General features: G+C 38.6%; 1 protein-coding gene across 2 annotated transcripts; it reads left to right on the plus strand.

The window, feature by feature from the left end:
* Positions 1 to 29055: 29055 nt before the first annotated feature.
* On the plus strand, positions 29056 to 88040 carry LOC146004013 (brain-specific serine protease 4). Of its 2 annotated transcripts, XM_083142569.1 has the most exons (9): positions 29056 to 29537; positions 40551 to 40730; positions 55266 to 55709; positions 58690 to 58766; positions 64371 to 64471; positions 68606 to 68705; positions 73693 to 73861; positions 80169 to 80326; positions 86767 to 88040. In XM_083142569.1, the coding sequence occupies exons 1-9, from the start codon at positions 29171 to 29173 to the stop codon at positions 86920 to 86922; spliced, it is 1752 nt and encodes a 583-aa protein (XP_082998695.1). In that variant the 5' UTR covers positions 29056 to 29170; the 3' UTR covers positions 86923 to 88040. The 2 variants fall into 2 exon arrangements, with proteins under 2 accessions (XP_082998695.1, XP_082998696.1); XM_083142570.1 differs by lacking the exon at positions 55266 to 55709.
* Positions 88041 to 107537: the final 19497 nt, after the last annotated feature.

Raw genomic sequence — 107537 nt, forward strand, 5'->3', positions numbered from 1 at the left:
GATAGCACTTGAATAGTAGAAATAGTAATAATAACAACAACGATAATAATTAGGGCGTCTGACTGTAACGCGGGAGACCCGGGGTGGTCGGAATTTTCCAGAGCGGCTCTGGGGCAGTGTTGCTATATGAAGGGAAATTTCCAGACCGAATTTTTAGCCAAAAGGGAATTTCAATTAAAAATACCACGATTTTAGGGAAATTATAAGACATCTGACTCTACATTGTTACAATTTATGTTAAGTTTCAGTTTCATATTCACACCTTTTTTTCTATTTATTTTCTGTTCCCTCTTACTTCTGGTCCTTTGAATACAAACCTGTATCTATTTATAATTCTGTTAGGTTTATTGTACGGCGCTTTTCTGTACCTTCGAATAATAAAGATGATGATTAACGACTAAATGAATTCCTAACCAGGATTCAAACCTGGGACATCTGGCCAGGAACCGATGAAGCCGATATGTATGTGAAAAATACGTTTAACATTTTGTATTCATACGAACATGGACCAAACGGAAATACTCTGCTACTATTACCACTGCTACCACCAGCACCACCAATAATAGTAATAATAACAAAACTATTATTATTATTATTGTTGTTGTTGTCTTAGGATTTGTTTAGGTGAAGGGAAAAAATTTTTCCAAAAGGGAAATTTTGTCCCTGGGAAAGGGAAATTGTGTCATATTGTGGCAACACTGCTCTGGGGTCAACCCAACCTCAAATCAATGGGTATCTGGTAACCCTGGGAGGGGGGATTTAAGGCGGCCGGAGCGTGGTGCTGATTACATCACCTCCAAGCCTTTTTAAACATCGAGAATGTGTGGAGCCCTACCCCCACATCCCCTAAATGTGCTTTCATGGCACGGTGCTATACAGGGTGTCTCAAAAGTAATAGCGCAAATTGACACTGTTGAAAGTTTGATTACAACGCCACCTCTCAGAAATGTTCTGTTTTGTGAAGAAAGAGCAACCTTGGACCGCGCAAGGAGTAAGCACTCGGTGTTATACAATATATATGCAATCAATGACTGCTTGTAACCACACATTCGCACACATTATTAGCATTTTACCAACTAGGACGTTTACTAACAATGAAGTCAGTGGCGGCTTGTAATCACACATTCGCGATTATCCCGAAAACGGCTCGTTTGCAGACCCATGTTTACTGAGACTTTTTTGCTTCTATTGTCGTGTACTTTCAACTGTCAGCTTGCGCCATTACTTATGAGACACCCTGTATGTACTGGGAACTTTAGCTTTATAATGATAATAATAATAGTTATGACTTATTAGACAATCGTAACTATTATAAACTAATAGGAATATATTTATTTTTGGGTGTAGGTGTAACCTTTTAAGAAGGCTGATATCAACCTCACTTCCACGTAGCACACCTCTGTAAGTACAGTCTTACATGCCAACGAGGCTCTGCCGTCTGGATCCATGGCTAGTATCTGTATAATCCTCTGTAGGAATGTGTGTGTGTTGTGCTGTGTTTCATGGTCGTATTCAGAGGTTTTTTTTATGGTTCAAACCCCCCCCCCCCCGAAACTTCTGGCATGTTGGATTAATGTAAGTTCAGAAACCAAAAGTTGTAACACATTTCCAAAAATTGATTCGCAGTTTCACAAAAATACAAGAGGGAGGCAATGCTGAAATGATAGAGCTAGAATTTTGAAACATTTTCAATTCTGAAATTTGAGCGAAAAGTGGTTAATTCTAGCAGCTCAACTGCGAGCCCTTCATTTTCACTTCGCCAATCCTATTTCCAGTGATGTTACTGGATCAGACTGAAAATTCCCTTGTGATTGTCCAAAATTCCCATTCTAACTTTTAAATTCCCTGTTCGATAAGGGTTTAAATCGCCCTTTATAGGAGTTCAAACCTAGGATATCCAGTTTCATAGCGCGTTACATTCACTATCCTTCACCCAGCGGTCGATATAGTAATACATTTAACCTATATGTGCTCCCAAAAAACACCTACTTGTGTAGTTGATAGTGGTTGTATATAATGCTGTTTGGTAAGCATAGGAACAATATGAGCGTCGGAAAGTGGGATCTAACTGGTCCATAGAAGCCGCCCCCCCGCTCCCCCCGAATTGACATCGTTTATTGCAAGTTACAAAATAGCAGAAAGTTTGTTAGTTTTATTGTTAATAACGGAAATAAAGTCCAGTTAGTTAGTATTTGAACAGAATAACCAAAGGAAACGGTGTTAGATCGAAAAATTGAGGCTACATTACAGGTACGTACCAGGTTATGTTTCACCATTTAATCCAAAAAGTAACTGGTTCCACAGTTTTCAAAATTCCAAAAATTGTTTTATGTGATTGGTCAAAGAACATAAACATTAAACTGAAATTTCTCCCTTACTTTTAAAGCTTTCTCTTGAAGGTATCTAAAATTTATTAACAAAATATAATAACTGTACATTTCAGTACACACTGCATGAAACGTAAAAATTATAATAATAAAAACATTTGTCCTGCATATTCACACTTCTGATGGATAGAGTAGAAAAGTCTCCTCAAGGATATAAGGACAGCAATAATAATAATAATAATAATACGTTTGGAATAAATTATTTAATTATGACATTTTAATTATTATTGTTATTATTTCTATTATTCAAATTTCTTGCGACGCCCACGGGAACAATTATGAGTAAACGCCCCCCGAAATGTTTCTGCCTACGCCCATGCTGTTTCATATAACTAGAATTCAGCAATTATTTTATCTATATATATTTATATTTCAGATCATATTGTTGATACACAACAAATAGCTTATTACTAATCAATATCTTACATTGCAATATCAAATAGAATAAATATACTATACTTCGTGTTAGGAATAATAGTTCAATTGTGAATAATCCATTAATATTTCATTTTTAGTTCATTATCCAGATATTCAGATCAGTCCAATAATATTTTTACATATTATTTTATCTTACAATATCGTTTCAATCATCATGATTGGTTACAATAAGGGGCTGGGGCCTGTATAATGTGACAGGTGCAGGTGTTTCAATCAATCAAAGCACCAAGTGAGTGATCATGTAAAACAACTGGTTTTTTTATATATTTTTTACAGTTTATACAGATGGTGTACTGACGTGTCTAGTTATGTTTTGTTACTAACTTTTAAACAGAAAAATTATGGGGGAATTTAGTAATAAAATTTATGTTCTGCGACTTCTCACATAAAACTCTAATTTTTTGAATTCTGAAAACTGTCGAAACCTTTAATCTTTGACTTAGATGGTAGAATATGATAACGTAATATGGTTCCTGGATTTTATACTAAATGTTTCGATCTAACTGAGCTTTTTTTGTTGCCGTATATGATTTATACGTCAGTGCCATCTATGATTCAGCCTCCTCTCTCTTGTTTAGTAGGTGGACCTGAATTGTATTTCTTCAGTGTGCATGTTAAACGAAAGCGAGAGAAATAGATAAATAGCAAGACAGAGGGGCGTGGACTGAACGAGAGAGGCTGAGACAAAAAAGAGGAGAGAGAACAAAAGAGAATGGTACAGACAAATAGAAAGAAATAGGAATTAAAAGAAATAGCCTGAGACAAAGATAGTGGTATAGACATAGAGACAGAAAAACAGAATAAAGAAGAGGAAAAAATATAGATATGAGAGGAATACAGAAATGGGAAGACTAAGAGAAAATGCGAAATATATGTAGACTAAGAGAAAGACAAAACAGAATGAGAAAATATGAGAGAGAATGAGAGATAGAAATTTAAAAAAGGACGAAGAAAGTAATGTAGTAAGAGAGACAGAAAAACAGACAGAAAAGATATGAGAGAGAGATAGGGGTGACAGAAAAACAGACAGAGAAGATATGAGAGAGAGATAGGGGTGACAGAAAAACAGACAGAAAATATATGAGAGAGAGATAGGGGTGACAGAAAAACAGACAGAAAAGATATGAGAGAGAGAGGGGGACAGAAAAACAGACAGAAAAGATATGAGAGAGAGAGAGGGACAGAAAAACAGACAGAAAAGATATGAGAGAGAGAGAGGGACAGAAAAACAGACAGAAAAGATATGAGAGAGAGAGAAGGACAGAAAAAAAGAGAAAAGATATAAGAGAGAGAGAGAGGCAGAAAAACAGACAGAAAAGATATGAGAGAGAGAGAGGGAGGGACAGAAAAACAGACAGAAAAGATATGAGAGAGAGAGAGAGAGGGCTAAAGACAGAAAGGACAAATGCAACTACGTAATATCTTCTCGCTCTAGAAATACTATCTGTAAATTATCCCATTCTACTTAGACATTGAATACCATTCTCTATTTCAAATACAGTAAAACATCGTTACTCCGGACCCCAATAAGCCGGACTTCGCTTAATCCGGACAGACTAAAGAAAAAAAAGAGCAGAATGCAAGGTTTTAAATGTGGCTAGAAGTTAACAATCGCATTCGGGCACATCATCATAATATGGATATGGCGTATGTACGTACTGCATTGTATGTACAGTATTGCTTTACATTTTACTGAGTGTATTTAGGCCTATGCCCTTTAAATACACACTAATAAACGTGTTTTGTTGCTATAAACGGAGTTTTAATTCACTTTCAACTGTTCTTTTAGGTTATTTCAGTTAATCCGGACTTTCGTTAAACCGGTCAACTTACCCCCCCCCATTAGTCCGGATTAACGAGGTTTTACTGTAAATAACCTTATGTTACTGTTTTCTTTATTTTTATTACTGCTTGCATATTATGTTACGGCCCTATAAAATTACTTGGCTTTCTACTTACAACGTTTGGGAGATGATACCATATCTTTCTAGCTGTCCAACTTTTACACACACACACACACACACACACACACACACACACACACATATATATATATATATATATACACTGGCTGACAAAAAAAGTGAAGCACCCAGAAGGAATGGTTGAAGATTACCCCATTTCGGTATACATGCATACCATTGATGTGTGAGTAAATGATTAGATGTACAAGGATCTGTAATGTGTAGAACGCCCACCAGAGGGCATTTGTGACGTCACCTCTTGTTGCTGATAAGGTGGGACCAGTCACCTGCTGTGAGTCAGACAGTGCAGCACGAAGTTCAGAGAGGAAAACGAAGCACCGGCGATGCCTCGCAGACACGTTACACAGCCGATCCAGCAATTGACAGAGGCCGCATTGTGGGACTGCATGAGGCGCGTTGGTCGTATCGGGCAATTGCCAGGAATGTGGGCCATTCAGATGTCACAGTTGCCCTATGTTGGAATCAATGGGTACATTAGGGCACCCATGCACGTCGTGCAGGTTCAGGTCGACCAAGAAACACCATCCCGAGGGAGGACCGTCGTATGGAGCTCCAAGCAGTGCGGGATCCCACAACTTCGGCACCCGTCATCCGAGAACATGTACTGGACACTCTACAACATCCTGTGAGTTCCCGCACAGTGTCTTGTCGACTAGCATCCGCCGGATTCAGGTCCTACCGCCCCATGCGCCGGTTGCCGTTGACACCACAACACCGACGCCTGCAGTTTTTTTGGTGCCGTGCTCGGGAGGCATGGACAGAGGACGAATGGCGTCGCATCATGTTCAGTGTTGAGTCCCGCTTCTCCATGACCTCCGATGACCATCGTGTGCGGGTGTGGCGGCATCGAGGGCAGAGGGCACATCCTGCCTACATTGTGGAGAGACACACAGGTGTGACCCCTGGCATCATGGTGTGCAGAGCCATTGCATATGCGTTCAGGTTACCTCTAATAGTGCTTCGGCAGACTTTGACGGCACAGCGATACGTCACAGACATTCTGCGTCAACACGTCCTACCCTTTATGTCACAGCACCCTGGGTCAGTGTTCCAACAAGATAATGCAGTCCCACACACAGCCCATGTGTCTATGGACTGCCTAGAGAATGTTGAGGTCCTCCCATGGCCAGCATGATCCCCGGACCTCTCCATCATTAAACATGTGTGGGATGACATTGGACGGGGACTCCGTCCTAGTGCCAACCTGCGGGATCTGGAGGGACAGCTGCAACACCTGTGGACGAACGTGCTTCAGGAGAGGATCCAAAGGCTGTTTGACACTATTCCGAACCGCATAATGGCATGCATTGCGGCCAGAGGGGGTGCGACACCCTACTGACCTGGCGCCACCATTCCACCTGTAACTGCCAACGGCCTTGACTCTTGCATCCTATATTGTAATCAGTTCAATAAAGGTACATGGACTTTCAGCATATGTAGTTTCATTCACGTCCAAAAACTCCTTCTGGGTGCTTAACTTTTTTTGTCAGCCAGTGTATATATATATATATATATATATATATATATATAAAATAATACGAAATATAAGAAACTGCAGCAACAGGACGCAACCTCCGTCTGTTACTGAAAACAAATGTCATAACCCAGCTAACATTATTGTTATTCATTATAAATTTCGGGGGGGGGATTTTCTCGATCTTATTTGCATTCGTATTTTTGAAAAAAGTACAAAGATGAACGCATACCGATAGTCAGACCAGCGTATTGATAGAATATAATTAAATTGCATGTAGGCCATACATTATCTGAATAATAAATTGTTATAATTTTAACAGTTTAATTCAGTTAATTTCCTACGCGTGCGTTAACTTTGTCAAATTCTTCTTGAAAAGCACAATAGAATTTTTATTTTGTACAAATTTGTGAGGAGCTCCTATCCACGTCACACTAAAATTCAGAGCAAGTGGCCGACGGGCCCACCTCTATCTAATCAACCTTATAGATATATGTTGTATGTGAATTTGGTGATGCAATATTGTCCCTTTATTTGCAGAGTATCACGATGAAACAATGGCTTCCAAAGACACTTCAGGCTGTGGCTCTTTGCTTTCCTCTCTTGCTGGCCATTGTTGGAACTAAAGTGCAGGACAGGACGAACTCCATCGAACTGGAGGATGTTGCCAGAGCTGTTCTTGGTGAGTATTCCAATTCTTGGCGTCAGAAACGGGGGGACCTAGGGGACACGTTCCGTCCAATCATACAGAATCATATACTAATGTATGTTATTGACGGATTATTAACAATATCCTCCTCGTATTGTTTCATTTTCTTGTTGATTGCATCCATCTCAAAAGGAAACAACTTTTCTGTCAAGTGGCCCAGTGGCGACACCTAAGGAGGGGGAAGGTGCGGTCCCCAGCAAACAAGGAAAATATATTTTAACATAATGATAATTATGGTTTTATTATATGTGAAATATTAGAGGAAATATTCTCACCTCTTCCTTCCCCTTTCATTGTTCTATCTGGTCCCGTTAATTGGAGGAACATCGGGTTCGTAGAGTAATTATAATCGTTTGAAATATCAGAAAGGGAAGATACTTTGAGTACTTACTCGCTCAAATATACTCACAATTCCATTCGATTTTATATTTCTGTACAAGTAGCACTTTTAGAAAATAATTCTGGATGCATGGACGTCAGGAAGGGGGGAGAGGGGGGAACACGCCCCCCCTGGAAAATGGATGTCCACTTAAAAATTATTATTTCACACATAATTTCATTTGTCACAGTAATTTATGTTAATTAGTATACGTGTGTTGAAGGAACATGATAATTTCAGACTGAAGCAGTGTTTTTTTGAAGGGACATCGATATTGTGTGGGGAAGATATACCTCCTTTACCCCACTCCTGGAAAAAAAAATACCTTACGCGCACCTCCCTGGAAAAAATCCTGTTGACGTCCATGACTATGTATCCTTATTTGCTATTACTTAAAAAGCTATCATAGCATTGCGACAGGGGGGTCGAGGGGGGAGAAGGGGAACAATTTCTCCCCCCACTTCTCACCACTTTTGCCGCGCACTATGCTAAATCTTATGTACAAAGGGAAATGTACTGTCTTTGCCCCCTCAGTTTTGGCACCTTGCCCCCCCCCCCCCCCCGGGGTTTCGGGATCCAATCGCCGCCACCGCCCACAGCAGTTTTTGAGCGTCTAAAATTTGGCAATAAAACTTTTTATAGTTTGGTTTTTGGGGTGGGGGAAGTTAGCAATGGTATCCAGACTTTAATGTTGTGATCAGTGGCGGATTAACGTTCTCTCCTTAGGAGCCTAATGGCCTTTCATTAACTGTTGCTCACTAGATTAATTCTCTGGGTATTTTTAGACCTCTAAAAGGGATTACCAATTATGACGCTTTATTATTAGTTTTAGATGTGTTACTGGAGGGCGCTCCATTCCCCCTTAATCTTGTGGCTCGTTTTGTGGCTAAAAGGCGCTACTCGGTGAAAGAATTTTTAAGACCCAAGGCGGGTGCATAAAGGTGGGTCAATCAATTGGTCGATGTAATGACCTAACTTTGGAGGTACGTGATAAATATGCAACAAACAGAAACAGATTTATTCACTAAACTGAGTACTCGTAGCGTAAGCGAAATATTTCTGATGGAAATTAGTAGTAGTTGGTATACACATTCAGAAGTCCCCGTGCGAAAACAATCTAGATAAAATGTAGGACACTGTCGTATAATGTTTAAAGTAATTTGAGACATAGGCGTAACTTGGCGGGGGCAAGGGTGTCACTTGCCCCCTCTAAATTTTCAGGTTTGTTTACTAAAATTTACAAGTTAGAGGACTTAAGATTTCGCAAACGTCACTGTTATTTAGCAAATAATCCTGAATGCTGTTTTTATTGGTTGGAAATCTTTTCGAGTCTCTTCCCACAAACTTAAGCTCTAGGTTTGATTTGACCCCCTCAAAATTAGGCCGCTTGATTCTGCACCGTCAAAATTAGGCCCAGTTTGATTCTGCTCCATCAAAATTAGGCCCAGTTTGATTCTGATCCATCAAAATTAGGCCCAGTTTGATTTGCTCCATCAAAATTAGGCCCAGTTTGATTCTGCTCCATCAAAATTAGGCCCAGTTTGATTCTGCTCTATCAAAATTAGGCCCAGTTTGATTCTGCTCTATCAAAATTAGGCCCAGTTTGATTCTGCTCCATCAAAATTAGGCCCAGTTTGATTCTGCTCCATCAAAATTAGGCCCAGTTTGATTCTGCTCTATCAAAATTAGGCCCAGTTTGATTCTGCTCCATCAAAATTAGGCCCAGTTTGATTCTGCTCCATCAAATTTAGGCCCAGTTTGATTCTGCTCCATCAAAATTAGGCCCAGTTTGATTCTGCTCCATCAAAATTAGGCCCAGTTTGATTCTGCTCCATCAAAATTAGGCCCAGTTTGATTCTGATCCATCAAAATTAGGCCCAGTTTGATTCTGCTGAGGTTTATATATTAAGGCTATTGACTACGGATGAAGTAAACTTATAGGTGGACAGGGGGTGTATAAATATATAAGGAGTGGTTCTTTAAGAAATCCGATTGCTATTATTACATAAATTTATCAAAATTAGGCCCAGTTTGATTCTGCTCTATCAAAATTAGGTCCAAAGTTACGCCCATGATTTGAAACATACATAACTTCTGTAGTTCCAGACTATCCAGAATTTGACAATGATTCATTCGAATGAAAATAGGCAGGACATTGTTGCACAAACAACAATAGAGGAGTGTTCCGCAAATTTTCCATTGACTCATTATTGACGCATGGAAGGAATGTACATTCAGGCAGCGGTCACTGAACGAACCAGGAAACGTTGCATCTTGTGCCCCGTTAAATTACAACCTGTGCGATTTGACTTTGAACCCACGGGCAGTGGCCCCCGTTAGAAAACTAGAGACCCCTGAACGAAATATACCCGCAAAGGCTTTTTATAGTGTTATATTTTGGAAAGTGAAAGTAAAAACAAACTCCTGATTTCAGATAAGATTTCACTGTAAAACCACCAACATTGGTAGCCACTATTTATCGTAACGGTTGCGAACCGGCAGTTAGTGTTTGATACTTACAGTACTTTCTTGATGACCTCCGTGGCAGAGTTTTTAGCACAGCGCGCTACGCACCAAGGGGTTCCGTGGTTCGAATCACGACCTTGGCATGGGTGATATTTATGAGTGTCCCTTCATCAACTTCATCATATCCTCATAAATGACGTATATATGTATGTGTGTGTGCGTGTCTTGCATTTGAAAAGTTTCGCAAAAAACCAAAATGATTTTATTATGGAGTGTTAACTGCAGAGCATTCCTTGACATTCGCTTCGAGACTCGGCGGCAAGCGGCCCGGCATCAGCGCTTGTCTTTCCCGGTGAACGGGGTCCGCGACAGTCGCTAGAGTCGGCTATTAAAATTACAGTTTTCATATTGTGTACTAACCTTGACTACAGAAGGTGTTGAAAAATGATGTTCCTCTGCTGCAACACATTCCTGGCATCTCCGAAGGAAATTGGCATTTTCACGTGCAAGTTCGTCTACTGTAATTCTCCCGATTTTTCGTACAAAACTCTCTTTTAACTCACGGATGGTGTGCGGATTCTCTTTGTATACTTTATTTTTTAGATTTCCACATTTTTCTTTCCACTTTTATTCAGAACTGACCCTGTTACTCTAAACCTTTTTACGAGGTTTAATATAGTGGTCCTATGTGGAACGGGAACAACAGGAAATTTCGTTGCAAAACGTCGTCGTACTTCTCCACAATTCATCTTTCCGAAGTAACACTCGACAAGATAAATCCTTTGTTGTAATGTAAATTTTTGTGGTGCCATATTAAGCCACAATAAGGGGGGAACCCCCGAATACAACCAAACCTCCACCCGTATGCATTCGAGGGCATACGCTTGTCCCAGTGCCTCTGCAATAAACTGGGACGTCTTTTGCTCGAATTACGGTTCCCCCGTTATCGTTGTGCACTACTATTTTATTGATAATTTATTATATAATATATAATATATAATAATAATTAATATAATATATTAAGCCACAATCTTCAACACACGGACACGACAGAACTTCCGAGGGAGGATTATACTGGCGTCAGTCTGCAACGTCAACAGAAAGGGAAAGAGAGCGAAAAAAAGAGACTGTAGCGTGCGACTGTCGCGGACCCGTTCACCGGGAAAGACAAGCGCTGATGTCGGACCGCTTGCCGTCGAGTCTCGTAGCGAATGTCAGGAAATGCTCTGTATTTATTTACAAATAAGTCGTATATATTTAAATCGTAATTGCAAAATTATCACACATACATCCAGGGCACAATGTGTTTTGTTTCACAACTCGCCATTCATTCTCATTGTTGTAATTAATCTCGAGAAACTACATGCAATCTAAACATACAAAATGTTATCAAAATTACGGATGGGGGTTGTAGCCACATCAGCTCCTCCCCTCCCCCACCCCACCTGCGTATGTCATTGGTGCTAGGGTATTTACGATGGATTTTAAGGGGAGAGAATATAGAATGAGGAAGATTATGAATTAAGGTTGAATTAATACAAAAATGATGTCATTTTGGTTCCCTCATACCAGTAGAGTGAAGAGAGAGATTACAGGTGAATCTGTAGAAAGAAATACAGTTGGATGGAAAATAGATACAAAAATCTTAAATATACCCAAAAAACAATAATAAATATCTTGAGAGCAACATATAAGGACAGATTATCACGTACATAAATTGAAAATAGTAAAATTGCATGTGTTTTTGCAGAGCACATCAAGCAGATACCGATCATATTTTTTCTTATGACTTAAATATGAAAATGTAAGCCCAACATTCCTAAATACATTAATCAAATTAAAGTTCCCACTTTCTTGCTACACAATGATCCAAATTATTGCTGTGTTGCCAGCCACGGTAATATAATAACTTATACGGGTTCGATTTAATATAAAATAACAATTTAATCCATAACTCAAAATATGGCTACATAACAAACTCCATGCTCGACAACGAATCAACAAGACAAGTGAATATCTACATACAAAGATATTATAATATCGTAGATGTTATACATTCTTGCAATTATATTCATAATAAACTCATCCCTAAGGTATCGAAATTGGATAATAAAAGTCATTTTAAAATAAAATTTAAATTATAAGTGTCTTATGAATAGACCTTGGATTTTTAGGTTCTAAAAAGTGTGTTTTACGTTCCTAAAATAGGCTCTAAAATCTAAAAAAAGGTTAAAGAAACCCTAAAATAGGTTCTAAAAATCCTAGAAATCTTAAATTAGTTCAAAATTCCTGAAAAATGCTGATTAGGTATAGTCACCGGCAATGAAAATGGGACACCTATATCCTGAAGTACGCACTATCTTGCATAACGTTATGTGTGTTGCCTAACCCTACGGCGATGGCAGAACTTACCATTGGGAATTTGCTATTAAAATCCACTCTTCGCTTAGGCAACAGTGTTTTTTCATGTTATCTACAGTCAAACTCCGCAGTTTTGTCTGTGAGGATCATCTTATATGCTTAAAAAAATCTTTCAACAAAAACATAGTCAGTGGTGCAAACTTCAATGCTGAAATGTTAGTTTGCAAGGCGTGAATTCCACAAAGCACCGAAGTGACGCGAAAGTGAGCAAGACCACACAGATCAGACCAGTTTGGATTGTGCAGGTAACAGTGGCACCAGACATTTTGCTTTGTTTAGAACTTTGTAAAATCACCATGGACTTGGAGGAAGTGAAATCGACAGAGAGTACGTTCGTCATTGAATTTTTTCGTGACCGAACAAAGCAAATGCCTCTGTGTGATATAAAAATCCTGTTAAACCTTTTAAAATATATAAAAACCTAAGAAAAAGGTTTGATTTAGGCGCATAAACCTAAAATAGGTTCTAAGAAGCAAAATAGTGTTTTTTAGACACTATAAAACTTCATCAGTTGTGTTTATAACGAAACGCTGACGTAATTTATTATTTCTTACATACCATACCTGTAAAGGAAAAAGATTTATTGTTGTGGAAAAGGATCTACCGCATATTGTGAAAGGAGATACTTAGTGCAAGAATTTCATATTGTAGAGATAAATATAGTGCAATGGAAAAACAGAAATATTATGATTTAAAATCTGAAAGCTTCAATTTGTTTTATCAAGAAGCAGACAAAAGAAGAAATTCCCATGACTTGAGCGACATCTGTTGTTAATATTTTCACATGGTTATATCAGCAGCGTCGTGCTTAGATTCAAGAACGTTTCAAATGTTAGTGTGCATGGTGGATTAAAATCGAAGTGGGCCTACCAATTGAATTGACTTCGTTGCTGAAATGGTGGTGGTTGGGGGGGAGGGGCAGCATTAGATACAGTTATCCTGGCTGCATAGCTAAATATAGCAGGCAGAAGTAACGCCGCAGAAAGAAAGAGTGGTTGAGTGAACCGAGGCTGACCTCCAATTCACGGTGGCTTGCTATCATAAAGATCTCTTGGAAAGCGAATCTGTAACGGTGCAGTCTCCATTTTGTTTTCTCCTTTCTCCTGAGTCGTCCGCTTGCAGCTTATTTGTGTCCTCCACTGCCCTTGCACATTTCGACATCCGCGTGATATCTGATAGAAGAAGCCGTTACATATTTGATTTCGCTCTCGGTTTCTGGATGTTCCTGTAAGCATTGCAAGGTTCTCTTCAGTTTTCGTAACGGTCGAAATGTCCCTTCTGTACCTAAAGTGTCTACGGTGGCCGATGGCGTTTAAAGTAAAGCTGAACTCAACAACGATGGTCCCAAGTTCGAATCCTGCCGTACGCATGGATATTCCTTCGCAGCTTCATCCTTTTCATCCATTCATCACTCATCCTCGTTGTCGCGAGTAGCTCAAACAGCAAGAAAAGTGAATTTCCTTCCTTTATATTTCAATCGCTTTGAGTTGTTTTTGTACACACTGAAAATGTAAACACATCAGTTGAAACAAAAAATGCATAAAGTCTGCAACTAAGATTAAACTTTTAAGTGCAACATCGAGAATGATGCAGGAAGGTACATCAAAAAATGCATCCACACGTACCTTTTCAAAAATGCACCTAACTCTAAACCTGATTCTCGTTACGACGCCAGTGCACCCGGGTTCGAATCCTGGTCTGAGCATTCTTTGTGAGTGTCCCTTAATCAATTTCATCATATCATCACTAATCCTAGCCTTCTCGATTAGCCAGAGTGGCAGAAAAAAGACGCTAAATAACAAAAATCAAATCAAATCTTACAACTCCTATTTCCAAATCTTAAAGCCTAAATTTTAAATTAATACACAATTGAAGGGAAAGGATTTAACAAAACAGTGGCAGTGTATCAGTAGCGGCGCTAAAGGCGGGCCTGAGTGGGCTATGCTCCTCCTTATCAAAATGTAATAATAAGCAATTTTCGTGATAAAACTAAGACGAACGTTTATATGGATAACATAATAATTTGAATATGAAAATACATTTTTCTTCGTAGATGTGCCCCACCCCAATTTTTGGCAGTGCTGTAGTGGCCCATACATTTCAAAAGGTCTGGTACGCCACTGGGATGTATGGAACGATTGCCGACACTGTCATTTCATCACTGTGTAAGGACAAGAACGAAGGTGAAAACAATTAACCTAACCATCAAAAGAGAAAACTTTGGAAACGAATATCCGGATATTAATGCAATAACGTCTTTCCCAAAAGCGCCAAAATATGGTAAAGCCACATTTTAAGATGTCATCTTTCTTTAAAGAGCTTCGAGATACGATCACAGATGTCACTACTTCCGCCAATTAACCTTGTTGCAAACCGCTTTCACTGGGATCTGCAATGCCTCCATGTTTTGCAATGTTAAAATGGGAAGTTTATCGCGGAGGTGATGGTGTCATGCTTTCCGTGTATAACCCATTCCACAATTTCCGCGCCTGCTTAGCACTTAAACGCTCTTTATGAAATATACCGTCATAATTACAACTTTCATAATTGCGCAGGGCACACTGAATGCAAAATGTCGTTAGTCACAGCACACGGTGGGTATAGCTCATCTTCTGAGCCGTTTCATACGAGTAATTAAGAAAATTATGTTGTTATTGCTTCCCCCGTTTTCGGACAAAGCAATAACATATAGACAGCCGTTTTTAGGCACATAAACTTCACACACTGTAAAGAAAATTGATGTTAGAGCTATCAGACAGTGGTACCAGCAGATCCGCACCGTATTATGGTCCACCAAGATAAATGGTTTTAGTCCACACCAATAACATTAAACAGACTGTGGTGTGGACCTCGTGTGACAGCTGTGTTATTTTAACACCAGCGTCGTTTTTAGTGCACAGGCAGGCAAAAAGACACGAAAATATACACGGAAAATAAGAATGTACATAACACGTGATAACTTGTAATCTTGTGAATACTGACAAGCCTAGAAATTAAAACTTTCGTCCAGAATTTAATGTGTCCATAACATTATCAACTGTAAATTCCTCATACAGTCAGACGAGTCCATCCTATCTTGACTTTCCGACAACTTCACCGAAGTTCCCGCGCATAGGTGTTCTTTCCAAAAGCCATTTCATAAATTTCAGCTAATCATCACTCATTATTAGGGATAGGATTTTCATGACTTAGTATATTTTCTTTGATAAGGGTGATGTGTCCTCTAAATATATAGAAATTCATATTATGTGAATTAAAAATTGTACGTATGTGAAAATATCTCAGCACTTAGATATTGATGTTTCAAACAGTCGAGTTATAAGGACATATTTTTCAAATTATAGTGCATATTTTGTAAAATTTTAGGTCATAGAGCATATTTTATTTTGCATATTTTGGTGAGTTTTGGGCCATAAAATTCCTAGCGCTACATGGAAGCAAAGCAATGGTAAATAACAAACAAATAAATAAATAAGAGAAGCATTCACACAAACGTCACTGGCGGTGTGAGGGTTGACCGTTTCTAGAAACACACAAATGTCAACCTCTCTTCCACTTGATACATCCTGAACTGCATTTGACAGGCTAACGAGGCTTTAGAGTCTGTGGGGCTCGTGTTACGTGCTGTCCTTGTGTGTCTGACCTACCATCTATTTCATCATCATTCATTCCCATCATCGCAATTAGCCAATGGTGTCAGAAACGCTAAGGAAAATAATTCAAAACATTAATACATTCAGAAACATTACTTGTTGGTTTTCAAAACATACAGGGTGTCTCAAAAGTAATAGCGCAAACTGACACAGGTGAAAGTACGCGATAATAGAAGCAAATAAGTCTCAGTAAACATGGGTCTGCAAACGAGCCGTTTTCGAGATAATCGCGAATGTTCGATTACAAGCCGTCACTGACTTCATTGTTTGTAAACGTCGTCCTAGTTGGTAAAATGCTAATAATGTGTGCGAATGTGTGGGTACAAGCCCTACCACCTCTGGGAAATGTTCTGTTTGATTGCAACGCCACCTCTCGGAAATCTTCTGTTTTGTAAACAGAGCAAACCTTGGACCGCGCAAGGAGTAAAGCACTCTGTGTTTACAAAATGCAATCAATGACTGCTTGTAACCACACATTCGCACACATTATTATCATTTTACCAACTAGGACGACGTTTACAAACAATGAAGTCAGTGGCAGCTTGTAATCACACATTCGCGATTATCTCGAAAACGGCTCGTTTGCAGATCCATGTTTACCGAGACTTTTTTGCTTCTATTATCGTGTACTTTCACCTGTGTCAGTTTGCGCTATTACTTATGAGACACCGTGTAGAAATAAAAATAATAAAACTTAAATTCTATGTTCCCGTAAGAAATAGGATGGTACCCAAACACTATTAATCTCTTTTTAATCAATATGAAGCACTGAAAATCAAAATAGGCACTAATTGTCGAAATATTAATATTTTTATGTTCAGAAACTTAGGCTTCTTGTCTGCCATCACTTACTGCTGTCTTGAAATAATGTCCTCTGAAAATGCACCATTTAAAAGACTCTCATTAATCTATAGGGTAAAGTAAGGCAACTTGGTGGCGTGGGATATCACGAGGCCCTGGCGAGATTACAATGCGAGGCCGCCATTTGTTCTTTAAATTTGAAATCTCGATGTGAATCGATACATAATATTCAGGCATACGTTAGCAATAGTATCGTCAAATTCAAGTAATAATAGTAAAAATTACTGATTAAAATTATACTTAATAACTTAATACTTTCACTCACACTAAAAATGTCTTTCTATGCTTTTCCTGGAGCTGACTTGACTCACGATGTCGTTCTCTATGGATAATAGAGGATCTGGCAACCTTGACTCTTGGTAAATGGATATCTGATATAGCTTTACTGTGCTCCGTAATTGTGTGTAATTTGTAGAGTTTTTAGTGAGTTATGGCGACTATTCTAACGCACGGAGAACCAGGGTGCGAAATCACTGCAGATTGGTGAGGGGAAGGAGCAGACAGAGACAGACAGACAGACACACACAAACACACACACACACACAAACACACACACACACACACACACACACACACACACACACACACACACACACACACACACACATATATATATATATAATGTCATTAAATAGGTCTCAATTAATAAATAATCAAATTATATTATAAAATATACAATATATTATACCGACTGTCTTTGATTCAAAATGTAATTGCAATTTGAAGATTTTGATGTACTACTTAATGCTTAAGAGACATTAAGAACATAATAGTTTCCTGTATAAAATTCACATATAAGTGCTATTACGTGTTTTACTAATATATTTATATACATCGTGGTTGCTAACGGAAGGCGATGAGGAATGGAGAAGAAATAAGTCGGTCTAATTTCTGTGTTTTGGGGATTGCTGGATTCGGTGTCCTAAGAGATGAGGCTCTTTGTTGTCCCTCCCCGCCGGAAGACTTTGGTGGAGGACAAGATCGTTGGTGGGGAGGAATTCCCCCCGTCCTCCCCCCGGGATTTCTTACCCTGCATTACTGTAAGTACTATAGTACTATGTAGAATAAGAGTTACTCTCCAAAATGCAGCATTGATACAGGAATTCAATCAATTTAGCTCGTTCCAGTGGTCAACGCCGAAGTTAAACAAACAGTATTGCCAGTCACTACAAGGTGTTATTTGGAGCAAGTTGCTACGTTCGATATATCGCAATGAGCTCCTGCGTGGAATATGTTAAAGCCGTATTAAGGCAGGAAATGAAAGTGCAGTGTTTTCAGTGTAATAACTTATGCAATTTAAAATGTGCACAGTTAAAGGAAACATGTAGAATATATGAAATCCACAGTTCAAACATGGAGTTGTAGAACTTGTTCGAAAACCAGACAGTCAGCTACTAGAATCCGCCATGCCAGCAGAGTTGCCAACTCTTGTTGAGCTTTATAAAATAATCCAGGATTTATAAGAAGTTATGAAGTTAAAGTAAGTAAATATTGAAACTGAACGTGAACTGTTAAATCTCTGATCTAAGGTAATATGACTTTTTTTTAATATAGCCATTTTGACTCATTAATTGTATCAGTTCATTTTGAATTTCAGAACTTGGATAATAATTGTAGATCTCATTTTGTTATATACTGAAATATTCTTGTAGTACTTGGCCATATTTCGAAAGCAATTTCACCAAATATATGAAATTTTCTGAATTTTCTGTTGTTTTCCTGTAGATAATATTTCTCTATGTCCTCGAACCACCAGAGTTATGGGAAAATTGTTTTACACTTATCAACCTTTCTACGAGATGGCGCCAGTGCTTTTTTTAGCTTCCATCCTAAAATCAGACGGTTTCGTCTGGTTTATTTAAGATACTAAATATTGAATGTGTTGACTCAAATTGTAACGTTTAACTAGAACTTTAAGTTGGACAAAAAATATTATTTAGTTTTGTTACTCACAAAAAAATAGCTATTTCTTCCAACTGTTTTTCTCACTATGTAAAATGAAACAAATCAATCAATCAATTCTGCCACTGGCTAATCAGGACGAGAAAATTGGTTGTTTTGAATCGTCCTTATATGCCTTTTCAGATGAAATTTACTATTTCAGAAAACGTTTTATTTTGGTTACACGTTTATAAATTGAAAGACCGCGGGTATTATTGAAGTGTAATCAGTTTTTTTACCTTTAAGTGCAATTTTAACACACACATTTATCAACGAACAAGTTCACACATTAGCCATATAAATATAATAATTAAATGTTTCAATCTAGTAGATTTCCTTCTACACACAATATGTTCGTACGGGAAACAGAAAGACATAGGTATGTCTTTGGTCCACAAACCAGTTCGTTGCTTAACATTTTAAAACTGACCACAGACTGATTAGTGTACATGATCGAAACAATGGAAGACAAGTAGCGAATACGATATTCTTTCCAGAAAAGCTTACTGCGCATGCGTAGAAGGAGCTATTTTGAACTGCGCACGCTCTTAACTTCTGACCGTGCTCTTAAAATTTATGCGCTACATTCTGTAACGTCTTGTATATAATGTGGATTACCCAGGTTGATTAAACTAAATCTTGTATTTTCTATCCGCAGCGGAAGACTCGAAACTCGGGGCGGAACTGCTACAGACATACGAGAAGCTAGCAGCAAGTCGCAACAGGACCCTCTACAGCATGAGCCTCGCAGAGCTCGAAATGGCTGCCAAGGACCAAACGAGGAATGCAGATAGCCTGCTGGTTATTCGGAACATCACCAAGAACTCCACCAAAACACGTTTCTTTGAAGAACTCTGTAAGTAAATGCATGTTTTTTTGTTAATTATTTCCATGGTTTGAACAGTGACACGAGTGCGGATACCTTACCGCCCCTCCACTATACAAAGAAAATCAGCAGTGACGGCGATTAGGGTGCCGTGGGGACACTTCCCCCTTTTTTTTGCCACTTTTGCCCCTGCACTATGCTAAACCTTATCTATTTAAAGATGTTATTTGGACACTAAGCCATAATAGAATTTTTTTTAAATACGCTCAACTTTCTAAAATCAGAAATGCAAACTACGAATTTTTAGTAAAACCTCGTTGATCCGAACCCCGATAAGCCGGACTTCACTTAATCCGGACAGGCAAAAGGCAAGAAAAAAGGCAGAATGCAAGGTTTTAAATGTGGCTAGAAGTCAACAAGAGAACTTCTCAAAGAAAGGGCAGTCAACCATTGATGAAATTCTATTTCCCGCAGACTTTGTACTATACTGTATAGTGTATTTAGGCCTATGCCCATTAAATACACCATAATAAACGTGTTTTGTTGCTATAAGCGGAGTTTCAATGCACGTTCTACTGCTCTCTTAGGTTATTTCAGTTAATCCGGACTTTTGTTAAACCGGTCAACTTATATATTAGTCCGGATTATCAAGGTTTTACTGTATAACCTATATTATTTTCAATACGTTTTTCTTTGTTTCCTCATTTCAAAAATTTGTAGGATGTAAATATCACAAGCCATGGCAGAAGAAAATATCAGTAAATATGCTTTCTTTTTCTTGGTATAGGACGGGTGGGGGGTGGGGGGGGGCACAAAACCGCAATCCTGCCTTGGGCGCCAAAATATCTAGCTACGGTGTTGTCTTCTTATGAATTTAATTTTTTTATTAACACTATTTTACACAACAATTAGCTTATGTTAGGAATTTAATTATCACAGAATAATACTACTTCATTTGAAATTTGTATAATTTTTTACACTGTACCGCTATTTATTTTTTACAACCTGGAAAACTCAATTCTGATTTGTAACATAACTGGAGACGAAATTTGACCCAAAATAGTGCACATTAGAATCCAGTAAACAGTGGTGGCGATTAGCGGGAGCGAGGGGGGCAGTTGCCTCCCCACGTTTGCCCCCGCATGAATCTAAACCTTATTTATCTAAAAAGGGAAATAAACTGTCTTTGCCCCCACAGTTTTGGCACCATGCCCCCACCTGTCTTGGAACCCAATCTCCGCCACTGCCAGTAAATACGATGAACCAGTCTCACATGCCGCCTTCCATAATTACGAAGGTCCCGGAAACGAATGTATGGGAATTGATTGCATAAAACTGTTAATATCATAATAATTTACTCTTCAGAAATCAATATAGCCTTCTCGTGATGACGTCATCTAATCACGTTCGTTGAAGGGATCCACCTGTAGGAATTGCACCTTCCTCTCGCCTCGAAATCAGGATTGTAATACCGAGGAGCTATTTGTTGGTGCGGTGGAAAGCCGAAGGTATCTGGAACGAGCTACGGTACCCAACTGCGAACGGGCGGAATAGAAATTGGCTTTTGTTATAAATAAATACGTGCGGCCTCGTTGCAAAAAGGGCGGCCGGAAGCTACGGGCGGAGAAACGCCCGCAAATACTTTCCACGTAAGCGATATGCTGCTTTCTATATTTGCTGTTCTTTTTTAACTCATGACTTCATGGTTATTTGATCGATCAATCTGTGTTGGTATCATATGCAGAGGAGTCTCCTGAACGCATGCGGTGCATGCTGCGCATGCGTCAAATGTGGGGAAAAAGGACAGCTTGCTCTGCGACGAAATTAATGAGCATTTCTACATTCTAATTTCTTCATATAGGAGAAGTATTTATTTTACACGAGAGCACTCAACTAAGCTTATATTACATTTCTTGGATCTGAAGTGAAAGAAAGTAATAATTATTTTCCCACAATTGACGCATGCGTCACTTCAGATCCAAGAAATGTAATATAATCTTAGTTGAGTGCTCTCGTGTAAAATCAATACTTCTCCTATATGAAGACATTAGAATGTAGAAATGCTCATTAATGTCGTCGCAGAGCAAGCTGTCCTTTTTCCCCACAATTGACACATGCGCAGCATGCACCGTATCTTTCTCTCTCACTATGCTTAATTGTATTCCCTCTCTTTATTTTTCTTTGCCCACATCTTTGTCCCTCTATCTGCCTCACTTGCTTTCTCTATTCTTCTCTGTATATCTTTCTTACAATTTCTTTGCTTCCCTCTTTATTTATTTTCTCTCAATTCCTTAGTCTGTTCCTCACTCTCTCTCATTTCTTTGTTTCTTTCCAGTTCTTTATCTTCTTTCCTCTGTTTGCTTTATCCTTTATCATTCTTTCTCTTCTTTCTTCTTTACTCCTTTCTTTTTTAATCTTTCTTCCTTACCTGTTCCTTTCTTCCCCGTCTTTTCTCTTTCTCTCTCTGCCGGCCCCCGTGGCTGAGTGGTCCCGGGTTCGAATCCTGGCCGGGGAAAGAATGTTTGTGAGTGTCCATTCATCAATTCCATCACACACCTCCATCTTCGCAAATTAGCCAAAAGTGGCACAAAAGCGAAATAAAATAAAGAAATCAATCTCTCTCTCTCTCTCTCTCTCTCCCTCCCTCCCTCCCTCCCGCCTTCTTTCTTCCTTAGTATCTCTATCTTTCTCCCAGATGGAGTAGCGGTAACCTTATCGCCTTTTATTCAAAGGGTTCCTGGTTCTATACCCCGTGGAGGTACATAGTGGTTCGAATACTACTTTGAACTGCAGGTCCAGGCCCGATTAGCCACTCTGTGCATAAAGTTGACGTAAAACAAAACGCAAACTTTCTACAGAGCATTCCCTGACATTCGCTATGAGACTCGGCGGCAAGCGGCCCGGCGTCAACGATTGTCTTTCCTGGTGAACGGGGTCCCGGTGAACAATGAACAGTCGCACGCTACAGTCTGTTTTTTTCGCTCTCCCTGCCTTCGCTCTCTTTCCCTTTCTGTTGACGTTGCAGACTGACGCCAGTATAATCCTCCCTCGGAAGCAGTGTTGCCACAATATGAGGGCCCAATTTCCCTTTCCAAGGGACAAAATTTCCCTTTTTGGACCAATTTTTCCCTTCACCTAAGCAAATTATATAATAATATTAATAATTAGCAGTGGTAGTAGCAGCATTATTAGTGGTGGTGGTGGAAGCTGTAGTAGTACGTAGTTAAGTATTCCGTTGAATTCGTTATTCCTTTGAATTAAAAATATTTTTTTAAAAAAATCACCTTTCGGTTTCCTCACTTCCTGACCAGATGTCTCAGGTTTCAATCCTGGTCAGGAATCCATTTAATCGTTAATCCTCATCGTTACTATTTATCCAAAGATGCATAAAAGCAAAGTACAATAAACTTAAAAGAGCAGAAACAAGTAGTAATAATGTAGTAAGATGACCTTAAAATCTCCCTGCAATTGTGGTATTTTTCATTTAAATTCACTTTTCCCTTTTGGCTAAAATTTCGGTCCGAATTACCCTGCATAAGGGAAATTTCCCTTAATGTGGCAAAACTGCTCGGAAGTTGTGTCGTGTCCGTGTGTTGAAGATTGTGACTTAATATGGCACCACAAAAGTTTTCATTACAACAAAGGATTTAGCTTGTCAAGTGTTACTTTGGAAAGAGGAATTGTGGAGAAATGCGACGACGTTTTGGAACAAAATTTCCTGGTGTTCCCGTTCCACATAGGACCAATAGATTAAACGTCGTAAAAAAAGTTTAGAGTAACAGGGTCAGTGGTGAATAAAATTGGAAAGAAAAACCCACGTGTACTTACTGAGAAAAAACTCGATGAGATAGGACAAAGGTTAGAACAGTCTCCTCGGAAATCTATCCGCCGCCTCTCACATTTAAAGCCGCTAAAATTCTTAAATTTAAGCCCTACAGAGTGACAATAGTTCATGAATTACAGCCTAGAGATAATGCGAGTCGTGTGAATTTTTGTAACTGGGTTTTACAAAGTGTTGCCGATGGCGTTGTGGATCCGAAATTTATTATTTTTACAGATGAAGCATGATTTTACTTACAAGGCCATGTTATAACGCAAAACAATAAATACTGATGTACAGAAAATCCTCATCTCATCTTATTTATGGGGAAATCTAAAAAATAAAGTATACAAAGACAATCTGCACACCATCCATGAGTTAAAAGAGAGTATTGTTCGAGAAATCGAGTGAATTACAGTAGACGAACTTGCTCGTGTAAATGCCAATTTCCTTCGGAGATGCCAGGAATGTGTTGCAGCAGAGGGACATCATTTTCAACACCTTCTGTTGTCAAGGTTAGTACACAATATGAAAACTATAATTTTAATAGCCGACTGTAGCGAATGTCGCGGATCCCGTTCACCGGGAAAGACAAGATCTGATGCCGGGCCGCTTGCCGCCGAGTCTCGTAGCGAATGTCAGGGAATGCTCTGTATTTTCCTTCCTCTGTCTCTGTAGCTCTTTCTATCACTTTCTACCTATTTCTGTCTTCCGATATCTTCCTCTGTACACACCTTCCTCTCTCTCTCTTGTGACATCAACTATTAATGACCGTTTGAAAGCAATTAAAAAAAGAACTGAATGTATCTCGAACATGTTTGTACTGTGAAAAGTGTAATACAAAAGGGTGACAAGAAAGAAAGTTGACTTTTGTTTGCTTCCCCCCCTCTCGTACCCATGAAACTCACACCCTGCTGCGAATTCGTAAACGTGCTTCTGTTTGTCAAACACCAATACACCTATTGTCTTAAAGAAGCGTTTCACTGCAGCGATTAATAATCGCTAAACGAAAGAAGTAGTGTTTTGTTTTGGTCGTTCGCTAGCTCGTCTTCCTTACGAACGGCTGTTTCACGGCATGTAAGTAATTACACGACACGAAGCCGTAGTGAAAGCGAGGTAGACTGATCTTATCGAAACTTACGTTAGCATAGCAGTAAAACGGGCGTGTAATGAAAACAAATCTCATTTTATAATTAAAGCATTCGTGGGTTTGTTGTAGTTACGACGCAATGATGGTATCAGCAGTATTCACTCGTCAAACAGTGTAGCAAAGTCATTATGTAATTGGAATTTTTATTATTCCACTGTTGCTTTCGTTTGCAGTGAAATGATTTTCTGGTGAGTAGTTTGCTTAATGCACTGTTTCGGACATAGTGCCAGGCGGTATAGATGGCGCCATCATCATGCTTTCTGGTTCTGTGTGGAGCACTGGATGGCTCTCAAAATTCTGTGCCAAACTCGGCGTTATTAATTAGTACTAATGATAAACCTTCGATATTTAAATCTAACCTGATGGTTCAAATGCTTTAAGAGCCGTAGTTTACGTAAATGATGAACATGGAGGTCCGGAAATATCTTACATTTTGCTTAATTTAGATGGTTAATACAATTTAGATTTTAAAAATATATATATAATTAGCAGGGTATTTTAGATTTTTTAACAGAAGATGACTCTAATGCATATAGATTATGATAGATTATTTTGTTTTATCGATATAAACCTCATAAACATAAATAATAAAATTTACAGTCAAAATATATTTTTAATATAACAAAAATAAATCAACTTTATAGATTATGATAGATTATTTTGTTTTTTGAATGTTTTTTAAAATGATTTGAACAAAGGAATAAAAAATCTTTAATTACTTCTCTCAATGATCTGGGTGGGCTATAACGTTTTGATATTCACCCAAACAATAATTCAACATTTAAATATTGGAGTAACATAAATTGCACAATTGTCAAATTTTAGGATCATAACTCCGTGATCCAGAGGTTAGTACGGAGATCCTGGGCTCGAATCTTCCAAGGTTTGTCTTCATATTCATAAAGTACTTGTACATGCTTACATTTTATTTTTATTAAGAAATATTCCTACTGCATTTTGACAGTGTGGCACAGCGGGTGAGTCACCTGATATTGGGTGGGCCATGGTCCATCAGGCCACATTAGGCCCACAAAATTAATTATGCTCCTTTCAGAACTCTTCTTCACTTTTTCATACAGAAATGGTTGGAAGTTTCAGACGCCAGAGCCTCGCCAGTCTGCAAAATAGTCCAGGGTGTGCTATGTGGAAGGGAGGTTGACAGGTCTTCGGAAAAGGTCACCCCGTACACCTCAGATTCCACTTTAAACTGTAAGCCCAGTCCCGAGCAGCCTATGCATAAAATGGTCTCAAAACAAGTTTGAGAAAGAGTATTCACCGATCTAAATAGATCGTAAACTCGTATGTCTTGGCAAAAGCCGCCTTAAACTACGCACTATTAAGACAACCAAGATTTATTTATTTATTTACCAAAAGATCCTTAACAGAACCAACAGTTCCAATTACAAAGGATCATATTTAAAACATTTATAATAAAGATTAAATATACATTTTAAAAATTACAAAATACAAAATTACAAAACTACAGAATTACAATATTACAAAATACAAAGCAAAAGATAAAAAAAGATAAATATGGCAGTAGGTATGTTACACAAAGTAACAGAACAAAATACAAACACAATATAGTACAATCACAACAGAGTACTGCTAAATACTTTCAGATACAAACATATTATACATCGCACAATAGTCGATGAACACTAAGATTAATTACACAATTTGTACAAATATCAAATCCATATGAGAGTAAATAAGGCATGACTTTAAATACGTAGTATCGATAAAAATAATATAATACAAACATAGCTTCAATCAAATTTACTGACAATATATGTCTTTTTATTATTGAGCTATATGTTATAAAAGGAAGCGCAAAGTCTACTTTAATTTCTTTTTGAACAAGGTTGTTATAATTTGTGCATAGTCTGATAACAACTGAAGATTTATGTATATTATGTATATTGATGGTGGTAATGCTTGAATTTTTGTCTCAAATAATCCCCTGCTTGAAGCAACGGGATGCATATTTTTGGGAGGAAATTTAAGAGTGGAAAATTGTCGTCCTGGGCATCTGGTTATGGATCCAGCATCATCTGACAATTACAGTGCACGTTCTCACTTTGTTGTTCGGGCTATGAACCGGCTTCATCTACAATGATCACATAGCTTGTTACTTTTCCCTTCAAGAGCTCTACTAGGTAAGAGTGGAAAAATCGTGCCTCGTTTGTTACTTTCTTGTTATGATCATTGGTGACCACGGGCAGACAAAGAACATTCTGCAAGGCTGCTTTCACTCGCATCGCTAGAACCAATTTTACATTAAGAAAAACGACGCACAGCATTCGCCAAAGCTCTGCCTTTTCGCTTTCTTTACGGCGGTGGAGTCCAATTATGGAATTTCGTCTTTGGAGCAAAAATATTTCAATGAAGAGAGTGGAATTATCTTGTAACTTTCATTGGCTGGAAAGACCAACAGTTTGCCATGTGGCTACCGTACCATTTCTATATCGAGACCGAAATCTATAGTTAACGTCAGTTTTCAGCAAGAACCGCAAAGTGTGTCTTACTTGGATACACTCCACCCTGATCCGAATACTTTTGAAATTCGTTCGGTATTTGAACGCTGCATAGATTAACACACACAGACACACACACATGTATACATGGGCCTATATATAGTTCACGAAGGGGAGGTTGGTTAAACTTTTGGTATGATTAGGGTTGCTTTATTTGATAAGTGAAAATACAGGATACTGCTAACCCGGAAGATTTTTTGGGAACGGGGGGAGTCACGAAGTCACTTTTCTGTTCATCTTGTGTCAAACTACTTGAGAATGTTACGATGTTTAGCTGGTTTTCTTGCATTGCGTTTCTAAAAACCAAATTTCTTTAAGAAGACTCGAGGAGAAAAAATATAACTAATTTGACAGTCCCAATGTAGTTTCTTATCTTAGAAATTCGGAAACTATCAGGAAATTACAGACATTTGGTCTGTACTCCCATCTAGTGTGTGAAATTTCGTAATGTCCTTCCCATCCATATCCCGTCCTATACGTCTCGAATTTAGGAGAATAAAATAAGTCCGCAGATTTTTTTATAAATAAGCTGATAGAACAGGTAACCAAAGGGGGGGGGGGGCGTTTGGACTCGTTGACCTTGCTAGAAGGTTGAAACGTAACGTTTAGTTCATGTGTTAAAATAAAATAAATTCTGTCTTAGTCAGCATATTGACTTTTGATATTTTGCATGTATTAAAGTATTCATAAGAAACTTATAGTTAGGCAAGATGGACGTTAAATTTGAACTTGACGATAGAAATTTGGTCCAGCTTTCGGTTTTACTAGTTCGGCCTCTATTTTCGTGTATGAGTTTGAATTTTCTTAGAATATAAATACACAGTGTTTTTACGCGTAATTCTCTTGTAAATGTTATCATAATATTTAATTTAATGACATACAGTTCGGCTGCCTTAGCTGCAACCATGCATAGAAGTGCGCATGCGCCAACTGAACTTGTTCAGTGTCAAAATAGGAGTGACGGTAGAAATCACATATCTCTAATTACAGCCTGAAAACGATGAGCTTTTGTTTAAAGCCGTGCATGGTCCTGGAGCTAGAAAAATGGCGGAGATGCACATTATTTTTATGAAGATATTATTTGTACTCACTTGTGGAGTGAGTACTATGCAGAGTTATATACTTCTTAGTAAACTTAAAAATTGCAATATTGTGTGGTGCAATGACTCATAATCTTCAAAATGGTTGTTACAAGCAGAAATATGAAAGTGTGCTCGCCGCCATGATAGTATCACCCTCTCTACGAAATTTTTGGCTTATAGTTGACCCATATAAAAAGGCTCACGTTTCCGGTCTGGTACCTGGAGGTCTGTGGCAGCAATGGCATTTTGGGAAGATAAGGGTTCCGTGAAAATAGTTTGCTGTGGAAACATCAATGAAGTAAGTAGAGATATGTTTCAAATTATGGAAGGGTTCAGAATGAAAATAAAGGCAAGTAAATCTGTATAAACGAAATATCACAGTGTAGTTTGGCTGCTGTTTCTACCTGCTTCCCCTCTCGCGTTTGGAATAGATTTTTCCAGTTAGTTTTGTCTCCCCTGGCTGGACTGTAGGTTAGAATCAATACTCTAAGGTCCTTAGAACTGCAAGGCAATAGTTTACATTCTGACTGGTCACATACACAAATTTGCATACAAAAACAACCTACCCCCGTCGAAAAGCAATCAGAAATACCCCACAGGGTGGGCATCCCCCCAAAAAGCAAAAAGCTTTATTCGCATGGTGGTTACGTGGTATGCAAGTATAAGGGGGTAGAGGAGGGAGTCTTCACCCAACCCTACAAATGCCACCCTTCTGATAAGGATGTAATCCGAAACCGACTTTACAAGGACAGTGCAGAAGTGCTTTGAGGCTGGAGTCCTCAATACACAGACCACAACGGGAAAAGAGGAGGAGAGATTCTAATTGTGTACAACTTTCACCGACGTCGTGAGGTGAGACGAATGTTCCTCCGAGTGTAACGGACGAACACCGGAGCGCTGGAAGGAGCCAGCAGTTGTCGATTCGTCCTCGGCAGGGGAAGACATGTCATCAAGGTGCGCTCACGTTCCATCAAGCAGTTGAAGTCATGGTGCAGATGGTTCGCTTGGCGGTGGTACAACAGTGCTAGTGTTGTCGCCACGATGAGTACGTTTACGGTGTCTTTCCTTCGAACCTTGACGGTCCTCCTGTGCTACATCGGCTGCTGGACGGCCGGTGTCAGGTTCCCGAACGATCGCCCGTTTCAGGTGACCAACTCGAGGTCTTACGAGGTTGGTCGCCTCAACAGCTTGATGGACGACTCCAGGGTCGAGAGTGGTGAGTTCGGTTCGTTTGATCGCTCGAGTGAAGTGAGTTCCCGTGACCCCAAGAGGTTTGTTTCCAATGTGCCTGCGTTGTCGCCTCAGGACCAGAAACTACTTCTTCATCTTCTCAAGAGGAACATGAGCAGCGCCCCCTATGAGGACCCCAGAGGCTTTCAATCGGGCCTTACTTCGATGCTGGGCGAGAGTAAGTAATTCATACATAGACCATGTCACGCATATGATTTGTACATTTCTTGGTGATCAAGTTCACTTAACTGTTAGTTACAAGGTAAATTGCAAGCATAGGCGTAAATTGGCGGGGGCAGGGGGCCGCCACCCCCAAATTTTCAGGTTACTAAATTTAAAAAATATGGATACTTTTGTTAACCTCCTGGTATCCTAGGAGCAAAGTATTGTAGAGTATTTTTTCATGATTGCGCAAATGTAAGTTATTTAGCAAATTAGTTCTGGACTCTTCATGAAATGGAAAACTTGTCGATCCTGCCTCCCTAAGTCCTAAGTTTGATTCTGTCTCCTAAATTTTAGTCCTAAGTTTGATTCTGTCCCCTAAATTTTAGCCCTAAGTTTGATCCTGTCTCCTAAATTTTAGTCCTAAGTTTGATTCTGTCCCCTAAATTTTAGTCCTAAGTTTGATCCTGTCTTCTAAATTTTAGTCCTAAGTTTGATTCTGTCCCCTAAATTTTAGCCCTTAATTTGATCCTGTCTCCTAAATTTTAGTCCTAAGTTTGATTCTGTCCCCTAAATTCATTTCTTGGTGATCAAGTTCACTTAACTGTTAGTTACAAGGTAAATTGCAAGCATAGGCGTAAATTGGCGGGGGCAGGGGGCCGCTACCCCCAAATTTTCAGGTTACTAAATTTAAAAAAATATGGATACTTTTGTTAACCTCCTGGTATCCTAGGAGCAAAGTATTGTAGAGTATTTTTTCATGATTGCGCAAATGTAAGTTATTTAGCAAATTAGTTCTGGACTCTTCATGAAATGGAAAACTTGTCGATCCTGCCTCCCTAAGTCCTAAGTTTGATTCTGTCTCCTAAATTTTAGTCCTAAGTTTGATTCTGTCCCCTAAATTTTAGCCCTAAGTTTGATCCTGTCTCCTAAATTTTAGTCCTAAGTTTGATTCTGTCCCCTAAATTTTAGTCCTAAGTTTGATCCTGTCTTCTAAATTTTAGTCCTAAGTTTGATTCTGTCCCCTAAATTTTAGCCCTTAATTTGATCCTGTCTCCTAAATTTTAGTCCTAAGTTTGATTCTGTCCCCTAAATTCATTTCTTGGTGATCAAGTTCACTTAACTGTTAGTTACAAGGTAAATTGCAAGCATAGGCGTAAATTGGCGGGGGCAGGGGGCCGCCACCCCCAAATTTTCAGGTTACTAAATTTAAAAAATATGGATACTTTTGTTAACCTCCTGGTATCCTAGGAGCAAAGTATTGTAGAGTATTTTTTCATGATTGCGCAAATGTAAGTTATTTAGCAAATTAGTTCTGGACTCTTCATCAAATGGAAAACTTGTCGATCCTGCCTCCCTAAGTCCTAAGTTTGATTCTGTCTCCTAAATTTTAGTCCTAAGTTTGATTCTGTCCCCTAAATTTTAGCCCTTAATTTGATCCTGTCTTCTAAATTTTAGTCCTAAGTTTGATTCTGTTCCCTAAATTCATTTCTTGGTGATCAAGTTCACTTAACTGTTAGTTACAAGGTAAATTGCAAGCATAGGCGTAAATTGGCGGGGGCAGGGGGCCGCCACCCCCAAATTTTCAGGTTACTAAATTTAAAAAATATGGATACTTTTGTTAACCTCCTGGTATCCTAGGAGCAAAGTATTGTAGAGTATTTTTTCATGATTGCGCAAATGTAAGTTATTTAGCAAATTAGTTCTGGACTCTTCATGAAATGGAAAACTTGTCGATCCTGCCTCCCTAAGTCCTAAGTTTGATTCTGTCTCCTAAATTTTAGTCCTAAGTTTGATTCTGTCCCCTAAATTTTAGCCCTAAGTTTGATCCTGTCCCCTAAATTTTGGTCCTAAGTTTGATTCTGCCCTACTAAATTAAATCCAAATTTTGGCTCTGCCCCTCCCCCAAGTTAAGTTCCTTCCAAGTTTGATTCTGCCCCTCCACCAAGTTAAGTACCAAGTTTGATTCTGCACCCTCCAAGTTTTGCTCCAAGTTACGCCCATGAGCCTAGGCGTCCGTAAATGGACCGGTCCGTCGCCACCCCTCTTCCACCAGAAATCAGCCTCGTTAATTTTAATTTATAAAGACGCAGAAAGTTCGTTATTTTTTATTGTTAATAACAGAAATAAAGTATTTGAACAGAGTAACCAAAGTAAAAACTGCGCAAGATCGAAAAAATTTAATGTATAATGCAGGAACCAGCTTATGTTTTCATAATCCACCGTAATAAATGGTTTCACAGTTTTCAAAATTCCAAAATTAGTGTTTTATGTTAAAGGCCACATAACATGAACTTTTTAGTGTAAAAGTTAGTAAGAATAACTATGCATTTCAGTACACTAACTTACTAAATGTTAATGAAAGACAGAGAGAGAGAGTTAGTGAGTGAGTGCGTGTGTCTAGGACAAAAAAAAGGTCCGTTTCATCTAGATGAACGATAACTGACCGTGCCAATTTCTGTATTAATGCAGGAGTATTACTTGGAGTTTTCATTTTATTTGATAACGACTGTCGTAAGTATGATTGATGAACTGATGAAATACATGATGCGACAAACACAATTACACATACGTGCCTTAACCAGGATTTGAATCTGGAGCCTCCGGCTTCGTAGCCCGTTACGCACGAACGAAGCCTGTAAAATTTTGGCTAGGTTTTGCAATGGTCAGTGTTCAAGAAAAAGCTCTTAAACTAAGTGGAAAATTTTAGTCATAGGATTAATGTTGTGTCACTTCTCACATAAAATTCTAATTTTTTTAATTTCAAAAACAGTGAAACCATTAATTCTTTGGTGTAAATGGTAGAATATGAAAATATAAACTGGTTTCCGTATTTTACACTCATTCTTTTTCGATGTATATGTATATGTCTGTATGTTTGTTCCGGCATAACTCTCGAACGCCTGGAGCAATTTGAACCAAACTTGCTGCACGTATCACTTCCAACCTGGAAAGAAATACTGTAGGGGTAAGACACCCCTGACACTCCTAGAGGTGGGGTAGGAAGGGGTGACATGTAAAAATAATCGAGAACCACCGATATTAGGTAAATTCCGCACAAACAGACACCCGTGACTATGCAATCCGCACAACGATAGTGTTTCTCGGGTTGTCTAAACATTCAGGTTGTGTTGCGAATGGAATACATGGTTTTCGTGACAATCCCAATGCGGTTCAACACCTATCGGCATGGGGGTGAGAGGGGGTGAAAAATAAAATGCCACAAATGACCTAGATTAGTGTCGAATCCGTTTTCGGAGTCGCTAAGCTAATTGGTGAAATTCACGATCACATTTAAAATTAGTTACATTTTACACTATAATTAGAATTCATTATTTTCCTGTCTAATTGAAGATTTGGATAAATAAATACCCTAACAACGCCGGGTAATCAGCTAATTAACAATAATGATAAGAGGGTAAAGTTTCCTGTGCGTGTAGCACCGACCCGTGTCTACTATTTAGATAGAAACTGGAATCACCTTGCTTCCTTTCAAGAAACCTCTATCACTTTGTTGATGAACAGTCTTTTTCTTTCTGTACTTTTTCACAATGCACAAATATCAATCGGTCAAAGAGACCACTTAATCTACTGTCCTTCGTGGTACCTCTGATTCATGTTTTTACTTGCCGAAGGGCACTGTAATATGTAATCAGTGATGTGCCGTAGACTATAAGTTTACGTCTACATGCGTTGTCTACACGTAATCTACGCGTAGATTACATTGGGTTGTAGTTTACATAGACTACGTAGACAATCTAAAGTGCATTAAAATTAATTTTCAAGGCTTTCATGTCAGGAAAGTTACATTTTCAACTATATTGGTTCCTAACGAAATGAAAAGAACCCTATTTACAACAAATTGCTCTTCTCTTCTATTTTCAATTATGGAAGAAGATAAATAGTATGCAGAAAACAACAACAGATGGCAGTCGTGAGTCAAGAGTGGTCTTTTCCCCATAAAGCACTAGAATATTTCCTATATTAGGTTTCTTCCTAGGTGAGAAATTGTTCGAATTTGGAAGAAAGAGTATCAAAAGTTCTTCTCACACATTAGCAACTGATACCCAGTATAATTTTATTTTAATTCCATGGCGCCCTTTCCTAAGTTATCACCTTTCGCCATGTTGTTTACATAGATTACGTCATCTACGTGTATAAAATAGTCTACGTGTAGAATGTAGACTATCGTTGTTTACGCGTAGACGCACATCACTGTATGTAATACTCGTAGAATATGCATCGGTATGTATGCTGCTGCCTTTGGACAAAAAACATGAGGGAAATAGAGATGATACAGTCCAAATTCTTGAGGTACATAAAGTACAAAGAAGACAAAGTGCACCCTAAATTTATTCCGTACGTTGACCTTGTATCGCAGTTTAACATCGAAAAAATTGAAGAAAGGTTTAATTGATGAGCACGTTATATAAAATTGCAAATAACAAAATAGACTCTGTGGGGTTAGTATCTGCATTACAATATCGTGTACCTCAAATGAGAACCAGACCGAAATCCTGGTTTTTTTCGTGTACCAAAATCTAGAAGAAATTTTGTAAAGATATCTCCGATGTGGAAAATGTGTAAACATTATAATGAAGTGGTAGCAAATGATCCGAGCGTTGATATAAACAGTTTGTCGCTTCAATCATTCAAAAGAGCCTTACTAGGCCAGTGGAGAAAGAAGTGAGGGGTTCGTCTGTATAGAAATTAGTGAAGCAATGCACAAATATATGTAATGCACAAAATGTATATAAGCCTCAATGCAACAATGTTCTGTGGCATCATTTGTTTAATCTATAGCTATATATAAAAATGAATGCACGAGTATGTATGTGTGTATGTGTGTTTGTTCCAGCATAACTCTCGAACGCCTGGAGCGATTTCAACCAAATTTGGTACCCGTATCATTTGCAATCTCCAAAGAAATACTGTGAGGGTAAGACACCCCTGGCCCCCTAGGGTTGGGGGTGGGAAGGGGGTGACATGTAAAAATAATCGAAAACGACCGATATTAGTGTGGAATCCATAGTTGTCGGGGTCGCTAAGATGAATAATGACACTCCCAATGCCGTTCAACTCCAAGACACCCCTGGCACCCCTAGGGTTGGGTGTGGGAAGGGGGTGACATGTAAAAATAATCGAAAACGACGTATATTAGTGTGGAATCCATAGTTGTCGTGGTCGCTAAGATGAATAGTGACACTCCCAGTGCAGTTCAACTCCAAGACACCCCTGGCACCCCTAGGGGTGAGTGTGGGAAGGGTGTGACATGTAAAAATAATCGAAAACGACCGATATTAGTGTGGAATCCATAGTTGTTGGGGCCGCTGAGATGAATAGTGACACTCCCAATGCCGTTCAACTACAAGTTCATTTTACACTATAGTTACAATTCATTATATTCCTGTCTAATATAAGATTGGGATAAATAAATACCCGGGCAACGCCGGACAATCAGCTAGTAAATAAATAAATAAAATACATTCGAATTAAATTAAATCTTTCCAAGAATCTCAGGGGGGAGGGGACTTTGTTATCTTTCCCGAAACGGGCTTGAAAACAAGGAACAACACATCCCGAGGAACAGCAAAACGTGCAAACGCCAATTGGGAACGTCTGTTTCCGCCGATCGGAGCATGCGTCACCCTGCGGGGAACATGTGACTGCAACGCACGAACGAGCAAGTGGCTTCTACGTAATAATATAAAGTTGTATAGGTTTTTTCTTCTTCGGAATTATCTGGAACGCGATGATTGTTTCTGTGTTGTCTTTTTTTTCGGGCGAGTAAAAAAATATCTGGTTCAATACAAGCCAGCTTCTAGCACTCTTCTTCTTCTTCTACGGAATGTGTTCCCCTAGAAATATGGCTTCGATGTGTATCGCCGGTCCAGCGATTTCCAGGAACTCTGTATTTGTAGATCAGTTTGGGACTTGTGACAAGCTCCGTCGATTTATCACACATCGGCTGATGTCTCTCTGTCCTCGTTATTTGGACAAATGAGGTTACACCAAGAACGTATTTAACCGGCCGTCCCGAAAACCCTATCAGTAGGACCAGGAATTTTATGGATTTACATGTTTTTCCCTTTTTATGTAGCCAAGGAAATATTTAAAATGTCAGCGAATGTTACGAACTACATACGTGAATTTCAAGTTACATATGCTGTATTTTGGTCCATATTGAAGGTTTCCCATCGAGTAAGGAGCTATGATTGTGAGACAAAAATCCAAACTTTCATTTATCCAAAAAAGGAAAAAAAAAATCTCTCAATGTATTTGAGTGGTTCACTGTGCATCACATTAACTGAAACAAAAGCACTTTTTATTTATTTAAGTAATAATGCATTGTTGCATTAAATGTGCATTTTATTTTTAGCCTGATACAACATTCTGTTCATTCAATGAGAATATTCTTTATCGTAGAAATTTGAATGCCTCTCTCGGGGTGAAAAATATCTGGCAACACTGTACACAAAACTGTTTTCATTCACATTATTAGTTTATAGAATTACAAATCTTTTCAATGCAATTCAGCACATTCAATTTTATTATGTCAACGAAACTTCTTACAATATAATAATATTGAGAAGTTAATATAGTAGCACCACGCCATGAAGGCGTATAGGGGGTAACGACCCACACTTTCTTGATCCGGTCATGAGTGGGGGTGATGTGATCAGCATCACGCCCCTGACCGCCTTTACCCCCCAGGTACCCATGTCATTCGACGCTGGGTGGCCGCCGGGGCTGCTTCAACGTTAGAAAAGTTCCCGAATTTGAACCGGCCGGGGATCGAACCCGGGACCTTGAACATGGTAGTCAGACGCGTTACCGACTGAGCCACCGCGGCCACTAGTTAATATAGTATAATTATATTTTTACTTTAAACAGCACAGAAATATGAAGGAATATGCATATTGGATATTATAAAATAGTTACATATTTTTACATATTTCAGTACATTTACATACTTTTTCATATTTCAGCTTTTTTCCCCCAGGTATTTATGCACACATTTTGCATCTTCTTTGCATAAAAATCCTTCTGAACAGAATTTATTTAACCTTGTGGTCAGTGGCGGCGATTGGGTTCCAAAACTGGGGGGTGGGGGCAAGGACAGTTAGCTTTCCCTCGCTTATTAAGGTTTAGCATAGTGTAGGAGCAAAAGTTGCAAAAAGTTGAGGGGGGCAACTCCCTCCTCGCCCCCTAATTGCCGCCACTGCTTGTTGTTGTATAGCTTATACACTTCCTATTACAAGAAAATGGTTAGTTTTTTACTTGACCCTCCCCCCCCCCCACGGTGTCTTTCTAAATTCATTGTATCTTGTTACTCCTTCGCATAATTGAGTAATGGGAAATTTAAAATGCTATAATTAAAAGAGAATACTACTCAGGTGTTGTGACGTCAATTCTAGATGATGATGTAATTGTGTTAGGAAGTTAATCGTATTTAAGATTTGACTCGAAACGATCCTCCATTTAGGGTACATGACCAATGCTATGTGTGTACATGAAATAAACAGGTTCTAATCAATATCAGGTATCTGACGAAAATCCGACATAAGCTTCTTAAAGTTTGGTGTCGAGACTAAAAAGAGGCATTAGAATTTTGGGTACCAGTTTCATAGATCGGAAACACATTAAAATAAGATATTTTGTGTATCTCATGGTTCGTACTTACCAATTGTGTATTGCGGAACAAAGTTCAAGGTGCCATTATGCTTTTTACACGAAAACAAACACAATTTCTCACATACAGAGTGATTTTTTTATTCCTTTCTTCGCTTCCTTAACACACAATATGGCGGCCACATCTTGACTCACGTTTACAGTGTTTCCAACCCTCTTCACCGAAAAATACCTACTATCATGTTCGTCACCGGTTGACATTGTACATTATGCACGGGTAGCTGACGGATAGCACCACGAACCCTTCACGGATAGACCCGCGAACCATTTCCGATAAGGTTAGGTTAGGTTCGGTTATGCAAGCATAGTGAAAGAAAAGAGGTTGGAAACACTGACAGGGGCTTACGTCATCAAACGTACGCAGCGTGCAGTTCACGTAGCGAAAGCAATGGCAATTGTGCGTCGGTGAGTTATTTCTCTTAAAAAATACATGATTTCCCTGTCAAATATATTCCACGATGAAAGAAAATACCTCGACGAACGTTGGAAAGCTTGCAGAAACTCATTTCCGTAAGTAGTTTCTTGAATTTTGAAATTATTTTGTTACGTTCAATTTTCGGAGAATCACTATATACCACTACGGAACTCATTTTTAAACCCAACTTATTATATATTAAGATATATATTTTTATTATTACATATTATTGTACATAATTTCTTATTTAATCACTATTTCTATCATAATCCCTAAATGTTCACGTATTAGGTCTTTACGTAGAACGCTACCTCCCTCTACACACAATTTCAGTTAACTTTTAGGCCAGGATATGTCAGATGATTAGTAACTTTTTTTTCAACATACCTGATTTTTCCATTATGTACTCTATTGCAAAGAATTTTACCCTAGCGGAAGTCCCTTTGCAGATAGAGACCCGAGTCTGTAGTTCTCAAGCTCCCTAAATCCGGCCCTGCTTTTGAAGTGTTCAAAAACTGCTTTTTAAATATCTCTTCTCGTCTCATTGAATGCGCCATTGAACAGTCGTCTTCAAAGAAACTTGGACTCGAATTGCCACTCACGATTATCATTTTGCTCCTTCACGGGATGTTTCCGTACCGTTGGTGTGCGAGGGGGAATCCCTTGGCCCTGTAGGTGGATTTGTGCTGGGCAATTCTTGTACAAACATGGGCGTCGGGAAGGAGGGGTCCAACGGGTCCGTCGCCCACCTGGAAATCAGCATAATTAATTTCAAGTCACAAACACGACCCAGGTTGTATTTTCATATTATGCCATTTAACCCAAAGAACAAATGGTTCCACAATTGTCAAAATTCCAAAAAAATTAGAGATTTATGCGAGATGTCAAACAACAAAAATTTGTGGATTAAAATTTCCTCGCAACTTTTAAATATTTTTCTTAGACGACTTGTGTTAAAGTATGAATGAATGAATGGATTTATTTTACTTCGCGTTCCTGCCACTTTTGACTAATTGCGAAGATGCGAATGAACTGTGACAAAACACAAGTCCCCATGCATAGGTGGAGTACTGGAGGGGCCATGGGGGGCCTGCTCCCCACTTAAAAAAAGACTACAAAAATAACACATGATTAAGTTCAATTACTACATTTTTGTTATGAAGCCATACCGCAAATCTTGACATTTGACATGTTGTAATGTGCGGTAATTGCGCCGCAATAGCGGTTTTAGACGATTTGATTGATGTGTACACTTTGAAGAAAGAAAAAAAACGTAAAATGACTTTGTGTTTGAGTCGAACAGTTACTGCTGAGGCATCAAAATAACTTTTCAATTTAATTTTTCTAAAATTTCTGAAGCATACTATTGTACCGTAAGTAATACGAGTATTGTATCAATAAAAATTTTAATGAAATGAAAAATGCAATAATCGTACTGTCTTGCTTATTTTAAAACTGACAACCAAAATAATAATTAATATTTGCTTACTTAAGAGAGGAAATTTAACATTTTCAAATGTAAAAGGCCTAAAACTCAGTGTTTCTAAGTTGTTGTTTTTTTTTAAAAAAAAATTCCGGGGTAAAGCCTCAGAACCGCTTATAAACTAAGGGATATTCAATAACCCTCAGGCACATCATATGCTTCTCCCAGAGTCTGCCCCCCCCATGTCCCCATGTTACAGTGGCGGCGATTGGGTTCCAAAACTAGGGGGGGCAAGGTGGCAAAACTAGTGGGGCAAAGGCAGTTTCCTTCCCCTCGTAGATAAGGTTTAGCATAGTGCGGGGAAAAAATTGGCAAGAAGTGGGGGGGAAACTGCACCTTTCGCTCCCCCGTAATCGCCGCCACTGCCCAATGATGATTGTACTGGCCGTGAGTCCAGACGCCTTAGCATCCTTAGTCTGAAAAATGCAATCCCGGGTGTACTACGTGAAAGTAAGGTTCAGACTTTGGTATCTTGAGAAAGAGACACCCTATATGTAAAAGTTAATAACATAATAGAAATACACTAAATGTTAACTTATCTTGTAGATCGATAAGTAGAGGAGTGTCTCCAAGGATATAATAATAATATTATTAATACGTAATACTTATTATTATTATTGTTTTTGGCTGACCTCCGTAGTTGAGTGGTTAGAGCGATACGATGCCAGAGGTCCCGGGTTCGAATCCCGGCATGGATGTTCTTTGTGAGAATGTATTCATCACTCATCCTCATCTTCACGATTAGCCAAAAGTGGCAGAAATGCGATGTAAAATAAACCAAGTCAATCAATGAGTCAATTATTATTATTATTAGTAAAATTTTGAATAAAATTTGTTTATTTTTGTTCTTTTATAATAGTTTTGTATGATGATAATCATAAACATAATAAAAATGATATTTATTGTTGTAATTGATGAGTACGATTTGAGAACCAGGTACATCACAATGTCAAAATAAGTGATACGAAATTACAAAATTGAATATATAATTATAAAATAATACAATGGGTGCTAGCTAGAATCTTATTCATCATCACAAGTTCATATTATAGCTTTCCACGTGTTCAGCTCCTTTATAAGACATGTTAGAATTGAGATATTCCTCTGGGAAATTTATAAGATACATTATTCAAAAAGTATTTACTATCTATTTGAAAAGATAAAATCTTCTGTACAAAATTGTTCCTTTTCATTTTTCTTCTTTTTTCTAAGGTAGACATATTTAACTGTGTTAATAATAATAATAATAATAATAATAATAATAATAATAATAATAATAATATTTTTACTTCTACTATTCATGTCTTATCAATGGTCCGATCCACCTACAAAAATTTCTGGCGACACCCACGTTTGCAAGTACTATCTTGGAACACGACTGTACCAAAAATTTGTGCATATTAACAAGATAAATTAACACTTTTCTTCTTTCCTTTCAGTGATTCCGCAGACCTGTTGGTACAACGGTGATAAGTTTGACTGCGGCCTCAGTATCTCGTGTGTTCTTTCTGGTGGGAAACCGCTGGATCTCTGCAGTGGAGGCCTCTTGTGGAGCTGCTGCGTACCACGGAACAAGGTCAGCTCTCAGGACCCCAACATTGGTGCTCTGGAGAACGCCAGTATGTATCAGGTTTCAATATTGATGCACTTGTGATTTGTTTCATGACTATGGTGAAGGCTGATGTGTATAACTAGCTTTAAGAGCTGCAGACTTTTAGACATCAATGTGTGCAGACTGGCGTCGCCGCCAGAGTGGCTCAAGGCATAGAAAATATTAACAATTGTAAAGGTGGATATCAAGTACATAGCTATGTTTCACTATAAAATACTTCATATTTAATTACAACATGTGTAAGGTTTCATAGTTTTTCCAAAGTTCTTTATTGATTTCATTTGAAAATTTTGATTATCTCAGAATATCGAGGAAGCTGTAGCCCCCTCTGCGTACGCTACTGCTCCAAAATATCCCATGCGAGGATTTTTTCTGATATTGCAACTTGGTAAAATTATATCATGCTTTGTGTTCCACGATTTCATAAAATGTAATCCATTTTTGTATTTGCCCAAATAAGATCCTCTGGTGATCCCATAAGCAAAACATTAGGAAGTCAATTGTTGTGACAAGTGTGTAAGACTACATCATACAGTGCATTTAAAGAAAATTAATGTTCAACATCGTCATAAGTTTGCTACATATGTGCTTACCATATATCCGAAACGTTTCCTCTTTTATGAATCATGTGATCTTTCCTTTCGTATTAAAAATAATCAAATGAGTTCCTAGTAGATCATAATCTCTCAAAGCAAGTTGGTTCTTGATAAATTATACTTTCGTTAATGGACTGGCTAAGCGTGACGTCACGAGAGCCAATGTCCTGGATGTACATATGTTTCCAAACAAAGTTTCATGCGGCGAAGCCTTTATGCTTCCGCACTGCAAACTGATCGTGAAGATGTGACTTTTATTACAGTAACGAAACAAAGAGTATGCGTATCGTACATCAATGTAAAGATTAGATTCTGGAGAATACCTGAATTTATTACTTATTCGTCACGGATAAAGGGTTAGTGAAGAAATAATGTAATAAAATGGGCTAGTTTTTCAAGAAACACGCCAACACTTTACTACAGGAACATTGATATAGCCTTTACACCGATATACGATAGACATCAGTATTTTTTTACCAAAAGTTATCCCTTACCGAAATGGACGTCAGCAGGATTTTATCCAGGGAGGCGCAAGGAAGGTATTTTTCCCGAGGGGGGGCAAACAAGGCACATTTTCCCAAAAATAGGGTTGTTCCCTAAAAACCACTGCTTAAATTTGAATTTATGGTGTTCATGTAATAATTAACACATATTATTGTGGATAAAATAGGGCTACCATATTTTGAAATGCTAAAAAGAGGACATTTTCTTCGAAAGCCACAGACACATATGTACCGGGTTTACAAACCATACACTCGCGTTCAAAATCGTCTCTACCACGTCTAAAACATGAATACTTTTCTTGTAACTCATTAGTAAACTTGCACTTTCTTTTAGGCATATTAGTAGCTTACACAGTGTTCGCAAACTCTAACTTCCATTTCGAAACACGAACAAAGGAATGACGCGGAAATCACATCGACCGGAACTTGAAACTGTAACAACAAACGACTAACGCTTAGCGCATCGTCCAGTACTGCCAACATTAGACGTTTAATGATTCGAAAAGTTGTAACTTCGTGATCTCTGACCTATGATGATTGGATAAAAGTAAAAACCCGGACATTTTGACAGAAAGTAAAAACCCGCCCGGACGCAAATTTCAGGGTCCGAAAAGAGGACATGTCCGGGAAAACCAGGACGTATGGTAGCCCTAGATAAAATGAAATTATGTGTGTGAAATACATAATTTTTGGTTGACTTTTATTTTCCGGGGGGGCCACGGCCTCCCCTTGCCCCCCTTCCGGACGCCCATGCTTACCGATACATTTTCAATGCAAAGGATAGGAGCAAGCGGCTTGAAACATTTGTTTGGGAATATACATCCGGGACATCGACTGCTTGTGACGTCACCGCTTAACCAGTCCATATGATTCTTTGAAAAATCGCGTAAATTACGTAACATTTAATTCAAATTATTCCTCTTGTCGTTTGCGGCTGTTGCAAACATTTTAAACACAATTTTTAATGTAAATCTCCATCACGTTCATTTATTGGACATGTTGTTTCGCACATGTGCTTGTCCAGCATACAATTTGAATGCACATGTTACATGTAATTGCAATAAATAGATTAAAAAAAAACATATGCACGTGTGACAATCAAGGTGGATCCGTCAGGAATACTCAATGAATCCCCATTAGATTGCGTCGTCACATGTAGGCTCTTAAGTTTCTGCAGGAATTTGAACTGTATTATGCGATCAATTCCTCAACGATGCGATGATGTATGTCAAATTACCCTTGGAAAGCATTAACTGAAAGAAACATTCTGGAACAGTCATTTCTCCAAGTCTAACTCAATTCTCGAATGTTGAAAAGGGCTCGACGGATGCCCCTCTGTAAATTTCACCTTTTATTAACCATCCCACTATCCAGCAAATTACTTAACACGGCAACAAAAGTAATTCAAAGTTGAATGCCTGCAACATGAGAGTACCAAGCATTTCCACACTTGTGGCTGTTTATTTGCACTTCTAAGACTCTTGCGTGTTGCTGCTCGTGCAAAGCAAGATTATTTCTGCCACAGTGCACTTGCGCATGACCCCTCTTAACATTGCTCACTGGGGCTGCATCTAGTTACTCGAGCGGTTACAAGCAATGTTGCCACATCCTGCGACATTTAGCGGCGTAGAAAACTCATGAATGGCGTTTCCACAAATTTGAAAAGCTGATAATGCGATAGTTAAGTCCATTGCCTTGTAGACAAGGCTTCCTGGGTTCGAGTTTAGTTGGAGATGATATACGCTGAGTTTCAGTGAAAACCATGTTTTCATTAACTTTGGATTATATATTTCCATTTAATATAGATCTTAAGGGTGAAACAATTAAACTTCTACAAAAATTGCCATTCCAGAATACTGATGATGATATACTCATGATTGACATAAAAGATACATTTTTTAATAGATAAGGCCTTTTTAAAATAAAAAAAATATGAACCACGTATTTTAATGATTACATTTAGACGCCAATGCATTAACTATTCCGTTATCAGATATTTAGCGTCGCTTATCTGCCACTTTTGTCTAACTGCAACGATGATCATAAGAGATGATAGGATCAAATTGACGAACGGACATTTTTAAAGAACATCCATGCTCAGCCGGGATTCAAAGCGGGTAACTTCGGTGGTCAGATCGGAAGTCGGCCACCGAGGTGGCTGAAAAGCCACCTGCTAGGCCTTGGCTCTCAGAGAGCTGTTAGTTCTTAGCTTTAGAGCCTGGGTTAGAATATCCAGAAATGAGAGAATATCATGCCCCCTCATTCGAACACTGAACACACACAATTATTTCTTACAACTTGATAATAAAAATGTTAAATCAACTGTTGCGTTATTCGTACGCATTTTCGACAAACGTTAGACCAAAACAAAAATAAAAGTGAGACGGAACAAGAGGTTATGAGTTAGAATCCCAGCGGGTGCACTTTTGAATACCTTCTATCCCAGGATAAAGTGTATCCATCTCATGCCTCGATCAGTGTTTCCATCCCGTCACTTGTCTGCGCAATGGCCAAACATCGGATAGCAAAGTGAAGTCACTATAATTTCTACCAACACTGTTCCCCACTTTCCCTTCCTCGCAATAAGGATGTGACGTGAAGCACATCCTATTCTTCTATGACGACACTATTTGCAGAAGAAAATCCCACGATGGCGACAAAGAAGAGTATGCATCATTCAAGACACTTTCGAAATCGAGAATTTCAGATCCTAATTTTTCAAGAGAGTACTTATCACCATGCAAGAACTATATTTTTATATATGATTTAATATTTTGCAACACTGCTGCTCTCTAGTGTCTCGCATAGCAACTATTTCTGCACCATCAATGTCGTTTTTGACATCAGCTCTTCTCTTTCTGACCTCTTTCCTTTCTCACATTATCTTTCTTTTTCTACGCATCAGTGGTGAAATTTTATTTTTTCTTGTGCTATTTTTACTAGCAAAATTTGTAAGTTGTTTAGTATTCACATACATTGTCTTGAAACTTCGAACAAGAAATCCTTGGCTTTTCCCTACAACTTATTTTTTTATATTCTTGACATAGATACCACACATAGGTTTTTAGGACATTTTTCTTTAACCCATAACACAAGTTAACAGATTATTTTTCTGTGACAATCAATACGAAAAACAAGAATCTTCGCTGCTTAGAGTCTAGTTCTTCCCTTCTCTTCCCTCTCATATTCTCCTCTTCTCTTCCGTCTCATATTCTCCTTTTCTCTTCCCTCTCATATTCTCCTCTTCTCTTCCCTCTCATACTTTCCTTTTCCCTTCCCTCTCATATTCTCCTCTTCTCTTCTCTTCCCTCTCATATTCTCCTCTTCTCTTCTCTTCCCTCTCATATTCTCCTCTTCCCTTCTCTTCCCTCTCATGTTCTCCTCTTCTCTTCCCTCTCATATTCTCCTCTTCACTTCCCTCTCATATTCTCCTTCTCTCTCTCTCTCTCTCCTTGTATCATTTAATGTCCATCTTACTCATATCTTTTGATTATTGATCCTTTCCTTCTATGTTTTTCTATCACTGTCCTATTTATCTTTGTCAGTTTCTCTATTTCATTATGTCACATCTTTCTCTATTTCATTACTACTTTCCCTCTTTTCTTCTTCCGTGGAAGGGTGGTCTGCCTAATGTGCTACGGAGACAGGGGTCACGGTTTCGAACCCTAGTCAGATATACGTGTCCATTCACCATTCATTGAAAGAGAAAAACATAACTTTTATTTGTACCAAATCGATTCAGGCCATTTGACTAACCTGCATTGTCTTCTTGGACCTTTCCGATGGTGTCGTGGTAAGTTAGTTGCCTTGTAATCAAGGGGTCCCGGTTGGGTTACTTCTAATTATAACTTTAAATAAGATAAAACAATTTGTTGACATTCGTGGCGGAATGTGCGCTATGACGTCCGGGGGTCCCGGCTTCGAATCCCGGCTGAAGTATGGGTGTTCTTTATTAGTTTACCTTCATCATTCATCCTCATTGTCGCGATTAGCCAAAAGTGACAGAAAAGCGATGTAAAGTAACCTAATTCGACCAACCATTAACTTAATTCCATCAGTTCTCCAACCATCTTCGTCGTCGCGATCAACCCGAGAGGTACATAAAATAACCAAAATAGATAAGGTAAAAGTCAAGTTCCCCGTGCATATCGCACCGTGCCATGAAGGCGCATTTAGGGGATGTTGGGGTAGGGCCGCACACATTCTCGATCTAGGCCATTTTGGAGGCGATGTGATCAGCACCACGCTCCTGCCGCCTTTGCCACCCACGGTTAGCCCAGGTACCCATTAATTTGAGGCTGGGTGAGCCCCGGAGCCTATTTATGCCGGAAAATTCCGACCTTAGATTACCCACCGGGAATCGAACCCGGGTCTACCGCATGCAGTCACACTTCAATTTTTTTTCTGGAGTAGCTTTTTAAGGTAGGTGTAAGGAAGGGGTAAGATCACTGGCGTACGCAGAGGAGAATCTGATGGAGCTACAGCTCCCTGTGAAATGTTGAGAAATCGATATTTCCAAATAAAAACCGTGAAAAACTCGGGAAAAACCAGTGATAAATGCAAATTTCCCTTGAAATAACCCCCGATTGCCATTTTTTTTAGAGTGAAAAGTTTTAAATATACGAAATGTTTTATTGTCTATTCCGCCCTCCAAGAAAGCAGCCACTAATACAATTCCAGCCCCTCCCGATAAGAAATTCGGAAGATATTCTCTCATTTCAGATGGAGAGTGACTTGCCAGAAGCACTAGAAAAGAGGCGTCTGGCTCGAGTCCTCGCATCCACATGTAAGCTTAAGTTGTGCCGATGCGTGGCCGGGCAAAGCATGTGCAAATAAGCACCCTAACATAAAAAAGTGTTCCACAGCTTTGCGCTGCATGGAAATCAACTTGACCGTCGCATTCCATGACTTTCTCCACACGCGCGTGCCTTGAATTCGCGGGCGCGAGCGACCATTATTAATATTCCGCACGTTGTCCCTCTTGTTGGTACTTGTTGCATTGGCCCCGTTTCTGTCCAATCAACAGTAAAAGAGCTACCCGAATAACTCTTTCCATGTAGTCCTTCTTTCATGATATTTAGTTTAGAAAAAACGATTGTGAATTGAAAATACCGGGTGTTTCATAAATACTTGAGGGGTTACAAGAATTTATTTGACACATACAAATGTTTAATGTGTGCACCACGATTGATACGGCACGCATCGACAGTGTCTATCATTGCGATGATATGCTCCTTAGGGCTGCGATATCACGCGGCATCGGTGAGACGAATACAGTCCTTGATGAAATCCCACAAAAAGAAGTCACACGGTGTAAGATCCGGTGATATTGTGGGCCAAAACATTGTACAAAACCTTAGAGTATAGAAGGTATAGAGAGAACCCAAGCGTGTTTCATGGGCGAGGGGAAGGGGGTGAGGTAAAACCGCCATCTTGAAATGTGCCACAGTTACGGCTGATACAGTGGTGGAAGTAGGGATTTGATCGTGGAATGTTCGTTTATAGTGCATGCTATCTGCACATTTCAGTGGCACTGCGAGTAGATAATAAATAAGAAGCTATGCCTCTGTGCGCAGCTTTCGGATTCAACAATAGAAGTGGCAAGAAATGTTTAAAAAAAGAAGGAATTGAGAGGTCCCCAGACAAACATGCTTACAACAAATTTACGTTTATTATACACGCATTTCTGTTGTGATTTTATTACTAGTATTATTATTAACGGTATAGCATGTATATATACAACCTCTGACAATAAAATTCGGTGAATGATCGTGAATATCGAAAGTAGACGAATTCTTAATGAAACATATCTTACTGTCCTTGGAAGTAGTCCGTAGCCCGTCGGATGAAGGCCAAGGCGGAAAAATTGTTGTTCCCTCCGGCAGGAATTCCTTGTGGATCATGCCATCACTGTCAAAGAAAGTGATAAGCATCGTCTTGATGCGTGATTTTTACGCCTTGACCTTCTTCCGACGGGGTGATGCAGAAGAACGCCATTCCATGCTTTGGCGTTTCGTTTTAGGGTCGTACCTCACACACCAGCTCTCATCCTCTGTAGCAATGCATTGCAAGAAATTTGGATCTGAATCCTCCACATTTCTTTCTCTTCCCACGCCTCAAAATCGCTTTGAAAGGTCAGAGATTTGAGGATATTCCGGACATCCAACGGAACGTGACGAGGGTCTTGAACACCATCCCGAAAGAAGACTTTTCTAAAAGTTTCCAGGACATGTACAGCCGTTCTCAACGGTGCATAGCCATGGGAGGGGACTACTTCGAAGGACAGTAAGGTAGGTTTCATTAAGAATTCGTCTACTTTCGATATTCAGGATCATTCACCGAACTTTATTGTCAGAGGTTGTATATCGGAATAGCAAAAATCGTTCGTCAGACACGGAAAAAGATAAACGTGTCGATTGCAAACCAACCATCAGAAATAAATGAGACATTCCGAACCGAAGCGACACGGCAAGGTGCATGTGCCACTCAGACTGGTCTGTTTTCCCAATAGTTTTTATGGTGTCGCCTCGGTCTTTTTGTAGCGCATGCTCGGTGAATGCTTGCTTTTAGGGAGATACTACACCGAAGTGACACGCGGCATGTGTAGCTTGAGGATTTCACCAATCGAATGCAGGCTAGCTCGACCTGTCACGCCTCTATGGTGTGAAACGTTGCTGTTGATTGGATCTTTCTCCTGAGACACGTGTTGCCAGTCCTTACGGTGTGATCTCCCCAAAGCAAATTATTCACTGCAGATGCGCGAACAACACACCGAATCGACACTATGTATGGTATTAGTAAAACGACCCAGTCCGAGTGACACGCGAGTCACAGGCTACACGTGCAGTTTGTCGTGTCGCTTCGGTTCGAAAATGAACTGAAATAAATGCAATTTTTTATTGCATTCATTTCTGATAGTCGGTTGCCAAGAGGCACGTATCGCTTATCGCTCGGTATGAATGCTTCCATTGAATGAACGGGCTCCTGTCTTTTGTCACCTATCGTGTGTAGCTTATCGCCTGATGTTTCGGTCCGAAACTACCTATAATCTCGGATTAGGGTTACTTATTGAGGTGGCGTAAATTGTTATTAAATCGTGTTATACATTTCTACATAGCTCATATTTTTATATAATAATGTTTTGTGATACATTTACGAGTGTAGAAGTTATAATGCAACTCCTATTTTGATTCTATTGTTATTTCATTAAACTCTTTCTGGTGTACTAACGAGAAATAATAGAGCATTATGGTAGATGAACACGCCCAGCACAAAAAAGTGTCTAGATCTGTTTGTTTCTTTGTCAAAATTAGGTACTAAGATCTTCGTGTTATTCTTCCTGATGATTTAACCATAAAGAAACATAACAAGCAGCCTAATTTTTCACGACGAAATCCCCTCTTGCTGAATGTTAACAAATAGACGCAACAGCTGGTCGGCACAAGTCAACATGGCGGCCGCCGCAAGCTATTTTGGCTTCAGCTGACGTCACACACGCTCTCTCTATTCCTTCTATACTCTAAATACAAAACACTGTGAGTGATGTGGGTGATTTGAGTGCCGCCTAGCGGCAGGGATATGAACTCTCAGCTGAACAAAACAAACACGCACAAACTGTTTGCGTTCCTCGATCGTTCTGGACTGGTTTCATTAACGTCAGTTCAATAGTTTACTTTCAATACATTTTTGTAACCTCTCAATTATTTCTGAAACACCCGGTACTTGCCATGATCTTGGGAACTTCTGCAGCTAGAAACTGTGCACTACTGAAATTGATGAAGCTTGCTATGTGGAGAAATCCCCAATATCCTTAAATAGATTATGCTTAACGATACGGCAGATAATAGGGGAACATCCTTTCCCTTCAATCTCCAGCTTTAAAGCAGGAGGCAAGTTCCTCAATATCTCTCTATACTTTCCAACGTAAGATATTGTTGCAACGGAGATTACAACAATATAAGTATTTTTCATATCTATGTAACATGGCAATTTATCAGTTGCATTCAGTTACATATACGTAATTGTGTTTTATGGTTACTACATAGTATAAAAACTAGGGTGTTCTGGAAAAGGCACATAAGTCACAAAATGCGATTTTCTGTTACTTTCATCTAGCCACACCGAATCGATTAAAGGAAACGTTATGTGTATAAATATTCTAGACATGTATATGATATTTGTAATGCTTTCTATTGAAGGATTAAACATAAATTACTGTCTGCTGTAAAATTACAATTTCAGACTTCAGTGCTTTTTCCGAACGGCCTAGAAATATGTAGGCCTACTAAGAATAATAACAGACATGCTGTTTCGACTTTCAACAACAATTTACTTATATTTATTACCCGTAAATATCGATAGCTGACAAAACAAGATTAGTTTTTTAAAATTTTTATACATGAGAAAAAGCGAGAAATGTGTTATGTCTTTGGTCAAGGCGATCTTATACACCAGCAAAAATTAGGGATTTCCTCATCAAGCCTGTGTAAGATTACGTATTAAGTTTGGTCACGAGTTTCTCGTGAACCAACCCACAGAAAAGTTTCAATTTTTACCTGACCACAGAGAAAGAATGTGTCTAGAGAACCATTGTTTAATGTTTTTCATTTATTGCATCAAAGTCCCGAAAATTAATTAATTAATTTTGCACATTAAGTATCATATTTTTTCACTTTCCTTGACAGGGCAACCCTGCTGCCACAGGGCTTCGCTGTGGCCTAATATCCTGCACTCGGAACTATATACAGAATCTCCGATTGGTTAACGCCCGGTGTCCAAACAAATTCATATTTGCTGTTTGTGACGTTCACTAGTCAATCATTTGCACGATTACATTTCGTTCATAAATACAGAGCATTCCCTGACATTCGCTACGAGACTCGGCGGCAATCGGCCCGGCATCAGCGCTTGTCTTTCCCGGTGAACGGGTCAGCGACAGTCGCTAGAATCGGCTATTAAAATTATAGTTTTCATATTGTGTACTAACCTTGACTACAGAATGTGTTGAAAATGATGTCCCTCTGCTGCAACACAATCTGGCATCTCCAAAGGAAATTGGCATTTACACGTGCAAGTTCGTCTACTGTAATTCTCCAGATTTCTCGTGCAATACTCTCTTTTAACTCACGGATGGTGTGCGGATTGTCTTTGTATAGTTTATTTTTTAGATTTCCCCATTTTTCTTTCCACTTCTATTCAGAACTGATCCTGTTACTCTAAACTTTTTACGAGGTTTAATATAGTGGTCCTATGTGAAACGGGAACACCAGGAACTTTCGTTGCAAAACGTCGTCGCACTTCTCCACAATTCCTCTTTCCGAAGTAACACTCGACAAGATAAATCCTTTGTTGTAATGTAAACTTTTGTGGTGCCATATTAAGCCACAATCTTAACACATGGACACGACACAACACAACTTCCGAGGGAGGATTATACTGGCGTCAGTCTGCAACGTCAACAGAAAGGGAAAGAGAGCGAAGGCAGGGAGAGCGAAAAAAACAGATTGTAGCGTGCGACTGTCGCGGACCCGTTCACCGGGAAAGACAAGCGCTGATGCCGGGCCGCTTGCCGCCAAGTCTCGTAGCGAATGTCAGGGAATGCTCTGTATTTCGAATTATAACGCGAAGGTGAAGATAAAACTTCTATGGTTCTATATATTAGTGAAATAACTGAGCAATATGCAGTTCACTATTATCTATTTTCAATTCCATTACATCCATTGCTACATAGTGACTATTGATTCTCGTTGCTATAGCAACGTTAGAATTACAAAGATACCTAATGTATACAGCGTATAGCGCAATAAATAACATAAAGCATAATTGACGTTGTACAAAGTAGTTATTATACATTTTTTTAACTGTTATTTGAAAGTGACGTGTATAATATGAAATTAATAATTTCAATAATTATATTGTGCGGATTCACAGGACCGTCACATCTTTCTAACACCGATCATGAACGTTATAAGTACGGATAGTATTTTAAGGTGCATAAACGGTTCTGAGAATGTTTACAAAAAGGTGCAAAAAAAAGGGGGCTGATAAAATACCTTTATTCAGGTGTAAACCAGTTACATTGTCTTTATTCAATACTGTAGCAAATAACACAATTAGTAATCATTACATAACGTAACCAGTATGTAGGAAGCAAACGTAGCATTTACTGGGTTTCAAACAACTTGTTATACTGGATTACGCTCAACATTTCTATGTTTTCAAATGTAAGTCGTGGACGCTTTGAACTCAGGAGATTCTTATATGTGGGGAAACTACATTACCTTGGGAACTATTTGGGCTTTACTGATTATATTATACCATTTTATAGGTCTCGTTCTGCTCTACAAAATGAGACTGTAGGATTTTATGCACCTGCTCACGAAGAGTGAAAATCATTCATTCTTCTGTCCCAATGTTTTTTCACAAAACGAAACAAGGGTGCTGAAGCCTCAAAAGAGGGTGTAAAAAGGGGATAAATGTGCTAATCTCACGAAAAGTTGCAACAAAGTGTGTTCATTTTATTTGATTCCATGTCCTAAAATACATATCTGAAACGTTCGGTGTGAAAACAGCTATATCTTTGGACAGTTGCTGCACCTTAAAATCCCTTCCCTAGTTATAAGTTCCTATTTCTAGGTTGGGTTAATTTTTTTATCATCATGTGTGATATCTTCCTAACACTTACGATCTTGCCACTAAAGGTTCCAGGTTCGTGTCCTGCCATGGAGAAGGAATTTGCTTTGTAAAGGTCCTTCGTCAGTTTCACCTAATCATCATACGTCATCATCATCGCGCTAGCAAACTGTACCAGTGGCGGCGATTGGATTCCAAAACCGTTCGGGGGGGGGGGGGGCAAAGTGGTAAAACTGGGAGTGCAAAGACAGTATATTTCCCTTTGTATATAAGATTTAGCATAGTGCGGGGGGCAAAAGTGGCGAAAAGTGGGGGGCAACTGCCCCCTAATCGCCGCCACTAGTAATAGGATGCCCTATCATTACACGAAGTCCCGTCCGGAACTCAATTTCCCTAGCCACACTCTCCTCCTGTCAGCTGCCTACTTAAACTTAAGGAGTAAATTGAGAATACCGGAAGTATCTTCAATTGCTTTCAAATTCGGAATGCTCACTAATTTTGGCCTCGTAATTACGAATCTGCAGTTAACATTTGGCGGTCACGTCTAGAAATTTTAAAATAAGTCGAAAAAAGTGGGTCCGTGAACTGAGTAAGCACCCCTGATTTATGAAGAAAACAACTATTTTTTGCAATGATTAGCGTTTCAAAACTATGTTTACGATAACCCATAATTTTGACTATGCTTACCTAACCTAACCGTGAATGGTTCGTGGGGCAAACATGTTTTCCACCTTTACGAAAGACGAAAGACATGCATGAACGCTCCATGCAACGGGTCTCACTTATTGCACAACACTTGAGCAACATTGTGTTATGACTACTGTAGCAAGACCGTTGTGCGGAAAGGAAGACGTCTTCGGTTTCCATTATGGAGAATCATAGCATTAACTTTTTTCGACTTATTTTGCAATTTGTAGATGTGATCGCCAATTTTTAACTGCAGATTCGAGATTACGAGGCCAAAATTAGTGAAATATGCCGAATTTGAAAGTAATCGGAGATACTTCCGGTATTCTCAATATATGCCAAACTTAAACAAGCAGGCCCCCGTGGCGGAGTGGTTAGCACATCGCGCTACGACGCCAGGGGTCTCGGGTTCGAATCCCGGTCTGGGCATGGAGTGTTCGTTCATCAATTCCATCATGCCACCACTCATCCCCATGTTCGCAAGTTAACCAAGAGTGGCACAAAAAGCGAAGTAAAATAAAGCAAATCAATCAATTAAATTTAATCAAGAACCTAGAAGGCAAATAAGTTGTCAAGGAGTCTTCGAAATTTTCCCATTTGTCCCAGTAGCATTGTCTTATGTAACATATTTCTTTTTTCTTCCTGCGGAGTGATTACACCTGCGGTACTTGACAAATCGAAAGGTAGTTAGCAGTGGCGTAGCCTTATAATACGCCCGTACGCCCGGCGTTCCCAGATTTAAAATTTCAAAAATGCGTAAATGCTGTGAATATAAAGTAAAACGTGACTAATTTCATATATGTTTGACCTTCATGGCATTATAATAGCTATTTTTCGCGATCCGCTTGCAACGCTCCACTTTCAACACTCGTTCTAGCATCTTTTTTCAATGCCTTTCCTGGCCGGACGCCGAGCAGGTTCGGCGTAAAGGACTATATTCCTTGCTACCTTTCTGGAGGGAAAGCTTCGATGTCTACAGCACGCGCGTAAATGCTCTCTCATACGCCAGCGTACGGAGCAGCAGAGGTCTACCGTGATTGGTTCATGCGACCCTTCCTGTCTAAAGCAGACGACAGCGGTAGAATTCCTACCTGGTTCTTCGCGCTCATGCAACTCGTGCTATGTGATGCTACAATACGCAATATTCACTCACGTAATTTTACCAATCTCAAATATACCGCTTCTTAATGGCCACTGCATTGTATAATTTATCGCACGAACAGCGATGTGTATTAAAAACTAAAAGATCAACACAGTTTTTGTTAAATAAGTTGGTGAAGTCCTCGTGGTAGAAATTCAGCCTGTGGCTGCTCTACCACTTAACCAGCAAAACTATTTTTTTTATTGTTATTATTTTTTCGTTATTATCTAACTGCTTAATATTGTGTCAATAGAAATGTTTAGCATTCATTTGAAAACTCTTAACATCGAATTGTCTCTGGACAAAATTATTTTAAAATGTTTATCAGCATTCTCAAGATGTAATAAACAGTGGTCTGAATTACTAATCGTCACTGTTACGTCAGTGTCAGAGTGCTTTGCGCAGTGCGCCAAGACGACAGAGGTCCCTGGTTCGAATCCCGGCGTGAGCACGGGTGTTCTTTGTCAGTGTCCCTTCATCAATATCATCACTCATATTCATATTCGCGATTAACCAAAAGTGGTACAAAAGCGAAGTAAAATAAACCAAATCAATCAGTAGTTGGATCATCTTCAACAATGACGTCTACTATTATTCAAAGACGCTTGTGATTCAGGTAGGTTTTTTTAATGACTTGCGTCATGCAGAAAGAGATAAAAAAAGGTATAAAACACCAGAGTTCAAAACATTTGTGGCATAGTGAGGCATCTAATTTTCTAGCTAAAACATGCATGGATGATGTTTTATTGAAAACCCAGCTGACTTCAGGCAAATAAACAATGCCAGTGGCGACTAATACAATACAATAAGTAAATTATTAAGCAAGAAAGGGCCGACCCTTCCTTCGGACTTGGCGTTCCCACCCGAAATCTCCATGCTACGCCACTGGTAGTTAGTATAGTCTTGTTGTTACCAAACAATATAGTTGTGATATTCTGATTGAAGTATAATAATTACCTTCAAATCAAATGCAAACTTTCTAGCTCTGGAGTTCTTGAATGGTCGTCCAACGATCAACCAGGCAGCGAGCAGCAGTAGCGGCGCCTATTATCCAGGAAATCGTCCATCAAACTACATTCCAGACACAGAGAAACCCCCATTTTTCAAACCTGGAGATAAGCCTAGCTACTACAGGCCAACAGTCAGGCCAACGGTGTTCAGGCCACGACCAACAACGAGACCCGATTACTACAGGCCAACCCAGAGGCCGGACTACTACAGGCCGACGCAGAGACCAGACTACTTCAAGCCGAAGCCAACGACCAGACCGGGGTTCGTGACGCCAGTCTACTTTCGGCCGACGTCCAGACCGACTTTCAACAGACCAGTCACGCCGAGGCCGGAGATAGTGAGACCCACCTACAGGCCAAATTCCAGACCGCCGGAGTTTGCTAACCAGGAATTCAACAAGCCGACCACGTCCAGGGGTATGAGGAGATGCGTTGTCATGCAAGCACTAGCCTGTCGCAAGCACCGTACGCAATGAGCACCTGCACTGTTCTGCTGAAACTTCGCTTTGTTCCCGTGCATGGGGAATACATGATAGTTTTTGCAGCTGCTAAGTAGAGATGGCAGCACTGCTTTCAAGTTTGCATGTCCTTGTTTTGCATTACAGTTCAGTTTATATTTCTCTGGTATGCACAAATTTATGCACTTTCATTTTGTACACCAAATTTACTTGCTTCCACACAATGATGCATGCACAGCACTGCTTTTGTAGTGTTAAAGCATTCATGCCTTTAGAAAATTTCTAGATTATAAATTATTTGAAAGTGAAGTTCTACTGGAAATATGGTGGCCATAGAGTGAGCATTATATTAACACATTAATTTTTAATATTATATGTTTTGTATTTGTTTTCTTATATATACAAGCATGTACATATACATAATATTCATGGTGCCATTAAAATGTCACCAATGGGGCACAGAAATATATAGAGGACATCAATAAAACAATTAGTGTTTGTACGTTTGTCGGTGACGTGTCGTTTCGGTGCTACGAACGTTCAAAAGAAAGGCACGGGAACCCAGAAAGCAAAGTTCCAATTTTGGTCGTTGCAGATTTTGTTTGTTTTCTGGTTCCTTACTTGAATATGTTTGAGGCGAGATATAGTTTCTTTCCCTTCAGCCTCACTTTGGTAGCATGCAATTCACAGAGTATGTTTTCCTTGTAACACTATCACGCGGCGTTTCATGACAGGTAGCAACGTCACAGATGCGATCAAATGCTACGTTGGGTTGCAAGCATAGAGGCGGTAAAACTGTCTCTTCTGAACGTTCGTAGCGTCGGATCAACGCACCAACGACAAAAAGAAAGATACTTTCGTTTTCATGTGCTCTATAAATTTCTGTGATCCGCGAGGGCTATTTTAATGGCAATGCCCTGTGTTGGTGTGTGAGCGTACAAACTGTGTAGCAGTTGGTTTGTTAGGAGAAGGAAGGATACTTTTTTTCTACTCTTGCGGAAGCATTTTCTAAGGGCTGTAGCTCTGTTAATACGAGTTTCCGGGCTTCTCCCATTGTTTGGAAGTACTCAGGGACGGCTGAAGATAAATTTTTCACCGAGGTGGGCCCCCTTCATTTTCTAGCCTACAACTCATAACTTTTCACGTTGGTTACCATACTTTGCACCTCCGCCAATAAACTATCTTTACCATTTCATGTATTTATTGTTGTAATTACGAAAAACAATGACATTATTTTTTAAATTGCTACATAATTTTGTAATATACTTATTATGTTATGCAGCATTAACTTAATTAATTCTTGTCTACACAAATCCAACTCTTTTTGAAACAGACATGGCACCCCCCCCAAATAAACCTCTTTGGTGCCCCTTGCGCCCAATCCTTAAGCCGCCCCTAAAAGTTTTCTATCCATTCGTAGCTCTTTCAGTTTTTATTTTCCATCAAGAATTATCCAGCTCATGCTACTGCTAAAGAAAATGTAATATATTATTTGTGGCGGCGATTAGGGGGGACGAGGGGGGGGCAGTTGCCCCCCACTTTTTGCCATTTTTACTCCCGCAGTATGCTAAACCTTATCTACAAAGGGAAATATACTCTCTTTGCCCCCCTTCCATTTTTCACCTTGCTCGCCGCCACTGTATATTACAATAATATATTAGTAAGAGACGCACGTCTCTCTACAGTCACAAAGTGTATTTTACGCGCATTAAGATTCACTGAAATTGCTAACTTTGGTCAGCTACAGCAATTGTTTTCCGAGTCACCAACATTGAATAATCCAATTCTAAATGTTATTGTCTTTTGTCCTGGAACCAACATCGAATTTTCTACTGCTAATCTTGATTAGTTTATTTTCAGTTTCTCAAGTTTCAATGATTTTTACATTGATACTTAAGCCCGCACCACACGGAACTGGATACGTTTCGTGTAAAACGTTATTAGGTACAAAACAATGGCGCTGCTTAAATACATACTTTACAACGTTTACTGTACACGTATGAAAGAATACTTTAGTTGTATCAAATGTAAACACCGTGCACTCAGCATAGATGGTGTAACTGAACGCTTCTTTCATGCTGTATACGTTATACATCACTGGAGTAGCACTCGGAAACCACAGACAAAAGCACTCCTTTGCACACTCACAGATTATCTTCACTTTACGAAACTTTGCTCGGATTGGCTGTTCCACAGAATCCAGCCGAGGAAAGCAAGTAGCAATTAGAACATGTCCTATTCCTCCAAACCAGTCAAGCAGTCAGCCAGGCGGCCATGGTTGCTACCTACAAAGTTAGTTCAGCACCAACTAGAGGATTCCTACTAGAAATACAGTTCCGTTTGATAGGGGCTTTACTTGTGACTGCTACTTACTTGTGTATAACCAGTAACCGCTCACCATTTCCCTTAAATTTGAATCACAGTGAAACGTCAGCAAATAATTGAATCCTATTAAGATATGGTTGGTCTTCTCTGACGCTTTTTCTTGAGTTTACACAAAGTTTTTCAGTCTCTTGCTCATCAAACACTTTGTTAACTTTTGCGCTCACTGAATCCAACGTAAAAACACTAGCGTCACCAATTCTTTACTTAAAAACCTCCTTTAGAATACAAATTGTGTTTAGGCCTCCCACTAGACAATATACTCCCATATTTTACACTGTTCATTCTTATTCCTGCAAAATTAACCTAAAACCCATTGTTACACGGCAATTCCATTGTTGCCAAACGACCACCTGACTTCCACATATTGAAATTCATCAGTCAACAGTGAACCCGTCTGCTTTTTTGTTTCGTAACAATGGTCCCATTGTCTTTCAGTAGCGAAAATGTCATTGGTGTGTTTTGAGCATGGTTGGGGAATTGTTAGTAACAGGCCCAGTGATCGTCTTAATGGCTGTGACGCCCACGGTGACATAACAATGTGCTCTTTGTTGCAGCTTGCGGAGAATTGTTCCTTCGTAACAACAGGATTGTCGGTGGGCACAACTCGAACTTCGGAAGTCACCCTTGGCAGGTGAGGTGAAAGTCTTGTTTTACTATGATCATTATGTGTATAAGTGTTTGTGTGTACAGAGAATTTTCTTCTGGCAACATTGCAGTCACAAAATTAACAATTCAAACTTTGAGAATCAAATAGAAATCCTTGTTGTAAATTTGAATATTGTGTTGATTATGCTAGTAACCTTTCTTTAGGTATTTTTTTTATTGATTGAGATGTGTGGGCCTCCTCTGTGGCATAGTGGTAACATAGTCGCCTTGTACTTAAGGGGTCCCGGGTTCGATACCAGGTGGATGCAGATAGTGGTTCCGATTCCACTCTAAACTGTAATTGAAGTCCCTGTGCGTAAAGTGGACTTAGAAACTCAAAAGTGATTAAGATGTGTGTACCTGTGTACCTCCAAGCAGTAGCAGCGATTGGGTGCAAAAACTTTGGAGCAATGAGGATTTAATTCTTTTGGTAGACAAAGCTTACCATTAAGAACTCATAGTGCGAGGTCAAAGGTGAAAAAATTGGGGGGCAACTGCCCACCCAACGCCAACACTAATCGCCGCCACTAGCAACACACAATCCAAAATGTATCAACTAACACAAATATGTTGACTCCAGTATTAAAGTTCATACACTGCTAATGATGCACTTTTTGGTGCATGAAAATACACAAAATGGTATTATCAGCTGCTGTTCCGTGCATCAGTTGAGAAGATCAGAAACGATCATTTCAAATAATCCAAAAATCGTGCAGTTAACTCTGTCAATTGATGCACCAAAACTACATCAACCTTGATTTGATGCATTTCGAGCTTCGTATTCAGGCTCGGATTTAGGAGAGGGCCTCATGACCTCATCTGCAGAGGGTAGGTAGCCTTCAAAGTATAAAAATGCTTTTAAAAGGGCCACAAAATGAAAAAAAAATTATGTAAACATACATACATTTCAACCTGGTGGCAGAAAATTGAACTATTTTCTTTATCGCCATCCTCTTCCCCATGGTCTGCATAGTGGATTCACCAAATTTCAGAGTTCTACGATGCCTCAAACAGGCTACAGAGGGCTCTGAGTTGGGTAACTTTAATTCTGGCCACCCGGTATAAAAGAAATTAACTATCCATCTGGCAAATCTTAATTAAAATTTATAATTAAAATCGTACAGGGAGGAGGGGGGCTTACGATGTTGTTAGCCAAGAGCCTCCACATATAAAACCAGGACTGGTAATTCGATTGTAATATAGAATGAAGTATAGACAAATATGTATGATGTTATGTATAGACATACCGCTGTATTTCCAGTAACTCTTATGATTAACTTTCAATTACTCGTCTCACTTTGAATGACAAAACTAAATTTTCATTTACATGTAAATTAACTAAAGGGTGTTCCAAAAGAAATGCAGCATTTAATTTAAGATAAAAACAAATTTATATGTTTATTAGTTGGCAAAGTTATTACATTTTATTTGAAAGGATAAACATTGCCATTAAATGTGGAAGAGGATATCTGAAAAATGTCCTCCACGACGCATTTGCACACTCTAATTCTTTTCACAAAATCCTGAATCACTTCTTTGCGTAACTGCGGCTCAATCTCTCCGACAGCTCTATGAATTTCTGCTTTCAATTCAGGAATAGTTCTTATTTTTGCAGCATAATCTTTGGACTTAAAGAATCCCCAGAGGGAAAAAATCTCACAGTGAGAGGTCGTACAGTTGTTTCATTTGTGGCTCTTCTCCTACCCAAAATGTCAGCTATTTTGCGTAGTCTCCGTACTTATAATGAATTTTAACGATCGCAACTCGTGTAGCGCTCCATATTGACTAATCGTAATAGTTTTAGTACAACATGTGACCTCGCAGAACGCTGGCAACCCTTCGGGGAAGAAATGGCGCAGCACCCTTTTAGAAGTCTGGAACGGGACAAATTGTCTGATACCAAGATTCGGTCTCGTGTTGGTTCAGTCAACAGTATTACGAATAATTCTAGGCTCTTCGCGAAAATGCACTTAAGAACACTGAAATTTTACAGCAGGCAGTTTTTATGGTCATAATTTTAATAGTGGACATTACAGATATTGCTGTTAGTTTTTTAGCAACATGCACAAGATCTATAAAATATTTTAATAAATAAAATACAGAAATCGGCTTACGAGTTTCATGTAATACACTATATCCCATTATAATAAAACATTTTAAGACTGTAACAGTGATAATGAAATCTCCTTCTTCTTATCAAAGATTTTTTACGTGACAATAAAATTGTGAATATTATAAAGAATGACAGTCACACAGAGTTGACATAGATGTTGGATCATCACTTCCCGAACATCCTATAATTGCTATTCACTAATGGCAAATGCGTTTTCCGGGAAGACAAGAAGAACACACGACGTGGCAACACTTAGCGACTTTGAAAGTGAAACTCAAGACTCGAATCACAAGCGAAACACGAATAGAAAATGGTAGAGTGCGTTCAACCACGTGTCCCGTTATTTACGCAGCTGAAGTAGGTCATTGTCCACGAACGACAACAATGCGAGGCATTTCTTTCTGGAGTAAATGCGAAAAATCTCTTAAAGGGCCATACCAAGTGGAAAGACTAAATTGAAGATGACATTGAAATTTTCTACGAGTATGTTTTATATCCGTGTATTTGGGAGGCTTGTTTCTCCATGGTTTTAGCTCTTTTACGTGTCTAATCAGGACCACAAGGACGCTTCGGAGGAATACACCAGAGGAAATTTATAAACATTCATGTCTTGCACAGGATACGAAGCTCTGACTTCACAGAACGCTACATAACCCCATTAAACTTTGGAGGCTGCCTTAGGAGTTGTTTTGTCTCCTTTTATATTCTTTCCCTGCATTTGTGTTCCTCCGCGCAGGTGTTCTTATGTTCTTGTCTTTGCTATGCATTGTTCTCTTCCGTCTTCTGCGTACTGTATTGTTCTCTTCCTTTTTTGTATGCCCTGCTTCGTTCTCTTTCTTCTTTGTGTGTCCTGTCTTGTTCCCTATCTTCTTTGTGTGCCTGCTTTGTTCTCTTCCTTCTTTGTGTGTCCTGTTATGTCCTGTCTTGTTTTGTTCTTTCTTTGTATAAAATGCCTTGTTCTCTTCCTTCTTTGTGTGTCCTGCTTTGTTCTCCTTCTTTGTGTGTCCTGTCTTGTTCTCTTCCTTCTTTGCGTGTCCTGGTTTGTTCTCTTCCTTCTCTGTGTGCTCCATTTTGTTCTCTTCCTTCATTGTATGTCCTGTCTTGTTCTGTTCTTTCTATGTATAAAATACCTTGTTCACTTCCTTCTTTGCATTCCCTGCATTGTTCTCTTTCTTATTTGTGTGTCCTGTCTTGTTCTCTTTCTTCTTTGTATGCCCTGCTTTGTTTTCTTTCTTCTTTGTGTGTCCTGTCTTGTTCTCTTTCTTCTTGTGTGTCCTGTCTTGTTCTCTTCCTTCTTTGTGTGTCCTGTCTTGTTCTCTTCCTTCTTTGTGTGTCTTGTTCTCTTTCTTCTTTGTATCCCTGTTTTGTTCTCTTCCTTCTCTGTGTGCTCCATTTTGTTCTCTTCCTTCTCTGTGTGCTCCATTTTGTTCTCTTCATTCTCTGTGTGCTCCATTTTGTTCTCTTCCTTCATTGTATGTCCTGTCTTGTTTTGTTCTTTCTTTGTATAAAATGCCTTGTTCTTTTCCTTCTTTGTGTGTCCTGCTTTGTTCTCTTCCTTCTTTGTGTGTCCTGCTTTGTTCTCTTCCTTCTTTGTGTGTCTTGTTTTGTTCTCTTCCATCTTTGTGTGTTTTGCTTTGTTATATTCCGACTTACGTGCCATGCTTTATCTTGCCTCATGCATGTTCTGCTTAGTGCTGCTCTTCCCTGTGTGTGCCCGGTTTCGTATTATTTTCTCTTCTGTTTGCGCCATGCTTTGTGCTCTTCCTTACGATATGTGCTTTGCTCTATGCCCTTGCTGTGCATTTGCTTTGTGGTCTTCCTTATTGTCTGTGTCCTGATTCATGTTCTTCCGCTTTGTCTGTGCCTTGTATTGTTTTCTTCTGACTTACGTTGAGCCCTTGTTTGTGCTCTTCCATCTTGTGTGCACAGTTTTGTACGCTTCCGCCTTGCTTATGTGTTCTGCTTTGATGTTTCTTTTTACTTTGGGCTCTTGTATCTTTCTTTTACTCCTTTCTTTGAACTCTTCACCTTGCGTGCACACTTTGCTTTGTTCTCCTCTGACTTGTGTGTGTGTCCCATGCGTGCCTGACTTTGTACTCTTCCGTTCTTGTGCTTTGTGTTCTTTCTTGTTAGGTGTGTTGATTGATATGCTTTGTTTTCCTTCGCTTTGTATCGGCAGAGTGGCTAATCGCGACGATGGGGATGAATGGCGATAAAATGATATGGATGAAGGGACAATCACATATAGACGAAACAACACAAGACCCACAGACAGACACGTAGCCAGAGGGAGGGCTCGGGAGACTGAAGCCCCCCCCGAAATTCTATACATATCTAATTTAAATAGTGTGTAGGTGGTAATTAATTTTACTTCCTTAACAGGATTATACATCTTGTGTAATAATTTGTAACATACTGAGAAATTCATCTTCACGGCTTCTACATCCGATGTTTTCCCATTTAGTTAGCCGCTGCTGATAAATGATGAGCCTCTGGGTACGGGCCTGTGAGCCTAGACGCCAGAGCCTCGTTGGCCTGCAAAAATGTGTAAGAGAGGTTGAAATTTCTGTGGTTTCGAAAAAAAAGACACACTATGATATACAGCAAACCCTCGTTAACATAAACTCGCTTATGACGAACACTCGGTTAACGTGAACAAAATGTTGGTCCCGGCAGGGATGTATTATATCTTATAGAAAGTTTTATCGGTTAACGCGAACTTCGGTTACCACGAATTACGAACTGTTTTTTAGTCCGTTACGTCATTAGATATCATTTAACACGAACTTTCAAAGTTTTTCATAATTTGTTTCTGTTGTTCCTCTGCTAGATATGTAAGAAATCGCTCAACAATCTCTATCATCTTGTCAACAATCAAATTATACAGTATTGTAACCAACAGATCCAGATCGACAATGTGTTCAAATGTATTTTTCTATTATTTAAAACGTAGCCAGTACGAGTAACATCAAGTTGCAAGCAGTAAGATGGGAGTCATGGCCAAGAGGAAGCAGACAGGTAAAGATCTGCAAACAAAACTAAGAATCCTAGAGGAAGTAAACCGTGGTGCATTGAACAAAACGACAAATGCTGAACAGTATGGAATTGCCAAATCTACATTATCTACAATACTTAAATACATAATACGTATTGTGAATGGTTAATGTGTAGAAAGAACTGTATTGCAACAATAAAATTTGAGTCCCCGGTTAGCACGATTTTTTTAACACGAGATCTTGAGTTTTTGGTCCCTTGGGATTCGCGTTAACGAGTGTTTACTGTACTTGCGGCCGTGCAAATTGATGAGTCTTGTATTCAGCTTGTATAAACTCGATGTTGTTGAAGTTTTGAAATGAGGGCAAACATTTGACTCATATTCGCCAAGAAATAGGGTAACATTAAATACGATATTAATACAGAAACCCGTGCATATTTCCTTGTTATTTTACTACAGTATTTTCATTCCTTTCTCAACAGGCTGCCATCATAAAAGCTGGCTTCCTGTCAAAGCGATTGTCTTGTGGAGGAGCTCTTCTCAGCAATCGATGGGTGGTCACCGCGGCTCACTGCATCGCCAGGTAAGCATCGGTCAGCCTTCTCCTGGCATCACGCCAAATTAAAATTATGGGGGTTACTGGGAGACTTTTCCAACATGTCTTCTGATATAAACGTTGCGGGAGCGCTGGAGGAATCGCTAACCTTGTATTCATGGTTGCTCCTTTTTCATCTCAGGAGTAATAATAATAACAAAAATATCTGTCCTGGACGAAGGAGTTTATTTGTGTCCAAAATGAGTTTTGTCCGTTTTCTGCGTCATACATTCTTAGTACGATTTATTCGTAGAATGGTCACTCTTGGTAGCATGAAAAACGTTAGTTTTACACCACACAGTTTGTGTCTTTTATCTTTTTCACACGTTTCGCAAATACCGGCTGATTCCAAAGTCTATCGAAATTTAAATCAAAAAGCATTTTATTGACAAACTTGACAGTGCTACTGAAAAGTACTCTAGAATATAATACAAAATCAGTACATTTCAAGGTAGTGGCCCTGTATATCTAGGCGTAGCACCCATCTCTCTTGAGGAGACCGGGACACATGCTCCGACATAGCTGTTGCTGCAGCTATTCGCTGTGTCCGTTACTGTATGGTGTTGGCCTTGACTCGGCACAACCCTAGACTTAATGCAACCCGAGACAACAAAGTATAGGGGAGTCAGGTCTGGAGAGCGAGCAGCCCAAAGTCTTGGTGAGCCCCTGCCGATCCACCAATCGGGGAAGGTGTCACCAAGGTAGTCACGAACGATTCTGGCGAAATGTGTGGTGCACCATCTTGTTGGAAAACAACAGTGTCGTTTATCCCTGAATACCATTGATACACACCCACTTAATTTATGAATTCAGTGTTTCATATGTTAATTATAAAAATAAATACTTGTGTTGTTCTATGACATCATAATTTGTTTTACTCAGTTTTGTAGTATGTGCAATGGTTATTGACTAACCTTGATATAATTGAATGTTGGTTGCTAGGTAACGTACTATATTGATTCTGAAGGCTGAAGTAAGTGACTTTTAAAAACTGAACGTTTTAATTTGTGTACTCGAGTAATAATTTCAAACTTAATACAGTTTTATTATTAACAAGAAGTTTAATTTCAAGTGAAAGTGTGCGATATTATGATTAGCTGAGTTTTAAGTGTTCTGACGGTACGAGACTTAACATATTTTGCATAATCATACCCGTACGTTATTCCCATGTCTTGAGAGGCCTCATAGTAGGCTGATACGTCTTGTGTTCTCCGGAATGGATTAACAGTAAGTATATCTGCCGAGTTTAAACCGGTAACGTAACACCATTCATTAGCGATATGAGGAAAATGTCAAGAGACTTTTGAATCACCCTGTATAAATACAATTCTGTAATTAGACGAACGTGTAGAATCTGATACAATTAATTACGATAATACCTAAACAGTTAACATTCAGAAAAGAGAATTTTGAAATGAGAACTAGTATGTTAATATATAGATTTTGTCAATTTGGATTACATTATTTTTAATAGTATAGAAGTGAGCCGCGTAACTGGTATAGTCCACGCGATTACTTCGTTAACGTCGAAGAACTGAAGAAAGGCGCCGCCACGAACGTGGGTGGGGATAAATAGCGCGCGAGTTGTTTTCGTCCAATCACACTCAACCTTCAGCCAATGGGCGCAGCTGTCACTCTGCTCGTCTACTCCACGTGGAGTCTCAGTCACATGCCTGCGGACATGCTGTTGCCGTAGTTTGCAACTTCAGTGTGGAGACCGTGGGAAGGTGCTTGTGCACGGAGGGACAAGGTGGCGTAGAGTAGATGTGTGGCAACACTTTGCGTTGAATGTGATTGTTGCAGCTGCTGGGCGCGCTCCGTGGACTTCAAAGCCAGCCGGTGGTTAACGTAGCTAGCGTGTCGACTTTAAATAGGATTATGTTAAATCTTATCTCTAACCTAACATAAACTAACGTAACCAACCTAACCTGACATAATGTTCTTTCCTTCTCCTATAAAATCAACATTTTGGATTTCTAACCTTTTCCCCGCCCATGGCTAGTTCCGGTCTGTAGGGTGGGAGATCCGGATTCGATTCCCAGGGTGATTTCAGGTGGGAGCTTTTCCTACCTTGTCCCCACATAAAGTGGTTCAGGGACTCACTCAGCATTTAATAAACGGGCACCTGGGGGCAGGATGTCGAGCGATTCCTGTCGTAACCTGGTTGAAAGGGTAAAGGTGCCTGGAGCACGATGATAATCACATCACCTCCACTATGGTCGAGATCCACATACTCCTATGTGCCTTTATATATTGCAACTTTAAAAACCTGCTCCTTTGTTTTTGGTGGCGATAAAAATGTCCAAAGTGTAAAAATTACTATAAACCATATAGTTTATTTACTACTATTAAAAAATAATTTTAAAAGTCATGAACATTTTTAAAGTTAATTCGTAAATTTGTTACGAAAGGTTTATTTTTTCCTGAGTTTATTATTGCTCGGTCATTATCATTAATTTCTTAGTACATAAAAATGTAATGTGTCTGGGACAAGAAAAGATGCTCCCTATAGTTATAAATAGGGGCAGATTTCTGTAAAATTACATTATATAGCCAAGTATAAATTGCAAATGGCAAGTGTTATGCTTCATGTATATACATATTTTGAAGTGCATTAAATACAGGGAGGGCCAAAAAGATGTTACCACTGAAAAGGATATGTCGAGGTTACGGTTAGTATATTTTAGGTATTTATTTTCATTGTAATTTACATATGTGTATGTATAGAGGTATGCGAATGGTACAAATAACATATCAATCACATATTAACTACAGTTTCCGTATAACATGACTCCAATAATCACTTGCAAGGCATATAAACATATAACTCATCCTCTCTTCTAATTGTCATATAAGTGGTAACATATTTTTGACCCTCCCTGTATACATAACAGCTGACTGTTAACGTACAGAAATAAATACAATACAAAAATACAAGCTTTGAAAGACATGAAAGGAAAGGAATGAACATTATTTATTAAAATTTCTTTTCATGGTTTTAGTTTGATTACGATGCTACAGGAATTCTTACCCCAATGTTATTACTTACGTAGCCTACATATGTGCTATATGTTTTGTTTCATATTTATTTCTATGCACTAACAGTCAGAAAACAATTTATATATGTGTTTATTTCTGTACACTAGACGTCAGAAAAAGAATCATGTATGTTTTTATTTCGTTTATTCCTTAACATGTTTTTGTCACGTTACACTAAAGAACACGCTTATAACACTATTATTAAACAGACTATTCTTCGGATACCTATTTTTGGTACCGAATATACAAGTGATAAAAGTATAATCCTCATGCTCTGAGTAGTCAGTTGATTAATATTTACGTTATATTTCTTTGCACAATTACGAAAAGAACAAGCCAAAGTCAAGTAAACCCATCGCAAGAGTGTAACTCTGCCGTACTAACAATAAACAAATAGACACAGGTTAAATGGCTGCCATTGCAACAATACTTGAGCCCAATGATAAGAATGCTCATAATAAACAGTGCTGAAACCATGGTACAGTTCTTGACAAGAGTCAAAAGATGCGAACGTGACAAAATGTCAACGACCGAAATTTGTGCGTAAATTATGCTCATTAATGCGAACTTTGTCTGTGTGTGTAAACACAGCGTGTTACAGCACAAACTCTCACTGCGTATGGAAGTTATTAAGGCAAACAACTGTTCATTAAGGACGATTTAGTGACTCGTTTCGACGCTACGGACCCTCGAAATACTTAATTTTATGCTGAATATACATGCAACCATGCAGCACAAGTTGACAACTGTCACTAATGGACTGACTTTGCAATTACTCGTGTATAAATAATCAGGTATACATATATTCTTTTAGTATGTCTGAAGATGTAGCATATTAATGTAAATTTGGTTTTGACAAAATTTTCAGACTGCGTACCAAAGTCTCGAACGAGACCGAGAGTTTCGGACACTAAGTCTTGTTCTCGGCCTCGTCTCGAATTCTTAAACGAGAGCACGACTTTTCTCCTCTCGCTACCATCCGAATCAAACAACATGACTAAGTTATTATTATTATTATAAGTTAATATGATATGGTATGATATGGGCGAAATCTTCAATCTAACCTGTTTTCCTGTCTTCCAGCACTTCCAACAGCAACCTGAGGGTTCGCCTGGGAGAGTGGGACGTCAGGGACCAAGCAGAGAAGCTGCAGCACGAAGAATATGGAGTCGAGAGGAAGGAGGTAACATAGTAATCTCACACACAGCCTTCTAACTATCCAATCAAAAGTTGAAAACAGTCTTATTATTACTTCCTTAATTTCTCTCAACATACAGGTTGATATTTTGGCTAGGGTTTAATGCACTGTGCAAGAATTTGGCCCGCTTTAAACGAAACAATTTTCCTTAGCATTTTTCTCATTTATGTTATGCTACCATGTAAAGTGAAAAATCTTATGGAATTTCACATACCATGTCATTTTTAATGGCATTTCTCAAGAAAAGAAGCTATTTGCGTAGCATAACCAATCAGAAGCGAGTTCTAGGTCACGAGTGTAATGGCGGCCGAGTGAGATGTAAACAATGTATCACTTCACGTTTTTAGATGCCGATAACTATTCAACCGAGAGGAATAATGTTTCCTAGTAAAAGGCATTAGCCTACAAATCAATGGCACTGCTTACGTACATACATTATAGCGTTTACTGTACACGTATGGAATAATATTTTAGTTGTTTCAATTGTAAACACCGTGCACTCACCATAGATGGTGTAACTCGGTGTGCCTTCCGTGCTGCATGTATTATACATCGTAATCGCAAAAGCTAACAGGAATGTTACATGAAATGCTTCAGAGTAAAGTACTGTCGGCTACAAGTTTCTTGGGACCATATACGTATCCGGGTTCGAATCCCGCTCGGGCTTGGTTGTTTTTAAATGTCCATTCATCAATTTCATCATTTCATCACTCATTCCCATTTTGGCAAATTAGCCAAGAGGCAGAAAACGCGAAGTAAAATAAACTAAATCAATCAATCAATCATACAGTTATCATTTATGCTAGCAAGAATGTCATACAAAAGGCTTCTGTCTAAAGTGGGCCTCAATCACATTTGCATTGTACTAAAAACAGACATAAAATAAAAAATGGAGCCCCTGTTACATTATATGAATACAGTGTGTTTCAAAAGTTCCGAAATCCTTATGACACGAAAACTGAGAAAGAGAGACACACTGAATTTGCTGCATTGATATATTTTTTAAATAACTGATAATTGTGAGAAATTAAGAGCTTCAAATTCAAAATTTCTCAACCAAAATTGATTACATCCATAACATTTATGAATTGTAAACTCAGAAAACAAAATATGTCAATCAACACAAATATGCATAATTATTTTAACTTATGGGCAATTCCATCGTTGCGGTCGGGACATATCACAATAATAATACACAGTTATATCTCTATAAATGCAGCACGCTAAAAAGTAATCGAGCATATCATGTAGTACTTACAGTCAACAGTCTGGAATGTGTTTTTACCAGTTTCCCAGAAATCTTGAAAGCACTGTTATGGTTGTAACTTGTAGGCTCCCTTTCTGTGGAATGGCTCTTATTTTAACATTAAAGTGCAAAAACTGCTAATCATGTATCAAAATACACACAAAAATTATATCAAAGGGTACTTTTTTCCAACTATTGTTCGTGTTAGTATTGTGATGCGCTAAAAATACAATTGAACAGTTCAGACACGATCATTTCAAAGAAACCAAAATTACATCCTTAAATACTCGTATGTAAATTGATGCATCGAAAGTGCATCAATTTCAATTTAATGTATTTTCAGTTCTGTGTGTAATTTCCTAATGTAGACAAAATGCTGAAGAATTCTGCAATAATAGTTATAACATCGTCGCCTTGTAATCAAGGGGTCCCGGGTTCGATACCCGGTAGAGGCACATAGTGGTTCGGATCCAACTTTCAACTGTAGGTCCAATCCCGATTAGCCTTTCTGTGCATAAAGTGGACTTAAAACAACAAATCAATCAAACCGATTAAGCTTTCTCTTCATAAAGAAGAAACTCAAAACTCAAATTCTGCATTAATGAAAACAGTAATGATTACATTTTTTTTTGTTTTAAAAAAAATAAAGAGCTTAATTATATTTTCTAACATTTTGTGAAATTTCAGTGTCCAGCCAACAATTTCTGCCAGGCATTTTTCTTCAATGATTTTTTCCCCTGATTACATTATTACCGTTTTCAGAAACTTGGTAAGAAGCTATTTGAGCATATTTAAATGGGGCAATTTCTGCAGGGTTGTAGGATAAGTTTCAAGTGTCTTCAAATCTCAAATTTTCCTGAATTTACTGTGATTTTTTTGCCATATTTGCTTGGAAAAAATTGTGTTTTCATCCTCACATACACAAAGTCTAATCGGAACACACAACACGCGAAAAAGTATTGTTGTTTTATTGATTCGCTCTTCTGCTCCCTTACGCTAATCGCGAATTGTAACTGTGATAAGATGAAATTGCTCAAAGGACAATCGCAACAAACATACATGGGTAGAACACTACACAATACTGGCCGTGGGCTGACTCAGCAGAGACTCGTCAGTTTGCAACAATGCAGTCCACGATGTGCTACGTGGAAGAGAGATCGACATTTTGGTGTCTTCATAAAATGTTCACCCCATAACGCTCCAAAACATCACCCCATTTTTTAACTTTAAGATATAGGTTTTAGATAAGGGATTTTTCCTCGTACACATTTGTGCCAAAGCACTCAAAATATTGCCTAAATCAATCTTATCATTGTACAGTGGGATCCGCTAGTATTGTATGGCAAATTGTCCATGACCATTTTCATTAATTTTTCTCTTACATCCTGTGTGTTTTTAAACGATGGATTTTTATGTATGCTGGTGCAGAAGTTGTCAACAGCTTGTTTTGAGTTTTCTTTTAATTCTTGAAGCTTTTATTGGGTCAAGTTAAGTGTACGAACATGGTGATGGACAATTTGCACGGTAATACTCATGGATCCCACTGTACTTGCTGATGCTTACACCTGTACAGCGATCTGACCAATGTCAGAAAACGTTGCGAAGTCTTGCTTTTGTGAAAGGTGAGTGTTTCCAACCCTAAATTATAATCGTGTTCTAGCTTCCATCAACATAGCGGATTGTGCTATGTGACGAGGAAACTTACTAACCAACGACACATATATTATATTATTTTAAAACTATTTATTTCTTAAAAGAAGTCATTATTCTGGAATCTACGGAGAAATTCATTCGGCCGGTAGTGATTTTACGAGTCACAATTTTATTTTTGTGCTCCATTACGAAACCAACGTGCACGTGTAAAAAAGGAAAACCCGACAATTTTCATTTTACAAAAATTCCATTTACTGTTAAAGTTAAATTAGAGGACAACCATTGACTTATTTTTAATAGCCTGGATGACTGATGTGTGTGTCTGCGGGGAAGGGGTACCTCCTCTCTTGTGCCTCCCTGGCTGTGACATAAACTCTTCTTGCTTCGGATTTCTATTATTTTTCCCATCGCATATTCAGTGCCGACTTTGAGATTATGTTTGCCAAAGTGGATGGGGAAGAAGTTTATATATTCTTCAAGCCTTCTCCCGGGGTAGGATAACACTTTTTCCGAAAGATTTTTTTCTTTCTTTTTTGCATCATTTTCAGGAATTACAACAGCACCCTTTCCGTCTAATTCAAATTGCGTTTTTTTCGTTATTTAGTGTCGTTTTTCTTCCATTTTCGGCCTCTCGCAACGATGAAGAGAGACTCAAAAAGAACACCCATGCTCAGGCCAAATTCAAACCCGTGTCCCTCGCATTCTAACGCATTGTGATAACCACTTCTTCACGAACGTCAAAAATGCGTTTTTTTTAAATATATTTTTTACGAATTTTTCGAATTTACATTACTTTCAATGTAGTTAATTAATATTTACGCTGCAATCTTTCCGTTAGCCCTTTTCTTTGAGTCTGAGACACACAACATTCTCTGCATGTGGTTAGAATGTTTGATAGTAAGCAACACTGCTGGTTTCCGAACACTTACTTCGACTGTACTTCCAGACCCGAAGCTGGACTTCAACTCAAACGAGTGTGCCACTTTCTGTGAACAGAAGTGTACATACAAACAGCTTTATGGGGTCTAGCCCCCATCCCCCAGCCGCTCCCTATCAAGGTACCTGTCAGTAGTGTCCCGAATTTTCACTTATGAAATATAGGAACCCTAATTGAACCAAAAGTTGGCCCCCTTCCTTACGTGAGCTATATATAAGCCAATGGGAGGAAGCATAACTGAAGATATCACACAAGTCGATTGGGGAGATGCAGGAGAAAGTATGGGTCGAATGTGACTGTGGTCACATTGTTCTCTGCCATGCAAACTTTCGTTTGATACCATTTGCATTTAAATAATTACGAACTTCTATTAGAATAAACATTGAAAGTTATGGACATCATTTTGAAATTCCTGTATATATTCTACAAACTGTTTACAAGGAAAGGATGCCGCAACAAAGATATGGTCGGCATTAAGGGATTGCAATATGTATAGTCGCCGGCAATAAAAGTAGCATACCTAGATCCTGTAACACTCGCTTCCCTGCCAGGCGTTTTGTGTGTTGCCTAACTCTACGGCGCTGGTAGAAGTTAGGCAACACGCAACGCCTGGCAGGGAAGCGAGTATTACAGGACCTACGTGTCCTATTTTTATTGCCAGAGTGCGTATCAAATGGCAGAACAAATCTCAGACATGAAATGTTTCAAACACTCACTGAAATGGTAACTTGGAACTAAGCTTCAAATGTAGTCCTTTGAAATATATGTTTTTTGTAGTCCAACCTGTAATTCTATTCTAGTATTTTTTCTTAATACTGTAAATAGTGTGGTAACTTAACCCTTTCCTGATTCCACAAAAATAGGCAATTCTTAGGCGGGAAGGTTCAAGATACAATCCGCGTACAGGGTAAGCCATCAACAAGCCCAGGCATTTTACGACCCGTTGAGTGACAATGAGAGAGGGTTGAAAAGGATAAAGGCATCTCTAGGTTATAAAATAAAAGTAAAAACTCGCATATTGCACTATTTTTTATTACAATTGAGAGAAATGTTTTCTTCATGTGGACATTTGGTCCCACCTGTCACTGATCTCTGCATTGAATAACAATGCCTTTTTCTCTTTTATTGTTTTGCAGGTTCATCCGCAATACAGTCCAACTGATTTCAGAAATGACCTAGCGCTGATTCGACTCGACAAACCAGTCGCCTTCAAGCAGCACATCATACCCGTGTGCCTACCAGAAGCTAAGGCGAAGTTAGTGGGAAAAGGGGCTACGGTTGCGGGTTGGGGAAGGACCAGGCACGGTAAGTGGTATATTCATTTGCATATTTTGCACAAACATTCACTGATCATTAAGAAGCCATCATGTAAGGCAGGTTCAATATATAGGTAAGAATTTTGAAATAAAATCCGGTAATATGTTCATGAACTCCGCATGTGTGTGCTATTGAGACCCCTGTATTAACGGCGGAAGACCCGAAGCACAGATATCGAAATCCCTGTGTTAACAGCGGAAGTCAGTTGAACGGAATCCATGTCTTAACTGCGGAAGCTCCTTTACACAGGAAGTGAAACCTCTGTGTTAATGGCGGAAGCCCCATAGGACTGAAACCGAAATCCCTTTGTTAACGGCGGTAGCCCTTAGGACAGGAAACGTATTCCTCGTGTTAACTGCCGAAGCCCTTTAACACAGGAAGCGAAATTCCGTGTTAGCTGTAGAGCCCCTTAGGAGAAGAAGCGAAACCCCCTGTGATAACGACGGAAGCCCCGTAGTACAGGAAGCGGTATTCCCTGTGTTAACTGCAGAAGCTTATTAGCACAGGAAGCGAAATTCATGTGTTAACTGCGGAAACCCCTTAGCACAGGAAGCGAAATCACTGTGTTAACGGCGGAGGCCCCTTAGCACAGGAAATAAAATCCTTGTGTTAACTGAGGAAGCTCTTTAGCACAGGAAGCGAAATTCCATGTTAACTGTGGAATCCCTTAGCACAGGAAAGGAAATTCCTGTGTTAACAGTGGAAGACCCTTAACACAGGAAGGGAAATTTCTGTGCTAACTACGGAAACCCTTTATCATAGGAAGCGAAATACCATGTGTTATCTACGGAAGCCCTTTAGCACAGGAAGCGAAATTCTGTGTTAACTTTGGAGCACCTTAGCACAGGAAGGGAAATTCCTGTGTTAACGGTGAGAGTCCCTTAGCACAGGAAGGGAAATTCCTGTGTTAACGGCGAGAGTACCTTAGCATAGGAAGGGAAATTCCTGTGTTAACGGCGAGAGTCCCTTAGCACAGGGAGGAGAATTCCTGTGTTAATAGTGGACGCTCCGTAGCACAGGAAGAGAAATTCCTGTGTTAACTACGGAAGCTCTTTAGCATAGGAAGCGGCGGCATTCTCTGTGTTAACTGCAGTAACTCCTTACCACAGGAAACGAAATATCATGTGTTATCTGCGGAAGCCCTTTAGCACAGGAAACGAAATTCCGTGTTAACTGTGGACCCATTAGCACAGGAAGGGAAATTCCTGTGTTAACGGCGAGAGTCCCTTAGCACAGGAAGGGAAATTCCTGTGTTAACGGCGAGAGTCCCTTAGCACAGGAAGGGAAATTCCTGTGTTAATAGGGGTGTAAGGGGTGATTTTCCACGTAGTACACCCAACTGTCAACCTCACTTCCACGTTAGTACACCCTGGACTGCGTTTTGCAGACGAACGAGGGTCTGGCGACTGGCACTCTGGCCAGTATAATTTTGTGTGTGTTGTCCTGTTTTTTTTTTTCCTTGTGTGTGCTGAGTGCCCCTTTACAGCCTCAGCTTTTAAAGAAAGTCAGAACATTTTAAGCTTTTAAGATTTTACTTATGCAACGTTAGAGTTGTTCTTTGTAAAGATAAGGGGCTGGACCCCGTATAATGTGACGGGTGCAAAATAGCCTAAGTGCTGACGCACCCAAAATTTTAAAATCAAATTTAAATTCCTGTGTTAATAGTGGCCGCCCCGTAGCACAGGAAGAGAAATTCCTGTGTTAACTACGGAAGCCCTTCAGCACAAGAAGCTGTATTATGTTAACTGTAATAGCTCCCTTTGTTAACGGCGGACGTCCCGTAGCACAGGAAGCGAAATCCCTGTGTTAACAGCTTGAACCCCGTAGAACAGGAAGGGAAGTCCCTTTGTTAACGGCGGACGTCCCGTAGCACAGGAAGCGAAATCCCTGTGTTAACAGCTTGAACCCCGTAGAACAGGAAGGGAAGTCCCTTTGTTAACGGCGGACGTCCCCTAGCACAGGAAGCGAAATCCCTGTGTTAACAGCTTGAACACCGTAGAACAGGAAGGGAAGTCCCTTTGTTAACGGCGGACGTCCCGTAGCACAGGAAGCGAAATCCCTGTGTTAACAGCTTGAACCCCGTAGAACAGGAAGGGAAGTCCCTTTGTTAACGGCGGACGTCCCGTAGCACAGGAAAGGAAATCCCTGTGTTAACAGCTTGAACACCGTAGAACAGGAAGGGAAGTCCCTTTGTTAACGGCGGACGTCCCGTAGCACAGGAAGCGAAATCCCTGTGTTAACAGCTTGAACACCGTAGAACAGGAAGGGAAGTCCCTTTGTTAACGGCGGACGTCCCGTAGCACAGGAAGCGAAATCCCTGTGTTAACAGCTTGAACCCCGTAGAACAGGAAGGGAAGTCCCTTTGTTAACGGCGGACGTCCCGTAGCACAGGAAGCGAAATCCCTTTGTTAACAGCTTGAACACCGTAGAACAGGAAGGGAAGTCCCTTTGTTAACGGCGGACGTCCCGTAGCACAGGAAGCGAAATCCCTGTGTTAACAGCGTGAACCCCGTAGAACAGGAAGGGAAGACCCTTTGTTAACGGCGGACGTCCCCTAGCACAGGAATAGAAATCCCTGTGTTAACAGCTTGAACCCCGTAGAACAGGAAGGGAAGTCCCTTTGTTAACGGCGGACGTCCCGTAGCACAGGAAGCGAAATCCCTGTGTTAACAGCGTGAACTTCGTAGAACAGGAAGGAAGTCCCTTTGTTAACGGCGGACATCCCGTAGCACAGGAAGCGAAATCCCTGTGTTAACAGCTTGAACCCCGTAGAACAGGAAGGGAAGACCCTTTGTTAACGGCGGACGTCCCGTAGCACAGGCAGCGAAATCCCTGTGTTAACAGCTTGAACACCGTAGAACAGGAAGCGAAGTCCCTTTGTTAACGGCGGACGTCCCCTAGCACAGGAAGCGAAATCCCTGTGTTAACAGCTTGAACCCCGTAGAACAGGAAGGGAAGTCCCTTTGTTAACGGCGGACGTCCCGTAGCACAGGAAAGGAAATCCCTGTGTTAACAGCTTGAACCCCGTAGAACAGGAAGGGAAGTCCCTTTGTTAACGGCGGACGTCCCGTAGCACAGGAAGCGAAATCCTTGTGTTAACAGCGTGAACTTCGTAGCACAGGAAGGGAAGTTCCTGTGTTAACTGCTAGAGCCTCGTAGCACTTTCCTATAGCTCTTCTTATTAATTGATCTCCTCCTTTCCTTCTTATTTTTGTTTGTCACTTCTAATCTATTCCTGTATTAATTTTTAATCTCTTTGGCTTTCGGTATTGATTTGATTTTTGATATTTAGATTCGCTTTCTGCCTCTTTTGGCTAATCGCGACGATGAGGATGGCTAATTCTGTGTTAACGTTGGAGTCCCTTAGCACAGGGAGGGAAATTCCTGTGTTAATAGTGGACGCCCCGTAGCACAGGAAGAGAAATTCCTGTGTTAACTACGGAAGCTAGTAATATGATGAAACTAATGAAGAAGGGACATTCACAAAGAACACCGATCGGGATTCGAACTTGGGACACACGGGTCATAGCGCGCTGTGCTAATCACTCCGGCACGGAGATTGGCTAATGCCTTTGGCGTTGACACAGATACTCAATGTGCTTTTATCGCAATTAATTTGTTCTTGTTCAAATATTAATTCATTTCGACTTATTTTTTAACCTTCTATGGTATTTTTTGGTTCTATTCCACAAATATTAAAATTTTAATTTACGCTACTCATCTATGTATTTTTCACAAGATAGAACAGGTTAAATTTACGTTTAAGTTTCTGTATGCAATTTAATTTTGCAAAAGTAAGAGTTATCCAGCGGTCACCTGCTTAAACTACGGGTCAAGGGTTGTAAATTGAACGTTAGATGGCGCAATATAGCAGGTTCTAATTTAAACTCTCAAGAACTTACTTCTCTGAAAGTCTACAATGTTAGTAGATCAAAATTATTATCAGTGTTATTGCTCACATGTACTACGTATCACTGTTATAAATTCAGCAACTCATAGTATAATTTATGCTGTATGTTCTGGTAAGTCATGTGAATAAAGGCGAACAACTTTCCTTGATAATGTTGTACTCGTTAAGGCCTTGTATAGCTAAAAGTTTTACAATGTGTCACCATAAGAAACAAATTCAAGGTTGCCAGTAGCATTTATATTTCTTTAGAATATTATAGTAAAAGCGATAATATCCTATAGTAAAATAATAATATAATAAGTATAAATAGTATCGTGGCAGCAGAAATTGCTCCTCTTAAATCATGCTTTTCATTGATTTGGTTCATTTTACTTCGTTTTCTGCCACTCTTGGCTAATCGCGACGATGAAGAGGACTGATGATATGTAACTGATGAAGGGACACTAATAATGAACACCCATGCCGAGTTTCGAACGCGGGACCCCTGGCGTCGTAGCGGCCTGTGTCAATAAGTCCGCCACGGAGATGGGTTCTTAAAATTATGCATATATGAGCATCCATGCATTTTGTATGTAGTAGAGGAGTTATGCAATTTTTTGGCCATGTGAGGAACTAATTGCAGCAGAAATGAAACCAACTGCCCCAAAAGTAAAGAAAATGTGAGGAATCCGATTTTCAGGAGTAGGTTCACCGCCATCTTGAAAAAATGGCGCCCAAAATTCACCTTGAAAAGTAAAAATAATAATATCTCAAAAGCGGTGCATTGTACACAAAAAGTGAAGATAACCAACATGAAAGATCAGAAAGTTTGCTAAATTATAGTTTTTGTTTGATAGAGTAATCATGAATCGTATTTGAATTACAAAGTTTCAAATATTTTCTTTAATTTTTAGAATTAGCGTAAAAGTTGGTTTCCGACACAAATAACAGCAAATATGTAAGAAACTATGCAATTTATGTCCTAAAGTCACTGGACCAAATTCAGAGCTCATGTTTCTCTCTAGAGAATGGTTCTTGTTTCGTACCTTTAGAATCAGGGGTTGAGGAGATATGTAGTTTAATACAGAGTGATGTGTTTCCCTTTATTTTACGTGTTCCATTTCTTATGGTATTAGTTAGAATGCAATATGTTTTGTTTTTTTCTGCAGCGTTTCGTTCACTTGCGATTGTAAGATGTTGATTTTGTTTTTTAAAAATGTTTGCACACAGTAGTTTAAACTGAGAGGGGGTAAGTATGGTTTACTTTCTACTTAACTGCAATTAGAAAGATCGTATTGAAAATGGAATTAGGGCACTCAGTTTAGACACCTAATCGCCGCTACTGTGTGCAAACATTTTTAAACAACACAATCAACATGTTACAAACACAAGTGAACGAAACGCTGCAGATAAACAGCATATTAAGTTCTAACTAATACCATAAGAAATGGAACACGTATAATAAATGGAAACACATCACTCTGTATTAAACTACATATCTCCTCAACCCCTGATTCTAAAGGTACGAAACAAGAACTATTCTCTAGAGAAAATCATGGGCTCTGAATTTGGTCCAGTGACTTTAGGACATAAATTGCATAGTTTCTTACATATTTGCTGTTATTTGTGTCGGAAACCAACTTTTACGCTAATTCTAAAAATTAAAAAAAATATTTGAATCTTTGTAATTCAAATACGATTTATCATAACTCTATCAACCAAAAACTATAATTTAGCAAATTTTCTGCTCTTTCATGTTGGTTATCTTCACTTTTTGTGTACAATGCACCGTTTTCGAAATATTATTTTTACTTTTCAAAGTGAATTTCGGGCGCCATTTTTTCAAGATGGCGGTGAACCTACAGGTCAGAGAGTGGTAGACTCTTGAAAATCGGATTCCTCACATCTTTTTTTTCTATAGGGGCAGTTGGTTTTATTTCTGTTGCAATTAGTTCACCAGACAACATTATCTTTCCTTGACTAATGCGCTATTTTGTGTTTTTGCACTGGTCGACCTCTGTGGGGGAGTGGTTAGCACGGCGCGCCATGATGCCAATGGTTCCGGTTTTGAATCCCAGCCTGGACAAAAAGTGGCTAAATCAATCAACCAAGCATTAAATATGGATTTCTTATGTTTCTCAAATTCCACTAACAAAATTGTCGTTTTCCTACAGAAAATTTAACTATCGGTGGCAACCGTGAATCTATGGCTGCATAAATACAGGATAGAAAATGCTGTTTTTGAAGGATTCGTCACATGTGAATGTCGTTGTTGTAGGGCGACACCCTATATATATTTCGATAAATTGGACTTGAATATGCTTTTTTGTTCACTTAAAATTAAAAAGTTCCTAGTTTCAACAGGATATGGTTACATATATAACTATTCGGTTTTTCTTTTAACAGGCGTTACAACTACACCGTCAGTGTTGCAAGAGGTAGACGTGGAGGTAATCTCGAACGACCGATGCCAGCGCTGGTTCCGGGCAGCGGGAAGAAGAGAAGTTATACACGACGTCTTCCTGTGTGCGGGCTACAAAGAGGGTGGGAGGGACAGTTGCCAGGTAAGAAACATATTGAAGAACTCCGAGTTCAGGTGTACACGTACAATTACTTTGGGCGATCAGAGGCAGGCACAACCCCTTTGTAATTTTGGAAGTTCTGCTAACTTACTTTTGAACAGCAATTTTTTTAAACGAAACAAAGCAAACCGTTTCTTTTGTTTTAAACATGTTTTAAATGCTAGTGTTTTCATCAAGAACAAAACAAAACAAAAACGTTTTAAGCAAATAAAACTTTTAAAATATAATGCCAAGACGACTTATTTTCTAAGAATAATAAGGAATATTATTGCTGTTCCTAATTACGATTAACTAACTTCTTAAAATATCTATTTATGTTAGTAAAAAATCTTGCATGTAGGTTGTACCGTGCAAATTGTCCATCACCATGTTCGTACACTTAACTTGACCCAATAAGAGCTTCAAGAATTAAAAGAAAACTCAAAACAAGCTATTGACAACTTCTGCACCAGCATACATAAAAATCCATCGCTTAAGAACACACAGGATGTAACAGAAAAATTAATGAAAATGATCATGGACAATTTGCCATGCAATACTAGTGGATCCCACTGTAAGAGAAGGTTCAACAAATCCACAGTTGCCAGGCCCCATTCAGTCTACGTGTAGCTAATGTTTTCAGAAATATATTTTATCGTGAATGTAACAAAATATTGGCATTAACAACAATGTACAGTATGTTAAGTGTGAAACAAAACTTTTGCATAGTATTCAATTTTAAAAAAATGTTTAAAACATTTTAAAACATTAAAAATAAAATATCCAGGTGTTTTATACGTGGCCCGGTGGTATTCATCACGATATGTTTCTTTGTTAACTGAATGTATGTTTACCGCCATTGAACAGATTTCTGTGCACAATAAACAAAATAACACGGATTGAATGAAAAGACACTATTACAAAACGCGCAAATAACCACAGACCATCAAATATCAAGTATCAAAGTGTGTTTTAAACAAGTGTAAAAAAAACAAAGTTGTGTTTAAAACAAGTTGTTTTAAACACTTTTGTTTTAAACGTGCCAACCCTACTTCTGAAACTCTTTCGTTCGTATTTCTTTTCCATATTTCTGTTTTTATTATTTTTAATTAAAAAGAAAATTGCCTTTACACTTGTGTTCCAAAATCTGTCTTTGCTTCCTCCACCTTTTCTTGATTATTTCTTTTATTACCTTTCCTCCTTACTGTTTCGTCATGTTTACTCATTTACTCTCTTTCTGCTTTCTTTCTTTCTCTCTAGCTTCTTTCACGGTTTCTTTCTCTTTCACACACTTTCATTTGCTCCCTCTCTCTTCTCTCTTCACCGATAGCGTAGTGGTAACGTCGAAGCCTTGTATTACGGGGTCCCGGGTTCGATACCCAGTGAAGGCTCATATTGGTTCGGATCCCACTTTAAACTGTAGGCTCAGTCCCGATTATCCTACCTGTGCATAAAATGGGCTTAAAACAAAAATTCACTCTTTCTTTATTTGCAATGACCCATAAACATGACATAAATGATTTTCAGGATAAAAAAATATTTTTATTTTTACCTCCCCCCTTCTGAAATTTGGTTCGGGTGTTTTTTGAGAGCATTCAGATTGTATTTGATCCTCTTGTTGCCTGACGTATGCCAAGTTTAAAAGTGCCGGTCCCCGTGGCGGAGTGGTTAGCACAGAGCGCTACGATGCCAGGGGTCCCGGGTTCGAATTCCGGTCTCCGCATGGGAGCTCTTAGTTAATGTTAATCAATTTCATCACATCATCACTCTCCCTCGTCGTTGCGATTAGCCAAAGGTGGAACAAAAGCGACGATAAATAACAAACATCAAATCAAGTTTAAAATTGGCCAAAATATTATTCAATATCCAGTGGCGGCACCAAGGAGGGTGGGCAGTCTGGGCTGTGACCTACCCAATATGAGATTGGCCCACCATGTGTAAATGCAATACGCAAATTTCCTAATAAAAACAAAATGGAAGTGTGTAGGTAAAAGATGAATGTGATAAGAAACCTTAGAAGATTCGAACCCAGGACTTCTTGTTTCGGAACACGCTCTTCTAGCTCCTGGATGATGAAGATCTGAAAGTAAAATTTAACATTGCAATATCAATTACATTTGTATGTGTCGCCACTGTCAATATTATTACCTCACTAAAAATAACAAAGTTATAAACTTCCTCCAAATCTACATTTTTATAACATTAGACACAACAGGGTCCTTGATTTACAGAGAAAATTACATCACGAAAACAGAACAACAATAATAAATCCTTTAAACTGTGTATTAACACACATTAGTAGAAATTCTCTTTCATCAAGCACCTCCTGAGTTCTCCCTGACAGTTGGTAGTCTGAATCGCTAGAAAATCGGTAAACTAATATAATGGATTGAATGGGGGCACAGAATATACTTCTAAAGGGAGAAAGAAACAAAGGAAGAAAAAGAAAGAAGCACAGAGGGAGAAAGAAACAAAGGAAGAAAATGAAAGAGGTACAAAGGGAGAAAGAAACAAAGGAAGAAAAAGAAAGAAGTACAGAGGGAGAAAGAAACAATGGAAGAAAAAGAAAGAAGTACTGAGGGAGAAAGAAACAAAGGAAGAAAATGAAAGGGAGAAAGAAACAAAGGAAGATAAAGAAAGAGGTACAGAGGCTGAAAGAAACAAAGGAAGAAAATGAAAGAGGTACAAATGGAGAAAGAAACAAAGGAACAAAGAGAAAGAGGTACAAAGGGAGAAAGAAACAATGGAAGAAAAAAGAAAGAAGTACAAAGGGAGAAAGAAACAAAGGAAGAAAAAAGAAAGAGGTACAAAGGGAGATAGAAACAAAGGAAGAAAAATAAAGCGTCCCTTCATCAATGTCGATCATGTCATCACACATCCTCATCATCTCGATTAGCCGAAAGTGGCAGAAGAAAGCGAAGTTAAATAACAAAAATCAAATCAAATAAAGCAGAAGATATTGAGCAAATCAACTTCAGGGCTGAACCCTTAAGAACAAATACAGTATCATCGTAAATTTAACTCACGATAAAACAAACCGGGCTTCAAATTACCGAAACATGGTCTGATTTTTTTTTTTTTTTAAAAAAAAGGACTGTGTTCGTCCAGAAGAGAATAAAATTTTAGAAACGTGGTGATTGAGTAAAGTTGGAGTTGGTTGGTGTTTTAAGTCCGCTTTATGCACAGTAAGGCTAATCGGGACTGAGCCTACAGTTTAAAGTGGGATCCGAACCACTAGCCTATATGTGCCTCCACCGGGTATCGAACCCGGGACCCCTTGATTACAAGGCGACGACGCCATCACTACGCCATCGGGGAGGCTCGAGCCTGATTCGAACGCCACTTTACTTCAAAGAAAGTTCCGAAAGATAAGTTTCCCCTCTGACAAGTCCACGTTGAGTAAATGCGATGTTGCCAATTCAGTTTCTATAGATATTTCATAACGTGAGACAGCGGTTATCTTCGCTATATATATATGTATACAATGTGGAGACCTTGGGAGTATAACATCGTCGCAGTTCGTGTTGGAAGTTAAAACACTTCTCAGAAAAACAGGTTCTGCCTCGAAACCATAGACGCGTCCGGTCGTTTCCCCCTCGACCTATGTCAAAGATAGCAAACTGGCGTTCGAATCAGGACTTGAACTATACGAAAACTTGAAAATTTGCCGAGGAGCCAGTTAGCGTGGGGGAAGAGAGATAACGCCATGCTAAAAGTAAGCAATCCGTGCAATTTTTCTGCACGGCAAAATTTTCATATTTTCTCCGCGTTTCTCCCAGAGTGACGTGTGTTCACGTCACGACGGCCACTTTCACATTTCTCTGGCAAGTCATTCTTCCTAAAATTGAAGCATTCATGGCTGACTTTGTCGTTCGTACTATGAGTGGAGATATGGTCGTTGTGTTACCAGTGAAGAAGTATAAAGATAGATCAAAATCGTCTGTTTACGAAATAAACTTCTCTCTGAGAAGTTCAAAGCGTGATCACAACTGAGAGAAGAAGAAAGAAAGAAGACCAGAAAGAAAATGAGAAAGATAAACAAATAAAAAAGAAAGAAACAATGGAAGGGAAAAACAAAGGGAGCAAAGAAGCAAAGAGGAAGAAATCAGGAAAAGTTAAGCGAGAGATAGAGGAAAAATTAAGGGAAAGACAAAGGAACAGAAGAAGAAGAAGAAAGAAAAAGGTACAGAGGGAGAAAGAAACAAAGGAAGGAAAAGAAACAGGAAGAAAATGAAAGAAGTTCAAAGAATGAAAATGAAAAATACAGAGGGAGAAAGAAACAAGGGAAGAAAATGAAAGAGGTACAAAGGGAGAAAGAAACAAAGGAAGGTAATGAAAGAGGTACAAAGGAAGAAAGAAATAAAGGAAGAAAATGAAAGAAGTACAAATGGAGAAAGAAATAAAGGAAGAAAATAAAAAAGGTACAAAGGGAGAAAGAAACAAAGGAAGGTAATGAAAGAGGTACAAAGGGAGAAAGAAACAAAGGAAGGTAATGAAAGAGGTACAAAGGGAGAAAGAAACAAAGGAAGAAAATGAAAGAAGTACAAAGGGAGAAAGAAACAAAGGAAGGTAATGAAAGAGGTACAAAGGAAGAAAGAAATAAAGGAAGAAAATGAAAGAAGTACAAATGGAGAAAGAAATAAAGGAAGAAAATAAAAGAGGTACAAAGGGAGAAAGAAACAAAGGAAGGTAATGAAAGAGGTACAAAGGGAGAAAGAAACAAAGGAAGGTAATGAAAGAGGTACAAAGGGAGAAAGAAACAAAGGAAGAAAATGAAAGAAGTACAAAAGGAGAAAGAAACAAAGGAAGAAAATGAAAGAAGTACAAAGGGAGAAAGAAACAAAGGAAGGTAATGAAAGAGGTACAAAGGAAGAAAGAAATAAAGGAAGAAAATGAAAGAAGTACAAATGGAGAAAGAAATAAAGGAAGAAAATAAAAGAGGTACAAAGGGAGAAAGAAACAAAGGAAGGTAATGAAAGAGGTACAAAGGGAGAAAGAAACAAAGGAAGAAAATGAAAGAATTACAAAGGGAGAAAGAAACAAAGGAAGAAAATGAAAGAGGTACAAAGGGAGAAAGAAATAAAGAAGAAAATGAAAGAAGTACAAAGGGAGAAAGAAACAAAGGAAGAAAATGAAAGAAGTACAGAGGGAGAATGAAACAAAGGAAGAAAATGAAAGAGGTACAAAGTGAGAAAGAAACAAAGGAAGGTAATGAAAGAGGAACAAAGGGAGAAAGAAACAAAGGACGAAAATTAAAGATGTACAAATGGAGAAAGTAACAAGATGAAAAGTACAAAGGGAGAGAGAAAGAAAGGAATAAAAGGTACAAAGGGAGAAAGAAACAAAGAAATAGAAAGAAAACAGAGGAAGGAAGAAACAGAAAAAGAGGAACAGAGAAGGAGGAAGAAAAAGAGAACAAAGAACGTAGAAAGAGGAACATAGAGAGAAAGAAATACAGAGACAAATGAAAGAAAAGGAGGAAAAAAGAAACAGGAATAGAGGAAGAGAAAGATCGAAGAGCAGAGGAGAAAAATCGCGATGACACTAAGACATATAGAACGAAAGAGACCATGGAAGCAAGGCCTATTTTGAAACCAGCCACGCGATATCTACTGGCGACGCCACCGAAGTTGTAGTATATATATGCTGCATTTTAAGACAAAGCAATAACATGCCATGCTAGAACTACCCCGTAAAACACAATTCCGTAATAGCACAGCGAGGGTGTTATAAAACGTTACGTTAACTTTGATATATGTAATCTAGTGATGCAATCATAGTAACCGCATAACACGCAAATCATGCTTAATTCACCGCAAAATTAATGATTCTCTGTTGATAATGACAGTCCTTGCGTCGCCAAATGATAACAGGAAGCACTTGTTACTTACACATCACTTCAAATTCTTCTCGTTAAATGTTTTCAGACTTTTAGAACAAAATTAAGAAAGCTACAATCATAGCCAGATTTGAAGAAAAACAACAGTGTGATATCACTAAATTCGTTAGCAAATTGTTGTTGGGTGCCGATTAAAACATAAATGCGGTTTCTGTTTTTAGTTTCCAGTTTATGAATTAAGTGTCGAAAATAGGCTATGACTCACTAAAGATGCATTTCAGGAATATCTTTGTGTGAACTGTACCGCTTTCAAGTTCCGCATAATATGCTGAGCTCCGTTGCGCTACAACACCAGGGGTCCCAGTCTCGAATCCCGAACTGGGCATTTTTTGTGAGTGTCCCTCTATCAATTATATCATATCATCACTGAACCTAATCGTCACGATTAGCCAAAACTGTCAGAAAAGCGACTCCAAATAACAACAAAAATCAAATCATCATCTGAATATATTTCCGTAAGTTATTACATAAACTGTGTCTAATAATAATAATTAAAAAGGTAATTTGTTTAAATTTGTTTTTGCTTTCTTTTTCTCAAATGTAGGGCGATTCTGGAGGACCGTTGACCACTACCTTAGATGGAAGAAGAGTTTTGATTGGGCTCGTATCTTGGGGCATCGGCTGTGGCAGAGAACATTTACCTGGAGTCTACACCAACATCCAGAAATTCGTCAGCTGGATTGACAGAATTATAATTTAAAACGAAGGACTGGAGACTGAACTAATTTTTATATTAATTTATCAAGCTCATACAGACTTGCCAAAGTTTTCTAGTGCCTATGTCGTTATTTGTATGTTTTTTTCCACTGAAGAATAGAGACTTCCGCGCACAAGACTTGGCAACAGTGATTATTATTGGAAAACAACAACAGCGCCATCGTCACTCTAGAGTTTACGTCGATGGCGAAGAAATGGATATGTAAAATCTGTATATTTTCCTTAGCATTGAAATATTGCTATTTGTGCTGTCAGTTGCAAAAATCGTGTAAAGAAAATGAATTGCCAGTATAGTTTATTGTGTACGCTATGCAGAAACATAAATACTACTATTTTTCTATCTCTCGCGAAGAGAAGTTTTTACTACTGAATATAAGATAAATTACTGAATGTGCAAGGATTGATGACAAAAGTGCAAAGTGTGTGTAAACTTGTATTCTGTGCGTGCCCGTGTGTGTGTTTTTTGAGTCTGTGTTTTATATAAATAATCATGTAAATAATATTTTATACTTATCAAAACAATCATCACATAGTAAAATAGTAATTTGTACTAAACGCCTTGTGTGTACCATATTTTTGTCAGTTCATGTACAGTGGGGTCCATGAGTATTACCGTGCAAATTGTCCATCACCATGTTCGTGCACTTTATTTGATCCAATAAGAGCTTCAAGAATTAAAAGAAAACTCAAAACAAGCTGTTGACAACTTCTGCACCAGCATACATAAAAATCCATTGCTTAAAAACACGTAGGATCTAAGAGAAAAATTAATCAAAATAGTCATGGACAATTTGCAGGACAATACTCATGGATCCCACTGTACTACAATAAGAGGATGCTTCTCTTTGTATCATAGGTCAGCTTACTTCAGTCATAACATTTTCTCAATTCAAACGGACTATTATACTACATAATTTATCAGATTCAGAATTTGTTGTACTTACGGGTTTGCAGAGTATTTGTTCACTGTAATTATTAATTAGATTATAATCGAAATGAAAGTTGAATTACTTAACAGCAAAGAAATTGTGAAACAAAACAAATGTAATACAATATATAAATCCTAAATTTGTCCAACTCATATTTACTTGTAAAAATAAGTTTTCTACAACATAAAGTGATTGATAATCAAAATTCTTTTGGTTATATTCCATACTGTTAGGACGTTCTATTCCCTCTTTAGTGTAAAACTGAAAGCGTAATCATTATTTTGACAAGGTGGGGAAAAACATATTGCAATATGGTCTAGAAATAAATTAACTCTACTGGACGATATATTGTTGAGCAATAAAAATCACACATTAACAAAACGCTCACATGCAAGGTTTTACACTCTGCTTTTAGAACATTCACTTTTCTGTACTTCAACTCTTATGCAGAAGTACAATGTGATTGCATATTGTTTGTTTGCGTTTGGTTTTAAATCCACTTTATACACAGAAATGCTAATCGGGGCTGGATGTACAGTTTAAAGCGGGACCCGAACCACCGGGTATAATTGTATATTTTGACCCGAATGCATTAGTTCTCAGTGGTTTAGTGATTAGAGTAACCACGCTGTGAAAGACGATAAACTTTTTATTAAACTATTTTTTTTTATTCAGTTCGTTAAGCATTACAATCGCTTAATACAATGTTTCTTGTATTTGCTAAAACTTCTACATTTCGGTTAGTTCCTAGATTAATCGGGATAATTGGTAATGATGTGATGAATAACAATAACAAAGAGAATCGTGCATATTCGAATTTCGAACTCTGGGAATCTTAACACGGCAACGATATACAGGGAGTCCATAAAGTCCTGCAAAAAACTAAAACTCTATAACTTTTTAGCTGTTGCGTTTAACAATACACATTTTTTGGATGAGAAGGGTGGAAGTTTAAAGTTTTGTTCTGGCCACACTGCTCAGTGACGCTTGCACTGGTAATCACGTGATCATGTGACTTAAGATGGCGTCCATCCAGGAAAAGGCACAGTGTGTTCTGTGGTTTGCAGAATTAAAATCTTGTGTTTCAGTGCAGAGAAAGTACCAGACAACATATGGGAAACCACCCCCAGCAAATTCAAGTATCAAGAGATGGTATGAAAAGTTCAAGGCAACGGGAAGTGTGTCAGATTTGCCACGCAGTGGAAGGCCAGGATCGAATGACGATGTGATTCAGTCAGTGCAGGACAGCGTGCATCGGAGTCCAATGAAATCGCTGAAACGAAGATCACTGGAACTGGGAATACCGAAGTCAACATTACACAAGATCGTACGCAAGAAGGTGAAGGCCCGGCCCTACAAGTTCGGCAGTTTCTTAACGAACAATTTCAAGGTAGATGGATTGGCCGAAGAGGGCCCACACCTTGGCCTGCAAGAACACCAGACTTGAAACCTTGCGATTATTGGTTGTGGGGACATGTAAAGACCCAGGTGTATTCACAGAAACCAGCTAATCTGGATGACCTAAAAGAAAAAAATAAGAGATGTGATTCTGAATATCCCAGGAGAGCACCGTCAGCACGCAATTCTCGGTTTCACAAAAATACTGCAACAGTGTTTGGACGTGAATGGTTCACAATTGGAGGTTTGGCGATGAACCTAACAAGCAGGAAATAAACTTTGAACCTTGCTGTAAGTACACACAAAATATTTTGTTAATAAACTTAATAGTTTTCAAGTTATAGAGTTTTAGTTTCTTGCAGGACTTTATGGACTCCCTGTATAAGAGACTACGATGATGGTAAGAGCACGTTGTCAAATGGTTTTGTACTGAAATATCGACAAGAACCTGAGCTGAAATCCAAGAAGGACTTTGTTGGCTATTACACGCCAATGCGGTGATTATTCTTGAAAACCAGGAAAGATTAAATAAATGTTGTCCTTGGTTTTAATTTTTACAGAATAATCAAATCAGAATATCAAAAAAAAAAATCACTTAGTTTCTTTCACTAATGATCTAACAGCAGTGTGAGAATGAATTATGAAACGTCTTCTTTTGGGAAGGCACCAGCAAGACTTCTTGTAGTCGAAAATTAACTGCTTTTATAGAACCATATTTAAACTTATTTATTTTTTCTGCACTTTATGTGCGAATTACAAAGAACAGTTCGCTAACTACTTCTTCTTGTGTAAGTATTTAATGTGCGAATGACGAAATGAGCTTTGAAATTGCATAGACTTGACTTGTCTTATAATCTTCTTGCATTAAACTTATTAGAAATTACTCTTTTAACCAACAATAACACATATATAATATAGTGTTCAGATTTTATTGATAATAAAGTGGGTATAGTCAGGCATGTTATCAGCTTTATGATGACGGAGTAGTCGTTTCATGAAAAAGCTTACATGTTTAAAATGGAATGGAAATATTTATGACATGTGACTGACAGTGATACAAAAATATATATCTGATATTTGGGTCTATTGCGGAGGTGGAATCTAGTGTTGGACGATACGATATATCGCGATATTGAAAAAATATCGTCCACGCGATATCAACTAGACGATATATCGTCACGATATTTTAGCGATATATACCATGTCAGCGATATGTCGTCAAGATATTATAGCAATATATATCGTGGGGAGATATATCGTCACGATATTTTAGCGATATATATCGTGGAGACGATATATCGCCGATATTACAATACGGAAAAAATATCGTATCGTCTGTGACGATATATCGCGATATCAAATTTCCGATATCGCCCATTCCTAGTGGGAGCATTCTGGCATTTTCCCGGTAATTCTCACCCTGTGTAACATACCTTTACAGATATTAGTTGGGCAAGGGTGACAAATTTTACTTTTGCCTAGGGGCAGTGACGCTTTAAATCATACCCCATGGATATATCGGCATAAATTGGGCCTGTTACTATTCACTCCCATGGAATAATTTGTACTAGTAATGTCAGTGCAAAAGAAACTAATTAAATTCATTAAAGATGAACAATTTCTATAACTTAATTTCTTCCTTTACTTTCCTGCTTCCTAAAAAGCAAACAATTACTCACTATCTAGTAATTTGTAATTTACCACTCGATACTTCATTTATTTGAAACATTCAAGAATATCTCTATAGGAAAATGCGAAAAAGATTATTATATTTTTTTTTCTCTTCACTGTTTCCACACCGAGATTAGATCTTTATTACGAAACCTTTGTAAATCAAATTGTTGTCTTTTTAATTAATATGATTATGCTGGTAAATTTTTATCAATACGTATGTTTGTACTATTGTGCTGTCATCTAGCGTTCATTTATAATATCAAACTACATCAATTACGGAACGAACTGAAATTTGCTGCAGTAGAAAGCAGTGTAACGAAAACAAAACCTGCACAAAAGAGAATAAATGTTATCTTTCAGAAACAATTGAAGATCGCCGTATTGTTCTTTTTAGGAATTGCAAGAAAGAAGAATGAAACTGTGTAGGTGTGACGCGTTCAGTGAAGCTTACAAATGACGAGTCTTATTCGGAAAGAGAAGGGGGTGGGGAAGACCACGTTGACCCACAAACACGTTTCTTGATTGCCAGATCATTGCCTTTAACACCGAATTTGACAAGCAGCGCGGTCTGGCGGAGAAGAGGAGAGAGAATTGACCTAATTTCGCCTCGTTGAAGCAGTGATGATTCTAAATCGAACTCTCGGGTGCTGTGGTAGAATCAGTAGATTGCACGATCGTAGGGCCAGCTTCAAATAATAATAATCGGAGAGGCACGAACTCACGTACGTCCAATGTATCCCTTTATGCGTAAAGTTTAATGAAGTGAAAGCACACAAATTTACTACTACAGGGCGATTCATATAAAACGAACACATTTTGCATATTGTTTTATTTCAACAGGAATGCTCTACATTCGTTTCAGATGACGTGGACATCTCGGAGATACACGTAGTTGTCGTTACCAGATTGCCCAAGTTCGATGTGAAGAAGCACTACACACTACGAATTATTTTCACGGTGTTTGTTGAGCAACTGAATGACAGAGCTGCGTCAAGAGTATTTTCAACAGGATGGCGCCACGTACCATACATCAAACAAGTCCTTGGCACTGGTACAAACTTGCTTTGAGAACTGGATAATTTCCTGAAACTTATGGCCACCGAGATTACCCGATTTAACACCCCAGAATTCTTTCATTGAGAGCATCTCAAGGAAAAAGTGTACGCCACACGCCTCGGACATTGGATGGTTTGAAGAAGGCCATTACAAACGGTATACTCCAACGATCGACCAGGAACATGGAACGAGAGGTGTCCAGCTGTGCCTTTCAGGAAAGGGGGGGTCATCACGTGATGTACAGGTTATCAAACACCAATATCTATGCTACATTTCAGATGTAATAAGCTCGTCGTTAGCTTTATCCTTGTTCACATACACACTGATAATGAAATATATCGGTCTTACAAACAATCACCCTGTATCATTACTACACGTAATTAATAGAGCGTCCTCCCACAACACAAATAATCACTGCATGCCAAAGCAACAGGTAGGACTGAATGGAGAAAAACAATGAACAAAGAAAGAACAATGTTTCTACGTGGTAAGCAGCAAGGTCGTTGCTTTTTCAAATTTAAAAGCTAACTGCAATACCATAGGCTTTACGATGACAAACACAAATTATGATGTTCCTGTCTCTCTCTCAAACCGACACAAATATTTTTACTAGTCCGTTTTGAAAACAAAAGACAAGGCCAACAAAATAGTTTTGACACTCGCTCACTTCCACAAAGCCAGTTGTGAAAATCACACTTAGCAACCGTAAACATCCTGTTATAGAGTCGTATTTCTTCCAGTAACTTTAGCTGTCAAATTTAGTAGTGGAGGGCAGGTGTGGCAATTCTTAACGGCCATGAGCTTTTCTTCAAATGTTAGTGAAGCAAATGATTTCGAACCTAAACTTCCGTTCCTCCATAGTACATGAAATTCTTTACTGCTAATAATATTAACTTAATGCACTTCCTGTATGGTAAGACGAATAATTACACCTTAAACAACGCTTAGGAGTCAGGACACATACCAGTCTCGGATCTATAAATTTGTAGCCCCCCTCCCCCCCGCACAATATAACCAAAGGCTCCCTCTATTTATATACATAAGTATATGTGTACAAAAGAAATACGTGTACCCGTACTTGTAAAAATAAATTGTGGTTATTCAGTTTCTTCAATATACAGAGCATTCCCTGACATTTGCTACGAGACTCGGCGGCAAACGGCCCGGCATCAGCGTTTGTATTTCCCGGTGAACGGGTCCGCGACAGTCGCTTATATTAAACAGGGTCAGTTCTGAATAAAAGTGGAAAGAAAAATGGGGAAATAAAGTCTACAAAGACAATCCGCGAGTTAAAAGAGAGTTACAGTAGACGGGAGAATTACAGTAGACGAAATTGCACGTGTAAATGCCAATTTCCTTCGGAGATGCCACGAATGTGTTGCTGCAGAGGGACATCATTTTCAACAACTTCTGTAGTCAAGGTTAGTACACAATATGAAAACTGTAATTTTAATAGCCGACTCTAGCGACTGTCGCTGACCCGTTCACCGGGAAAGACAAGCGCTGATGCCGGGCAGCTTGCCGCCGAGTCTCGTAGCGAATGTCAGGGAATGCTCTTCATACACACACATAATTTTCAAATATCAAGCATGGGAAAGATACTATAGCAACGGGCAGAGTAGTAAGGAACAGAATTATAGCAGGGGGTATCTCTGGACAGTTAGGCAAAATTGTACAGTACTTCTCATACAGAAGCCTTGCAAATTCATACACACATGAAACTTTTGATAAGTTATCTTTGAGAGCGGTTTTGAAGAGAGAACAATTCAGCTGGGGCAAATGAGGCTTCCACAGCAGTAGATGTATTTACAATAGGATGAGCGCCAGAAAGGAAGAGCTCTTCTCATGCAGATTTGCTATATTTAAAACAAGCTCAACATGCCCATATGAGCTTTTTGCTCAAGTGTGGAACTCTTGCCTAATCCAAGATTTTTGTGAAAATGCCCTCGGGAATTTTTCAGAAAGGAAGAGCTTTCTCAGATTGATTTGTCTATACTTAAAACTTGCTCAACATGTTCATTTGTTCAAGTGTAGTACCTGCCTAACCCAAGAGTTTTGTAATCGGAAAGTATCAACCCCCCTCAAGCAGATTTTTGTCTATAAACTTGTATCCATACATACACATACACATATTTACTTCAGGTTTAAGTTTAATTGGATACCATTCAATTTGCTTATCTAATATTAAAACAATGCAATATGCAGAGACCCCCTCTAGAATTGCTCCGTGCTTGCATGTTTCCTCTCTGTGTCAGTGTGTGGAATTCCCGAGACGGTAGTATTGATTTTTGTTTTGCATGTTCTCCTCAGCGCCAGTATTTACAGAAATTCCCGAATATTGCATCAGCCAGTATTGTGAGACTGACTGAGGAGAACATACGTGTTGATACAGTGCTTCTCATACTTACTGGTTTAAATTCATATTGAACAATATAAAATCTGATATTTGTTGTAATCCACTCATATTTAGAGTCAAGCTTATATTTGTCCCAGCGTGTTATACATAACAAGGTTATTGCTATTCAAGACATGCATGTCCGTGCAGGTATTTGCGGAAGGTTGGTGTGAATGAATATTTATTCTCTTTTTACACTTGTGGGCTATTGGCTTTACAACCTGTCATAAGATTAATATTAATAATATTAATCCATAGAGATTAGATTTAAAACCCAGGAAATTGTATATAAATACCAAAGCCAAAAATATTAAGTGTATACACACATACACACATACATACACATACAAATCACACAGCTGAACCCAACTGATATTTTTTATTCAGTATAAAGTTTTGAATTGAAACCCAGGAAATTGTATATAATAAACAACAGCAAAAATGCCAAATCAAAAATATTGTAATCAGTGCAATAAAAATATATTTAGCTCTAATTGGGCCAGACACCAAAAAATTTGTAACCCAGACAAATACAGAACTCCCACAAAAATTTGCCCCAAATGCCATAGAAAATATAACATGCAATACTTCACATATACACATAAAGATACTTGCTCTGTACAATTATCAACATTGCCTCCACAACCATCAACATCTGGTCTGAAAAGAAGGCACGAAGCACCTCTTAATGCCAGAGCAGCAAAGCAGCCACGCCATGAACCTATCCGTAGCAGTTTTAATGCCCAACTTAGGGATTATCGGTTTGTATCAGAGCCAAGATGTGGCATTGAGAATTTCTTGAACAGTATAAATTCTGATCTGCAGGCAATTCTTAATGCACAAAATGGCTCTTATAAACTGTCCCTTAAATTGTTTGTACAATATAAGAAACCAAATGACACAAAATTTACGCAGCCCCACATAACAGAAACTGTACCTGTATATTCAAATGCAAATTCGGACAAAATAATAAGCAGTTTGATGGATCAACTGAATATCAAACACTCTGAATTTGCGGCAAAAGAGTCCGGATGGAGCCTATGCGGCTCTCCGCACAAGTTATATGTCAATATTTCTGAATTCAGCCCATTACAAGGTTCCACTTATGTGCCATTACCTGCCAATATTAAAAACAGAAGAGCCGTGGTCAATATAAAAAATAATGACGCGAAATGCTTTTTGTGGTGTATATTAGCTGCTTTGTATCCAGTTTCAAGGGATCCTCAGAGAATAACTTATTACAAGCAACATGAACATGATTTTGACGATGCAATGGAGGGTTTGGAATATCCAATGTCAGTTCAGAATATTGATAAATTTGAAAAAAAGGCCAGGCACATCGATGGCAAACAATTATCTATTAATGTATTTACTTGTTCCACTGGCAATTGCCCGATAGCACCTCTCAGAATCAGTACAATTGATGATGAATCTGCTATTCCGATTGATTTGCTCTTAATTGAAGGGGATGGCACATATCATTATACTCTGATACATAATCTTCAAGCTTTAGTGAGAAAGCAAATAGACAAATCCAATACAATATTCAAGTTGTGCAGAAGATGTTTAACTGTATTTGATGGTCAAAAAATGGTGAAGGGGGTTCGGGAAGTGAATGCAGAAATTGCCAAAAACAAGTTAATTGAGCATCTGAAATACTGTGGCAATCATAAACCTGTTCATATGGTGATGCCTAATCCAAGTGAAAATTGCAAATTCAAAAAGAATGATGCCTTGTTGGAACACCCAGCATATATTGTCTGTGATTTTGAATCGAACGTCAATCCTCTTGCATCCTGCAATCCAGATCCCGAAGAATCTTCAATTACACCATACCAGCTACATGAACCTTCCAGCTTTTGTTGTGTGGTTATACGGGATGGTGTTGTTATTAAAGAATATTCATACAAGGGACCAAATGCCATCAAAATATTTGCATATATAATAGAAAATGTGTGCCGTGACATAGCATCTAACATCTTATTAATATCAAAGCCTATGTTGCCTTTAACAGAGAAACAGATTGAGGATTTCAACAATGCAGAAAAATGTCCGGTATGTGATTGTGAATTTTCAGATACAAATATCAAGGTTCATCACCATTCTCATACAGATGGTAAATTCTTAATGGCCCTGTGTAATAGCTGCAATATTAAGATCAAGAGACCAAGATTTATCCCCATATTTTGCCATGGAGCATCCAATTATGATTTTCATCATCTGATCAGATACGAGGGGTTTGAGAAGCAGAATTTAAATATTTTAGCTGAAAATGATGAGAAATATATATCTATTAGCAAGATAATTAAAGTTGATGGTGTTCCTATTCACATAAGATTTCTTGATTCTTACAGATTTTTATCAGCTAGCCTGGATACACTGGCCACTCAATTATCTGATGATCAATTCAAAATCACACGTGCCTCGTTTCCAAATCAGGACCTGAAATTAATTAGGCGGAAGGGTGTATATCCATATGACTATGTTACAGATTTTTCTAAATTTGATGAGTGTTCCCTGCCACCACAAGAAGAGTTTTACAGCAAAATCAGAGGATCTGGAATCACTGATGAAGATTATCACCATGCTCAGTTGATGTGGAACAATTTAAAATGCAAGACATTTGGTGATTATCACATGGCTTATTTGAAACTTGATGTCACTCTCTTAGCTGATATATTGCAAGCATTCAGAAAATCTTCCATGCAAAATTATAAACTGGACCCAGTGTATTTTTTCAGTGCCCCGGGCCTAGCATGGGCCGCAACGTTTTTGAACACTAAAATGCAATTGGATCTGATCCACGATCAAGATATGTATCTGTTTATGGAGAAATGTATAAGAGGAGGGATGGTGCAATGTTCCCAGAGATATGCCAGAGCAAATAACAAGCATATTATGCTGCCTGATTATGATCCAGCACGGCCATCAAATTATATACTGTATGTAGATGCAAACAGCCTCTATGGTCATGCCATGATGGATAAACTGCCATATGCAGGGCTTGAATGGGTTGAAGATTTCAATATTGAGGATCTTAAGAATTATGATGACAGTGACTATGGCCTCTTCTTAGAGGTTGATCTGATAATTCCTGATTATTTGCACAATAAATTTTCTGATCTGCCCCCAATTCCCGAGGTTCAGTACTCACCTGGCTCTAAACAGAAGAAGCTCATGATGACTCTAGAGCCGAAACAGGGTTATGTCATATATTACAAAAACCTCCAGTTCCTGATGAAACATGGTGTTCAAGTGACCAAAGTTGGCAAAGTTTTGAGGTTCAGGCACTCAGAATGGTTGAAACCATACATTGATACAAACACGGAGCTTCGAACATCTGCAAATAGCCAATTTGATAAGGGCTTGTTTAAATTGATGGTGAATTCAGTGTATGGCAAAACAATTGAAAATGTCAGAAAACATACCGATGTTAAAATAATTACTGACCCCAGCCTGAGCAAAAAATTGGTTGCAAAGCCCAACTTCAATTACAGAAGAATTTATGATGAGCACATGGCTCTTTTCAACATGATGAAAACAAAGATTAAGTTTGATAAACCTATTTATGTAGGGGCTGTGATATTGGAATTGTCCAAATTACATATGTTAATATTGTATTATGATGTGCTGAAACCTTTTTATGGTGATCGTGTAAAATTATTGTACATGGATACGGATAGTTTTATTCTTGATATTCAAACAGAAGATGTTTATCAAGATATGTCACAGCCTGAATTGTTTCCATACTTTGATACCAGTGAACATACAATAATTCAACCCCACAACAAAAAGGTGCCTGGCAAGTTAAAAGATGAGACACTTGGTGATGTTATTGTGGAATTTGCTGGGTTAAGTGCCAAGGTGTACAGTTTTAAAACATGTAGTGCTGTTGTCAAAAAGGCCAAGGGCATTGGCAAAGTAACTGTGGAAAAAGAGCTTGTATTTGAAGATTATAAAAATTGCATCAAATCACAGAGTTCAATTAGAACATCAGAAAATAGAATTCAGAGTGAGGATCACTTGTTGACTAGCAATATTGTAAGAAAAGTGGCCCTGGACCCACATGATGATAAGAGATGTATTTTATCATGTGGCATACATACTTTACCTTGGGGTCATTGCGATTTGAAAAATGGCAAACAATGCCCAATTACAGAGCATGATTTGAAATAAATAAACATGCCTATGAACTTATTTGGGTTCAAAAAACAGGCTATTATGGAGCTGCCAACACCACAACCCTCTCCTGATATAATATCTAAACTGAGTGGTTTGTTAATTGTTCATCTGAACAGCATACTTACAGATGTTGATGATAAAACAGGTAAAACATTTTACATATTTAACAATAATTTAAATCATTACCAATTACCTGTAGGTGGGCAATTGCAATTTATTACAACTCCTGAGGGTGATGTCAAGATTTCAGTAGGGAGAAATATTTATAGAATTAAGCACTCAAACATGATTTCTGGCACTGTATATACTGTTTCTGCTGGTGACTGCTTATATATTGAGGTCCCTGGGTCATATGACAAGCTTATACCCCTTTTTATAGAATTAAGAATCAGATATTCAATAATAAATAACCAATAAAACAAAAATGCCTAATGATATATTTGGCCATACAAGGCATGAAGATCACAGTGATGAGATTCTGATGCTTGATGTCAGAGTCAAGAAATTAAGAAGTGATTTACAAGCTTTACAAACCACACTCAATGCCAGTCTTCAATTAGAAATTACAAATTTGCAATCACAATGCATGGACCCTCTTCTTAAAATTGATTCTGAACTCAAATTGTTGCTTCAGAAATATACTGATTTGGCAACATTGGATAATTTTCAAAGTTTGGAAGAAGCTGTAGCAGCTCTTCAAGCCAAATTTAAGACCCAGGCCACCAACTCCGAGCAATTGAAACAACAATTGGAAGAGCAGATAAATAATGTCCAGGCACAGCTCCAAACAATTGTCAAAAGCATAAAATCACAGGAAGATTTTGATCTAGTGATTTCCACTCTAAAAGAACAGATTCAGTCACTCCAGATACCTAACCTGGATCCTCTGAACAATGCCATAGCCGAGGTTAAAGAAAAAATTGAGACACTTGAAAATTTTATGAACAACTTGCCATCTTCTGATGCTTTGAATGCAATAACTCGGAGTGTTGCCAACATTAAGCTGCAACTTGAAACATATGAAGATTTTGGAAAAATTCAAAGTTCCATAACCCATCTTGAGGGTACAATAGCAGCAGTGCAAAATGATTTGGCAAATGTACTAGAATCCAGATTGCCTGGGATTGTAGACACCCTTGTCAGTGTCCAGCAACAGATCACAAAGCTTGAAAACCTTAACACTGAATCTGAACTATCTCATTTTCATCACTTGATCGATGATATCCAAACAAAGCTTGAAATTTTACAACAATCCACACCCTCTCAGGCAGATATAGCCCTGCTCCAAAATGCTATGCAAAATGTGGCTGATGCATCTGAATTAAACAATGTAAAATTGGCACTTGAATTTTTGCAGAATACAGTATCAAATCTGCCTACATCACAGGAACTTAAAAATATTAAGAGAGCTGTGAATAGGATATTGAAATCAGAAGATATCAAGAATATCCAGACAGAGATCAAACAACTCACTCAGACAGTGGCCACTCTTCCAACCAATCAACATATTAATGAACTGCATGCCCTGTTTGAGGATATCAGAAGACAGGTCCATGATCTTACTGCTCAAAATTCAAAATTGGCAGTTGTTGAAAATTTGCAACAAATTGTAGCTAATATCAAGCAACAGCTAGGGACCATGGAATCCAATCAAGCAAATGCTCTGTCTGTTTTTGCCACCCAGCTTCAAGAGATTGTGCAACAATACAAGAAACTTGTTGTGGACATAAAAATCAAGCCAGGCCATGATGATGTTGTTAGGACCATCAATGAGCACCTTGAATCTGTAACAAGCAGATTGCTTACAGCAGAAAAAGAAATAACAGGCATAATCGAGAATCCAAAACATACAGTAATTCTTGAATTGTACAGCATCCCCAACAAAGAATATGATTCACCATTTACACCAGGTGGCAAAATATATATGCTGTCCCCTGCACAATTTTATTACCAGTTTTTTGTTGGGGGCACACTGAGACCAATCAAGATCAAATATTGGCATCAGCCACAGGCACACCACTACCCTACCTTATCAATAACAAATGCTGACAACAAACCAAAAATCACCAGTGTAGAGTTAGAGGATTTTACAGACCCCAATACATTGCAAACAGCCTATACTGAAGATGATGGCACTTTGGAATTTCATATACAAATAGGGGACAAATTATATTTAGAAAATCCTGTAGTCTCAGCTGCTGAACACCCTATAGTTGCAATATTCTTGTTTTCATATTATGTCTAGACAAATTATTGTTGATGAATTACACAGACAGGCCAGACATAATTTTAAGAGACTCCCAGTAGTCACAAAGGGCATAGATGATTTATGGCAGAGCGACTTGATTGAGTTGTCAAGTGGGCAGTTGAAAAACTTAGACAAAATCAACAAGGGCTACAAGTATCTACTCACTGTCATAGATACATTTTCAAAATTTGCCTGGGCTGTGCCACTCAAATCCAAGACTGGAAAATGTGTTACAGAAGCCCTCAGGACAATCATCAATCATTCAGGAAGATCACCGCGCTATTTGCAAACAGATAATGGCAAAGAATTTTATAATTCAGTGTTCCAACAATTTATTAAAAGCCAGGCAATAAAACATTATTCGAGTTACAGTGATCTCAAGGCCTCAATTGTAGAGAGATTCAACAAAACCCTAAAAAATCTTATGTATAAACAATTTACACTTCAAGGTAATTATAAATGGCTTAATATTCTTCCAGAACTTCTACATAAATATAACAACTCAGTCCATTCCACAATCAACATGAAACCCTCTGAAGTAACTTCATCTGATGAGCAAAAATTGATCAGGACTGTTTATTATCCTAGATACCAGCCAACAACAAGAAAGGCCAAATACAGGGTGGGCGATCAAGTAAGAATCAGCAAATATAAGCACTTATTCAAAAGAGGCTTTACAAGAAACTGGAGCACTGAATTATTTACAGTAGTTCAAGTTAAACCTGGGACCCTTAACACATATATAATAAAAGATCACCGAGGAGAAATTCTCAAAGGCAGGTTCTATGAACAAGAGCTCAGCAAAACTAAACAGCCTGACACATATCTCATAGAAAAAATCATCCGCAGAAAAGGCAACAAGTTACTTGTCAAATGGCTGGGTCATCCGGAAAACAGCTGGATCGATGCAGACAAAATAATAATATGAACACCTGGGATGTTATAAAGAGGCTGCCAGAACCTGAGCAGCAGATTAAGAAAAATGGCAACTTGCTACCTGATAATATTAGATGTCTTATTGTTGGACCATCTGCTTCTGGTAAAACTACACTAATGGTTGATAATTTTTTATTGGCACCCAACTGGTTAGACTGGAAAAACAGGCACTTGTATGTCTTCTCTAAGAGCTTGGAACAATTAAAATATCAGCAGCTGATGAAGCTATATGATGGATTGGATATAGCCACTTTTGAATCAGATGTTAAGCCACTTGATGAATGTCTCGATAATTCTGTTGTTGTGTTTGATGACATTATACTGGATAATCAAAACAAGGTTAGAAATTTCTTTACACAGGGGCGGCACAAAAACATTGATTGCTTCTACCTGGCACAGACTTTTTCTAAAATACCGAAGCAACTGATCCGAGACAACAGCAATTTTATATGTGTGTTTCATCAGGATCATACCAACCTCAAACACATACATGATGAATATGTAGGTGGGGATTTGAGCTTCAATGATTTTTCCAAGTTTTGCAGCAGGTGCTGGAACCAGGACAGTTATGGGTTTGTCACAATTGATATGACAAGAACACCCAATAGTGGTAAATACAGAAATAAAATCAACGATTTTCTAGACGTAGAGACGTATATAAACAACCATGAAAAGGCCAATTATTGATGATCTTAAGTTAAGAGATTATCTTGTAAAAAGATTTAAGGGATGGAAATCAGAGAACCGTGGAATTTATGAAAAACACAAACAAACAGAACAGCCTGTAATTGATGCTATTAATAATTTAGGTAAGAATATCAAAACTGTTACAGAGCAAAATCAAAATTTGATCACAGAGCTTGTACCTGTAGCTGCAAGGAACATTTTAGATTATCCAATCACCCCACTTTCCAGTATTCATACACCTAGTCCTGTTGCTCCTAGAAGAATTGAAGCTACTCAGGATCCTATTGAATTGGGTCTTCTTGCTCAAAAATATTTAACCACACCTAAAGACAACAAAGATGAGGTGTTTGGCTTATATGCTGACACAGAGCTTGATGGCAGTATCATACATAGAATTGGCAATTTCAGAGTAACTTTTATGGGGGATGATATCATTGTTTATTCAGAATCTCGTCTCGGAGAAAAAGGTGCTTTTGTTAAGTACCCCGGAACACCTGGATTGTGGGAACTGATGACTCGGAAGAGACCTGGCAGCTATACAGATCAAGATTATGATTATTACAAAGAAATATTAATAAAATCAGATGCTCTATACCAGAACAATGATCCCACACAAAAAAGAGTCAAGTCTAGCAGTGGAGCAAAATACAACAATTTAATCAAGCCCATATGGTCACAGATCAAGACTGGCAGTGGAATCAAACAATACAACACCCTGCCTAAAGAATTTGTGTGGGTTGATGATGTCAGGAAACTTGTAGATAGGTTATTGGTGATAGCTGGGGAGGAAAATGCTGGCAACAACAATTTTTACAATGAAAAGGTTGGAATTATGGACATGATAAGCACCAAATTGTCTAATTTTATAGTGAATTACCCTAAGGGCATTGGATATCTCATAAAAAATATTAATACTCTACCACCTAAATTTTGGAATGTTTCTGAGGGTCGGGGCCTGGTTAATGACATTATAAACAAGCTGCCATTTGAACTACACATTCCAGGCTATCAGTATTGTGGTCCAGGTACAAAATTGGACCATAGATTAAACAGAGGTGATCCTGGTGTTAATCCCCTAGATGCTGCTTGTAGAGACCATGACATAGCATACAACACACATTCTGATCTTGACAAGAGACATGTTGCAGACAAGAAATTAGAAGAGGCTGCATTTGGTAGATTTGTAAGCAAAGATGCTTCTTTGAGTGAAAAAATAGCAGCATTGGGAACCACCATAGCTATGAGCACCAAACAAAAACTGGGGTGGGGGCTGTGAATATGTATATAATAAACCTACAATGAAGGCCAAGGGTGTTATGTATCAAATACCTTATGCAGGTCTCAAATCTCTTAAAACTATTGATAGCCTTTTGACCAAAAAAGCAGCGCAAGAAAAAAAGCTCTTGTCTTGCAAAGGGCCATGGTATGAAATTGTTGCTTAGCACCCCCCAATTAAAAAAATTACAACAATCCAGGAAAAAATCACATGTGGGGGGGTTCATATTTACCATCCCTGCCATCTTAGCTGCTCTCGGGGCTGTTGGGAGCTTGGCCGGGGGATCAGCTGCCATAGCAAAAACAGTAATAGATGCCAAGAAAAATAGGGCAGAATTAGATGAGCAGAGGCGCCATAACCTGGCCATGGAGAAACAAGGCAAAGGTGTTAAGAGAGCCATGAGTAAGTTTAAAAAAAACAAGAGCCGCTTACAAACCAAGATATTGAAGCTTTAATCAAGCCACTGGGCATCAAATATTTTAGAGGTGTGTACATGTCTGATTCTTTACCGGAACAACCACTCAACAAAGAGTGTGGCATTGTTAATTTGGATGAGTACAAAAATCAGGGCACTCACTGGATTTGTTATCTTAAATATTTAAACAATGAGGCATTTGTGTTTGATTCATTTGGAGGTGTTCCACCTGAAAATTTAATAAAATATCTAAAATCAGCTAATCTTTATTACAATAATGCCCGTGTTCAAAACTTCAAAGATGTTAATTGCGGACATCTGTGTTTATCTGTTCTTAGATATATGTCTCAAATAAATAAACCATCAATTGAAAATTTTCAAAAAGCCTTGTGGTATCTGAAACATCATGGGGGTATTCCATCTCACCAGCCAAAATTCAATATTGAAACTCAAATTGCATGATGACATAGTGTATCCCAAAACAATAGCTCTCAGAGCATTTTACGGCATGTACTTGATACCTAATATTACACACCACAACAATAAAATTGCAGTTGGGGATCAAAAAATTGTCATCACTCCAGGGCAGTATAATCTGTCCACTCTAAATGCTCAATTACCCAGAGGTATAGTATTAACTCAAAATTCTGTCACTCACAGAGTAGAGATTGTATCTGCTACGGAAACAGTGGATCTGGGTACTATAGGAGAGCTGTTAGGCTTTGAGAACAACACGAAACTTGAACCGGCCATCAAACACACTGCTATGAATATACCTAAATTCTTAGCCATAGAGACTCTGAATATTCACTGTAATGTGGCCGAGGGTATGATCACCAAATCAAATGGCATAGGCACTCACAAACAAACTGGCATTATTGCAACATTCAAACCTAATTCCGAATTCATGGAGCCCATCATCTACAATCCATCCCCAACATTATATTTTCCTGTGTGTCATAATAGAATAGATTACATTGAATTGATGGTCACTAATGAAAAAGAAGAATTAGTTGATTTTGCTGGAGCCACAACAACTGCTATCATAGAGATTAACATTTAAATAAAAATACATACAATGGAAAATATTGAGAGTTATGAGCTACAATCATTCCCCCCAAACAGGAGGACATTTGCAAATTTAAATCAACCCAACACAGAAATAGAGGTTGATCTTGATGTAGGGGACGGCTTTATACACCCCCACAGAGCAGATCTATACATCAAATTTGATGTTGTAATGCTCGATGGAACAGATTATCCGGCAAATTCAAACATAAGATTGGTAGACAATTTTGTGCCGCATCTGTTCTCTGAAATCGAGATCAGAAAGCATGGTGTTGTTATAAACAGAATAGATTATCCCGGCATTACCTCCACAGCTTTGGCCACACTAAAATTATCCAAAACAGAGGCTTCATACTATCAAATAGGCGGATTTGAAGCTGGTGATAAGATATTAACCAAGAACCACACAGTGCTGTTCCCGATGCGCCTGTTGCCAGGATTCTTCTCAGATTACAAAGATATTATGTGGAAGGGTGGGTTAAGAATTACATTTAGAAGAGCTGCCAATGATAATAATGCTTTGATGAGGTACAGTGCAATAAACCCCACAGGGGAAGCTCTGCCCAATACCTTACCTGATGAGGGCAAGTGCATTATTCAGACTATGGAGCTAAGAATCCCAGTTGTTGAATATGAGGCCAGCTATGCTCTTAAATACAAAGCTGATATAATAAAAAATCCACAGGTTCCTCTGCAATTTTATACATATCAATGCGTACAGAAGGTTGCCACTGGTACCTATTATGAATTTGATGCTACAAATTCATTCTCCAGCATACAATTTGACATGCCTGATTTTGTGGTGGTACTGTTTCAGACTGGGAGACACAATAATCAGGAAAAAAATTCAAGCAAATTTGATAACTGCAACATCAAAAATATATATCTTAAAAATGGCAGAAATGAGGTTTTTCCTAGAGAAAATTACAATTTAGACATTTCCAAGGATGATTTCCTCAAATTATATGAGGCTTTTTCTTCATTCAAGCGTGTCACTACTGGCAGTACTGATATGTATTACACACCAGATGAATTCAAGACACGGAGACCCATGTTTGTAATTAACACTTCGAAAAGAAAACAGGTTGTGGTAAATGACAGAACAAACATTAAAATTATCTGTGAATTCCACGAGGCTTTACCAGATGACACCATATGTAGCGTTATTCTCATAGGTGAAAAATCATATGTTTATGACGTAAGAAATGAGCGGGTCACAGAGCAATTCTAGAGATCCGATTCAAACACAGAGGCCCTTTGGATATAAAACAATACTTTACCGTCAGAAAATATATTACCTACCCATTTTATAGCACTTCTGCTCGTAGCAGAAAAGCTTTTACCTACCCAGCACATTTGCCATTGCAATTATTCTGTTGCGACAAGACTAAACCTTTGCATGACAATATCCGAGAAGGCAATTCCTCAATATGATAGATGGTTCCTGAAAAGAGCATAGTGTAGATAAGAATTTCTCTTTGAGTTCCATGACAAATGACATGTAATTTCCCTCGGAAAAGGCACAGTGCAGGTAATATCAACAGATATAATCACTCAGGCATACAGAAAGAAGGCAATTACTCTTTGATGATGAATAACTCTGAAAGAACACAATACAGATTATATCTGCTAGCATACAAGAAATATAATTTCCCAGGCAAGCATGATTAATTGTTGGCCGAAACATGGGACTGATCAAAAGATTGGAAAGAATATGGAATGTTTACTTGACCTCCATTCTATTGTATTGATCAGGCAGTTTTGCCCGTATTGTTGAGCTGATATTTTACCCAGATAACAAAACTCTGGTGATTCTTAATAGAGAATAATTTTGCTCTGTTGTATAACATTTTTTACCAAATTTAAGATCTGGGAGCTATCAACTAGCAGTAATTATTCTCAAAATCTCACGTATGGAATGCCACATCTCTCAGGACTCGAACCCAAAGCCCCTTGTTTACAAAACAACAATATTAACATTTTGCCATCAGATTTTATGAGGACTCAAACCCAAAAACCTCCTGATTACAAGGCAATAAAAACCATGCACCACACTCCACTGGGTCTCAGAACCCAATAAATATCAATTCAAGATTCCTGGGATTTTGACAGAAAAACATACTATAAACAATAAGATGATAAGAGTTTTAAGTATAGACAAATCAATCTGAGAAAGCTCTTCCTTTCTGAAAAATTCCCGAGGGCATTTTCACAAAAATCTTGGATTAGGCAAGAGTTCCACACTTGAGCAAAAAGCTCATATGGGCATGTTGAGCTTGTTTTAAATATAGCAAATCTGCATGAGAAGAGCTCTTCCTTTCTGGCGCTCATCCT

This window comes from Lepisma saccharinum, chromosome 21 (genome assembly GCF_977018435.1).
Source record: "Lepisma saccharinum chromosome 21, izLepSacc3.1, whole genome shotgun sequence".
NCBI lineage: Eukaryota > Metazoa > Arthropoda > Insecta > Zygentoma > Lepismatidae > Lepisma > Lepisma saccharinum.

Excerpts from the sequence above, each read along its gene's own strand:
- LOC146004013 (XM_083142569.1), top strand. The coding sequence starts at position 29,171 with ATGAGTACGTTTACGGTGTCTTTCCTTCGAACCTTGACGGTCCTCCTG. Across the intron at positions 29,538-40,550 it reads TACTTCGATGCTGGGCGAGA|TGATTCCGCAGACCTGTTGG; the intron begins GTAAGTAATTCA and ends CTTTCCTTTCAG. Across the intron at positions 55,710-58,689 it reads CAAGCCGACCACGTCCAGGG|CTTGCGGAGAATTGTTCCTT; the intron begins GTATGAGGAGAT and ends TCTTTGTTGCAG.